The 112,967-nt window shown below is 38.4% G+C and overlaps 3 protein-coding genes and 1 pseudogene across 11 annotated transcripts; 3 read left to right on the forward strand and 1 right to left on the reverse strand.

The window, feature by feature from the left end:
• The first annotated feature begins 6,061 nt into the window (after nucleotides 1–6,061).
• On the forward strand, nucleotides 6,062–7,010 carry LOC148836303 (myosin regulatory light chain 2, smooth muscle minor isoform pseudogene; annotated as a pseudogene). The gene has a single exon (XR_016091010.1). The product of XR_016091010.1 is annotated as a myosin regulatory light chain 2, smooth muscle minor isoform pseudogene (transcript).
• Nucleotides 7,011–7,601: 591 nt separating this feature from the next.
• Nucleotides 7,602–22,047, forward strand: ndufv3 (NADH:ubiquinone oxidoreductase subunit V3). 7 transcript variants are annotated; one of them, XM_088912985.1, is made up of 6 exons: nucleotides 7,602–7,807; nucleotides 8,550–8,639; nucleotides 10,164–10,257; nucleotides 17,457–18,464; nucleotides 21,589–21,637; nucleotides 21,807–21,933. In XM_088912985.1, the coding sequence occupies exons 2-5, from the start codon at nucleotides 8,595–8,597 to the stop codon at nucleotides 21,633–21,635; spliced, it is 1,194 nt and encodes a 397-aa protein (XP_088769111.1). In that variant the 5' UTR covers nucleotides 7,602–7,807; nucleotides 8,550–8,594; the 3' UTR covers nucleotides 21,636–21,637; nucleotides 21,807–21,933. The 7 variants fall into 7 exon arrangements, with proteins under 7 accessions (XP_088769111.1, XP_088769106.1, XP_088769110.1 ...); XM_088912980.1 differs by lacking the exon at nucleotides 21,589–21,637 and having other exon boundaries at nucleotides 21,807–22,047; XM_088912984.1 differs by lacking the exon at nucleotides 21,589–21,637 and having other exon boundaries at nucleotides 7,663–7,817; nucleotides 21,807–22,047.
• A 6,298-nt stretch (nucleotides 22,048–28,345) lies between these two features.
• pknox1.1 (pbx/knotted 1 homeobox 1.1) lies at nucleotides 28,346–73,860 on the forward strand. Of its 2 annotated transcripts, none has more exons than XM_088912987.1 (11): nucleotides 28,346–28,424; nucleotides 40,968–41,073; nucleotides 49,668–49,801; nucleotides 49,976–50,147; nucleotides 53,679–53,849; nucleotides 56,293–56,407; nucleotides 57,295–57,392; nucleotides 58,789–58,917; nucleotides 68,691–68,767; nucleotides 69,495–69,667; nucleotides 72,453–73,860. In XM_088912987.1, the coding sequence occupies exons 2-11, from the start codon at nucleotides 41,023–41,025 to the stop codon at nucleotides 72,650–72,652; spliced, it is 1,320 nt and encodes a 439-aa protein (XP_088769113.1). In that variant the 5' UTR covers nucleotides 28,346–28,424; nucleotides 40,968–41,022; the 3' UTR covers nucleotides 72,653–73,860. The 2 variants fall into 2 exon arrangements, with proteins under 2 accessions (XP_088769113.1, XP_088769114.1); XM_088912988.1 differs by lacking the exon at nucleotides 28,346–28,424 and adding an exon at nucleotides 28,849–28,965.
• Nucleotides 73,861–80,025: 6,165 nt separating this feature from the next.
• tmprss3a (transmembrane serine protease 3a) lies at nucleotides 80,026–106,490 on the reverse strand. The gene is made up of 13 exons (XM_088914128.1): nucleotides 106,476–106,490; nucleotides 104,476–104,614; nucleotides 103,645–103,758; nucleotides 102,506–102,622; nucleotides 101,803–101,926; nucleotides 97,365–97,490; nucleotides 96,117–96,163; nucleotides 95,355–95,520; nucleotides 93,493–93,662; nucleotides 92,434–92,529; nucleotides 91,500–91,642; nucleotides 81,087–81,239; nucleotides 80,026–80,070 (listed from the first exon to the last, which is right to left on the reverse strand). The coding sequence occupies exons 1-13, from the start codon at nucleotides 106,488–106,490 to the stop codon at nucleotides 80,026–80,028; spliced, it is 1,455 nt and encodes a 484-aa protein (XP_088770254.1).
• Nucleotides 106,491–112,967: the final 6,477 nt, after the last annotated feature.

Consider the following 112,967-nt stretch of genomic DNA (forward strand, 5'->3'; position numbering starts at 1 on the left):
TCCGGTACCAATTGAACCTTGAATTTCCTGGCTCTTGTTTTAATTCCATCTGCGTCTCTGACCTCGTTTCCATGAAGGACAGTGCAATATTGACTAAGCCAGGTGCGAATGTCCTCAGTGTTTGCTAGTTCTGAGAACATAACAATATGCGCAGTTTTCCATTCTCTCTGTGTCAGTGACTGAATGTGAATTTTCTAAAGGTCCTGAACTTTTCGAGTAAAAAATTTCCACACACTTTTCAAAAAGAGGATAAGTAGCAAAAATGACTTTGATGGTTTTGTGACCTGGGAGATCAAATATGAAATCCAGATGCCAAGTTTCAAATCCGAGCTCTTTCTGCAGCACTTGTCTGCTGAATTGCATGCAGTCCATCTCAAGGTCATCCAGAAGCTCGAAGCACAGAGTTTTTATAAGGTTACCAACTGCAGCCATTTCCTAGAACTTAAATGAAAAAAGAGGCTTGTTGCCAAAACAAAAAAGTCACAATAAGTAATCGTACTACACCACCAACTGTGTGATCATGCTATCATCCTGCCAGGTATCCGGTTAAATAAAAACGTTGCTGCCTTGGGGCCCTGGATTAAATTCCAGACCTGGATTGTTATCTGCGTGGAGTTTGTATGTTCTCCCCATGTTTGCATGGGTTTCCTCTGGGGTCACCGGTTTCTTCCAACACTGCAACGACCTACTGGGAAGTTAAGTGGTTTCTGGGAAAATCGGTCCTGGTGTAAGTGTGTACCCTGCAATGACGTCCAGTTCTGAAGGGTGCATCCTTCCTTGCGCCCGCTGTCTGCAAGGATATACTCCCGTTCCCCAGCAACAGTGAAGTGGTTACAAAATCTAGTGTTTGATTGGTTACAAAATCGATGAATGGACAAAACATAAATTTATCTGAAAAAAGCAATACATCTGATTGTGAATAAAAGCAAAACTTTTTTATTTAATGCCATTTTTAACCAGTTCGTTGCCTAAATAACAAAATATTGTGGTGCCCTCGTCTGGCATTGCAGCCAAAGAGCACCTGATGACGACGAGTCCAATTACAGGGATTAAGTCATACAGCTGCTGAGGTGGTGTCATAGCAATAACCTGGACTTGATTGTGAGTAAAACAAAAGAACTAATAGTGGACTTTCTGAGACACAGGCCGCACACTCACAGCCCACTCGGTATTGATGGAACGAAAGTGGAAACAGTCATGTAAACGAACAATTTCTAGGACAAGTTTTAGGTTTTGGGGAATTCACATTTTTAACGACCTAACCTGGACTGTGAACATGGACATTATCTTGATGAAGGCTCAGCAGCGCCTCTATTTCCTGAGGTGCCTCAAACAATGGGGGATGGCAGTACCTGTATTGGTGAACTTCTACTGCTGCACCATTGAGAGCATTCTCACCAACAGGATCACCGTATGGTACGACAACACGTCTTCTTGAGAGAGAAAGGCACTACAGAGAATGGTAAATGTGGCCCAGAAGATCATCATCTATGGTCTCATAGAGATTAAACAGGTCTATGAGGACCTCTCCCATGGTAGAATTCTGGCCATCACAGAGTACAGTCACAGGCTCTTCACCCCACTGTGCTCAGGCAAGAGATACAAAAGCACTTACCACCAGAACCCTCAACAGCTTCTACCCACAAGCAGTGTGATTGGAAAACACATATGGCCATGCCCCTCAGACCACACCTACACCATTTACCACTTTATCATTTTATTTATTGCACATCTGCAGTCATTGTTTACATGTCTGCATTGTATACATTCAAACTGTTTGCTTGTATATTGTCATGATGCTGTCAGGGAACTTATTGGTAGAATAGGAGGATCCTTGTGCGTAACTGTGAATCCCACAGAACACAGAGTAGCAAAGGGACAATCCAAAAGACGAGATCCAGAGGCTTGGTCGAAAAGGGAGGTAAAGGGTCTGGTAACGAGAGATATCCAAAAGACAAAATCCAAAAGGCGGGAGCGAAGAGTTAGTAATGGGACATCAGTCAAAAGGCTTGGAAACACACACAGGAGAATACTACAAGAGGCTTCTCAATAGTGAGCATGGGTTGGACTGAGAGGGAACCTTAAATACTGAAAGGAAAGGGATGTGGCTGGATAATTGATTTGGGAGTGAGAATGTGTGGAATCTGGTGCATGTGGGAATGTGATGGGTTCAATTAGGAATGAGATTGTGAAACAGTGGGTTTGGGAATGCGACGGCGTTTGCGAGGAAGAGTTTGAGGTGTGACAGGAATGGAACAGCGTTTGTGAGGGAGAGTGTGGGGCGTGACAGATGCACTGTCTGCACTTTGTGTTTTACACTTTTTTAACAATTAAGAGACTTTCTGTAAGTAAGAATTCCATTGTACCGGTACATGTACCGGTTACATATGGCAATAAAGTTTAAGTTCAAGCTAATGTATGTGGCGAAGGGCAGGATGAGAGTAGTAGCCAGGACGAGGATTAAGGGTCACTGGCTAGTTCAGCTGGCCATCTGGTGCGATGTACATAGTAAGTACTGTCAATCAGTGTGTAAATAGTTACAGTATTCCCGGTATGTACCCCTTTATTCCTGTACCCATATTCCACCCTATATTCATGTACCTGTACCCTGAATAACCCTCGTGTGCTATAGCCAGCGTTAGGCCCTGTTCTTGCTGCTGCTATTGTGCTGGGTGCACATCTGACAATAAAGCGGTTGTGCCTATGATGGTGAGCCGTTAGCAGAGGCGGTGAGACAGGACCCTGTTATTGATGGCCTGGCAATACCAGGAGGACCAGGGGAAACCCTGAAGATCTCCCAGTATGTAGATGACACAAAGCCGTTCCTGAGTTTGGACAAGGAACTGAAGAGAGCCCTGCAGGTCATGGAGCAATAATCCAGGGCCTCGGGGTTGAAGCTCAACCACCGGAAGAGCAAACTGAAGATCTTTGGATCCTGGAAGGACAGGATGATGGTGCCAGAAGGTCTTGAACTCTGCATGGAGCCCCTCAAGATATTGCCCCTCCAGAGCCAGGAAAATAAGACCATCCACAGGACCGAGAGAATCGCCAAGGTGAACACGAAGCTGGGTCTGTGGAAAATGCGGTCGTTGTCCCTCACAGGCAAAGTGATGGTGTTGAAAGCAGACATCCTTCTGGCTTTGGTTTACCTGGCTGTGGAGTACCTGCTGCTGGCCAGACTCAGACAAGGGATGGTCTTCAAATTTGTCTGGAGTGGCAGGCACGGGTACATCATGAGGAACCAGATGTGCCAGCCAGTCGAGGAAGGGGGGAGAGACGTGTCGCATTTCTCCCTGAAACTCAACTGCATCTTCTTCTGTCGTGCACTGCGGAAGCCTATCAGCAACAAGTACCAGTACTTTGTCAGGCTGTGGTTCTCAGTCCTGATGAGGCACCCGGTCCAGTGGACAAACACTGGGCCCAAAGCAAAGAGGCAACCAGAGTTCTAAGCCCACGCTGGTCCTTGCAGAAGGAGGATGAAGCGCAACGTCCCCAAATGGCTTCTCCACGGCAAGGGAGCGCAGTGGAGATTTGATGATAGTGTAACGATTTCGGGTTCGGTGAGGATGAACAGAGAGACTCAGACTTGTGGAGTTTGAAAACTGCGCTTTATTTCTTCTCCGTCAGCCAGCTCTCCCGCGCCCAGATAACCAGAGAGACACACCACCAGCCCGCCAAGAGTGCCGGCCAGCCCGCGCGCGAGCCCCAGAGAGAGAGAGAGAGAGAGAGCGAACGAGCGCGAGAGAGAGCGAGAGTGAGAGAGAGCGAGAGAGAGTGAGAGTGTAACACCCAGGGGTGAGGAACCAGGGAACTATTTACATGGAAAACAGGCTATCTCTCCAGACTGTACGCCCGTTTTACTGTGGGACAGCTGCAGTGGTCAGCAGCCTTCCTAAACCGCGCCCTGACCACTTCCACCCCTGTCCTGCCCCTCACCACATACCCTAGCCGGGTGCTCTTCGGCCGCTGCCCGGGGCAAATTCGCTACACTGCCCCCACCTGAGATATCTGGCATCCTGCTGACTTTGAATAGCCTGCTTACATCCAGCACACAATCCTGCAGCCTCTGCGGCACCCGGCAAGTGTGCCTGCTGCATCGAGGTGGAGTCTAGCGGTCCGCCACCTCAGCTTCTCCTGGCCCGGTGAAATCTGGACCTGGCCTTCTCCTCTGCGCCCTCACATTCAAGCGCCCCCTCGTGAGCCCTGAAGGGGGCCAGGTGGTCTCAGTGCAGGACCACCATCCTCCCTCGCTTCCCGAACCGGACATGGTAGCAGACCTCCCCCACGACCTCCAGGACCTCCCTGGGTCCCTCCCATGTTGGCGCCAGCTTCGGGCTGAGCCCCTTGCGGCGACGCGGGTTGTAGACCCAGATGAGATCCCCCGGTCTAGAGTCAGGCGGCTTCAGGAAAAGTTGTGCACTCGCAGCATCCGCTACTGCAGGTCCCACTCGTAATCTGGCCCGGCTGGCTGTGCCAGCACTCCTCCTGGCGGTGAACAGAATGCCAAATCCACAGGGGTGCGCAGCTCCTGGCCCAGCATGAGAGAGGCTGGGGTGCACCGGCCGGTGGACTCCTGGACAGCGGTCCAGTATGCCCAGAGGGTGAGGGGTAAGTGGCGGTCCCAGTAACGCTGGTGCCGCGAAACCAGGGTGGCCAGTTGAGTGGAGAGCGTCTAGTTAAAATGCTCCAACAACCCGTCATTTTGGGGATGCAGCGGGGTGGTCCGCGTTTTCTTAATCTCCAGGCGCTGGCACACCCCCGCGAACACCTGGGACTCGAAATTCCGCCCCTGGTCGCTGTGGAGCTCTTCCGGCACCCCCAGCCTGACAAACATCCCCTCCAGCAGGGCGTCGGCTACAGTGGACGTGCTCTTATCCGGGAGGGCATATGCTTTGGGCCACTTTGTAAAGTAGTCAACTGCCACCAGGACGTAGCGGCTGCCCGCCTCGGTGCGCGGAAACGGCCCCACCACGTCCACCCCCACCCGCTCCATGGGCGCCCCCACCTGATGTTGCTGGAGGGGCGCCCTTGAGCGCCCGGGCGGACCCTTCTGGGCCACACAAACCGCACACGTCCGGCAGAACCGCTCCACGTCCCAGTGACAGAGACCCCAATAGAAGAGGCCCTGGAGTCGCTGCAGGGTTTTCGCGGAGCCGAAGTGCCCCACGCCCGGCTGGCCGTGCACTGCTTGGAGAACCATCCCACGGAGCAACTGTGGCACCGCAAACTGCCACCTTACCTTGCCGCTGGAAGGTACCCACCACCCCCGGCACAGCACCCCGTCCCTCACCTCCAAGGCCTACCACAGTGCGCAAAGCGCCTTCACGGACTTGGGGTGAGGGGCGAGCTCAGGGTCTGCCTCCTGCTGCTGCACCAGGTCTGCCAGGCCCACACCAAACGGCCCGCTCAGGGACGTGGCAGCGGCGCTCGCTTCCCTCTCGCCATGGGCGGCCTCCTCGCGCTGCTCCCTCCGGATGCAATAGCAGCAGTCCACTGCCTCGCAGGGCCTCCGCGAGAGAGCGTCTGCATTATGGTGGCGAGACCCCGCATGGTGCATGACCGTGAAGTCGCACTCCTGCAGGACCTCAATCCACCTCACCATTTGACCCTCTGGCTCTTTGAAATTGAGCAGCCAGGTGATGGACGCATGGTCTGTCCGCAGTTTGAACCGGGTCCCGAACAGATAGGGCTTGAAGTGGCGGACCGCTGCGACTACAGCCAGCAACTCCCTCTGGGTGATGCAATAATTTCTCTCGCCCTTATTGAGCGCCTGGCTAAAGTACGCCACAACCCTCTCTCTGTCTGGCCCCTCCTGTGCTAGCACGGCGCCCAACCCCGTAGCACTGGCGTCCGTATCAAGCACATAGGACAGCGTCGGATCCGGGAAGGCCAGGACAGGGGCCCCCACCAGTGCCTCCCGCAGCCCCCTCACAGTTCGCGTCCCACACAAAACGCCACCCCTTCTCCGTGAGGCAGTGCAGCTGGGCAGCGAGGCTAGCGAAGTCCCGGAAAAACCTCCGGTAATAAGACGCCAAGAGAGAGCGAGAGAGAGAGAAGTTAAGGGCAGTGGCGAAGCAGCAAGGCAGCAGATTGCCTGTCTTTATCATCTCATAGGTTTCAGGTTTTTGAAGAAAAAACAGCCAAAATGTCGAACAAAAGGGCTAAGGGAAAGACCACCAAGAAGCGCCCCCAGCGCCCAACTTCCAATGTCTTCGCCATGTTTGATCAGTCACAGATTCAGGAGTTCAAGGAGGCTTTTAACATGATTGACCAGAACAGGGATAGCTTCATTGACAAAGAGGACTTGCATGACATGCTGGCATCACTTGGAAAGAACCCAACAGATGAATACCTGGAAGCTATGATGAATGAGGCCCCTGGACCAATAAACTTCACGATGTTTCTCACCATGTTTGGGGAGAAACTCAATGGCACAGACCCTGAAGATGTCATTAGGAATGCGTTTGCTTGCTTAGATGAAGAAGGGACAGGTTTTATCCAAGAAGACTACTTGAGAGAGCTTTTAACCACGATGGGCGACAGATTCACAGATGAGGAAGTTGACGAACTCTTCAGAGAGGCACCAATTGACAAAAAAAGCAACTTCAACTATGTGGAGTTTACACGCATCTTAAAGCATGGGGCGAAGGACAAAGATGATTTCAAAGATGAAAATATGCAAATGTTCATATTCTATTTCATGTTTGTCTCCAATTTGTACCCAATAGAACACCATTGCATGCCTTAGCTTTAAAACAAGACTACAAAAAAGCAAAATGATGCTATTTACCATATTTATAAACCTCTTTCAGTTCATTCTGGCAAATTTGCACATCTGTAATAAATTTGAAGGTAGACCATTAGTTTGCAATAATGATTGGGGTGGCTATGGAAAATACAACATACAAAATGTGAAAACGGGATACATGCTCTGGAAAAAAAAAGCCTTTGTCAAACCTAGAACCTGGGTAGCTGGATTTTTACATTTTGTAATAAATTGAGACTTTTGAGAGAGAGCGAGGGCGAGGGCGAGAGCGAGAGTGAGAGTGTAACACCCAGGGGTGCGCAACCAGGGAACTATTTACATGGAAAACGGGCGATTTCCCCAGACTGTACGATCGTTTCACCGTGGGACAGCTGCACTGGTCAGCGGCCTTCCTAAACCCCGCCCTGACCACTTCCACCCCTGTCCTGCCCCTCACCGCGTACCCCAGCCGGGCGCTCTTCGGCCGCTTCCCGGGGCAAATGTGCTACAATAGTTTTTATTTGATGATAGTTTTATATTTTTTAGAGTGTGTACTGTTTGAGGGAATGTGAACTATTTTTTAGAAATAAAGTTTCTTTATAGGAAAAAAAATAAAGCGCTTGTGCGTTTAGACAAATTACCAGAACTCCCGTTTATTCATCCTCGCCGAACCCGCCGCGCTACAATATTAAAAGTTAATATAACGCCGTCCGTTAACATTTCACATTCTTGCATAACTTTCGAAACATCTTTAAATATCTGAATAATACATAATGGTATAAACTATTCGTGATAGATTAATTCACTAACAACGCACTTCCTTAATAGGTGAACTTGTGGCAGGAAAATGTTCCGCACAACAAACATTTGTGCCAGAGAGAGGGGTGTGACTGCTCGGGGCAGTCAGCTCCCTCAAAACAAGACCTACAGGTCGACGTTCACTTCGTACGATTTCAGGTTTTACTGGAACTCTCTGTTTTGTCATTTACACTTCTGACATACAATTAAAAAACGAGAATTCCGTCTACAACACTTTCACCATCGGATCTTTCTCCCGAAGGGGTAATTTAGTGTGAGCCTTTGACAGTTGTTATTTTTAATATTCGCTGAATTGTATTTTTGTAAATCGGTTCCGTACCAAAAGTTATTTTTTAAAAGGCTGCGTGATTTATGTGTCTGAACTGTGAAATACCCAGAGTAGGATTAGTAGTTGGTTGGGACAAGATATTTTTGAAAGGAGTGTAATCAGTAAACATTTGTAAGTATAAAGATCTACAATGACGGTTGTCCTTAAATATCACTGCGTGAAACCCTTTACATTCTCAAAATAAGACGAAACGTTTTAAAGAAGACTGTATGCTTCAATACTGCAAAACGATAACATTTATTAAACATTAATGGGTCACAATTGCAACGAACTGAAAGTAGCCTTCTAACTGGGTTTGATGCTGTGGGTTAGTTTGCAGTTCCATTAAGCCGCAAGTTCGTTGTAATTGTGACGAATAGGACTGTAGCCTTCAGTGCTTCATCTACTAATCTTTCATTATGCATTTGTCCTGTGTTGATTATGTAACGATCTGATATTGTATGCTTCCTCTTCGCGTACTTTAATACATTATAAGTAAACTTGAGGACTGTATGTGTAATACAGTAGTTAATAAATAGTAAATTAATAAAAAATAAATAATTCATTATCCCGTATTACCCTTTGATATTGGCATACAGTTGATAAACGTGTTTGGTTCAGTCTTGATTTGCAATCACAGGACAACACATGACGAACTTACCGGTACCCTTATTGTAGTTGCAGTAGTTTCTTGCGGACAGTAATAATCGTAACATCGTAAAGATGGCGGCCTCCATTCTTCGGTTAGGACAAGCTAGGACTGTCAAGGTAATGTATTTATACTTTTAATGTTCTCCATTCCAACTATTGTAAAATTTTGTTATTGTTTCTTAATTACAAAGTGTGTTTTACCTTGTCAGTGGAATAAAATCACTGTTAATAAATACTGCAATAAGCCTATTCCTTTTTATTTTTATTATAAAATTTTAAATATTTTCTGTAAGATTTTAGCTTAATATGGATGGCTGCATTTCAGTGTATATGTTTGGAAAACTAAGTTTTAGCATGACCCTATAATTGTTTATGGAACCTGTAAGTATGGAAGTCGTATGCTAACGTTTTCTTTGTCAATAAAATTCTTCGTATTTTATTCTATATGGAAAACGGATCAATATTTGTACATAAGAGGAGGCCGTCTAAATGTAATTTTCACTACCCTTTTAATGGAATAATAAATAATAGTTTGCGTATTAGACGTATATACTGCATGATCAAAACAGATGACTGAGGCTTCAGTATTCAGCGTATCTTTATGTAAACGACGTCATTTTAAAATCATAGATGGGGCATAGTTGCTGTATCCCTGAGCATGGTAATTCACTTAACTTTCTCCAGTAAAATGGTCAGCAGTATAAAAGTGTACAAACGGTAACCAATAGTTTTATTAAAAGCATTACCTAAATACTGGAAAAATAACCAGATTTAAGATTGTTATCCTGGCCTCTTCAGTAATTTGCCCTTATTCTCAGTAAAAAGTCATAAAACATGTACAACTGAAGAATGAAAAAGAGTATAAGGAGCATAACTATTCTGGGAGGACTGAATGCATAAACAGGCAAAACACTGCTGATGTGATTCTCTGTTAACATTTGTGTTTGGTTGATGAAAGTGTATCTTGATGAGAATAGTTTGAAGCAAAATTACAGTAAAAAATGTTCTTTTGATGCATTTTCATTTGAGTAAATTACTAATTCCTGAATTAGATTAGGGGTTGCAAACCATTCATGGGGTCTCTGTAACCTGTAACAGGTTATCACAAAATTAGTAGAGTGTTAATAACCTGATGGGAAAGTATTACAAATTGGTTCTTATAAAATCTAATTGTTCTCATATAAATGTTTGCTAATATACAGTTCAGTCTCAAGTACTTTGCATTTATAAAATTTCTTTTGCAGTCCCTAGTTAAAATGTTACCATGTTATATATAATTCACCAGCTTATGATGATTCTTGTTCTTTTCTAAACATTTTAAGAACGTTTTGAGATGCCTTAAATAATGATTTGTCTAGGCTTTTCAGTGGCTAGTATAATCATATATAATCATTTTTAGACATCAGGTCAACAGGTAATTTGTCCAGGCCAGAACAGGTTATGACTGCAAATCCTCAGGTCCAACTGGTGCACAAAGTCAATGGGCAGATCAGTTCAATAATACTGGTCATATCTCTTCACATTACTGAGAGAAGGTGAATGAGAGGCCTCCAAGACCTGAAACTGAGTTTGTACAGAACAGTATGGTCTCGTGTCAGGGCATAAAAACATGATCCTTATTGTTCTGTTATCTTCCTGCAGTGTCTTCATCTGGAGACTTGGGCCTTCAGAAGGACAGCTCCATCTGCAGCTTTTTGCACAAAACCAGAAGTGCCCAAGAAAGGTGGAAAAAAGAGTAAGATCGCTTATATTAATAACTTTTTTTTAGCAATACCAAATTAAAATAATATATTTTGCTTGTTATTTGTGTGTCTTTTTCTTAAAACATATGATTTCATCTTGTGTCAACTAAGAAGGCAAAGTAAAAGTAACTTGAAAATGTGTGCTGTAGAAAATTAACAGGTACATTTAGTGGTTTCGCTCATCTTATTTGAGTAATTTTTATGATTACTCCATTAAGAACAAAATAACATAAAAGTATTTAATATGAGCAGATTACCTGGATTTAATTTATGGGGGATTCTGATTTGGAGGTGTTCAAACATAATTCCACAGATGGTAGCTTCACACCACTGGTTCCTCAGCAAAGCATATAAACCATGTCAAAATCTGTGGTTCTGTGGTTCACCACATCTAGCTGATTGCTGAAGTAACTCTACCTTTCCATGCACACACGCCACTTCTTACCTTCCATTTTGATTAGCTAGGTTTTCTCTGAGCTTTAAGTTTTTCTGTGGATTAACTTTCACTGGTTCTCTTGAGAACTCCCGAGTAACTCCTGTTAAAACCTTTGAATGTGAGCAGCAGTATTGTGGATTTTATTCTAAAATCAACAGGGAGGCAGTGCAAGGAGGTGAAAACAAGTGATAAAGTATATGTTCATGCATTTTAGGTAAAGGTTTGGTAAAGTTTGGTTAAAGCAGTGGAGGCCTCTAGTGGTGGAAAAGAGAGACACTGAGTCTAAAAACGTTTGCAGTACTGTGTGAGCCAGTCCAACCAAAGGACTTACTGTTTTCATTTAGAATTCTTAATTATTCTTTTAATTAGTCTTCAGTTTAGAACAGTACTGTTTCTGCAACAAAGACAATATGAGTCACCTATTTTAAGGGGAACTCAGTTCAGCTAATTTCCTGTTGGCCCTGCAGTGGCTGGACTATAGAGCTTAAAATTCACATCAAATAAGTACTTTTGCCAGGTGAAAGGTCTCAATTCTTACAGTAAGCACAAAGTTTCTCACCTGAAGTGTTACTCTGTGAGAACAGACTAAAACAGTGACATTAGTAATTAATTACTTCTAGAGCACAGCAAAAAAAACTGGCTTTATGAAATGATAAGCATCTGTCATCTGCCACACACCTGAAGAAGGCTCCACGGCCGAAACGTTGTGTTCTCTTTCTTCTTTTTTTCAGCATGGAATAAACCTATTACTTGTTCCTTTGCAGCCTACGCATGCTGACGCAGCTACCCACCTGAACTATCTGTCAGTACATATCATACATGGCCTTCCTTTAATGCTATCCTGTTGTTTACTGTTGTTTTCAGCAATGAAGACATAAACTCTGTAATTCATTTGTTCATTTTGTAATCAAAGCTGTTTTTGCCATTACTTGGGACAAACATTAACTTGACATAGTTATCTAAAAATTTATTTACTACAGAACCTTATTATTTCAACAGGAATACAACTTAAAGCAAACAATTCAATATTATTTCAGTCTCTAGCTCTGTTAGATGTCTTGCTTATTACCAGAGTTCTGTCACGCTTGCATTTCTAGTTCTATACCCTGGGTATTTGAATGAAATATGAAAGGCTGCTGCCTAAAAGCTCTTGGATCTTGTGTTCAGTTCCAGACTGGAGTATGATCTGTGTGGAGTTTGTATGGTCTGTCAGTGTTTTTGTGTGTAGTCATCAGGTGATTTAGCTACCTCCCACCCAGATATACCAGTTAACTAGGTTAATAACTGTTTTTAATTTGTTACTCTGGGTGCCTGTCCCTTTTTTGTCCCTCTGTGTGTTTTTAGAGGATAGGTTAGTATTCCAGTTTTACTTATGAGGAGTATGTAATTTCTTCTTGATTATGAAATCAGGATTATGCCAAATAGGAGTTGAAAAGGAGATTTTCCATCTGTAGATTTGATGAAGCTTGGATCTTTAAAACAAAACAATTTTTAGCTGAATTGCTAGCAAAGGGAGATGTTGTAACAGCACTGGGCTACTAGACTCCTGAACTAATTCCAACCAATTCATATCTAATTGACTCTGGTTAAACCATTTCAGTAAAAACTGAAGGTTAAAGGAGACTGCATAAAGAAAAAAGTTAGGAGTTGATAAGCCACCCTGTTTTTCATTCTTTTAAATAGTTATAAGTTTAAAATGGAGTGTTTTGCTTTTCAATTAAATTTGTTTAGTACACTGTCCAGTTGAGGAAACAATTTTTCAACCAACACCATTGGGCATGTGCGGTGGCACTGTGGCTAAGGATCTGCCCGGTTGCTGGTTCGTATGCTGCGGCCAGTGAAGGAATCCTACTCTGTTACCCGAGCAAGGCCCTTAACCCCAGCTGCTTCAGGGGTGCCATATAAATGACTGACCCTGTGCTCTGACCCCGAGCTTCTCTCCCTGTCTGTGTCTCTTATGGAGAGCAAGTTGGGGTATGCGAAAAGACAAATTCCTAATATAGTAAATTGTATATGGCCAATGAAGTGATCTGATCTTATTTTTGACTCACAAAGATGGAAAGCATAGAAATTACATCATTAATTTGAGGAAGTGTAGTCGTTTTGACTGCCACAATACGCCTCATTACAGAGACTGGCAATCCATTCCATCTAAGTACATTCATACCTCAGTATCTTTAACCTAATTCGTTCCTGAAAATCCGTTCGGAAGGCGGGAGATCGTAAATAAAAATTCCATTATTATTCCACCCCGTTCCGATACTAAGACAAGTTCACTCAAAAACCACTCTAAACATATAATACCATACAGACCGTTATAGCAAGCTTAGTGAACCACTCAATTCTACTCAAATAAGCCAACTATAGCTGTAAAATAATGATATCATATTTACATTTTTCATTCTTTCATAATAAATCGCTATCCTAGCGATCAGCTAGAACGATGTGCATATTGTTACTATACTATTACTAATACTATTACACTAAGCATTCTTTTTCTCTTCCCTAAGACCCCATAATGCACAGCAACTACAAAAACAAACACAAAAAAACACTTTGAAAATGAGGGCACAAGTATTCGCTGTGATCACAGACAAAGGACTGATGCCTCACTGCGTCCTTAACCATAGTGCCTGTCGCCCGCACAGAAACAAACAGCTGTTCGGTGGCGCTGAATTCAGTTTTTCGTAGAAATTTCTCGGCCAAAGTCGCTCAGTTTCAAGTTTCAAAATTCGGATTACCGAAATTTCGTTTTTATAACGAATTACAAGGTACAAATTGCTCATGTTCGGATTAGCGGAAATTCGTAAACAGAACGTTCTTACACCGGGGTGTGACTGTAATTGCAATGTAACAGAGTGAAGTAGCGGGTCCAAGTTAAGATGGGCCATTTTAAACAGATTTAAGGGTTTTGCAAGAAGTGCATCTTCCACATATATACTAATTTTCTGTTTAGTAGATCCAACAGTGATACCATCTAAAGCTAAAATTTCAATAAAGATATTAAATATAATAGAGGGGAAAGAGACTTGTCTAGTTCCACAACAGAGTATAAAAGGACTACATATCTTTTAATATCTTGTCATAAGTAATAATAAGATAAGATTTTTATTGTCCCCTGAGGGAATTTTTTTATGGACACACAGCACTCCTGTACATTTAAATAGAATGCAAAAAAAAAAGAAAAACATTGCACATTATTCTATTACAAAAAATAAGAAAAAGATTGCACATGTATAACACATAACAACATGTAACATTTATAACACCTCACAAAACATATTGCACTCAAGTGGGTTGTAAGAGTCAAAATTGTGTTTATCCTTGCCATTTGCATTGACAGCTTTAATGGATAGTGGAACAAAGGAATGTTTGTATCTGTTTGACTTACATTTGAGAACCCTAAAACGTTTGCCAGAAGGAAGAATTTGGTATTCAGAATTGAGGATGTGGGAAGGATCTGATATAATTTTTCCTGCCTGTTTGATTATGGATTTTTCAAAGATTGTCTGCAGGGAGGGATGCTGTTTTATTCCCATGACCTTCAAAGCTGTCTGGATGAGTCGGGTAATTTCTGATTTTAAATTAACCAAACCACACTGTAATACCATATCTGATACTGCTCTCAATCACAGCATGGTAAAAGAGTAGCATTACTTCCTGTCGAACCCCAAACATTCTTAGTCTTCACAGGAAATATAAGCGCTGCTGAACTTTGGAGCAAACACTCTCAACATGAGTAGTCCAGCACAGGTTACTGTCTATGTGTACGCCTAAGTACTTATATGAATCAAGCTGAGTGATAAGTTCGTTGTGGATTACTGCCTGTAAGTGATCACCAACTGCTCTGGGTTCAAAAACTATTTCTTTTGTTTTTTTAACATTCAGAATTAGGTTATTGTTGTCACACCATTGCACAAACCTTTGGATTTCTGGCAAGTATACAGATGAGCTGCTACCTCTATGCATTAAGCCAAGCACAGCTGTATCAGCTGAGAATTTGAAAATGAAGTTGCTTTGACTACTGCTTGTACAATCATTTGTATAAAGTGTGAACAGAACTGGAGAGCTCACACAACTCTTGAGGGGCACTGGTGCTAATAGATCATGACTCGGAAAGAGTTTTGTTGACCCTGACATACTGTGTACGATTTGTTAAAAATAACTGAGGCTTTAGGAGAATTATATAGGGTCTGAATCCAGCAGATGAAGCCATGGTCATAATCCCTTTGCTCCAGGTGTCTAAAAAAGAAAGGCCAATAGACTGTCGAAGGCCTTCTCCACATCCAATGTGACCACCACAGTAGGGGAGGACAATTGTTTGGCATGATGGATCAGATTAATTAGACGCCTAGTATTATCTAATGCTTGTCTCCTTTTAAGGAAGCCAGTTTGATCAGAGTTAATCTGGGTCTCAGTGGTCAATCTATTAGCCAGAACTTTACGAACTCTACAAAAAATAAGGTCCATGTTCAATAAGCTTAGTGGACGGTAGTTTGAACCAAAGGATGGGTTTTTATCTTAATTTTAAGTGTTAGAGAACTCAGAGCTATTCATGTCTTCAGGCAACTTATTTGTAGAAGTGACATCAACCTATTAAATAGAGTAGGTGAGAGAAGATGCCAGAAAACTTTGTAGAATCCAGCTGGAAAACCATCCAAACTTTATGTTTATGCATTTCATCCAGTGAAAGAGGAGAATCTAGTTTCTTTGACTCTTCAGCTGTACGAGTTGGGAGTTTAATAGTTTTAATTAGATTTTTGTCTACATCATTAAGCACAAGATCAGTACTGTAAAGATTAGAGTAAAAAAAGTTGAATTAATCTTATCTTGATTAGTAATAGAGATGCCATCATCATTAGTTATGGAGGAAATAAAATTTCTTTCCATTTTCCTCTTCAATAATTGGGCCAAAATTTGGCCTGATTTTTCACCCCCTTCAAACTGCATAAAGCAAGTTCTTTGATGTAAAAAAATAATTTCTTCAGTTAATTTAGAATTAATTTTTGGTCTAGTTCTCAAAACATAGTTGTTCTTTGAGGGAGAGTTTACAGGTATATTTTCCATATCTAGAAGTTTCTGTTCTAGATTAAACAAATCTAGAAGCATGTCTTCTTTATTGAAAGAAGCATATGAGTTCATTTTATTGCATAACACTGTGTTGCCGGTTTCCCAAAGTAGAAAAAAAAAGTGGTAAAAACTTTTGCCACTCTCTCTGGATAAAGGAACAAAAAACATTATTTTTAAGTAATGAAATGTTTAAACTCCAACTTTGTGATTTATAACTGGAAGACCTGATATAAAAAATTAAGCTTATTGGAGCATGATCTGAAATGGTTAATTGGATGGATCGTACAGCCAGAAATGAATTACCTTAACTAAAAAATAATCAGTTCAGGAATATATGTTGTGGATGGCTAAAAAAAGGTATATACTCAACCTAGAGGGTTGTTAAGTCGCCATACATCACATTACCCAAGCTCTTCCATATATTTAAGTGTGGAACCAGAAGAAGTTTTAAAATTAAGAGGAACTAAGGATTTATCTATTAAATGGTTAATGACAGGTTGAAGTCACCACCCATTATAAGAGTGACATTTGAATAAGAATCCCTTTAAGTAAAAATATAATAAAAAAATAAATCAATAAAATCAGCTGCTGAAAGCAGAATATAGATAGCCCATCTTGAACTTGAGCCCATCTTAAACACCCATGGCATTTTCAGTATAGCTGTGGTGTTATACTGAACATACAAATCCCTAAATGACAAGTCATCTACACAGTAGTTTATTTTCAAATTAGCACACTTATTTTTCTTCCTTTATTGCTTAAGAAGAGGTAATAGAACTTTTCTATGTTCGTTGATGTCTCGAGGGGATTGTTCATTCATACCATATCTGGGGATCACTTTCTAATGACTAAGAAATAATTAAATGTCCTACCATATCACATTCAGGTGATATGGTAACATGCATAGCATTTTAATTTCACTTGTCTCCAAAGGCAATTCATTTCTGGCCCATTGATATTAGTAAAGAGTATGTTATCATAAAATACCACCACCTCTTCAGCAACTAAAGACACCCTTGGAAGGCTGGTTAGATGTCTGAGGTACCACAACCAATAGGGGTATCAGTTCCTAATTGAATTTTCAGCTTCTGTTTTGAGAAAGCTCTGCAAATGTAACAATACTTACTGTGTCATAAATGTCATTGTATTTATTCATTTTGGTGAACAACCACATTACATCACAATTGCAAAAACACACCTCTAACAAAACTTTCAGAAGTGACAAAAGGAGCTTTTTTTTGCAGTGCAGTTTGCTCCTTATTTGGTCAGGATAGACATTGCTCCTCTTTATGACAAGAAATATTACACCTCTTGTGGTTAAAGTTTGAGGGCAATCAAAATGAAAATGACATAAAATAATGTATTTGAGATTTGCATTCATAAAGTACAACATCTGGCAAAAATGTGTGATAAATACGCACCAATGTCTATGTAATGTAAGGTGTCATGAAATTTCTGTTTATGTTTGAATTAACTAATTTCTCCACAGCGCTGCTTGTCTCCTTATGCTTTTTTCGTAAATGCCACAGTTGCAAATTAAGGGAATCCACTGGGTTTTGCTTAGATGTGCAAGTCTCTATCTATTGCTGATCACACCCAGTTCTGTAAAGTATATGAGCTGGTGGTGAGTGCTTCATCTATGCCTTGTGTGAGAGTCTGATGCTGTTCCTATTTGCCATTTCCCAGATGTAGTTTCACCAGAGGAGAGGGCAGCACTGCTTTCCAGCAGGACCACTGTGGGCTTTCCTGCAAAGGTCTTCCCTCCCATCTTTATCTCACCGGAGGCAGTAGGAAAACATTATATGGTAGCAGTTTCCTCTGAGGCTGTTAATACTGAGCTAACACACAAGGCCACTGTGGAGCTTGCAGGTGCTCCCTCTGCCTCAGTGGATGCAGACTTCTCCTCAGAAAGAGCACGGCTTTTGCAGCACAGGACATGTATCAAGTTCCCAAAGAGGGGCCCCTGGCCAGTCCTTGATGGCATTCAGACTGTGTCTCCTGATCCTGCTGTATCTGCTGTGTGGTCCAAGACTGCTAGTTGTGAAGCAGAGATCGAGGAGACTTCCTCCTCATCCACCTCAGACTCAGATTCCGACTCAGATTCTGATGGTGAGGAAGACAGAATTGAAGTTCATGCTGGTGGAAAAGGAAAGGAAACCTCAACTACATGGCTGGCTGGAGGTGCTGTAAAGGGGAGCTCCACACCTCATCCAACTTTAGATGAACCCCTGGCTGAGGAGAAGAAAACTCTGGCAGACACAGATATTGCACAGACTGCTGGTGACTTCTCCATCCTCTCCCATAGAGAAAGTCACCAGGGACAGACTGAAGACGCAGGCAGTTCCTTGGTGGCGGAAAGCGCTGATGAACCAGACAAGATAATTGTTGTGGGAAGATGTGGTCCCAGATTTCCAGAGCCGCCTGGCCCCAAAGATATGAAACAGGGGTTAGTGCCCACAATTCCACAGTTTTCCACAACTACTGAACAAGGATTGAAGAAACTGTCACAGAGTGAGATCGTTTTTGACATCCCTGTGGCTCCCCATGATTCTGGGACAGAAGCCAGTCCTGAAGCTAAGCCTGCAGATACGATTGAAGTCCTTGCAGATCTGGCCCCAGTCACTGAGAGCACTGCTGTAGAAGGATCATTAGCAGAAACAGTGACTTTAGCAGGAGCTGAGGATGCGCAACAGGGTACTCAAACAGAACTGTTTAATTCTTTTCTTTTGTTGAATTCTGCTGCCTCTGATAGAAATTAATATGTGCAACCTCAAGAAGCATGTAGTAATAACTACAAATATAGGTTGTGAAAGAATATTATATATTGAATGATCTTTAGCAACTTCACATTAAACCTGTGAAGCCTACAGTCCATGTGGGATTGCAAATGCAGTTACCAGATGATTCAATTCCGAGTACAGTCTTTTGTTTACAGAATATGGAAAGTTATTTTCTGTTTTGGCTTTATTTTTTAAATATTTACTTACTATTATTTTACAATATTCCAAAGCACTGGACAGTATCTATTAGCATTACATTTAAAAAATAAAAATGCAGGTTACTAGGCTATTCTAAAAACTGTGACATTTAAAATGTTTCCTGTGGAACTGAGAAACTGGTGAGTATTTTGCCCAAATCAAGAACATGATTGAAAATATTAGGTCTTCTAATCAAAACCCACAGTTAAACTGTTTAATGCCTGCTGGTAAAAAGCAAATGAGCTATAAAGGGATAATCTGATTATTGTCCCCAGAATAAAGTGCTAGATTTTTACAGTAAGTGCAATAGATCTTCCACATATTTATCATGGATTTAACCCATATACAGTGGATATAGAGTATATTTATATAGAGATATCCCAGTCCTTGCAAACATGTTGCATTAAAATTTGCTTCACACATTTCATCAATAAATAAGTCCTTTAGGCCTATATGGCAATATGATTGCCTGTTAGTACATTTTATTAGTTTTGAATTATTTAACAAATAACTTAATTGCCTTAATCACTTCTAATTTCTGTCTGCTTGAATGCTTGTAATTAAATTGTATTGGCTTTAGTAGTAGATCCTTATTCTGAAGAATGTGCAGTGGATTTAAGAAGTCTACACACCCTTAATAAAATTGCATTGTTTTGTGATGTAAAGCCAGAAATCAAGATAACTCATGTCAGATATTTTTCCATCTTTAATGTGACCTTGCATCCAACAAAATTAAAAAGAAAAAAACAAATAGATAATTATGAGGAAAAATAATTTAAATTAAAAAACCTACAACACCCTGGTTGCATAAGTGCACACCCCCCCCCAACTAATACTTTGTGATAGCACCTTTTGCATTTATTACATCTTTAGGTCATTCCACAGGTTTTCTATGGGACTGAGGTCTGGGCTCTGAATGGGCCATTCCAAGACTTTGATCTTCCTTTTCTAAACCCATTTCTTGGTTGACCTAGATGTGTGCTTTGGGTCGTTATGTTGGAAAGTGAAATTCCTCTTCATCTTCAGCTTTCTGACAGAGGCCAGCAGGTTTTGTGCCAAAATATCTTGATATTTGGAGCTAGTCATTATCCCATCTATCTTGACTAGATCCCCTGTCCCAGCTGAAGAGAAGCAGCCCCAAAGCATGATCCTGCCACCACCATGCTTTACAGTAGGTATGGTGTTTTTTGGATGGTGAGCTGTGTTGTCTTTATACCAAACATATCTTTTAGAATTAAGACCAAAAACCTTTGTCTAATCAGTCCATAAGACATTTTCCCACATGGTTTGGGGTGATTGAATGTATTTTTTTGCAAAATTTAGATGGGCTTGGATGTTCTTTTTTGTGAGAAATGTTTTCAATCTTGCCACTCTACCCCATAGCACAGACATGTGCAAAATACGGGAGATTGTTGTCACATGCAAGGAGTGACCAGTACCTGCCAGAAAATCCTGCAGCTCCTTTAATGTTGCTGTATGCCTCTTGGTAGCCTCCCTGATCTTGGCAATGTCCCCGTGGTGCCACATTTTCTCCACTTATTGATGATAGTCTTCACAGTGCTCCATGGTACATCCAATGCCTTTGATATTCTTTTATACCCCTCTCCTGATCGGTACCTTTCAACAATAAGATCCCATAGATGTTTTGTCAGCTCCTTGCGGACCATGGCTATCCCAGTAGGATGTAACCGTGAACGTTTCAAGAAAATCCTACGGGAACAGCTGATTTTTATTTGGGGTTTATCAGAATCACTTTCATTGATGGTAGGTGTATGCTACTTACTTTTGGACATGATTTTGAATGTGATTGGTTAACACAGCTAAAGCTAAAGCATTATAAAAGGGTGTGCACACTTAGGCAACCAGAGTGTTGTAGGTTTTGTAATTTCAATTATTTATCCTAATAAATATCTATTTGTTTTTCTCTTGAATTTTGTTGGTTGCAAGGTCATGTTAAAGATGGAAAATGTCTGACATGATTTATCTTGATTTCTGGCTTTACATCACAAAAACCTGCAATTTCAATAAGCAATAAGGGTGTGTAGACTTTTTAAATCAACTGTAGTTTGTTTTGCTTCATTGAGAAAAGTGTTTTAGAGCTTTCTCACTCTTTGCTGCCTTACCTCTCATCTGCGTTGACTCTCATTTGTTTTAAGAAACACAAGGCAAGTCCTCCAACTCCTAATTGCAGTCCAGGTACTGACTAACTTTGGAACCCACAGACGATCAAGCATCAGGCAATAGAACATAAGTAAAGCAAGAGTAAACGCTTGGAGCTAACTTTGATTTTACTGCACCTCAGATGGCTTTCTTTTGTTGTGCTGCTTCCAACACTTTCTATTTTGTGACTTTTTATCTGCTTAGCAGTTGGGGGCCAGAGCTGAGATGGGTTCCATTGTTTGATCAAAGCTCTTCCTTTCTTTGTGCTAAGACTTCAAAGTGTTGACTTCTGCTGGGAGGAGTATTGTGTTAAGAATCAGTACTTCATGAAGAACTCACAGGCTTTTGTGTAGGGTGTGAATCTTACCTTTTGCATGTATTACTGTTGTCTCTTTGTAGTTTCATTGGCTTAAACTGCTATCCACCTCTTCTTTTGAGTTACATCTGCTGTTGTTAGTTGAGGTATCCCATCTCAGATGTTCTCAGATGCCCCTGACTTCTAGTCGAATCAATCCTGTGTTGTGTCACTGTGTAAATCAATATTGCGGTGTGATTGACCAACTATTAGTTTTTAGCAGGGCAGTATATATTACAATGCTCTTGTCCATTGTTAGACCTTTTAACACATTACTAGTTTTGTATATTTTTAAAATATTTTTTTTTATTTCTTTAAAAATTAGCTGGTCTTATTAGAAAGTGTAACTCCTGTTACTTCCAACATAAGTGAAGGTGAGATTTAATTGACATTCCTATCTTTTTATATTTCAGGTTTTTTTTGTTTTTTCTGTAAATAGCTTGATTCTGTTTAAACTAGCACTTTGCTCAAATTGTATTTTTAACGTGCCTTTGGTGCTTGGGTATTTCTTGAATTTTAAGGTCTTTTTTTTTCTTCTTTCAGAGACTATGACTCCCCCTCCTGGAGAACCAGAGTTTGACAACACCACCTACAAGAATACACAGCACCATCAGTACACCCCCTACACCTTCACTGACTACGATATGGAGATGGCCAAGTACCGGCTGCCACAGCCTTCGAGTGGCAGGCCTTCCCCCCGCCACTGAGGAATTAATGAACTTCATATCGGCACCTTTCTGACCGTGACTATATATGTGCAAATAAAGTCTTTAGATTTACTCCAGTAGCTTTTGTTTTGCTTGTGTTGCCTCACCTGTTCAGAAAACATCATTTTTCTATTCCTATTCATATGGTGGTGAGTTCACAAACTTCTCTTTAAGACATGCATACAGTGGATTTGTGTTTTCTAGTGTTGTGTTGTCAGCTCTTAAGCAGTAAAGGGTGTGCGCTCAAGAGAGCGCTCTGTATCAGTCACAGCATCTAGAGCAAAGCTTCCATGACAACACCATCTGAATGATTTTTTCTGTGACAGAATGTGAATAATGAAAGGTTAGAGGGCACATTCAGAACATGGTCTTAGAATTTAATGAGATCACCTTTGCTGAATTAATTATAGAGACAATCTCTGACAGCACTTTGGCTAAAAGAGGAATGGAGCTTTGTTGAGCTCTCAGCACATTGCTTAAATACTTAAAAGGATCAAAATTAGTGTTTGTATGGCCAAGGCAGAAGTGTGAAGATAGCACACTGATTATTACACAACTCTCTAATTTGGTTCTTTATCTGTTATTTCTCCACTTATTTTTCTACTGGATCGGTGTCGCAAGCTAGGCTCCTATCCAGGAGAACATGGAGATTTTGCTTGCTAGTTGAGAGAGCTACATTTTTCTCGGAGCTTTAGCCGATATGGATAACAGGCTACAAGAGTGGTGACCTGACTTTCGTGCCTAGTGAACTTCCCAGAGGGTTCCCAGAGTTAAAATCAAAATGGTATGTTACATTCATAATGATCTACATTGCATTTGTAACTCAGCATTTGTAGCAAGCTTGCCCATGGTGCCTGAGGTGCTACTACTGTACATCTAAGGGGGAAGACAGGAATTCTAAATGTATTTTATTTTAGTGCTGTTAAAAGGTTTAAGTGTCTTTGGTAAATTGAAAAAGTTAAAGGACTATTTTAAAACCCTAACCTTCTGTCACATTTACCACTTGTTCAATAAGGAAAAACAATTTAAACATTGACTATTAACTAGGAATACTAAAAAGTTCAGACATTAAAGTTTCTGAATATAGCCTACAATATCTCAAAATGTAAGCTGAACAAGCAAGTGGATTGTAAACACAAATCACATTCAAAAAAGGTATTATTTTATTCAATTTCCTGGAAGTTTAAATCCAAATGCAAGGTATGTTACATTTATTGTTAATGTGGAAGACCCATTGATGATTAGTGATGACAGCCATAAGGGAACACTATCTGCATTTGTGTGCAAGTCCATATAGTGTGTAGCAGTAATCCATTGTGTTGTAATGGTAACAGATCAGCGTTCTACACTACACTACACTACCTTAATGTTCAGGTTCCTTTTTCTAAGGTAATATAAGCTGTGACAAATGTTTAAGCTGTGACAAATGTTTGTCATGCACTGTAACTGCATATAGGTCAAATGTCAACTGAGCACCCTTTTCTATATAATATTGCACATGTGTAATTCAAGTATTTTCAAGATTCAATATTTTTTATTACAACAAGTGTATTGGAATGCTTACTCGTTCAGCTGTACCCAGTAATATTAAAAAAGAAATAGGCACAAATGACAAATAGACATGGACAATTTGTCCAATCTTCAATTCAATTCAATTCAATTCAACTTTATTGTCATTAAACTTACACAGGTGCATAGTATAATGAAAAGTGTTTCTCATTAGTCACTCAGGTGCATTATATAAATAGGACAGAAGATAAGACAATAGACAGTAACACAATAGCAATAAAAGTAACATGTAATAACATAACATAAATAACATGTAATCAAGTAATCAAAACTGTGCAAAATTCTGCAAACAGAGAAAATATAACAGGACAAAAACAGTGCAAGGTAATTCTTGGAACAGTGCAAAAATAGTATGGTTAAAAATAGTATGGTTAATTAATAAATATTAAATATTATTACGACCGGTACAGTTTTACTGGGCTATCGAGGGGACAGTACAATTTTGGCTTACATGTGTGTGTAGTGGTGTAGGAGTACAGTCATTGTGGGTACAGGAAGACGTTAGGAGAGATCATAATATGGTGGGAGGGAGTGGGGGCGTCACCAACTTGACAACTCTGGGGAAGAAGCTATTTTGGAGTCTAGTTGTGTGCGACTGGAGTGACCGGAACCTTCTGCCAGATGGTAGGGGATAACAAACAAGTTATGACTGGGGTGAGTGGGGTCAGACATAATTTTGGTGGCTTTTTTCAGACTCCTGGTGTTGTATATTTCCTGGATGGATGGTAAGGCACTGCCGATGATGTGTTGGGCAGTTTTGACCACCCGCTGTAGTGCCTTACGGTCGGATGCAGTGCAGTTGCTGTACCAGACTGTGATGCAGCTGGTCAGTATGCTCTCCACCGTACATCTGTAAAAGTTGGTGAGGATCTGTGGATGTAGGTGTATTTTCTTCAGCCTTCTCAGGAAGTACAGCCGCTGTTGTGCCTTCTTCATGAGACTGGAGGTGTTCAGTGTCCATGTAAGGTCCTTAGAGATGTGAACACCTAGGAATTTGAAGTTATTCACCATCTCCACCGCAGACCCTTCTATGTAGATGGGGGAGTGAACTTTTCCTTGTCTTCTGAAGTCAACAATCAGCTCTTTGGTTTTGCTGATGTTGAGACATAGGTTGTTGGTTCGGCACCAGTCTGCAAGTTGTTTTATCTCCTCCCTGTAGGCAGTCTCATCATTGTCAGTGATCAGGCCCACGACTGTGGTATCGTCAGCATACTTGATGATGGTGTTTGTGCTGAACTTGGCAGTACAGTCGTGGGTGAACAGGGAGTAAAGCAGTGGGCTGAGCACACAGCCTTGAGGGGCACCAGTGTTAAGGGTGAGCATGTTGAAAGTGAGGTTGCCAATCCTGACAGTCTGGGGTCTGCTGGTGAGGAAGTCTAGGATCCAGCTGCAGAGGGTTGTATCTAAACCTAGAGCCCTGAGTTTGGTAGAGAGTTTTATGGGTATGATGGTGTTAAATGCTGAGCTAAAGTCAATGAACAGCATTCTTGTATAGATGTTCCTTTTATCCAGGCTATAGACAATAGATGTTATAATATAGCCAAGACAGGACATAGTGCAAACAGTGCAGTGCCTTAAAGTGCAGGTGCTAATTTGAGCTGTCTATGATTGGGTGGAATAAACTGTTGGTCAATTGGTCTGTGTTCATATACTGCAATACCTCCTTCGAGAACCCAGGGGTGAAAACAGATCATTGCCAGGGTCAACTGGGTCCCAATGTATAGCTCAAGTATAGCTATAGTTGTGGCAGCGGTCGAGATATATCCGGTTGATGGAGGGTAGCTCGGTCCCAATGATTTACTGCGCGGACCTCACAAGCCTCTGTATGGCTTTTCTGTCCTGTACTGTGGCTCCACCATACCACACCGTAAGGCCACTCTCAGTGGTATTACAGTAAAAATTGGTGAGTGTTGTCTTGCTCATCCCCCACTTCCTTAACTGTCTCAGGAAGTGAAGGCGCTGGTGGGCTTTAGTGAGGATGGCAGCAGTGTTCTCTGACCAGCTCAGCCTCCCAGTGATCTGGAGGCCAAAGAACCTGAAGGTGCTGACAGTTTCAACTGGAGCCCCGTGAATGGGTGTGTGAAGTCCTCCATACCTCCTGAAGTCCACAATAATCTCTTCTGTTTTGCCGATGATAAGTGTGGGGTTGTTGTGGCACCACTCCACCAGCTCTTCTACCTCGCTCCTGTAAGTGGTTTCATCATTGTTGCTGATAAGACCGATTACAGTGGTGTCATCAGCAAACTTTATGATGTGGCTGCTGTTAAATCTAGCCACACAGTCATGTGTTATAGAGAATACAGCCAATGGCTCAGGCAGCAGCCCTGGGGGCCCCTGTGATGAAGATCAGAGGGGATGAGGTTTTGTTTCCAATCCTCACCACTTGGGGTCTGCCTCTCAGGAAGTCCAGGACCCAGTTGCAGATGGAGTTGCTGAGGCCCATACCCCTGAGTTTGATCACCAGCCTGCCTGGCACAATTGTGTTGAAGGCTGAGCTGAAGTCAATAAGTAACATCCTGGGATAGGTTTTCCTCTAGTCCAGGTGCTCAAGAGTGGTGTGAAGGGCCAGTGAGACAGCATCGTCCACTGACCTATTATTCCTATAAGCAAACTGCAGGGGTCCAGGGAGTCTGGGATAATACTGTCGATGTGTCCCCTCACCAGTTTCTCCATGCACTTCATAACTACTGCCACCAGGCGGTAGTCATTCAGACATGACAACTTGGTTGCTTTAGGCTGTGGCACGACAGTAGTTCTTTTGAAGCACAGTGGGACAGTAGACAGGGATAGTAACGTGTTAAATATTACAGTGAAGACAGGGGCCAGCTGTGCTCTGCATGCCTTTAAAACACAGGAGGGGATGCCATCAGGGCCGGCAGCCTTGCGTGGCTTCACCTTTCCAAAAGCTTTCTGTACCTCCTGTTCAGACAGCTGCGGTACAAATTCCCCAGGCTCACTGGGCATTTTATGTGAAGCGTCAAACCTTGCATTGAAGTTGTTTAGTTGGTCAGGCAGTGAATCATCAGCTGTTGTTATAACACCCATTTGTCCTTTGTAATTAGCGATAGCCTTCAGGCCATTCCAGAGGCACACTGTGTTAATGCCCCCACATTGTGATTCAAGCCTGTCTCTGTAGTCCCCTTTCGCATGTCTGATGGCCCTCTCCAGGTCATACCTGGCTTTCCTGTACAGCCCAAGATCTCCAGAGTTGAAGACCACAAATATATGAATGTATAAAGAACCTTTTAAATGAACTGTTTCACTATCTGACTAGATCTGGTAGCTTACTGATCCCAGTAAATCTGCTTCAATAACAAAGAAGGACAGTGTTGTTCCAGGCACCCAGAACCCCTAATTTTCAATCTTAAATCTGCATTTTCTTAGTCCTTACTGCTTTCACTGTTAATTGGCTTTAGGATTCAGTTGGATACTAACAGGAGTATGAAAATAAATCACAAAAAAATAACTGAATATTAAATGTTCTAATATATAAAAATGGATTGGTTCACATCTAAACTATTTCAGTCCTGAAGCAAACCATGTGAAATATAATTCCATTTAGAAAAACTGTTCCATTTGAATTTTTATGACTATAAAAACATTTTCATACCTTAATTACAATATGGTGATTTTTAAAAACCTTTTGTCTGTAGATTTTTAAATAATTCTCATGCCTACTATAATGCGCTTGAATCATTTGGCTATGATTTCTAGCGAGTTTCACACTCTTAATTCAATAATGAAATGTTGCTCAACCTAGAGACATCTAAACAATCACATAAACATCACATTATAGTGTTAATTGTAATCCTCCAGAGCAACGGATAAGCTACTAACTACTCATGCTGTTTCTGTTGATGAACGTGAAACTGCTTGTGAGGGGAGTATATAAGCAAGGGGTCCGGTTTTTGGATCTTTGGAAGTCAGTGTAAGCATTAACATTTTGTGTTTCTACAAAACGAATCGGAGAGTTTGTTGCAGATAACAGGTAGCTGGTCCGCAGAATATATAATAACACCAATTACAGCTGCTCACAAGTTATTGTCATTGTCGTTATTTGAGCGAAGCTTTTGTCTAGGCTTAGGGTAACAATACGGTCACGTTACTTCGTGGCGTAAGTTACACATCAGTCAGAACGTCATCCAAGTACAGTAAGACTGTAGTGGAAACTGTTGGTGTCTAGTCTAGTCACAAACCTTTTTTTCCCATTTTGTTCTTATAACAGTATATACAAACAACGCACTCTACAACAGAAATACAACATAACCTGGGGTCTACGGATTAGAAAATGTGTTAATATATAATAAATTCACAGCACATAGAAGCTAGAAATCTAAATTAAAAACACGTTTCAAAGACTAAATTTTAAACTGTATATTACTGAATTGTTTGTAACATTTTCAAAGAGCTGATATACTGGGGCCAAACACTCACTGTCAGTAACTGCTTTATTTTAAGAGGGCCGCGATGAGCCAGAGCCTGACACTGTAGACATCTGGTGCGAGTCAGCTGCAGGACACATCTAAGTCTTCACTCCCGTTAACACCAACTAAAACTAGCACGTTTTGGGTTTTTGGACTATGTGAAACTAAAAAGTAAACACAGGAATGTCGTTTAAAATCTGCATACAAAATGCAGCTAGGATTATTCTCAAACTAACCAGTAAATTTCTGATCCACGTACTGCAGTGCTAGCTTGTTCCTGCAGTATAGTGAAGACTCGAGTCATCGCATCCGCTCCCGGGTCGCGCGCGTGCACGCCATACGTCATCCCTCCTCCCACCTTATCCCGCGAGCTGCGTGCCCGCGGCGCGATGACGCCACGCGGCGGCTGCGGGTCCCGATTGCTGCAGCCGCTTGTCAGTGTGACGAAGATTGGCACCCAGGTAAGCTGTCACTCAAAATCCTCTTTTTCCGCTCACTATCAATCAAATATCGCGCAGAAAAGCGCCGTCGGCCCTTTCGCAAGTACCAGGGCATAGTAGGGAGGTGGCTCGGAGTGGGTCAGCGTGAGGGTACAAAACGCCCTACGTTTTTGAACAAGGGGAGAAAAATATGTCCGGTTTGAGCGTCTTTTTCAAGGGAAATTTCTGGAAAAGCGAGGGAGCTGCTGGCAAGGCCTCGTTGCTGTTGCTCGGCGCAGCGAGGAGGGCAGGGCTAGGCAGCTGCCCGGCTTGATTGATGGAGGCGCAGGGGGCAGGTTTCTCCTCAACGTTAAAGGGACAGGGGCGAATTTTCTCCGTGTCGGTCGTGTTTATGTGCCGGATGCGGCCTGGCCGGGTTTGCCTGGGCCGAGCGGTCGAGGCCCGGGGCTGGTTGTGGCGGACGCTGCGGCGGGAAACATGGCGCTGAGAAAACCCCTCCGTAACACACCGAGACGTGAATCAACAAGACGCCCTTCCAGTGTCCAGCGTTACGACTTGCAGCGTATGAAAGGCATAAAAAATGAACCATGAACCGATAGTTCTCTGAAAAGTAAATACGCACCGGGCATCTACGAAGTTTCTTTAGAGGAGCTTATGAATTAACTTTTCACCAGAATTTAGCAGGGCGCCCCTTAAAATGGGGGCATGTTTACAGGAAGCAGCTGATGGGACATATTGGACAGTAAAAAATATACTTTCGTTTAAAAACTCTGTTAGCAGCACACAGTGAATTCGTAAATGAAAGACCTGAAAACATTTCGTTAGAGTGTACCGATAGGAATTCGCATCTGCAAAGTAGTAGAAGTTGAACATTTTGATACATGAGCCCCCTGGTTGTTAATCCATTTACCGGTTGGAGAAAGAACGCACAGCCTTACAAAATGCAGGCATAGAGATATACAATTTAGGCTAACGCAAATGCAGACTCTTAGAGGTGGGACTGAAAAAACGGAGATGGATTTGCGTGTTTTATACGTTGTTGCTTTTTTACATCCTCGTTTGTCAACACTGTTAAAAGGCACACTAATAGATTGCGTGATTGAAATCCAAATACGAGAAACAATACAAAGTTTCTTCATAATATCAAGGTGCGTTATCAGGTTTTGCTTTTTATGACGTAACTTAATGGATGTATTTTTCTATACTGCTTTGTACGCTTCGTGCTGCTGCTGAAGTATTTCCCTTTAAGGGCCAGTCTCCCGCTTTCCTCATAAGGACAGGTTTGTGATCGAGTTTCAGTCTGGCTTCGTTATCGAGGACTGACGTAGTTTAGCTGAGGCATTAAGATCTGGGATCTAGTTACACTCCGTGACCCTGATTTTGTTTTCTTTATTTTTTCAAGGAGCATACATTTTAGAAAGAAAAGCCTAATGATTATAACTGCACGTCCTGTATAAATTAAATATGCTGACTTAAGTCATTACAATTTCCCTATTTAAATTTCAAAGTAGATCGAAAAGGCACCACTCTTGTTACTCTCTCAAATGACCAACTATGGAAAATTCCAGATCTCAACATTAGAACATCTGTTGCAGTTTGCACAAGATTTATGGATGATATGTCTGCTGTACATATAGAGACAGATCACTTTATTGGCCAAGTTTTCACTTACAAGGAATTTGACTTGGTGAGTTGCTCATACACTATACACATTTCAGAAATTAAAGGAAAAATATATATTGCACCTCAAGGATGTGTCAGAACTCTACCTGTGTGTTATAACCCCATACATATGTACATATTTGTAAATTATAAATTTACTGTCCATAATACATATCCATATACAGACAATATTATTGATGCACATAATGCCGTGGTTGAAAACTAATCAGTATTCAATTTTAATAACACAATTTAAGTAACTTTCAGTGATTAATAGGGGTGATTAATAAGAGTCACTGCCTGTGGAAAAAAGCTGTTTTTGTGTCTTGTGGTCGTGGTGCTAACTGACCTAAATCTTTTCCCTGATGGGAGACATTGAAAAATATGATGGCCAAGGTGAGAGGAAGTCAGCAATGATCCTGCCAGCATGCTTCTTAGTCCTGGAGATGTAAAGGTCCTGGAGGATAGGCAGGTCACAGCCTATGATTACAGCAAAAACAAACTTTTTGGTTGAGATACATTTAATCTATTCTGTGGATGAAAATATAAATTCAGACATGGATAAAACATTGACATTTTCTGAGAAACTTTTATAGTCAAGTTTGAGGTACTAGTTGTAGTTGCAATGACACATTCTCCTCTGTTGAAAAGGAAGGTTGATGTGTGGTTATAATTGCCCTTGGTATCACTGACTGCACCAGTCTTGAAAGTGGTCACCTTTCATGCCAAGAGTTTAGATGACAGTTGTCTACTGAACAGAAAAGTATTAAAGTTATGCATTTTATGTTACCCATGTGTGGTTTTTTTTAAAGTTCTGTATGGCTGTATCAAAGTGCTTAGTGATAATGTTGGCTCCAGAACTACAATCAAATATGTTGCTTCTGAAAAGAATTGGGGATTTTTTTTCATGTTGTTCTTCTTTGCATTTTTGGCGTTTCCAAGGCCACATCTGAATTGACTCTATGTCCACTGGTGAGGTGCTTGAATTAAACGCTCAGGGCAGATGCACAAAATTGAAGTTCTTTAGAAATGGATCACAGAATACAGTATTTTACAGAAATACACAGGAAGGTATGTGGTAACTCATAACATGATCTCAACAAATTTCAGAAACACAGAACACTGTTATCCCTCCATTCATTTATTAAGTTATTGTCTGTCAAAACAGTTCTTAACTGGATGTTAAGCCACAGGTGGCAATGGTGCTATATCAATCCAACCATCTGAAAGAGCCTCTGTATGTTCTTCAGATGTCCTCTAGATAGACTTGAATTAGGACAGGTGTTGAACATAGGGTTCAGGGGTGATATTGATTAATAACCTCATACACATTCTTGTGAACCGGAAAAGGATCTTAATTGATTATATAACATGACCTATTGAAAGTTCTTTTGAAAATAAGATAAGGGTCCTCCAGGGCCAGGGTTGAGAAGCACTACTGTAGGAGGTGCTGGCCTTTGGCTAAGTTTTAAAATTGATGTCCTGGGTACTTGGTCATTAAAGATCCTGTAAGAGTAAATGTAAGTTACTCTCATTTTAATTGGAGAAGAAGTTTTTCACTTTTCCGCCTGATCTGCTGTGTAGTGGGGATGTTGGTGCAGAATGGCTGCTGTGCGTCACCTGTGTGGCTGATGCGCTCCAGAGATCGATGAACTGGATCCCTTCTAACACGTAAAGGGCTTTGCAATCCCTTAGCTTGACAAAAGCAAAATTCTGTTATTGTGTAATGCATATTTATATTGGGTATTCCTTTAATCTATAATTATACATAATAGGAATAGCTTTATGTTTATGTTTAGCAGCCATATCACCCTGCAAGTCACAACTGACAACCCACTGAAGCTAAGCAGATGTGAGCCTGGTCAGTAGCTGGATGGTAGACCTCTTGAGGAAAACTAAGTTTGCTGCTGTAAGTGGTGTTAGTGGGGCCAGTAGGGGCGCTCACCTTGAAGTCTGTGAGGGTCCTAATGCCCCAGTATAGTGATTGGAACACTAAACAGTAAAATGCCACCATTCTTCGGATGAGACGTAAAACCGTGGTCCTGACTCTCTTAGGTCATTAAAAATCCTAGGGCGCTTCTAGAAAAATTAGGGGTGTTACCCCAGCGTCCTGGCCAAATTTCCCATTGGCCTTTACCAATTATGGCCTCTCTCCATCTATGAATTAGTTTAATCACTCTGTTCTCCTCCCCACTGATAACTGATTTGTGGCTGCCATCACATCGTCCAGGTAGGTGCTGCACATTGGTGGTGGTGGAGGGGAGTCCCCATTACTAGTAAAGCACTTTGAGTGGGGTGTCCAGAAAAGCGCTATATAAGTGTAAGGAATTATGATGATGATGATGATGATGATGATGTCAGTTGACCTCATTCCAGCACATTTCACCTTTGCATCACCTGTTTACCTGACTGCTGTCTCAAGTAGTGTGTTATGAATTATGTAATCCAAAAGCCTAGCTTGTGAAAGCATTGTGGGGCAGAGTGGTCCTAGCTGCCTGTATGTCTTACCAGGTTTCGGTGGGGGGTGTGTGATTTTTCCTGACAGTTTGGGAAAGGAGTGGGTAAAAAATGGCTTAAACCTGTTACAATCAGGATAAGACATGATACCTATTCGCAGATCTCCGTAGATCCACTGGTCCTTTTTGCTCACTTACAGCGACTAGCTCCTTCAGTATTAATTGGACTGATAAGAGGGCTCCAGTAGTGTGTTATGAGAATCATGTATTTTTTTAGAAAAATTAATACAATAACAAACTTTAGATATGGTACAGTGCACACGGTAGGGTTTACTTGGCAGGGAGAGTTAGAAGCTGATAAAATTACAACCTTTGCCCAGATACTGTGTCTATCAGTTATAGTCTGAATGATTATCAATCCAGCAATTTTGTGTCAGAATCTTGGGAACATTAGCTTAGTTTCTAAACCACATCATCTTACTATCGTTGTGCTTAACTGGTGACTCAGCCTATTAAAAGCCCACATTTTTTACTGATATACCTCACTGTAGCAATGTATTATTAAACTGGAAAATTGCATCACGTTGTAATGGCTTAGCTTACTGGCAGTTCAAGCTTCACTCAAAAAGACTGTTATTTATAAATCTGTGAGGTCATCCCTTATGGGACTCCAGCCCATCTTAGAACGCAAGTTTTTGATGTTATGCAGTGCCATTTGTAATGTATTTTTTTAAAGAAATAATTGTGTAAAAAGTACATAAAGTATGAAAGCAATTTAAATAAACATCAAATGCAAAATACGTTCAGTTAAGTAGTTTGTTTTTACATCGAGCACCTTCACCCATGAAGCTTTACAGCAGTTATGGCTAATGAGTTGGGCCTGAATTCTGAATAATTTTTTTACCTTTATTTCAGTCCTCTGGCACCAAGAGGTCAGCTCACTTTTTTTTATTATACTGTGTGTATAAGCATGGAGATTAATGGCAATATACATGTCATATGATAGATACATAATCATGCATCTGGTTTATTCAATAGTATACAATGTAACAATAAAGTTTCCCTTTATTACTGAAATACTAATACTGAAATGAGTGTAGTAGTAAGTCACAGTAGATAAGAATCGAGTAAAGTGAAAAAATAAGGCATTTCACAAGAAGCACATGAATGGCACAGTTTAGTTAAAATGCACATTGAGCTATATTTTGCTGTTACATTTAATTATTGTTAGTTGGTGAAAACCAGCCCATATGTACAAAAGAACTTCTTTTGGGGTCAGTGGAAGTGGTAACTAACAAATATAATTTAGCCATTTGTGTTATGTGTTATGTTGGGAAGTAATTTTTCAGATTCATTTCAGAATTCACCAAGACACATTTCAGTGTCATTACCTGGTGTCTAGCGTTTGCATTCCTCCACCTTGGATTTGCATTCCTTCATTGTCATGAATCGAAAAATACCCTTGTTAAAGAATACCCCTGCAACTTGCTTTGAGTCAAACATCTTGACTGATTTGAGAATGATAGTTTATTGAACTATCCTGTAACTATGGATTGATCAACAAGACTCATGCCACAGTCATAGAAAGTTCACTTTCCAAACGTTATAGATCCTTGACCATTACTTTTCAGCAGCAAAAGAAATGTCAGTTTCCATTACCACAGTGCTTGGGTAAAACCTTACATATTGGAATGAAAAGTTATTGCACAATAATGAAGTACTTACAGATGCAACTACGAATGTGCATGAAAACTCACATTAGCTCTAAGAAAACTGATAGGTGGTACTTGTGGTGCATCAAATTCTGAAACTTGTTTACTTGCTTTGGTTATTTTTGGAAAGATGTAACATACTCATTTTAACTGCATTTCCCGTGAACACTTGCAAGGTTCAAATTAAAAACAATAAACAACATAAACATAACTTACAAGTAATAGGTTTATTCCATGCTGAAAAAAAGAAGAAAGAGAACACAACGTTTCGGCCGTGGAGCCTTCTTCAGGTGTGTGCTATATTAGTTATATACAGTAAGTACTTATAAACCACCAAGGCTGGATGCAGAAATTTGGAATTCTGGGAGATCTAGTTTTTGCAGACAGGTTCTGTTTTTTTTAGTGGATTCTCCCATGTTATTTATGACTTGTCTATTCCTTGTATGATTCACTAACTTCTTAATTACATATCCCCTCAAATATGAAAATTTGTTTTTCTTCAAAAAATTATGCACATTTTAAAATTCACTTATATCAATTTTAATTACTCTTGTCAACTGTTATTCTCGCGTCAATGGTGTTACCCTCATGTTAACTATGGTCCTACACGTTGTCTAAAATAAATAGTATTTTGTTTGATTTATATTACACAAAAAGGACTATAATTTGTTTAAATTTAATTTTCATTTTAAATGTGACTTTTGTGAGAAAATGGTAATACCACTGTTATTTGTTTTTGCACTTTCATGTTTAGATATACATGTTTAATGTAAGCTCCTCTTTAGATAAAAACAAACTTAAAATGGGTCACACAAATATCCATAATATTAGAGAAGATGTAAATTGAACCATTTTTGTTTTTTGTTAATTGACAGGCTACAGCTACCATATATACAAGGGGAATTAAAGGGAGTCACATTTCTGAGACCGGGTTATGAAATCTCGGTAACAAAATTAATTAATTGATGGTATTTCAACATTTTACAAATTTGGAATTTAGCACAAAATCGTGAACTTTGTGAAAGTATTAAATGGTTGCTATGTTATCCCAAACCGCTGGTCTTGCCACAGGCGAGAGTGAGAGTTCATGCAAACTGTGCCAAAAAGAAGTCCTTTCTGCTCACTACACCCTGTAAGCAAAATGGGGAACTAGGTCTCCAAACAATGTTCATTCTTTTTTTTGGTTATTCAACTCGCATATATATTTTAAACGTTGCCCTGCTGTTGAGCATTTGGCTCTACAAAACATAGTGGTCACACACAAAACAGAGTATCGGGAGAAAGTCAAACAGTTTACTTTTCTAAGGGATAATCGATTAGCCAAGAGATGGGTTATAAACATGGGCACTGATGTTGGTCCCATTGACAAGTTTCTTGATGAGATTCAGTGCAACGTACAAGAGAATAATTACAGGTTGTGCAGCAGACATTTCACTGCAGAAGTTCCAACATGATCTGCATGCAGAGTTAACAAGTGGTATTTGTCAGCAAAAGTGTCTTGGAGTTCATGTATTGAATTCAATTCAATTGCACTCAATCAAATTGACAGTCTAGATAAAGTAAAAACATGCCGTCCTGTATGTGTCAATTTCATAACATTATATATGAGTTAATACAGTAGCAAAATTTGCTTGGACTAAAGCATATACTTTATTGCAACAGAAATAGATTGGTTTAAAAATATTGTCAATTTGGGATAGGATTCTGTATTGAAATTTTCTCTGTTTTGGAATTTTTTACATGATTATGAAACCTAGCAGTTTAATTTGAAATATATTTTCATTTCAGATACTCAACCAAAACTTGTGCTCAAACCAGGAGCCATTCCTTTCATTTTTCCCCATAAAAAGCAACTGAAGTAATCCTTTTGATCAGATTTATGCTTAAGACCTAAGTAAGGTACATTAAAATTGGTATTATGATTAAAAGCAATATTTCTATCAGATTAAAAGAGATGTACTCACAGTCGTGCTTGTTTACAGTGTAATATGGCCACTTCACATCACTGGATGTTTTGTTGCCTCGTTCTGAATCGCACACAATGATGGTAATATGATGCTACACATACCTGAAAATAGTCTATTTTGTGTTGTAAATTGGAGGTTTTAAACTTTACTATGTACTTTGTTCATTTGTTATTGTTTGAAATGCACTCATCAATGCAGGTTTTTTGTAACCTCAAAATGCAAAAAAAGAGTTGCAGTACCCCTTTAAACTGCAGTCCCAAATTCTCAAACCGGTTAATAAATCTTGGTAACAAAATAAAACAATTGACGTTTATAGATAAAAATTACACATTTCTAATTGAGATCAAAATCGTGTACTTTGTGAAAGTACTGTAAATTGCCATTTTGTTGCAAACTCGCATTCGAGTTCCTGTGAGTTGCAAAATGATGCTGCCCTTCCTGCTCACCAGTCACTGTAAGGACGAATGTAATGTGAAGTACGAGTGAATAAGTACAGGTTGTGCAGCTGACATTTCACCACAGAAATGTTCCAACGTGATCTACATGCAGAGTTAACAAGTAAGTTGTATTTGTCTGCAAAACTGTTTCAAAATCCAGAGCAATATTTCTGTTGGTTTAAATGAGATGTATTCACAAGCCTGCTTGTTTATAATGTAATAAGACTGCATCACGTCACCTGACGTTTTGTTGCCTCTTTCTGAATCACAGGACATAGTGCTGCACATACCTGGAAATTTCATCTATTTTGTAAATTGGAGGTTTTACAAGTTACTGTGTTCAATTTGCTTTATTTGTTTTGAAATGTACTCATCAGTGCTGATTCTTTGTAACCCTGAAATATAAAAATAGCATTGCAGTTCCCCTTTAAGGGGGAGTCACTGCAATATAATGAATAATATGTTGATTTGTTTCTCTTAGTTTTGTTATTGTTTTAAAGTAAACAGTACAGAAATGCACAACAGAAATATAATATAAACCAATTTAAGACAATACTAAAGTCTGTTCAATTAATGTCTGTGTTCTGCCATTTTAGGTTTTGCCCGGTGTGTTTGGTTTGTTTCTCAGTAATTAAGTGTACGTTTTCATTCAGCATTTTTATTCATAGCATTTTAGTTTCAAAACACATCAGGTTTGTTTGGTTTCACTTCTTCTGCAAGCAATTATAACATCAGAAATTTGTTGTTTATAATATTGTAAAGTGGAACTTAAGATTAAATTAACCATTACTCATGGCACTGAGTACATGAAACTACATTCCCCAATATCTCACACATTCCAAACACAGTGGAACATTGGTGGTTCAGTGGTAGAAGTTTTCCTGCCACATGGGTTTGATACCCGGACAGTGCACCAGCTTTATTTAACAAATTGCACTTGGGGATAATAAAGACTAATAATGAAATAAATATAATAAATATGTACTATGTTGACTTTTGTCAATTTTATGTTATTTTATGTAAATATCACAGTATGTTAAATATTAATTATAATATTATTAATAAATGTAATAATAACCAAATTACAAATAAATAGAATCAACATTTGGATCAAAATCGCAATTGGTTTGAATCATTGAATGCAATTTGCTAGAACTTCATTTAGTTAAAAAAATGTTTAAAAAGCTCTTTATGTTCTTACAGTGAAAAGCAAGGCTCAAAAACTTTTTTGCAAGGATGAACCTCTATAGCAAATGTGGTTCTTGTGACATACAGTATCTTATTTAGAGTTGTTTGTAATTGTTGTATTTAATGAAAGTGTTGCTCGTGCAGTATAGTCCATATAGAATGATTGACACGAGAAAGTACTAATGGGTTAATAAAACTTTAATAGTATACTGATTTGTCTGAAAATTTGTGGCTATAGTACTTTAAGGACTCATTGTGCCACCAGTTTTACAGAGTAGTGCAGTCCAGCCCCAGATTATTTGAAAAACACCATGATGCCATGAGATGGCGCTGTCGGTCATACCGTGCCACCTACTGGAGTATACTGACATCTTGAGTATTCTAGATAGCTGTTACTATATGTAGTTCAGAAGCTTGTTGGGTATAGTTCTTCTTTTGATTGCATTTCTCAGGTGTTTAAACATTTATTTTTGTTTAGACAGTATTTAAATATTTTTCGTGTTGCAAGAAGCTCATCTGTTTTCAGGAAATTGTTGTCCATATATTTCCTTTGGTTTTTATCAAGTGTACCAAATTTAATAACTTAAATTGTAGAATGTCTTTTTATGCCATGATGACAATTCCAGTAGAGTTTTTCAAGTTCACTTCTAATGTGTTTAAACATTTCACATTGCTCTATATCATTGAGGAGTGATTCACATTAAACTGTATGTATTAAAATAACCTATGTCAGTTCACTGATGCTTTATTGTCCTTGTAAAAAAATGTGCAACTCATAGTGATCTTTAACATCTGTAGATTTGTCGGTAGATATAGAATCATTGTCAGATGTATGGTCCAGTTCTTTATTTTTTGTGCAAATCAGCCATCTGTGTTAAGAAATCCCTTCTTGCTTGACTGGCTGTTTATTATGTTTGTAGAGGAATGCAAGTCTTGGGATGGATGACTTTCCAGGTAAATATTAGCCCAGATCATGGGTGGACTTGGCATTCTAGCCTTTTATTTCCCTTTCTTTTTTTACGGAACACTCTCTTACCCATGTCAATCTTAGCCTTTTGTTTGGTTTTGTGATTTTAAATTTTAAATGTTGGTCTATTACTACCTTTTGAGTGTGGTCCGATAAATTGCAAAATTTGCAAAATAAGTAACATGTGTTGGTATACAGTACACCAGGTGGACTTTAATTTTCTTTATGCTTTTCTTTAGTCATTAATAAATGTCTGTATTAATATATACCATTCACCTCTTCATATTTAGTTTATAATTGTGTAATTAATCACAGCTTCTATGTTGATTACCTGATGGTTGCTGAGATTACAGTGGCGGTGGTGGTTGAGTGCCGCTGAGTCGGTATAGACTCATGGTGACCCTATGGACAGTTCCACTGTCACCATCCATAGAGTTTTCATGGCAGGATACGGAAGTAGATTGCCAAGCCTTTTCTTCTGCGTAGATAGTGCGAGTGTTGTTGACGTTATATGTGAACCTCCGCCGCCAAAACACCACCCCATACTGCTGCTGCCCAGTCTGGGTTATTGGAGAACCTTGCACCTGATGTGGGACACGAACCCACTACCCTGAGATTATGAGTCTTGTGATCTACCAACTGAGCTAGTCGGGGACTTACAGGGAAATCCTGTAGAGTACCTACAGGGAAACCCGGAGAAAAAAGAATGAACTACATTTACATCATGTGGTTAGCAAAAGCCCCAGGTCCAACCCATTGAATTCTACAGTCTGGCAGGTTTTCTGATTCTGTTTAATGCCTTAGATGCTGAAGGTTTGGGAATAAGAACCACAGTAACAATCAGTTAGGTTTTGAGATCTGGTGCTGGACATGTTGGGCATTAGTATTGGTCTGAAGCTACAGGGGTTTCTTGCCTTGAAAAGCCCATGAGAAAATGACTCAAATTATTTGTAACTGTAGGTTATTAAAATTTAGCACATAGAGTTACTAATGAGGATTCTGCTTTAAATAATTTTTTGTTATTTATTACAGTACATACTTTTCACCTATCTTATCAATCATGGGAAGCTTCGAGTCTACTTAGTTGACCTTTTATACTGCTGTATGATTGGATGCTTTTAAATGAATAATGCGTTTAGTACCTATTTCAGGTGTGTATACAATACCACAAAGTGCTGCTTATAATAATCATAATGAAGACAAATTTCCAGAGTGCTGTATGGCTTTTTAATAGACTTGTATAAAATAGAGGATTTTAATTCAAAATTAAGTAATGTAGTGCATAACAACAATAAGGGGGTATTCAACAAAAGTGAAACATTTCTTAAGCAATTTAACCACTTCAGTGGAATATAATAAAAGTTTATAAAGGTTGTGGTTCAGCTGAATAACTCACCAACAGGACTTTGAATCACAGGATTACAATAAATAAAAAAAACAAATAGGCTCTGTGGAAAATAGCTTTAGAATAAAACATCAATGAAGTCACAAAGGCAGACAAAAAAAACAAGAGAAATACGAGGACATGCTCTGATCATTGAATATCGTGGCCCAGCCTTATTTCTCTTCCTGTGCTGTGGGAATACATGTATCTGTTGTGTTCTCCATGAAGTGTCACAGAAGGAAACTCTTGACACATGATATAAATATTTGGAGCATTTTGCTCATCCCTTGTGTACTTCATTTGAGTTTAATGTTGTACATGGGGAAGTGAACTTCTATATCAGTAACAACAACTGGAGTCCAAAGTGTGCGTTGCAAAATGTTGTCTAATATGTAGTCTAAATATTTTCATGGTTTCCTGCCTCTGGCCATTGTGTTTCATATGGTTCATGTCAAACACCTAATAAGTGGGTGCTTCTCACTTTTGTGTTTATATTAGGTTACCAGATTTCCATAATGGAAAAACAGATCATTGGACTTGCTAAGGTGAATTTACTGAAAATCAGTCTTTTCACTGTGACTTTGCTGGTTGGGGAGGTTGTGTCTGGTTGTCTGTCCATCTTTGTTGATGGTACATCTTTTTAGCATACCCTGGCATCATTATATTGCTTTTTAAAATCACATGATATGACAGTAGTTTAAGTCACACAGAATTTATGACTCTTGGTGTGAACACAAAAGAACTAATCACACCCCTGTGCCAAAATAAAGGAAAAATGCTTTGTTTTTCAGAATAAGTGTGCTGCCACCCTATGATGCTTCACCGGTCATTATATCTTCAGAAACCATGATGGCAACTCATTCAGTGTCCATAGACAACTTCCAGGAGGGGCAACAGGCAAGTTATTCTATAATCTAATTGATTTTGGTCCATTTTCATTAATATAACATGTTGTGAGCAGGCCTATACTTTTTCTGTCTGTGACCTTTAATTTAAAAAGTGCCTTTAAATATAATATAATATTCTTTGACTGTAATAATTAATTTTATAGGTAAGATATAATGTGCAGCGCTGGGTTCCTGGGTTCAGTTTCAGAGCTGCTATCTACATGGAGTTTTCGGATTTTGCTTTGGCATGCTGCTGTGAAGTTAAATGTGATTGAATTATTAATACACTTTTATATGTGTGATGGGAGTCAAGTTTATACATAGATAATACACTGGTTCCTATGCCTGTATGAATGAGTGGGAAGAAACAAGGCTTTACTGAAAAAGACTTACATTTAATGTCATATGAGATATATTGCAGACATCTAGCAGTTGAGGTAAAAATCTAACCTTTTGATCTAAATGTTTTGCTTCTGCATAAGCCACAGATAGCACAACACCCAAGCAGCACCATGCCAACTGTCAAGAATAGTGGTAGTTGCATCATGGTACGGGGCTGCTTCTTGTCACCAGATCTCATCTCAAAAACCTGCTTGAATTTGTCTGTAATCTAAAATTAAGTTTCAAGGTTTCACAATAACTGAAGCACAGAAACAAAGTTATACTGCTGCACTTTGACAAGAAGAGAGCGAATGTTCTTAGGTGACCCAGTCAAAGTCCTGGCTTGGGTCCTATAGAAAATACACGGTGAGATTTTTAAGCAGTCTGTTAATCGGTAACAAACAGATCGGAATCGGAGCAATTTTGCCAAGAAGAATGGCTAGAATATTTCACTGTATTAAGCTGGTAGAGACCTATCCTGGATAATTTATAGTGGTGATTAAACTGCCAGAAGCTGTAACATAACATTGCTACTACCTATTACTGATGTAGGAAGCTGAATACATGCAGTAAGTACATTTCAATTGTAAAGTATATAATTTTATATAATTTTGCAGGTTTTGTTGACATTCAGTCTCCTTCACATATACAGTAGTTCAGTTTGACCATCACTGCTTTGAATAAGAAATGTTTGTTTGACAATGTTATGTGTATTTTAAAATATAATATTATTAGTGGAAGGTAAATACTGTGGATACGTAGGGTTGCACATGTGAAGCATTTTCAGACATGCTTAGAAATATCACGTACATGAATGATCTGAACTGACTGGCAAACAAGTCAGTTTTGCATAGGATACTAAGATAGGAGGATTAAGGGAAAATGAAATTCAATAAGATTTAGATTAAGTTAAAGATCGTATAAAAACTGATGTACATTTCCCCAGTACATCATCCCAGATTTAATGTAGGACAGATGCAGGGCATTACATGCTAGTAGAAAAAACATGAACTATCCATATAAAATTTGAGGGAATACCCAGACTTAAGTGTTTATTTTGACACATAAAGTAAAACATCTAGACAATGTCGGGTGGTAATAAGACAATGGATTTAGGAATACTGGCATATATACAGTACTTGGAAGTGTAAACTTTAAATCAAATTAAATTTAAATCAAAAGATGTTAACATTGTACAACGCAGTATTATGATTTCACTTAGAATACAGTTTACAATTTTGGTCACCATGTTACAGAAAACATTCCCAGCTATGAGCAGATCTAAGTATCTGTCCATTCATCCATCAAATCATTTTCTTCCTGGTAAGGATTATGGCAACTGGCACAAAACTCCCATAAGTATGTATACAAGAATGTGCAATTTAGGAAACACCATTAAACCTTGGCAGCACATCTTTGGATGGTGGGAAGGAACTAGAGTACAACTCTACACAGACTTCTATTCAGTCCAGAACTAAATCCTGGATCCAGTGCACATAGAGCTACGAAGCAGCAGTGGATGTAATAGTAAAATTATGTGATACTAGTAAAGATTTCTGCATTCAGAAAGGGTTTCCCAGCTCTTATATAGTCAGAAAGAAGTTTATTTCACAATCTGAGTGCTTGTCCTGTTCTTTGATACGTACTTACTTCTTGTCCTGCTCTGTCTTGCTCTAGGTTCTGTCCTTTGATAAGCAGCAGACATTTTTCCACCTGTTTGTGGGTGTTGTTCCTGTCTTTTATTTTTATGTATTCTATTATGTCTTTTTTTAAGTCACTGGGACTGCTAAAGCAAGTCAGCTTTATGGCATTTTAGCACAACCTTTGTTGAAGGCTAAATTAACAGACCCCAGCAACACCTCTCACAATGTGCTTAAGTGGTGATATTGTGATGCTGGATAAGTGAGATGTATACATGTCCCACTTCAATCTCATCTCACTTATAACATGTCTTTTTTTTTTAGAAATGTACAATATATAAAATATCTGAATATGATTATTGCACAGACACAGGTGTTAGTACTTGAAATTTATCAACTTTATGTTAATGTGTAGTGGGGAGCTGACATCCACTGTATATAAAGTCTCCCTGGTACATGCATTAAATCCCTAAAGATATCAGTGAGTCACCTTCCCCAAGCTTTCAAATCTCTGCTCGAAACCTTTGTTAGATGGGCATTTATTTAACTGGTTGTGTGTGCGAGAAACTGTATTACATGCCCTCACCTACTGTCACCTCTCTGTGTGTATTTTTTTGTTTTTTGTTCTTCTGTATAGCCACTATTTGAGAATATTAAAGGTGGTGTATTAAAATAAAGTTTATTATTATTGCTGTTGTTGTTAATAATACACTACACTATAGCAGTGTAGGAGGTTTTGGCTCATCTTACCTGCTTGGTAGTTAGAAGCTAGGGTGTTTGTTTCAACAACATGACTGAGTAGGTTGTTCCACACTCACACCTGTGCCAGATGCTTGGTTTCATCTCTCCTGTCTTATAAGTACATTTTTTCAATGACCTGGTTGATTTAAACCCGTGGTTCTCAAACTTTTTGGACCAAGTGCCACCCCTGATTAAACAAAGCATCCAAGTACCACCTACAAGTCATCTTCTCATAGGAACCACAGAAAATCTCAATGACCAACATGAGTGTGCACGCACACACACTCACACACACATATAAAAAGTATTATAATCATAAACTTTATTTTATATAGCACTTTTAAAGGTGGCTTCTCAAAGCACTTTACAGAATGACAACAGGAACAACAACAATTAAAAATAAACAATAAAAAAGCACCATTTCAGTGAGAGGGGTGAGCCTGTTTAGTCGAGCAAAGCAGACGTGAATTCATTGGTCGGGCCTTGATACAGGTCACAACAGTCTAACAGGTTTTAAATCCTCAGGCATTTTCCTGACTGCCAGGGCCTCACAGTGGATGCTGCAGTGCATCCACTTCATATCTGGAGCAGCCTCTAATTCGTGCAACTACACTGCTGCGTCAGCTTGTCATCGCTCTAGTACTGTCTGTACAAACTACAATGCATTTTATTCAGTCGATGCCATTATCTTCGATAATTTCATTCAGAGGCTGAAATATGTGCTCTCCTGTAGTTCCTGTTGATAGTGGCTTACAGAACATGAAGTCCTCATGGGACGTGTCCTCAAACTCGTAAACGAGCAAATTGGCCAAATCAAAGGCATCCACGGACTCATCTAATTGCGGTGAAAAGCGTCTGCTCATCTTAATGCGCTCTATCAGCATACTTTTGACATCATCTGACATATCAATAATTCTATGAGTGACCGTGTCTTTCGAAGGGGGCAGCAGGTCGAGCTGTTTAGCAGCTTTTTCTCCACACATAATACGTGTCAGCTCTTTTGCCAATGGTAAATAAGGTTCTTCACAAGTAGTGTGGGGCTTACCTGCTTTAGCAATCCGCAAACTTGCATTTTTCCCCGTTTGCATTTCAGGAGTCCGTCTCAGAAGTTAAAAGAAGTTTTTATTTCATGCAAATGGGAGCGAAACACAGAGACCCTCTGTGTATTTTTCTCAAATTAACCTAGAATAGTCCTTAAATATTTGTCTGCTATCAGCTGTGCTGTGCTTACAAGATTGGCATTGTTCCAAAATCACGCACATTCTCCTACCTCCCTATTTGCTGGAGATTTTTAAATACAATTTAAATACAGTTTTACAACTTTTTTTAAATACAATTGGCCGCTTACGTTTGTAGCACGTATTCATATTTATGGTTATAGAATATTTGACACATAAACTAATTTTATTAAAATAGAAAATATGAAAACCCATCCCTATTTTTCAGGGTCATCTGGCGTACCACCTAGGGGCGCTCCGCTCCGTACCATAGTTTGAGAACCACGGATTTAAACCAGTGGGCCCAAAAATGCTTATAAGAGTGTTTAACAAAGTCATTTCTGCCTGTGTCTGCACATTAATTGTTAATTAAGACCTGTTGAAAAAGCTGTAGGAGCCATTTTAAACCTAACTGAAACTTCCGTTCCTTATATTTCTTGTGAATGATGCACTTAAAAGAGATTATTTATAAGATTATGACGATCTGCGTATCGTCCTCACAACATAATTACTGGAAAATCTTTTTTTGTTTTTATTTAAATCATGCATGCGCTCGAACACAGTTTCTTGTGGGTTCACTGCTCAAACCACATCGTGAAGTATAAGTACCCGGAATATAACTTGGAGTGTGTTGTTTTTATTGTATTTTATTGAAAGTTTTTTTTTCTTATAAATCTGTGGGAAATCCATCTCTGCTGTTGACAGAAAACTGTTCACATCAGTAACTTGGTTCCAACCACATTCTCAGTTACATCATTGGACTATTTTAGTAGTGGCATAATTGTACATGTCTGAGACCCCTGTGCTAGAGGATATTCTAGGCAAAGCTCACACATTTAGTAAATAACATAGCGATATCTATTCATTTTCAGAAAGTAGTTTTTACGAGGATCATGACAACCTGGAATATATCCCACAAGCATAGGGTGCAAGGCTGGGATTACACTCTGGATAGGATGCCAGTTCATCCCAGTGCATACTCAGAAAGGAACACACAAGGAAAACATAGAAATATCAATTAATCTAGTCAACATATCCTTAGGAGGAAACTAGAGCATGCATAAAAGATCTTTGCAGACTCAGGAAGAACATATAAATTCAATACAGAGGGTGCCCAAAAGGAGTCCAGAATTCAACCCAGGACCCAAGAGCTGTGAGGCAGCAGTACAATAAGCATGCCAAAAGTTTTATTTTTAACAGTTATTACTGTAAATACAAGTATATTAATTTAAATAAAATACTATTTTTGAAATGCCACTTAATAAGTGATTGATGGGCCTTCATTTTTGGATCATTTTAATTATTCTATACCAGTGTGTTTATTAGGATTTGGACCAACTTTTCCAGTCCTTGTCCTGGAGCACCCATGTCTTTCATTCCAGCTAAAATCTTGTTTAGTCTGAGTAAACCTTTTTTTTACATAATTTTCTTGACCTGATTTTTATTTAGAAATAGCAAAAACTCTTAATTAGTAGGACAGGTATAGAAGAAGCATGAACCCTGTATCATATGCTGGGTTTCAAACCTTTTTTAGCTTTATAGTTTTTTTTACTAAGAATGTATACTTATATTTTATTGTAGTGTAAGTATCAGAAACAATCCTTTAAGATTCATATTAGCTTGTGCTTATTAAACAGATGTATTTGCATATTCATAAAAAGTCTTTGGTGTATTTAAAACATCTTTCCATAATGTTTCTTAGTCTGGAATGACAGCAAATAAATGCAGTGGCAAACCAGACAAAGTTCAATAGGGATGTAATTTGCTTGTAATAGTCTATAGGCATGCAAAACTAAAGACACTAATTATTAACCCTTAATATTGTTATAAAAGATGAAGGTCTTTTACCGTACCAAAACTGCTGTGCTTGAAGCAGACTTTTACAAACTTGTATTGGAACAGGTAGTGTGAAATGGATACATTTGAAAATTTCAAAATGGCAAAGGTAAATTTTTGTAGACAGTTGTATCAAATGTAAATGAAGACAACATATTTGTTGTGTTTGACTGGGGACTACCACAAGACCTTTAAGATATAACACAATATCAATAACTAAAAGTGATAGTCATTGTTTATTTGAAGGATAGGAAATATAAAACTTTTGACAGTAAGTTTGAAAATAATAAACATTTTACACAAGTCAATTATTTGTGGTATGGGTTAAGGGAACCAAGAACCTATCCCCCAAGCACACGGTGTACACGGTGGGATGATACTTCTGTCAGAATTCCATTTCACAGCTACTACTACATAGTACATAATATGAGGCCAGTCTAGAGACAGCAGCTAACCCAAATAGAGTAAAGCTGTTACTTTAAAGTACTTATTGTGTAGCTGCTCTGCATGCAAAACATCTGGTTACTTTAACCAACGTTATCAAGATGAGTAGACATAGTATCTATGACTGTAAGCACCAGAAAATCTCAAGCTTGCAAAGTATTTTTAACACTCTTGCCTTCAATTAAAGTCATTGTTATCAAATCACAAGTACAGGAATCACATGGAAAGCATCTCTGATCCTTCTCTTAGCAGATGATAGAGGGAGGATTTATTAGTCTTGTGATAGACATTCATAGAGTCCCAAAACTATATGAAACAGTTCTAAGATAACTTTTTTGATGGTATTTGTATAAAAATGTTAATTATAAGGATTTAATTTGCTGATGTATCCTGTGATTGATTCTTCAGTAATTAACTTCTTGTCATAAAGATATTATCTAGTAAGGAAAAACCTAGTACGGAACTTCTATACTGTATATATACCTTACATGTATAGAACCTACACCTGCTAGATAGAGGGACAAAAACTACTGTATAATTAGCATATCATTGACAAATTTGTAATTTATTTAATTCTAAATTGCAGCCTCTGTAACAAGTGTGATGATAATTAAATTGACATTTAAACTTCAATGTTTCTGTATTTTACAGATTAGCTGTAAATTCTTTTTAAGTGGTAGTTTCATGGGAAATGCAGTAAAATTTAGTGCATATACAGTCATTTTTAGTTCCAGTTTTGATGAGACAGGAATGCATTATTTTATATGTCCATTAGCATGATAACTTCTGGTTCATTACTGTTCTTTACTTTATTCCCATCTATTTAGGATCTGCCAGTAGTCAATCATCTGTGTTTATGGCTATAACCCCTGTACCAAACAGAGAGCATTAGGACATCCATCTGTTGGAGCTGTTCATTTCAAACACTGCAAATGCCGTACAGTTTATGGGTGATCATAAATGACAATGTATGCTTTAGTGTAAGAAGCTGAGCAGGTTTTTGCAATTTGGACCAGATTCAAGTGGCACTTAGTTGTGCGATTCTGCTAGGGATACTTGTCTGCTAAGGACAGGGCTCAGGCCTGAAACAGGAACATGCACTGCAGGGTTTAACCTGAGTTCAGATTGACTGGATTTACTGGTTGACAATCTGGTACACTTCCACGGGTTCTAATTTTTCAAACACATGACACAAAGTATTATTTGAAACGGTTTAGATGAGTAAAATTAGGAGTAACTTCAATAATAAACTTTATTTTATACAGTGCCATTAAAAGCAAGTGCTCAAGGTGCTTTACTAAAAAGTAATAAAAGGTTAAAATTATAAACCCGCAACAAAGATTAAAATTGGCGGAAACAAACAGAAAGGTTTATAATGTAATAGACGATGCAAAGAGGCAGACAGACATCAATTAAATAAAAGCATTTTTAAAGAAGAAAGATTTGAGTCTGTTTGAAGGTGTTGAAGGAAGCTGACTCTGTTATTTTTGGAGATAGAATTCCAGAACTGTGGGGCATAGCAGGAGAAGGCCTTGTCACCCATAGAATGTAGATGAGCTTAAAGGACAAACAGGAGACCAGAATCAGACGAACAAAGGATGTGAGGTGGGGAGTAGGGACAAAGTCAGACAGCTACTGAGGTGCCAAGCCACGTAGAGCCTTATAGTTGAGCATGAGGATTTGAAATTGAGAAATTGAGACAGAACCTGATAGGAAGCCAGTGCAAGGAGCAGGTTCAGAGTGGATTTAGAAACTCCAGCGAGTAGGGCTTTGTAGTTATCAATTTTAGAGGAGACAACACACATTTCTGAATTGGAAGAATTAGTTTTTTTTTCTAAAGTCCTCAAGAATTTCAGGGTGTTTTCTCATACCTGAACACTTTGTTCATTTTCACAGTCACACTTTTAATTATTTCAGCTCTTCCAGGGCCTGGGTGCCCTGGACTGATTTCACTGTACTAAACTTTATATGTTGTCAAAGTCATAGTTTGCTACCTTGAATTGGATGTTTTTTAACAAGAAAATTTCCAAAGAGATGAGATCAGCAGTATTGGAAATTCCTCTTTTGTGGAACTGTCATCCTAGCAAATCCCCTCCCCTTCAATATAAAGAGTACACTCTGATGGAGATTTAAACACAAAGTTAGACTATATATCATATGTACTGATTCAAAGGAGTGCTGTGTTCTTTCTGAAATCTTCTGTGCACCAGCCAAGTCACACCAACCTTCTGGCAATCTGAGTGTCATAAACATACAAACTTGGAATCAGCGGGTTGCGCAGACATTGATAAGCTTTGCTGCATGAACCACAGCATTCATTGGTTTTGTCCTTTTTTTTTACCCAGATGCAAGTAGTAGCACAGACGAACAGTGACCCAGAGCAAAGGTTTACGGAAGGAAACAGCAGTGGCGGAGGCAGTAGTCCAGCCCCTGCAGAATCACAGAAACCAATGGATGCAGATAAAGAGTCGATATACAGGTATTGTTCCTAACCCTCTGTCTAAAGGGTATGTTTCCAGCATGAAACAGTGTGAACTGGATCACTTATGTAAAATATGTTAAACACTTTTCCCTAGTGTTGGTGTTAATAGGAGGGCACAAAAAGTGCAATATATTTGTGATTTGAAGGTGCTAATGTTGTTCCTCTCTGCAGGCATCCGCTCTTCCCATTATTGGCATTGCTCTTTGAGAAATGTGAGCAGTCAACCCAGGGTTCAGAGTGCATCACCTCTGCAAGCTTTGATGTTGACATTGAGAATTTCGTAAGGAGCCAAGAAAAGGAAGGGAAAGCTTTTTTCAGTGAAGATCCAGAGCTGGATAACCTGGTTTGTTGTTTTTTTTTCTTTAATTCAGTACCCTAACATGTTAATAAAAACTAATGGAAAGTGCAAAGAAATGTCTTATCCAGGAGTCAATCTGCGTACTTTAAGTTTAAGTGCAGCCTGGATTAAGGTTTGGGCTTCTTTCTTATATACTTTATTCAAAATCATTAAAACTAAGTTGTAAAGCTAGAAACAGCCCATATTAATATGCTTGAAATTTCTGATCATAGGTATTTCTAAAAATTTTGTACTTACAACACTGAACTATTGAGGTTTGCTGAGCTGCTTACCAAGCTTACTCTTCGTAGCCTTGAAAAGTCTGTCTTTTCAGTCCTTTTTTAACCCCTTCAGTGCTAGAGTAGGCCTGTTTTTTACTTGCTTCTCCAGTTGCCAACATCTGATGGTTTGGAAGATGTATGACAGGCATAATCCACTCAAAATGTGGGACTGTTTCCTACTGAAACAATGCATAATCTAAAGACTGACATCTAAACTAACCTACAGTATTTTCTTCTGCATTAAGTTAAATTCAGGAGATTGTTAACAAAACTAATATTTATAATTTGGGATTATGTTTTAGATTCAGCACTATTCTTTACAGTGTAAAATGTAGTATTGTTTTCATAACTATGACCAATTGCTTACAAACTTGTACAGATGTAGGAGGTTTTATTTAGTAATGCCACATAAGAGATGAAAATAATCAGTTGTTGTGCTGCTACTGTGTTTTTAATTTTTTTCTTAGTGGGTATCCAGTTACCCGGCCTCATAAGTGACATATGCTCCAAACACTGAATCATTGATGCCAAAACTAACTTATTAGACTCTCTTGTTTTGTCTGTAGTTCAGTTACTGTTTTGTCTGGAACTTCTAATCTTTCATGTCTTGTGGCCATGTTGTGTGTGAGCAGGTCCAGGTTTCTGTGGATTGGAAATAAACATTTCCATAAAATATTAACGGGTTATTCAACAGTTCCTTATACAGTAAAAATAATATTTCAGAAAATTTTTTCTACACCTTTTTATGGTTCTTTTTTTTATTCTGAACCTGTGTGTGGAGTTTGTATGCTTTCCTTGTATACGGTACGTATAGGGTTTACCTGGGTGCTTCATTTCAGCCTGCCTTCCAAAGAGATGTTAGCTAAGATATTGTTGCCACTTATTGTTACAGTGTGCTTATATGCATGTCTCCCACTAAAGGCTCTGGGTCGCTGCTACTATCACCAAGAATAAGCAGCTTTCTGATAATGGATGGATGGGTAATGATGATTTGTTTCTTAATTTATTTGCAAGAGCACTTCTTTTTGAGAAAAAAAACCAATTAGTTCAGAAGTTCTTCTTAGGATAGATGTCTGTATTTTACACTTTTTTAGATTTTCCTTTGTAACTGTTATTAAAGTAATCTGAATATATTACATATAGCTGTTGGGTTTTTATACAATTATTTGCTACTCTTTTAAAAATAATTTATTGATCAAAAGCTTTTTGGAATATAAAAATTGATCTGGTTCTTTTCAAACATTAGATTTTTTTATGTTTAACACCTTTAAAGCAAAATCATTGATTATTCAAGGTTTTTAGAAATAATTTACTTTGCTGTATTTTTGTTGCTGTTATTTTTTTATTCAGTGCATAAAATCTATGATATAGGTACACTTCAGAACTTTTAAACTTCTGTGGATAATTTCTATAACATTACACTTACATTTATGTGTATATTATTTGTGAAATAATATACTTTTATTTCCCCCAAATTGTTCTTGTGAATTTCAGAATTGCTATATCAGTCGGTTGAATTTACAACTGTACATTTAATTATTTTTCCCAATTTTAATACGTTTGTCTGTTTTTTCATTGCTTCATGCGTTTCAGATAATTTTGTAACTATTAGAACATAAGGACAGTCACATATGAGTGGGAGCTATTTGACCCACGTGGCCCATTTGGTAGTTAGCAGCTAAATAATCCAAGCATCTTATTGAGGTTCTTCTTGAAAGATGCCAACATACTGACACTTACAACATTGCTTGGTAGCTTTTTACATATCTCACAACCCTGTAGAAGTAAAGACATCCTGTTGCATGTTTTAAATGTATTTGTGTCCTCTCTGGATTGTCTGTTGATTTTCAAGCTTCATAACTGATAACTAAGTGAGTTTTATTAGTGATTTTTTTTTTGTAATGGCATATTTTTACTTTCAGATCTGAATATTGATCATTGTATCTAATATATTGTTCTTGTATGTGTTAAGTTACATTTTTGCTATCTAAAACATTGCACAAAAGGGTCTGTATGAAGGAAATGGCTGTGATGATGGAAGCTGACAGTGACTGAGGGATTTTCTGAAGTGATGCAATCTCTCTGGAAGTGATACCACAACTGATGACACCAATTCTTTCAGGACATTCAATCCCAGTTTCTGCAATAGCAAAGAAAAAAAAATGGGACCAAATGCATTTGTCCACAAATGTGCAGAAACCAGTGTCTCATAATATTCTACTTAGAGATGAGAATTGTACACAATATCTTCTTTTCCTGTCATTGTGAGCGATTCTAGTTACTCCAGATGTTACTCCTTTACAATAGTAATGCAACTCCTCTCCCTCACTCATCGAAACTCAGACCAAATAGAGAGATTTTGGGAAGTTTGTCCAATTGCACTCCTTTTTTCACTTTTCATTTTTTGTTATCTGTATGATGGTTGTGGCATGGAATAACACTGTACAAATGCTGTGTGTGTCACACACACAGTGTGTACGAAGGTCACTGAGATTAACTGTGTATTCAGGTACCAACAGGACTGAAATGTGAGAAACTGCTTGAGTTGCCCTCAGAACCAGCCCTCTTCCACTATGAGTGCTATGACATCTATCACTAAAACCTTGAGTATGGGAAATAGGGAACTATAATACATAATGTACGACTGGTATTTTTATACAGACCTACTTGAAGCTAAGTATTTGAATCCTGCTAAGACAGCTTGCTATTCTGTAGCTTTTAGGGAACTTGGAGTTCCTGAGTGAAGAATCCCTTGGCTTAAAGCAACCTCTCCTGCTTAGTGGGTGTATTTTAGAATAGGGAGATAGTCTCTCATTTATTTTGTGGCTTCTGGGTTTGCAAAGAAAGAGAGATTTAATTATAGGTTGTATTCTATTTTGTTTAGAAGGCAGCTTCTTTTGGCCTCTGTAGACATTATTTAACAGTTGAATACTTAGTAGCAGTCTGGGGTTTTCTCGTGGTCTAGTCATAGGTCTCTGTAAACGCCTTGTCTGTAAACTTCTAATATACATACACATATTGAAACATGTACAAGATATGACAGTTACCAAATTCTATTTCTATTTTTCTATTTCCTGCTGTGCAGATACACAAAGGTCATTTCACACTTTTGTAACAATTGTTCTTAAGTCTTAACACACCTACCCATTTGCTGGTTAATAATTTTAATAATATTCCATGTTGGACTAATGTACTTTGGAATATTATTAACTGCTTTCAAACCCATGTCACATTCTCAATAATTCTTTCTCTTCAGATGGTGAAAGCCATTCAGGTGTTACGTATTCATCTGCTGGAACTGGAAAAAGTGAATGACCTCTGCAAGGACTTCTGTAGCCGCTACATTGCCTGCCTGAAGACCAAGATGAACAGTGAAACTTTGCTGAGTGGAGATCCAGGCAGCCCGTACTCACCTGTACAGACACAGGTATGACTGCTGAGTTCCTTTAAAGTAATTGGTTGCTGTTGATTTAAGATAAAAATAATCCTGAAGAAGAATATACAATCCATAACACTGATGTGTTAATCAAAGTAAAATCAATTGACTGATCAGCATCAGTTATTTTTTTTCCATTACTGCACATTATTCTCATAGCACACACACATTAGGTTCAGGATCTCCTGTTAGTGTAAATCCTGATAATTTGCTTTTATGTTTGTACTTTCTTTGTTTAGAGATTCATAGTTGTCTTCAGTCAATAAATAGTAGGAAAAGGGTAATGATTTTAACTGACAGGATCTGTTGAGTTTGGGTGTGCTAAATGAAAAAAAAAATCTGCAAGACAAAGCTCTATGTTCATGTCCAGTTTGTCATTCCATCAGAGCAGCCTGCAGTATTACCTCCCGGTTTATAAAATGAAAACATGTCACTCCACCATTCTGCCTTTTTTTTCATGTATTTTTCTTCTTTTTTCGTGGTGTTTTTGTTCTGGTGCTGTTCTTTTTGACTTTTTTCAGTGCTGCTAATGTTCGATGTCCCATTGTTTCCATTTGTCATTATACAGCTACTATCAGCAACCAAGTACTGTATTAAGCAATTCTGCAGTGATAAGTGCAGGTTTGGTGGTAAAATCCATCCTACCCCACCCTCCCACCTTGCTGTCTAACAGCTAGATTATTGTACTAGCTTGTGAACTAACTAGCTATTTTATTATTTTAAGTCACCAAACTTATCCTAAATAGTGATTAATTTGATTATATAGGATTCATCAACGAAGTAGGTTACCCAAAATGCAGTCCGAGGAAGTGGTTTATGCTTGTAATAATTATGCAATAGGTATTTTTTTCACTTTGAAACTTAAGTGGCTAGTAACAAAGGGACACAGTATTTATGACCCAATGATTCAGCTATGATGAAACTCTGTTTTTTTTTTTAACATATTACTAACATAGCTTTCAAGGGTCCAAAACCCTAATTCGTGAGATATTCAATCACAATTTTCAATTTAAAACAATTTGTACTATTGATTTCTTTTATTCACTTAAAAAACACATTGGTTATTAACGGAATCACAAGTCTCTGCACCAATTTAACATTACAGCCTAGACTTGATGCAAGTATGTGAGACCAAGGCTTGAGACCTTGAGATTTGGTTCCAATGTGTAAGACTTGAGAGCTATGCGATTAAGTACCATTTTGGCTGCTGGCTGGCAAATGATCTTGCAATCAAATGATCTTGCAGTGTATGATCTTCAAAACAGTATTTCAGTATGGACTCCGTGTACATTTTGTCAATGTTTTTGCATTTGTTTGCCAGGCAGCACAGAGTTTTGACCAGCCAACTCGCCTGTTCTGTATACAGCTGTGGTAAACCCTGAATAATTTTCTCAACATAAGTGAGATGGATACAGAACCTGAAGAACCTGAATTGCTGCCCCTTCTCTTCCCATTATTCTGTTTCCCCGCAGATACCATACTTACACAATCTAGTGTATGCTGGTTAAGTCATAAAGGGGGTGATATCTGTCATCATATATGGAATATTTTTAATTTTGATTAGTATATTTTTGTGATTTAAAAGGACATTTTATGCATGCTGATGTCTTATTCACACAAATGTTTATGTGACCTGCTCTCCTTAAACTAGACATCACTAGTTTAAAGATTCTATAGAATATCCAGTAAATTCTTTAGTTACAGCTTTATGTCAGTTGCAACAAAACAAATGTGAGAGTCCAAAACTTTATGAGGGTTCATGTCTGCTAGTACAGTGGTTCTAAGCCAGGGATCCAGAGTCTCAGAGCCAGGGACTCGGAGACTGCCCAGGGGGTTCCTTCAACAAAGAATACCCCTGTTGATGAGTGGTCAGGGTCTTGGCTCTCACTTGGAAGGTTGTGGGTTCAGGTCTCAGGTGGGACACTGTTGTGCTCATGAGCAAGGTGCTTTACTCAGATAGCTCCAGTAAAATGCCCAGTTACATAAATGGGTAGAAATGTAAATAGCTTTACTGTGTAAACCAGCACTCCAAAAATCTGCCTAGTCTGCACTTATAGCTACTTTGTTACATTAGCATTATGTGTACTGAAAACTTTCAGTTTGTTTTTAGGCCTAAATTAGTTAGACTAGTAGATGTGAAGGCTACCAAACCATAGCAAAGTTAAGATGTAGAGAATGACTGCAATATATAGGATGAAGTAGTTCAAGCAGGTTAGCATGTGTAGGCTCCAAAGGAACAAGTAAAGGTTTATTCCATGCCAAAAAGAGAAGAAACGTTCTTCACACAGGCTAGACCCCAGGTGAAGAAACACTACACTTAAAAAACTATTAGTGCTTGGTTTTCACTTTCTAAACACACCTATCTGAATAATACTGCTGTTTTTTGTCTCTGGCGAGATCTGTGATATTGTTTTTCTCTGTTGTGTGCTGTTAGAGCTCAGGCTCTTTCACAGGTACACTCAGCCCTCAAGGTATTGTGGTTCCTGCTTCAGCCCTACAGCAAGGAAATGTCACTGTAACTGCAGTCAATCCTACACAAGTTGTAGCAGGTATGTTTTTGTTTTCCAAAACTTTTTGCAAGTTGTGTAAAAATGATTATTAGTTCAAATTGTTTTATTTGAGCAGTCTAAACTAGACTACCCTAACCAGGGTAGGGTTAGAATTAGTTACCAAGCACTCTCTCAGCCATCCAGCAAACAGTGACCCCCATGACTTGCTGGGCTCTTGTAGACTTTGCAGTTTTGTCAGGGAGAAATGCTCAGCACTTCCAGTGCGAGCTGACTCTAGGCATGGTGGAACTTGGTGTATGTGTATTAATAGGTAGGCGAGTCAGAGGAAAATGTCCAAGTGTCTCATTCTCTCCAGAGAAAAAAAATGTGAGCAGTATTAGAAAATTGTTATAAAAGGCTCCAAATTCCAAATGATAGTCCCTTTCATTGTCATTATTTTTTTACCTTTTCTCATTTTCTTTGTATAGGTTTTTTTTTGCTTCAAGAAACACAAATTCTCTTCACTTCCATTATTTAAAAAATGAAAAAACTACTGAAGTATTGTAATAATGTCTTGTTTATCTTGGCTCATCATGTTATCTCTGGCTCCAAAACAACTTTTTGACACTCAGTAATTTGATCTGAATTTCAAACTAAATAAAAAAGCCTCTGAATCATCCTTTACATAATAATTGCGTTGATAGGATATTGATTCATTTTTAAATAATACTGAGCAAAATTGTCTTTTAAAGTCTGCTTTGGAGTGCTTTGTTTATTTAACTTGTAGACAGTAAAGTTGCATGCATTTTCCACCTGTGTTGTAGTCACTACTTAACAGTTCAGGAACAAATAATTAAATGCTTGTTTTAAGTTACACATATATTTCCACGAATATACTTGTTGTTTCAAAGTCTATGATGCCATCTTAAATTATTTGTATTGAACAGGAGGCACTGTATACCAGCCTGTCACTGTCGTCACTCCACAAGGCCAGGTGGTAACACAGGCTCTGTCACCAGGGACAATACGCATCCAGAATGCACAGGTGATTCCCTCCAGGATACTGAATGAAAATAAAATGTTTTCCTTCTTGAGCTATTAGGAAACAAAATTGAGGAGTGAATCCTAAAGATATTTGTGATGTTTTCCATTATAAAACATGTTCCACTCCCATTACTAACGCAATCTATGTGTAGACCATGGCCGACTGTACACTACAATTGAAAGTATTACTGTAAGTCATAGTTCATCTCTTTCATAATACACTTAAAGGTATTTTCATTCATCTACAGTATTTTATAACCACTTCTTCTGCTTCAGGGGAACTGGAGCCTATCCCAGCAAGCAATTGGTCACAAAGCAGGGTACACTCTGGATGGGACGCCAGTCTTTCACAGGGCACACACAGATACACACATACTCACACCTGGGACAAAATTTCCCAGAAGCCATTTAACTTGCCAGTATATTTTGGACAATAGAAGGGAACCGGAGGAAACCCACTTGGAACAATGGAGAACATACATATGCCACGCAGAAACCACCCCATTCCAGAATTGAACCCAGGGCCCTGCATTCATGTATTCTAAATTTGTTCTAGGATTTTTTTTAAATGTTACAATAATTGTCTTTTTTGCACAATATTAAGTCATTCTTATAAAAGTGAGGATAATTAAATTGTGGTTAATTTTATCTAAATCTAATCTAATGCTCGTAAGATGTAAAAGAACTAAGTGTATCTTCACTATTTGTATCTAAAATTGCCAACACCTCATCTGTTCATGAATAGTTCGTTTTATTTTTACTTTTTCATTTCGTAGAGATATTGTCCCTCTTTTATATGAGAATGATTAAGCAGGTTAAAAGAAAATTTAGAGCATAGATAACATTGATAATACAAGTCTACATAGTTACAATGTATTAAATTTATTAGTAGTATTTTTGTGAGTTTCAGTAACGGTACAGCTCTCATTTGAACTTGAATAGTGGACTGCAGTCATCCCAGTGCACCCTTTTGAGGAATGTAAGACAGGAAAAAAGAGCAGACCATGAGGCTTGTCTTGTTCATTTTTAGTTGCAAGTAGCCTATTGATACTGTAATTTCAATCTGCTCTGATGGAGGAATTAATTGCAATTTTTACTTATTTGTTCGTGTCTATATTTACTTTCTTATTACCTTTCAACCTTAAATTACCCATTTATGATGAAATGTAGAATATGTCATTCTTTTTAGTACAAAAGGTGTATCATTACATCACTGCACATGCATCATGCAGTTTAGAACCATAAAATAGTTCTTAATGCAAGATAAGCAAAACCTCCACTGTCAGTATCAATTGAATTTGAGCTAAATGATAGTTAGAGGGTAACTTATCATCTGATGTAGTGATGAGGTGGAGAAATGTGTTTTTAGCACTTAGAAGTTGCATTTTCTTATTCAGCTTCAGCTGCAGTTAAACCAGGATCTGAGTATCTTGCACCATGAAGACGGCTCTTCAAAGAACAAGCGGGGAGTTCTTCCTAAGCACGCCACAAATGTCATGAGGTCTTGGCTCTTCCAACACATTGGGGTAAGTATCACTAAGTTAACTGGCAGAGGAAGGAGTGTAAGATAAACCCTTTTATATCTACTGTGTTACATTCTGTATATCTACGAATAACACTTTGTTTGATATCTTAGAAATTCCTCTTGAATTTGTAGTAACAGACAAATAAGTTGTAGAACCCGAGATGAAGCTTGAACAACTGAGTTAATTGCACGCAAGGAACAATAAGACGAAAGTATTGTTTGAAATATAGGTACAAAACTTCCAGTTTATATAGCAAATGTCACCCGCTTCTGACACAAATTGTTACCCTAGTAATGGGAGGGCCCCCTATGTTTGGACATTCCTAAGACCTTGAACACTTTTAATGGTCGGTTTTATCTTTCCTTAGTTGGGGGGGGGGTCTTTATCTTGCACTTGGAATTTCATATCAATTAACTCCCATCCCGCCATAACTCAAAAGGTGCCTAAGCCTGGAACATCCTGTTAACTCCCATCTTTGCCATAACTCAGAGGCACCTAAACATGGAATGTCTTTGTGCAGAAAGAAATTAGTTAACCCCTTTTTCACATCTTATATCTTTCTTCATATCTAAGCAGCTGTTTTCAATGCACAGAAATTTACAAAATATGCAAACAGTAAAAGTAAACATTATAACTCATAACAGACATCTGCACATGCATATTAATTTCACGCCACTCCTACAGGAATCCACACTACATAGAACCTTATAAATAACCTCCAAGTACAACTAAGCTGCTAAAATGGTAATTTTACACATTACACCTTCAATTTTGCACATAATCCACCCAATAGCACTTGCCCATAAACCCTTACTCGTAGCCAAGTCATTTATTGACTAGTTTGTTTGGTATGGTATAAAGTAATTCAGCAACCAAATAGGCCACACTATTCTGATATAGTTTGGGGTCATCATTATCGTTAATCAGAGAAAGTATAATGGAATCATCTGAAAAGTTAATTATGAATTTGGTTTGGACCACTGGCAACACAATCATTCATATAAAGAAAGAAGAGCAGTACTGAACTCACAAATCCCTGGTGCACTCCATGGTTAGTTATAACATTAGAAGAAAGTATGTTATTTAATTTAATCTCTTGCAATCTTCTGTAGGGAATGAATTCTATCTATATATATGTATTGATCTGTAATTGGATCGTCTTTGTTAATAAAATATTTGGTCAGATTGTATTAATAACTGATGAAAAGTCAAGAAAAAGTACTATAGCATATGTTTTGCATTTGTCCAACTGATTTTAACATATGTATTGCAAGAGTTCATAACTTGATCTCTAACAGTGATAACCCTGTCTGAACTGTTAAGTGAAATAGACTTTAGTATGTCAAAATGGTTATAAAAGGTGCCTGCTTTATCATACCTGGTAAAAAACATATTCACTTAATTTGGAAAACTGAAGTTCATTATTAGTCAATTTGTTTTCTGAGCAAGGACTTTCCTGTCATTCTCTTCCTGATGTCACAGAGTCTTCTAGGGTTAGTAGCTTTAAATACATCCTTGAAATGCTAATCTGCATGTTTTGCCTCCGTTAGTTTCGGTTTCATTTTTTCAGTATGTTTCAGTTAATCAAAATCCTTATTCTTTAAAGTGATCATCCTCAGTTTCATGGTGTGTTTAATGTATTTTGTTACATATTTCTTATTATTTGAATATACTTAGTCTTCTTTGTTGAACACAAAAAGTGATGTATTCTGTAGTCACTGTTATGTCATCTAAGGTGCCTTGGTGAAACACTTCCCACTCTATATACTCAAAACATCCTTCAAGTTCTTTGTTAGTCTGTTTTGTCCTGACAGTCTTCTCGTTTGGTTTACTGCTCTTAGGTTTAGACTTGTATGTGTGAATTATACTGTAGGATTGGATTTAGAAATTGGTGATCTGGTTTTAGGCTTATATGTCCCTTCAAAATTCACAAAGCACTTGTCCAGAATGTTGTCTTTTCTGATCTGACCCTTTTTGATAGAAACCTGGCATTGATTTCTAATTTACATTGCTTAAAAATTCACGAGCGCTATATCTGGGGCTTCCAGTTATTCTTGTTGAAGTTTGTGAGCACAGTAATGGCAACCACTTGTGCTGCTTTGCTACTCAGAGAGACATATATCAGAAGTAGCAACATGCAACTAAACTCCCTGAGCAAATAAGAAAAGGTCTTAATGTTATACAAAGAATTTCAGCGTCACTGTTGGATATTCTATACTTTTTGCCCATACAGTTGTTCACACACAACTCCCTTCTCCTCAACCTTTACCAGAGTTATCATTTCTATTCGGGAATCTAAATAAGTTAACAGCTACAACCACATAAATGCTGACAAGCAAAATCAGAATTAAATGGTGAAGAATAAAAAACTCTGACTAAAAACTGAGTTACTAACACAAATGCTAAATTAAGAATAAATAATCCTTATACCTTTATATAGCGCTTTTCTGCACACTCAACTCAAAACACTTTACAAGTAATGGGAGCTCCCTTCCACCACCATCAATGTGTAGCACCATACATTTGCTGTTAGTGGGGAGGAGAACTGAGTAATGAAGCCAGTTCATAAATGGGGATTATTAGGAGGCCATGATTTATAATGGCCAGGGGGAAAGATGGCCAGGACACTGAGGTGCAGTACATTTTTAATTCACAAAATTGTACCTTTTTAACATTTGCATAAGGGAACAGAATAGTAAATTGATTCATTATTTACCTTGATATATTTGTAATGATATGAGCCCATATTCTTTGATGAAAAATAATGTTGTATAAAAGGTGAACTTTGATTGCAGGGTAATTTAAAGTAAGTAAGTTATTACAATTGTGGCTTCTTTGTTTTGTGAGCTCTCCCAAGTATGTCAGATTTCAACTGCATAGTACCCCAGCTGATGTTGTTAAATATTAACTTCAATTTGTGCTTAATACTTATTTAGCATTATGTATCAGTTTTAGGATGTACATTTATGGTTTTGGAAAATGTTGTTGAAAAGGTTGTACATCTTAATGTGGTGTACATGAGCTTATCTTGCTAATGCTGAAGGGAAACTGGAGACAGAAAAGTTGACTTTGAAGGTGTGAAGTGTCTTTTTTAGTATTTTAAATAGTTTTAAGCAGCAAAATTATACTGTAAGTAGAAAACCTCCGAAACCTAAGTATAAAAACACATATTAAATAGCCTGAATAAAAAAATATGCTAAATTGTTATTACACTGACCAGGCAAAAAATAAGCATTTGTTATTTAGGCTTTGCTACACAGGAGCAGCCATGTATAGTTGAATATTCGTTATCATCACCAAGACAGGCACTCTATATATGGTTTTCTTGTATCATACTATACTCTGTACCATATAGGAACTCGTAGTATCTGTAATAAAAACAAAAAGAAGAAAATTAAAATGGCAGTTTTTTATATCAAGTTACAATTAAACAAATTACACGTGTAGAAATGTGTTCATTATTTTTTCAATATGGTGGTTTTAAATGATCTGTCATTCAGGCTGCCTAGGTGCATACAAATGCATGTGGGTTATAATAGGGGTTCTCTGTGGGTCTCCTTGCTCCTGAAAAATGTGCCGAGTGTAAAATTGCAATGGTTCTTCAAATATTTGTTGCTGGCACCTCCAGTGTGCCCAGACACACCAGACCTTTTCCTTCTTTTTCTCATCAGGTTTTGGAATGACCAACACAAATTTGACCTCAAACAGAAGTAGCTCTTGTATGTTGATGTATGTGTTGAATGTATCAATCTACTGTGGTTATTTTATATTAGGAGTTCATTGGTTATTAAATAATTGTTTTGTTTATACAGTGCCTTGCAGAGGTATTCAGACCCTTTCATAGTTTCCATGTTTTGTTGCTTTAAAGCTTACAGTCATGGCACTTTGAAATAGCAATTAATATTTGTTATATACACATCATGTTTATACACTCAAAGCAAAATAAAACTAAATAACTTATGTGGAAGTAGAAAAGTCATGATTACAGAGGTGTTAAAACCCTTTGCTGTGGAAATCTTGAATTAGATGAGATGTACAAAAGAGTTACCTCTTGTCTGTGTGTAATAATAGTGGTTCACGTGATTTAAGAATAAATGCACTTATTTCTGTAAGATCTTTCAGTTACTGTATTTTAAGTAAAGATTCAATCATGAAAGTCAAGATTGTATGCAAATTGCATGTTCCACTGAATCTCTAAGTGAAAGAAGTTAACCTCTGCAGGGTACAAACTAAAACATTATATATTTCTGCACATTTTAATGCACCATTACTGTTTATTAGTTTGAATTAAACAGATTGCAAAAAAATTAAACAGTGAATGTGGCATGTGAAATAATTTGGGCCCCCTTCTAGTTGATTCATTAAAGTCATTAGGCCTTAAATTAAGCCAGTTGAAGACAATTCCAGAGTTGAATAAATACTCTGACCCTCCTAACCTCTCAGAAGTCATGCCTACTCCTAAAAACCATGGGCTCCTTCAAGCAGCTGATTGAGGACTTGAAAATAAAGTCCTTTGACTATTGCAAAGCAAGGAAAGGCTATAAAAATATCTCTAAATGCATCCAGTTCAGAATTTCCACTGTCAGAAACATAATTAAGAAATGGAAGTTAAGGGGAACTGTTGAAGCCAAGGCAGGATCTGGAAGACCCAAAAAACAATATGATAGAACTGCTCGTAAACAGATATGCGTTACAAAGTACTAACTGAGTGCCCAAACCTTTGCACGTGCCATATTCACTGTTTTCTTTATTTTCAATTGTTAAATTCAGCAAATAAATAGTAATTGGGCATTAAAATGTGCAGAAATATGCCATATTTAAGTTTGTACCGTGGTTAACCTTTTTACTTAGAGATTCAGTGGAAAATGGAATTTAACCAGGGGTGCCCAAACATTTGCATGCAGTTATGTATCAGGCTCCCCTCTGAGCAGCTGAGCAAGACAGAAACTGGTAAGGGTTGCAACCATGACACCAACAGCAACTTCGTCATCAAGAGTTTCAGATTTCAAGGGCTGAGCTGGGAGAAAATGTCCATGGGTCAACAATATCCCATAACTTCACTTTTTTTGGTCAGAAATACAAAATTAAAAATATGGTCTAAATGCAATGCATTACATCTGACACAAACCCAATATAGTACATAATTCGATCAACACCACCCATGAAGCATGGTGGTATCAACATTGTTATAGTTTTGCTTCTCATCAGCAGGGACTGGTAAACTTGTCAAGACTGGTGGGCACTCCACAAATGAGGCAAAGTATTGGCAAATCTTAGGGGAAACCTTGATTCAGGCCTAAACAAAGGAAATGATGATGACAGGACAATGATGCAGAGCCGAGCCTAAGGACAAACTTACATTGGATTTGATTGAGAGTAATAAAATGAATGTGCTTGAGTAGCCCAATTCTGACTTGTATCCTACTGAGAATCTGTGGAAAGACGTGAAAGGTGTTGTCCATGAGTAGTCTCAAAGCAACCTGAGAGAGAATGAGCAAGTTTGCCAACAAGAAAGCACAATGGCTTTGTTGAAATTTTTGCATAAAGTTGGTAGAGACTTTGTGGTATAAGACCCAAAAAGATTTGCAGCTATAATTGCCACTTAAAGTGCTTCCACAAAATATTGCGGTACATTTCAGTACATTATTGAATACAATTAAGTGAAATGTGGTTTCTCTGTTTAATTTTTGCTGGCCATTTTCAGTAACTTATTTTTAGTCTTCAGTTTGAGCATTCAGCACACACAAAACTGGCATTGCTTATAAACAATGCACTTTGCTACTTTTGAAAAAGCAGATATTTTCATTTCAACTTTATGCTATTGACCCACTCTTTAACAAATACAAACAGTTGAAATAAACAACATCTCAGTTGGTTTGTTGTCTCTTACTGATGGATAGGGTAAGTGCAATGTGTTTATCAGTAATAAAAAATTACAGGGTATGGTACAGTATCAAAACCTTTCTGACTGCACACTTTGACCTCCCCATTTCTCCCCATGCGCCACTTGTAGGTTCTTTATAGAGACATTATAATGTGTAGTAAAAGTTGGCTTTTTAATAATCAGCACCTCTTTTTTCTTGGATGGGTTTGTTAAGACACATTTTCTGGTTTCCTTGTCAAAGCCTCTATTCAACAAAACTTACTTTTACAACAAATCAAAAATAACTTGACCAGGGGGATTTATGGCCATAAACACAGACATATCCAGTTGAGTAATGAAATAGAATATTTCTATAGGGACAGGACACAGGTTGTTAATGCAGTGTTCTTTATAAGTTAGCCCAATTTCGTAAAAATTGTTCAGAAAGTGATGATGAATATGAAAAGTTAAGATAGTATGTTAAATTGCTCATTGTTAAAAGAAACATTGAAAGACACATCAGGTCCCTCATATGACTAGCAAATGGTATAAGTAATCAAAGGTCATCTTATGCTTGGTTTGCTAATCATCAGAATGCCTTAGAAAAACTGCCAGTTCACAGAAGCACTTTGTTTACTGTCTGACAAGGCCAATAAAGTCACATTTCAAAAGAATCAGAGGGTATATTGACTATAAAAAATGATTACCCTACAGCACTTAGAATATAACACTTTAATTGACATAACTTGCAAATAACACATTAAATGACTTCCACAAAAAGTTATAAAGCATTATAAATATAATTAACTGTTGCTTGCTTTCCGTACACAGCTGACAGTGATGGATGCTACTTTTTAAAACTAAGCTGTTTTATTGTTAACAAAATTTTAACATTGCAGTTACACAACAGTTTAGAGGTTTATATTCCATTTTAGATTTGTTTATTTTTCATCAGTTTTGTTAATCTTGAAAAGCTTTTGTGGTGGTGCTTAAATGTAAGCTTTTTAACTTTGGTAAATTTTTGACTGATATTCTGTCTGGGGTCAGAGCATCTATCTGCTTAGTCCTGCCTCTTGCCCTGGGCTAATGGGAGACTGTCACCTTCCAGGTGCTGTGACTTTCAGCTGAAAACACAACTTTCTGATAATGAAACGATGTATTTTGAACAAGGTTCGCTATTTAAATAGTAAATAGCTTTTTGTAAATTGTGCATAAAAACACAAAAATTAAAAAATAATGTGTTACTAACTTCCATAAAATTAACATTTCTTTGTTATCTTCTCTCATTAATGTACAGGAGGTTGGTAGCTTTATGAAAAGAGCATGCAATAACGTGCAACTTAATTTAGTTTTAATTTACTGTAGTTTGGTTTAATATACTTAGCTCAGAAAAACACAATAGGAAAACAATGGAGATATATTTTAAACATTTATAGGTCATGTAGGTTAATTTGGCCCTCTGCACTGCTGCTGCACAGCTTTTGGCTCTTGGGTTTAACTGTTGACTGGGAAACCTTCTCTGTGGAGTCTGCATGATCTCCCAAATTCAGAGATCTTTTGGCTTGATTGGTGTCTCCTAACTCATTGTTTTATTGCGCACATGCAGTCCATCCAGTGATGGACTTCCTCATGAGAGTGTAGTCCCTATTTGTGCCCTACGCTTCCAGGGTTGGCTCTGGGTTTCCATGCCTTTTACAGGGTGTAAAGGGATTTCTGATAAACAAGGATACTACAGGTTTCCTATTACTTCACAAATCAGCTCTTCTAGCAATATGGGCTTCTGAAAAGTCTTATTGTGATGGCTAGTATATGTGTTAGAAAAGGAGCAAAAAATAACAACAGAAGAACGTATGTTACAAAGAAGAGGAGGCCATTCAGCCTGTCTGGCATGTTTGTTATTTTGTAGATTATTATTTGGTAGAAGTCCACTGCGTTGTAATTTTCAGTGCTTTTAAGGATTTTGAATACTTGTATCTCATAGTCTTCTCTGTTCAGTACTGAAAAGGTTCAGTTCAGTCTGTCAGTCTAGGATAAGGGGAACTGCAACACTATTTTAAAATTTTCGGGATATAAGGAATTAGCATTGATGAGTGCATTTCAATTCACAATAAAAGTAAAAAGTACACAGTAATTTGTTAAACCTCCAGTTTGCATTATAAAATAGACAACATTTACACATTACACAGTTCCATATTCCCGTCTTTTTCTGTGATTCAGAATGGGGCAAAAAATGACCAGGGACGTTACGCAACCCTATTACATTGTAAACGTGCAGGCTTGTGAATACATCTCTTTAAATCCAATAGAAGTATTGCTCACGACATTGAGACGGTTATGCCGACAACTACTAATTGCTGCAGATCCTGTACTTTTACAGTACATACAGTACATTGTGTTATGTTAGTCATTACATAAACTAGTGAGCAGGAAGGGCTGCTTCACATTGTAATATGAGCAGCAGTTAGCGACAACAATGGTGACCATACAGTACTTTCACAATGTTAATGATTTTGTGCTTAATTCAAAATATATAAAGATTTTCTATGCCATGAATGAACTTATTTTGTTACCGAGATTTAATATACTGTCTGAGAATTGGGACTCCAGTTCCCCTCCCTTTAAGCCCCTGAATGTATTTGGTTGCTCTTCTCTTGACTGATTCCAGAGCAGCAATATCTTTTGTGAGTCCAAATTTTTTGATCACATAGCCTAAAAATGTCTTTGCCTTTTTTATTGCTATCCCACATTGTGTGGAAGAAGCACTGTGTCAGCATAGACACCCTGGTGTAATCACTTTAGTAATTCTTTGTTCATAAGATGCTCTAAAATGTATCTGATGTGTACCATCCTATGTTCTGATTCTGTCATATTTTTCCTAGAATGCATAGTGGCAGGAGTGACCAATCTGAGTAATACAGTGCTTGCATTTAGCTGATACTGCTCTGTACTTGTTGAATTCTGGTACTATTTAATGGTTTACAGAACTAAATAAAATCTCTAGTAACTCGGATGTGTACAATGTCATTATTTAATTATAATTGTTTTAACAGATACCCCAGAATTCAGGCTGTGATTTGTCCAAATGATATAGATATTTTTACATATTTAATTATGTATGATACAAACTACTAGTAATATTGATATACTTTTTATTATAATACTTTAACACCTTGAAGTGAGATAAAAAAATATTAGGCTTGTTTCAAGTCCAGTTAATTTGATTTTCCCCAAGATAAATGTTGAGCCCTTTTCTGAGTACAAGGATCAGTTTTTTCATAATTCATAAGGATAAGCCTATCACAAAGTTAGAAAAATGCCTAACTTTAAAACTAATAACGTTTTTGTTTCAATGATTCCATCAAATATTTGATCAAGTTGTCAATGTTGGTTTTAGATTGGGCGAAGGGGGTACTAGCCCTTTTTTTTCCTATTCAAGCATTGGGCTAATAGTAGGACTATACAAGGACACTTGGCCACTAAAGGCATTTTAGCTCAATGTAGGTAAAGCTAGTCTATCTGAAAATTGAGCTATATTATTATCAGGTTTTGTCTAGAATTCTCAGTTCAGCAGGATACAATTGGCCAGGCCCTGTCAGAGTTGGGTGGGTTTTGAGTGTGCCAGTGTATTCTTAGCTTGCCTCACAAATGTGACTGCAAGCAGCACTGTGGTGTATTGTCAACAAGAGTCCCTGTTGCTGCTAACTGTCTTGTAAGAATCTGCAGATATTGAAAGCAGCTGCGTTTGGAGCTGTGCATTCTCAGTCCTTGTTCTTGCTTGTGTTGGTCAAAGTGACGTAGCCTTGAGCCATTTGAGAGTGCAGTAATGGAAAAAGTTTGATGCCAATTTAAAATATCTAAGCAGACAGTGATATAGATGCAGTCAAAAGAAAAATGTTTTTTGGTTCCTCAGCACCCATATCCAACAGAGGATGAGAAGAAACAGATTGCCTCACAGACAAATCTAACACTTCTTCAAGTAAATAACTGGTAAGACAGAACTATTCCATGACCTGATTTAATTCGGTAAGCAGTGTGTCTGCTGGGCAACTGAAAGGAAGTTGTACTTCATTTTATGTTATTTAAAATAAAATACATATGCAGTTTTTATTATCAATGTTATGTTAGTGGGTTTCCAATGGTGTGTTTTTTCTATAAATCAACTATAAAGTAAAGAGCATTAAGTGGATGCTTCATTAATATATTTAAATTTCCAACTTTTTACTCTTTGATAAAAGTCAGTGCAAAGTTGCTTATTTTTTGTTTATGAAATAAGAAAAAGTTGGAAAAAAATCACTACAAAGAGTTTAGGGAACTCATTTTGCTAAAGTTAGCTCCTCAATTAGAAATTAAATTAATTAAAAATCAATTAAAAATCTGTATCAGGCTTATTTAAAAATGTGGTCAAAACTTTCTAGATTCCTCCATCTGTTTTCTGGCTTAATTAAGTAATGTGTTAGACCTCAGCAAAAATGCAGATGCTTCTCTATAGTGCAATTTATAGTAATTGTAAAATGTATTTTTTACAAGTGTAGTAACTGTTGTAACAATAGTAGTATAAAGTCAAGAAATACTTCTAGATAAAATGATTATATAGACATTTGTATAATCTGTATTCCACATTTGTATCTCCTGCTAATTTTGGCTTTTTATATACAAAGTATTTTCTGCAGTTGTTTATTGTTTAGATTATCTAACTAACCTGTGACTTGCTAAGGTTCATCAATGCAAGGAGACGGATTCTTCAGCCCATGCTAGATGCCAGTTGTTCTGAGACTCCAAAGGCAAAGAAGAAAACTGCACAGAATAGGCCTCTTCAGCGGTTCTGGCCTGATTCCATAGCCTCTGGAGTTAACCAGCAACAGCCTTCAGAAATGGCAATGTCTGAAGGTATGTAATGTATACATTTTTTAACAATAAGGGACAGGTGACTATTCTGTGAATACAAGAGACCTGTTACTTTCAGATATGCACTGTTGTTTTCATGCAGTCCCTTCAGTCTCATTGCAGAAACCACAAGATGTGTACAGCACATTTTGGTTAAACCTTGGTATGTGATTATGGAATTCTGTCTTTAAAATCATGCCAGAAGCGTCCTTTTCTGTTGCTAAATTTAGGTATTCTGTATGTGACCAAAATAAACCCATTTCAGGTTTGTGAATCCGTAACCAAGAATTTAAATGTGTTACATCATTTGTTGAAATAACTTCTCATCCAGCCATTTCTTCAAAGATGCTGGTGTGTCAACTTCAAGAACATGTCTAGATAGCTTGTTCAAGTCTCCCATGACCCTTTGTGTAAAAATGTGCCTTGTATTTTAAGTTTTAAGAACATTTTTTCCAAGTTTCCATTTGTGTTCTGAAGAAGAATAGACTTTAAAATCTTTGAAGAAATTTGAATTCTTGAATCCCCCTTGTTGTCTTCTCTGTTCAAGAGTAAAAAGGTCAGTGTAGGATATGCATTTACACATTTGAATGCATCTAGTTGCAAGCAATAGATTATTTGTATCTTGCAGACCAAAAGTTGTACATAGTGATCTCAATTAGATTTTGTACAATTATAATTTACTAATTCCTTACACTTATACAGTGCTTTTCAGGACACACTGCTCAAAGAGTTTTGTAGGTAATGGGGACTCCCCTCCACCACCACCAATGTGCAGCATCCACCTGGATGATGTGACAGCAGCCATAGTGCACCAGAACGCTCACCACACACCAGCTATCAGTGGGGAGGAGAACAGAGTGATGAAGCCAATTTATAGATGGAGATTATTAGGAAGCCAACTGGAAAAGGCCAATGGAAAACTTGGCCAGGATGCCGGGGTAACAGCCCTACACTTTTTTTAGAAACGCCCTGGGATTTTTAATGACCACAGAGAGTCAGGAGACCTTGGTTTTATGTCTCATCCAAAAGACGGCACTTTTTTTATGGTATGGTGTCCCTGTCACAATACTGGGGCATTAGGCCTCACACAGACCAAAGGATGAGCACCCCCTGCTGGCCCCAGTAACATCATTTCCAGCAGCTACCTTAGTTTTTACCATCCAGGTACTGACCAGGCTCACACCTGCTTAGCTTCAGTGGATTGCCAGCTGTGAGTTGCAGGGTGATATGGCTGTTAGCGTTTATACCACAAAATTCCTATTATTAAAAGTTAAAAGTAACATTTGCACAATAAAGAGATGGATCTGATTACTGTATCAGAAGGTCCAACCCATACAGGTGTGTCTTAAAGAGGAACCAGAGATGTCAGGGTCGAGAATTTGATTATTTTATAAGGTGGGTTATTATTTTAATAAATAAGGTCAGATTTTTATTAATTCGATTTTTTTCTTCAAGTTATGGAAGACGTTTAATTGTAATGTAGTTATCAGTACATAAGTATAAAAAATATTAAATACTCTATGAATATAGTGGTTCTACCTCTACTATAATTTTAAGTTAATATTTTGCAGCTTCTGAATTATTACATACTTTGTAGAATGTTACATAGTTGGCTAGTGCAGAATTTATGATAACTGTAATATATTGATTAATTAGTTAATATATAAAGTTATATTGGCCTGATGCACTGTTTATTTGCAACATCATTTCTAAAACAACTAAAGATCAAGGATTTGTCTAGACCCTCTTTCAGACTGATACACCATTGGAGTGTTACTCAGTTCAGGCTCAGAATACCAACTCCTTTAAGTCATGTGTAAAACAGCAAATTTTGTTGCTTTTAAAAAAATCAAAACATGTCAATAGCTTCCTAAACAGCAAAAAGTTTAGTTTTAGGTTAGAAAGATGCTGGATATTTTTTAAATTCCCAGGTGTGGTTCCATTTTGGAAACAGGTTTCCTATTCTTACGCCAGTCTAAACAAAGATATTTCTTCCTTTCACTTGGCATTCTTGCCAAATGGTAAGTCTGATTTTGGATTTACGTATATTTGGTTGTCGTGACTGTAAATTATTTAGATGGGTCCATAGGGCTGTGGGATGTAGTTAGTATTATTGGTGATTTGGTTGGTTCCTTATTGAACCAGACTTCTATAGTGTCTGTCTGACTTTATTTATTATTAAGGAATGTTTGATAGAAACATGGAATGCAGGTACCACAGAGAAAAGAGGGGAATTGGTGAGATTAAGGGATATGTTTTGTTCTGATTTGGATTCAGTTTTAATAAAACTTGTTTCACAAAAGAGAAGATAAGATGTTTATGTTTAGAAGAAGTTTCATTTTAAATCAGTGATTTAATTGTAGTTAATTTTAATCGGCAATCACTTCTTAATTCTTCTGTGTATCAGGTTCCCCCATAGTAATGTAAAGGAGAAGAAACATTAGTATCAATACAAGAGACAGGAAAGGTTAGAGGTTTTAACAACTAATTAACCAGAGGGTGAACAGAGATAATTATAATTAGATTTTTATAGGAAATACCTAGTAGCTGGATATTCACAAATACATTTCAGTGTTGTAAGATGGAAAATCCAGAAGACTTGAGCATCATCATATAAGTGGAAAATTGCTAATTAAGGGAAGAAATTAAAGAACCCAGAGAGAAGTTATAGAAAGAAAATCTCCTCTCTTTCTAGGTCAGCATGATAAAGTTAATGATTAGATTACGAGTAGTGGCTGTCTATGATAAGCTTTGACATCCCCTGATGTTGATGCACTTGTTTTAAAAGGCACTATGGTGACGGTGGGAGTGAACATGGACAGCTTGCAATCGCTCTCTTCAGATGGTGCCACTATTGCAGTGCAGCAGGTGATGATGGCAGGACACAGTGAGGATGAGTCTGAGGAAAGTGGGGAGGAAGACAGCGGAGACCTTTCCACTACAAACATCACCGGGCTGGGCCTGGAAACCAGCGACTCCCTGCAGTAGGACTGTTTTACAGATACACGTGCATTGAAATCAATGATACAACAGGCAGAAGGCCTCTGGTTTGCAAAGCAAACACAATGGACTGGCATTTAGCTCCAGAAATGTTTTATAAATAGCTATTAGGTGAGTGCACTTTTTTGTATTTTAAGCTATAAATCAGAGAAAAAGTGTTAAATCCTTAAGTTTTTTAAGGAAAGAATTTTAGTAGGGATGCCAACACTTAAAATTATGCTTGTAGTTACTTCTTACACTTAGCATGCCTGTATTCCTCTAATTGTGCTTAAAGCAAACAGACATCAGGACTTTTGAAAGGGTTTTTTCACCCTATGATATCCACAATATAAAAGAAAAGGCTATTTTTATATATGAATTCTGGCAAATAATTGGTGTCTCTTTTTGTTTCGTGTTTTTTAAGGAATATTTATGTACGAAGTTAAATATAAAAAGGCATCTGTTGTTTTCAGGCTCTTGTGGAGTTTTCTTATTGAAATAAACATTAATAAGTAAACAAGTTTAACAATAAAAAGCCTTACATTTTTTAAAAGAACCAATAAGCACAGAAGCCTAGCACATAGTCAAGTTTAAACAAGATTATTTCTGTTTTTTTAGAAAATGGGCAATCATGGTTCCTATATTTCATTGCCCTCATTAGATTTCAAGGTAAAGCAAATTTTCATAAATGTAAGTGGCAGTGGAATAGTGCATAATATTTCATTTTTTATGCTTAAATATGGAGTCTTAAGTTTCATGTTCTCATGTGTATCTTACACTTTTCACTGTCTTGGTACAAAATGCTGAATTAGTTTGTGTAAAAAAATTTAAAAAGATAATGATCTACTACAATCAGTAGACCTTCACCTGTTTCTTCTGATGTATCCATGGTAAAACTTTTGTAACCAAGAAATCACAATAAAATCCTCTGTGATGAATAAAATACATTTGAAAAAATATAGAAAATATGGGCATGTATTGCATGCATTCTTTATTTTCAAAAACGAGAAGAAAATAAGGACAGCAGTCCAATGCTGAATTACATCTTGCAGTTTCCACAGGAGATGCTAATGTACAGCCATTTAAATTTGTTTGAGCAGGTGTTATGTCATGGGGAATTGGTCTCAATGTTTTCTGGAGAACACATCTTCCCAGGTTGTCACTCTGTAACTCTGTTGCAGAACTTTCTATTTTGGAATAAATGATAACCAACATCAGACTAGAAGGCTTCTTTTTTCAGTATAGACTGTTTGAGCAACATTTGGATAGCAGTTGCTCATGATAACCCAACTTTTAATTTATTTTCCACACCTAGTGCTTGATATCATGCCCTCAATAATGTAAGAGATTCAGCATACATATGTTTAATTTGTACTCCATTAGAGTTTTTTTGTATATAGGTGTCTAAACAAAACACTTAAAGGTAAATTATTTACTGGTGCAGATTGCCAAACAGTATGCATGGTCACAACTGCTATTACTATACAGTATATCTATATATTATTTATATATCAGGACAACAATGCAAAGGGAAACATTTGAACGGGATCATAACTCAAATAGGATGGGGCTTGCTGATCTAGCATTCTATATCAGATCTTTAATCTGGGGTTAATACCCTTTTAAGCTTTTGCTGGTTAAATTTCGATACAGGTGTTTAACTAAAGGTCTGCCATTTTTAAGAAAATGTACTGCCCAAACACATTTAAAAGTGTGTTATTAGCAATCAAAATGGCATCTTGGTAATGATAGTTCAGTTCAACACATAGCTGAACACAGAGATGGACAGTTAATTTTAGAAATGCTGAAGAACAGTCATCCTGTTCATGATTAACACATAATTTTGTATCTCATGAATAATAATTCACAAAGTTAATGTTGAAGTGGATGGACCAGGACCATATACAGTGTCTTTCAAAAGTATTCACACCCTAGTACAGTTTCGACATTTTGTTGCTTTAAAGCTTGCAGTGATGACTCTTAGAAGTAACCATATTTATTATATACAGCACCTACTCCACATTCAAAGCAAAAAGCAAAATGAAAGTAAATAATATTAAAAATTGAAAGTCAATATTAAAAAATTGAAAATGGTTGCATAACCATTTGTACCATCAAACCTAAATTTATTTGTACAAGTGTGAGAAATTAGTTGAGTGGCTTCTGTATATAATAGTGGATTAATACTGTATATTTCTCTGTAAGTCAGCTAGTGAAAGCAAAAATTCAATCACGATTATCAAAAACCTTTAAAAATATCTCAGGGATTAAGTTGTAAAAAGGCACAGACCTAGCAAAGGGTGTGAAAACTGAATGTTCCTTTGACTATAGTGAAATTGATGATTAGAAACGGAAAGATCTGTTATACAACCCAAACACTGCCTAGATCAGTGTCCACCTAAACTGAGCAGCAGAGCAAGGAGGAAGCTCATTAGGGGCTTCAGTGCAAACTGCACATTAATGTGATGCTAACAGCAACTTTGGAAAAAAACAAGAATGGCTTAGATGGGGAAAGTGGCCATTAGTCAAAGCTAGCCTGAATGGCAAAGCTCTTTGTTTTATGGTCAGCCAGGACAAAACTGGAACATGAAAAATGTTACGTCTTGTGAAAACACACATCATCCAGTCAACTCCATGCCTACTGTCAAGCATGGCGATGGCAGCATTAAGTTTTGGAGCTTCTCATTATTAGCATGGACTGAGAAATTGAGAGAAAATTGGAGCAGAATACTGGCAAATCTAAGAACAAAATGTACCTCAGACTTAAAATTGGGATGAAAATTCACCTTTTAGCTGGATAATAATACAAAGCATAAAACCAAAACTGCAGCTGAATGGCTTCAGAATAGGAAATGAAATGTCCTTGGCCCTGCCATGAGTCTTGACTTTAACTTTATGATGAATCTGTGGAAAGACTTGAGACCTGCTGTCCATGAGCAATTTCCAAGCAACTTGATAAAGCTTACATCTGCCAAGAAGAATAGGCAAAACGGAACCTAGCCAGTGTGCAAAGCTGGTAGAGACTTAGGCTGTAAATTTGAACATTTGGGTTTTTCATGAAATGTGATGTTTAAAAATGTATATGCATTATTTTTTAATTTCCCAAAATGGGACACCATAGAAAGGATCTAAACACTTTTGTAAGGCACTGTATATGAGTACCATTTTCCACAGGAATGATCAACACAGTCCAAAGCAGTGTTAATTTCCTACCACAAGGATTGGCTCAGGACTTCCAGTATTGGTAAAGTAGTAGCAGACTACTAACTCTGTGATTAAGTATTTAAGGTAGGTGACTAGGAAGTGAATCTTGATAAAATGTATAACCCATGTTACACTAGCAGTGTAAGCATTTCCAGCTTCAAAGTAAAGGGATTGTTTGAGGGGATGTAGGTGGTCCAGATTCATTGATCAAAGCAAATGTAATGTTTACTTTCATTTACTTTAAGTTCTGAGTAAATGATTAAGTGTCAATCTGTAGTCCAGAAAGACACCACATAAGAAGATGAAGGGCAGGACAGAAGAACAGAGGGAAGACAGACACAGGGATGGAGAACAGATCAAGACAGAGAAGACAGGAGGACACAGAGGAAAATGCATGTACTGGGCAAGAGGTCCTTGTCAAGATCACCCATAAAGACCAGATCGGAGCTAAATATATGTACCTTGATAAAAGAGCTTGCTATTCTGTATTTTTTCAACGAAGTCTGATTTCCTAAGTGAAGAATCCCTCGGGGAAAAAACAGCCTCTCCTGGTGCATTTTTTAGAATAGTGACATACGGTAGGTTCCCATTCATGTGGTTGCAGGGTTTACAGGGAGATTGTAGGTTGTGTTCCATTTAGTTCAGAAGGTAGTTTGTCCTTATTCTGGCCTTTATATGTTGTGAGTTTGAATACTTGGAAATGCTGAGGTATACCTTGTCTGTAAACTTACATAGGGTAACTGGTGTGGTGCATGTTTTATGTTGTGTGTAGTGTAGAGTGTGCATTATCACTGTTAATAAATATTTGTTTAATCCAGTGTGCCTGAATTATTATTTCAACTAAGCTGTGCCAGAGAACAAAGAACTCATATGCCCCTGACTATTCCAACCACTCGTCATAGGTTGGGGGGTTGTGATAATTTAATTTACTTATTTATTAATCCACTTGGTCAATTCCTGGTTTTTCTCCACTTTCGTAACCCCACATTTGTAACAATATCAAGTATAATTTTCAGTTGAAGATTTCAATTCTTATTCTTGGCAGTTTAAAACATTCAAAACAGTTGTTCAAATTTAGGTAGGAGTCTGGAAGCCTTGTTCCGAAAATCATCAAGATGACAAATCTGAACATCATCTCCACCAGAAATCTGGATATGCTGACCCATGATTACTGCACGGTCAGATACGTTCTGGAACTAATATATTCTTGTAACCTGTACAGGGCAGCAGCCATAATTCATATTTGTAGCCTTTCTTATGTTTTATTGTTGCTACGCCACATTAATGAGACACTAGTCAGTATTTTTATGGGTTACATCGAGGAAGAAGAAGATGCTCCTGGTAATATTGTCAGAAGAACTGTAAGAAGCACTGTGCCCTGTCACACAGTATTCAGCCGGCTTCTCTGATTGTTTTATCCTCTGGTGGTGACAGTGAGCCAGAGCCTACCTTGCAGACACAGAATGCAAGGCAGGACTACGCTGTAAACGACACTACTCCGGCACACACACACATACACAGATGGACAGTATGTCTTTGGACTGTGGAAGGAAACCTGAGCACTGGGAGAAATCCATATGGACATGAAAAGAACATGCAAACTCCACAAAGGTAGCATCCCAGGGTTGGAATTCAACCCAGAAACACAAGGTTATGGGGCAGAAACACTGTCATGTCACTGTGCTAACCTTGTGATTCAATGATTCTTGGGAAATGTGCTAGTATGCTGATAAGGCAAACCTGACAGGTGCTGACTGTTGGATCTAAAGTTAAAATTTGTGCAGTTAAGGGATAAAGGAAGACTGCATGCTTCACAAAATTGAAGGCAAAAAAAAGATGCAGATTCATCTGAATTCTGACTGAACCAAAGGAGAAAGTCATATTTTAAACTTTCTCAAAGAAATATCTACATAGGTGCAAGACATTATAAGGCAGAAGTAGATATTTTACTTGGTTATTTATGAACAATTCCTCTAGGATGGAAACCATTATATACAGCAAAGACTCATTGCTTTCATTAAAACTGAAAACGAGCTCACTACATTTGTGTTATTATTTGGGTGAAATTGTTAAATTCTGTTTTGGAAAAATTTTAGATAAAAAGAAGAAATAATAATGTCTTCACACTGTTTTTATTACAGTCACATTATCATTTATAGACTTTAATATTAAATGATACATGTTCATAATATTTTATTGTATCAAAGGTTCCTCAGTGGGATGGTATCCTATCATCTATTATTGATAGCATACAATGGTAATACAGAAATTAATATTGCAGAAGACATTTACAGAGATATTTTAATGAAAATATATGGTATAACACATCCATTAAAGTTCCATTAATAACATTAATTTAATACAGAAATATGTATATAAATACTTACAGTGTTCAACTTTAACTTTAGTATATTTTATGTTATTTTATAGTAACAGTTGCCCTGAAGATTCAACTCTTAAAGTAGCTGATTTTGCCAGCAGGTAAGCAATACAGTTCATTCCAAAATAATAGTCCCACTGAAAACAGATGTAATTAGATGTTTAGGTATGCACAGAAGGTTTGCACAATGCACACAGCCCATTGAAGGTAATAAGAGAGTGTTGCTTGCCATAATATAATTACTCATAACTGTACCACATTGCAACACAATTAGTAGAATAAGGACCTACGTATGTACATGCCCAGATAACAGAATCATTCCTTATGTTACGTGCCATGTTGGAGAAGCAATGAATCTCTCCCTGGCAGAGGGGCAGTGCTGCTGTACGGCAAAGCAGGAGTTACTCTGACTGATTGAAGTGCACCCAAACTTCATGGCACTCAGGCCTCTTGTTTTCAGTAATTTAGCATTTCCTAAAGATTGCAGAGAAAAAAACTAAAAAAAGTGTCCTAAAGTAAAAAAGAGTATTCAAAAAAGTATGCAGACCCTTCCTATAGTGTCCCATTTTGGGAAATTACAAAATAATGCATTTTTTTAAACTCTATGTTTTATTTAAAAAAATCTGAAAGTTCCAAATGAGTTTACTTGTAAGACAAGTTTAGTACATGTCAGAAAAAAACTAAAGAGAAAAATGTCCAATGCATACATATGAACTCAATGTTTGGCTAAAGCACCTTTGGCAGCAATTACAGCTGCAAGTCTTTCTGGGTCTACCAAATTTACACACTTGGTGCAATTTGTGTCCATTCACCTCGGCAGTTATGGTCAAGCTGCCTTGGGATTGCTTATGGGCAGCAGTTTTTGTGTTAAGTAAATCCATAGATTCTCAATAGATCACTCAAGGACATTCTTTTTTGCATTCTTCAGTTTTGGCCTTCAGCTTTGGACCATTATCCTGCTGAAAGTTCCTAGTTTAGGACTGAAGCAGATTTTTCTCTGTCTCAGTACTTTTCTCAATTTATTTTTCCATTCATTCAAGCTTACTGGTCTAGCAGAACTAGAGCATACTTTTGCCACCCACCAAGCTTGATAGTAGGGGTTGTGTTGACTATGCACTGTTTAGTTTCCACCAGATATAATGGTTTGCATTCAGACAAAAAAAGTACTTAAATATTTGCAGTATTACTTAGGTGCTTTGCTTCAAAACATGGGATTTGAAATGGGTTTTTTTTCTGGTTCCACACAAGCTCATTTTGCGGAGTGACTGGGATATTGTGGACAAATGGACATTTTCTCCCATCCCAGCCACTGAACTCTGTAGCACTTTCAAAGTCGCCATTGGCCTCATGGCAGGCATCTCTCTTGAGTTTCTTCCTTGCTTGCTGCTCAAGTTTAGAGAGATGGTCTGATCAGGCAGTGTCTGGGTGCCTTCTACTTCTTAATAATCGGCTTCACCATGCTCACATAGATGTGAAGAGTATAATTGTTCATACCCTTTTCCTGATCTGTACCTTTATACAGCTTTATCTCTGAATCATGTGAACCACTATTATTACACACTCAAGTAATTGTATTAATAATTGTAAATTAATTTAGGTTTGCCACAGCAAATATTTATTCAGAATAAGGTGTATATAACATTAATTTCAAAGTGAAATGAATTTAAGCTTTAAAATAAAATGTAAAAACTGTGTAAGGGTGTGAATATTTTTGCAAGGCTCTGTATGTGTGTGTTCAAAAATAGTATGTGACAAAATTACAAAATCTAAAATCAGCTATTAAAAAAAGCCATTTTACTTAAGTCCTATTACTAAATGTTGTTGGATGCAGTGCCTCTTCTCTCTGAAGAACAAAAAATAAAGATAACAAGCTTTTTATGCTGCCCACAAACTTACAACCTTCATTTAATTTTCTCTATGACCAAATTCTAACTTAAACAGCAGCACTCAATATCAAAACAAGAATAAGAGGGCTACAAGTTCAGATAAAATAACGCTTAAGGATAAAAAGAAAATCTGCTGTATCCCAGATAATCAAATTTTAGACCCTAACACATGACAATAGGAACATAAAGTTCATGTCTGCTGCCTTGTGGGTATGTGCATATGAGAATCCTGTTAATAATTTATGAAATATCCATGTATGATGTTTTCAAGTTTTAGACATAGGTCTGTAAACCATTTCCAGTAACAATCATAATGTTAATATTAGATATGTACCTACTGAAATAGTTTTTTAACCTAATAAATATCTCTTAGGAAAGATAACACTGTTGTTAAATATGTTTTTGATTACTTTCATAGGATTCAAAAGCATCCTTGGGATTGCATGGTTCTTTTTGCAATAGACTAGGGTATCATTTTCCAAAAGGACAGCCAGCATGCAAATGAAATTAACATTTGTTACATTTTTTTTACATTAGGAATTTTTGGATGCTGTTGATGGTTTATGATAAAATAAACGTGTGTGACAGTTGCTCACCCATCCATCATGTTCCTCCAGCCTACTCAACAAATGTGGAATCATTTCAACATGTGGCAACCCAGGGGCACCAGCCTTCTCATTTGTTTGAGGGCATGCTGTTTCTCTTAAAGGAAGCTGTAAATAATTGTATGCCTGCTTCATCAAATGACTTTTGCCACAGAGAGGTTTGGGTGCTGGTTTATTTTAACAATCCAGTCTCTGATGAGTGTACCTACAGTACATTACTTTGCTTCCAAGTGCTGTAAGAAGTGGGAACTAATAATTTTCTGCAGTTAAAAGTAGGGTTTACTTTAAATTTGACAAATGTTGAATTAAAAACGTTATGAACTGAAATACAAATAATTATTTCAACAGACAAACCCTGTTCTGCCTACCTCCATCTGTTCATGGATCCAGTCGAGACACTGAGAGATTCGGGTGTAGACTCCTGGTTTGTTACGCTCTGCACATCCCTGACCCCAGCTTGTTGCTCCCACCAGCTTCCAAACAGAGGCATCCTCACAGGCCAGTGGGCCACCACTGTCTCCCTGTCACATTGCACACCAGTACACCATCAGATAGCATCTGCTGCAAAGCCTAACTCAAACAGCAGGAGTACCCAGGAGACATTTTTTCACATTTTTTCAAAAAGGGTAAAGATTTACCACATGTTTCAATATTTACTTTTTTACCTGTGAACAAGAACACAATGTTCAGACAGAAAAATTGGTCTAATCTTTTTAGGACATTTTTTTGGGCGACAAAAATATGTGATAAAACTATTTTCTCAAAAGCACTTAAAGCTGGGTACTTTAGTCCACCCTAACAGTAAACATACTATTTTTTAATTTTGTCTACTAAAAAGTGCACAGCATAAAAAACAACAAGATATATTTTTGCATAGCTTTATATCAAGTACTAAAAAGTAAAAAGTAGTAAGAACTTCTGTAAATAGTTCATTAAATTATATTAACTGCAAGTACAGACCCATAATAAAGCTATGAAGACAAAAGTTATTAAATTACAGGTGAGTGTTTTATGTACTTTATATTATCTACTTTGGTGTTACTTAAAGATGTTTAATTCAAGATCAAAGGTTTGAATTATACTTTCCATAATTTCGAACAGAACCATATGCTTTCTCAAAGTGGACTGTCGGGAAAAGCTTCTAGGAAACATTACTGTCTTCAGTTCTTGTACACTTTCTGTGAGCTTAATTTTGTGAGCTTCATGTAATGCCAATCAAGACCAATTACTAAATCACACTCCAGAAGCTGTGAACACAGATAGTACAGTGTGGATGTCAGAACTATAGAATAATTTGCACATTGAAGGAGACTCATAGGCATTATCACAGCAACAGCACTGTCTACTTTCCTGTTGTCAATACAGTCAAAACCCAGAGCAGCTTTATGATGGTTACAGTCTTCCTTTTATGGTTCTGTAAAGTACAGCCTAGATCAGTGGTTCTCAAACAGGGGTTCCGTGAGCTCTCACATAGAATACAAGAAAAATAAAAATTTGCTATCAATAACAAAAAGGTGAGTTACAATGGCTTTGCATGGCTCCAAGAACTCAGAAATGTCATCTTCAACGTACTTTCGCTGCTAGAGCCAGAAGGTACAGTACCTCAAGGGTGTCGGATGAAATTTCCTCTTCTATCTGCTCTTCCATCTTGTTTGGAGATGAAAATGTTTGCCATTTTGCCATTCGGCAAATCTCAAAAACTCTCACAATGAGAGAAAACAGCGTGTTACTAGGTAGAAAGATCGCTTAGAAATTACTGCAACCACGAGTGAAAAAAAAGAAAAAGAAGAAATATGAAAATCAATAAAAAACTTCACGTCAAAATAATATGAGAAATTAATTGACCTGACTTCAGACTCTTCCTTACAAACAGCTTTAACGAAGTGCAGCACCAAAAACGATTATCAGCGTAGCAGTATTATCAGAGAAAGCTCTTTCTGTTCTTCTCCCGTTTGTGACCACCTATCTGTGCGAAAGCGGATTTTCATCGTACGTGTCTACAAAAACGAAGTTTTGCAACAGATTGGATGCAGAATCAAACATGAGACTGCAACTCACATCCATAACTCCAAATATAAAAAAATATGTAGAAGAGCAAACTCACTTTAATGGGGATCTTTAATGACCACTGAGAGTCGGGACCTTGGTTAATGTCTCATCCTAACGAAATCTAAAGAATGGTATTAAACACGCAAGAAACACACTCAAACAGGAATTAGAGGAACTCTTCACCACTAAAGACCCAAGGTGCATATTTCAATGTATACAGGCCCTCACAGACTACAAAAGGAAGAACATCTGTGCACCTGCCCATGATGCCTCCCTGCCTAACGAGCTCAACACCTTCTATACTCAGTTTGAAGCCACCAACACAGAACCAGTCAACAGAGCTGCACCCTCCACAGCTGACCAGGTGCTCTCGCTGTCTGCAGATGAGGTGAGGAGATCTCGGCTAAAAGTGAACACAGGCAAGGCTGCAGGACCTGACGGCATTCCAAGTCACGTCCTCAGAGCTTCCACCAATCAACTAGCAGGTGTATTCACAGACATTTTCAACATGTCTCTGGCCCAAGCTGTAGTCCCCACCTGCTTCAAGACAAACACCATGATCTCAATACCTAAGAAAACCACAGTGACATGCCTTAATGACTAACACCTGTCATCATGAAGTGCTTCGAAAGGCTGGTCATGGGGCACTTTAAGGACACCATTCCAGACACACTGGACCTATACCAATTTGCCTACCAGCCCAACAGATCCACAGATGACACAATCTCCATTGCCATACACGCTGCCCTATCCCATCTGGATAAAAAGAACACATATGCAAGACTACTATTCATCAACTTCAGCTCAGCTTTTAACACCATCATTCCAGAGAAACTAGTCAAGAAACTCAGTGCACTGGGTCTCGACATCACCCTCTGCAACAGTTGTAGGTCTGATCACAGACAATGATGAGAGGGCCTACAGGGTGGAGGTCAATCTGCTTACAACGTGGTGTGAAGACAACAACCTCACCCTCAACATCAGCAAAACCAAGGAGCTGATCGTTGATTTCAGAAAACTGCAAAACGGCCGTGCCCCTATCCACATCAATGAGACTGGTGGAAAGGGTCAGTAACTTCAAATTCCTTAGCATCCATATCACCAAGAACCTCACATGGTCTCTCAACGCCACCTGTCTGATTAAGAAAGCACAACAGCGCCTGTACTTCCTAAGATAGTTGAAGGAGGCTAAGATATGTCCCCAGATCCTCACTAACTTTTACAGATGCACTACAGAAAACACACTGTCAGGCTGCGCCCACTACAGCATAGTGTCCCTGCCACTATACTGGGACATTAGGACCCACACAGAATGCAGGGTGGGCACCCCCCGCTGGTCCCACTAACACCAGTTCCAGCAGCAACCACAGGTTTTCCCAGGAGGTCTCCCAACCAGGTACTGACCAGGCTCAGCCTTGCTTATGAAGTAAAATACAAAATGTAAAGATGGGGGTTAAATTAAGTCCTTTCTGCTTGAAGATTAGACTTCTAAGCAACAGGAATTTATGGCAGGAAAGGGAGAACTGATAAGGATTCCAGATGCAAGCTAGGAAACTCCCTGGGGACTTAATCCCTGACCATTTGGCCAAAAAGCTGTAAACTGGCCAAACGCTTGACCTCCCCCCTTTACCATAATAACGAGTGACGTCAGAAGTGGCAAGGAAGGGCTATATAAACCTAAAGTTTGTACCGGCACTTTGAACAATACTTCGGTTTTGTTGTTTCTTGCGGGAAACAAGACTTCAGTTTTATTGTTCCTTGCATGTAATAAACTCATCTGTTTAACTTCATCTCGGGATCCAGAACCTTATTCTTTCTGTTACAACAATTTTGGCGTAGTCGGCGGATGCTTCAGGCGCAGAACTTCCCATCAGCAGGAGAGACGATCAACATGCACATTACTAAGAGGTAAGGACTCCTCTTTTTTAAAAAAAGTCCCGACTCTCTTGTCTGACCGATTGGGAAGTCTCTCCTCCCTGGGAGAATCACCCGAGATGACGGAGTAAACGTGAGTTCCTGGATACCTCTGGCCCGGGGAAGACACCGGTGTATGTAATAGGTGGTTTGCTGTAAGCCCAGAATTTGGTCTGGCAGGCGGTGATCCGTGGTATTGTGCACAGGCGTTTGAAACTGGTGTATGCCTTAATTGCACGTGGAGTTTTTGAATGGGTTTGGACCTTTACCGCTGAGCTCAGGACTGGGTTGGGCCTTAAATGTGGACAGGAGTTCTGAAGCTGAGTTGTGCCTTAAGGTAGGCACGTAATCCAGAACTGGTTTGGCCTAAATTGCGCGCAGGGGTCCTGAGATGAGCTATGCCTTGATCATGCACGGATTGGCATAGAGTGTTTTTTGTTGTTTTAAAGGGAAAAGGAGAGAAGTAGAAGATATATATGTATGTTTTTGGTGTTTTCCTTGTTTGTAAACATATACACACGCACGACACTAACATAAACACACCTCATAATAAAAGAGCAAAGCACTAAGTAGCAGGATTTAAAGGACGTTGAGATCCGAGAATAGCCCTGATTGAGCTCAGTGTGTATGTCCACCCAGGGACAAAAGCAGGTCTCGTTTCTTGCCTGTGAACAGTGCTGTGTAAGTTCTCTCTAAAGACTCTGAGAGGCATTTAGATCTGAAGGTAACAGACGCCCTTAGTTGAATAAGTGCAGGAATGCCCAGGATTTCCAAGTGAAAGCATCCCCCTACTCTATGAGCTGTTACCACAGGACAAAGTATCTCTGAAAGAAATCGAACATGTGTGCTAACTGGTGGTTTGAGAAAGTAGTGTAAGGGTCCGTTTATATACTGTATTGGAAAAGTGTAAAGGAGGAAAAATATAAGAAGAAGCTGAGTTTGTTAGAAGGAGTTTGGGGCAAAGATGCCTGTAAAGAAATCAGGCATCTACATATGAGTATTGGCAAAAGCACAAGGATGTAGCTGCCACCCTGGTGCGCGGCTGGCACCAGTGGTGGCAGATACACGAGAGAAAAAAGAAAGAGAAATTGGAATGTGATTACTAAGAAGCATGTTTACGGGAGAAAAAAAACAGAAAGAAAAGATACTTTACTCGCTACAAAGAGTATGAACAAAAGAGGCTGTGCAGGAGGATCAAAAAGGGGTACAGACTGTCAGACAGTGTTTGGTCAGAGCAGTGGTGAAGAAAAAAAATAAACAGACAGATAATAAGCGATGTCAAGTTTTATGAGAAGTAACGCTGTTAAAAGGAAAAAGGATTCATGTAGAAGTGAAACAAAATACAGCGCATTGTAGTATGAAGAGAAAAATATATTCTTGATTTGTACGTGTGTTTTATGAATTTGTGTGCCGGCATGTACGTATGTGTGTGTGTGTAAAAGACCGCAGTGCATAACTGTGAGTTTTGGTATACTAAATGACAGTGCGAGTGTGTTTAGCCAGCCGGACTGGCTAGAGACAGAACTAAAGGGACTTGACGAAAATCAACTTAAAGAGATTGGAAAATATAAGAGCGTAGAAGTACAGTACAGGTGGATAAACAGTTTTTGTATTTACATACATTTAGTTGTAATAGTTGAAACAAAAGTTGAATTTATTTGAATGGCTTGAAACCAGATACTGCAGAAGGTGCATGCAGGATGAAGGAAGCCGGGATCTGCCCTGTGGTTCAACTGACAGGAAAGAACAGTGAAAAATGTATCACCCAGCTAAGAGCTCTGTCTGGGGAGAATAAAGAGTCTTGTGAGAGATCTGTTTACCTAAAGATTAGATCCTGTAAATCCCTTGTAGCCTCCCCAAGTCTGTCCCAGTCCAGTGCATAAAAGGAGTTAAACCTAAAATGTACTGTAAATGGTGTGTCGGTTTCTCTGTTATGGGATACTGGAGCACTACTGTCATGCTTGTCTCACTTCACAGTGTGCTATAGAGTAATGTATATGGGGAGATGGCAGGAGACCACAGGAGTATTGAGGCAGCGAGTTTTACTTGCTGAGTACCAGATTTTAACATTGATTTTAACATTCACATGCACTTATCACGCAAATGTGGGTGGTTTTATCCCAGATCTATTGGGTTGGGATGTTATGCAGCATTACAAGGAATGACTATCCAGAACAGGGTATCATGTGGCTTCAACTGGCCATGATCACTCAGTATGTTGATGGTATTCTGAGTGCTTCCCCTGACGAGGAAACCCACAAGTCTGAGTTGCTTCAGGGTTTAGAGGGTCTAATATTAAGTAGTTATGATAAGGCCCTTTTGTGTTTAGCATTGTGTAATTTTAACAGGGCCTGGGTGCAATGTTTTTACGGGGTGAGCACAACTCTTAACAGATCTGCTTAAGGGGGGAGAGCAGTCCAAGGACAAGATTGCCTTGGTTCCAGCAGCAAAGCCTCCTATAATAATTTGAAAAAGTTCTCTTACAGGTGCTGAGACTGGGGTTTCCTCAGCTGGATCAACCATTCCTTTGTATGTAAGTGTGGAAAATGGGTTCTGGGCAGCTGTGCTGACCCAGGAGCATGGAGGTAGGCACCATCCGGTGGGATACTATTATATCATTAGATGCTGTAGCCAAAGGGTGGGGGACCGTGAAAATTTAAGAAAATGTAATACTGTTTACTGATGGGTCCTCTCTGGTGCATGAGAGAAAACAAAGAACAGGCTGAGCTGTTACAACAGAATTTGAGGTGCTAACGACCGGAAAATGCCCCTCCACTGCCTCAGCGCAGCAAGCCAATTTATAGCCCTGATGGAAGATTGTAAAAAGATGTTAAAGGGTTACTGTATATGTATATAATGTATGTATTTGTTACATGTAGGCCACAATTCTGGATGGCTATGGAGAAATAGGATTCTCTCACAATGGCAGGGACTCCAGTTAAGAATACTGGATTTGTCTCTGAACTGATTTGTAGTTTTACAGCTGTGGACTGAAGTAGCTGTAGTAAGGTGTAAATAACACAATAAATAATCCCCGTAACTCAAGGGAACAACCGTGCAGATGCCAGGCTAGCGGCACTGGGAGAGCAGGAGTCTGAGACCCCTGTGAAACCTCTACTGGGGAAAAGGGGAGAATTCAGGTTGAGGCTTCTAATAGATGTGGTTAGAAAAAATGTGAAAAGAATGTGGGGCCGTCAGCACACCAGATGCCCTGCATGCCCTCACAGCCTAATGCCATTTTGTAGCCAGAAATTCATGCTGGTGGATACCCAGGTGTATGACAAAGATGATCCCGTGGTGCGGACTGCCCTGCCCCTTGGATACTGATCTAGGGGCATACTACACTGGGAAGGTGTGCCAGATTGTAATCGCCTCACTAGGGGTGAGATGGAAGTTACATTGCCCCCATCACCAACAGTCTGAAAGACCAACTAAGGAAATATCAACCGAAGGAACACCGTGGGTAGATGCTCTACCTCCTGTCCTGTGCAGTTTGTGGGCTGGAGCAAACGGAATTGTGAGACTGAGCCCATTTGAGATCATCACGGGCAGCCAAAGAAACTCCCTGGAGGGCCAAGTTTCGCTAAACGGACTGTTGAATTTACTAACTCTTTATTACAGTATTGTAGGTTTGTTAACTGAAGCGGTGCACAGGGCTCGTGAACAGGTGCTGGACGCTTGGGGACCTCCAGTAGAGGGAAGACATGACCAGATACCTGGTGAGTGGGTGTGGGTGAAGAAGAGATACCCTGCCAGACGTTGCAACCATGCTGGGAGGGACCATATCAAGTGCCACTAACTACTGACTGTGCCATCTGAGTGACAGGATGAGATCGCTGGATCCACGCATCACACTGTCACCGAGCCACTGCATCAGAGATTGAGTGAACAGAATAATGTTGTTACCATTTCTGTGTCTGATGCTTTGTAAGGTGGACCAACAGTGTGCTTGTTAGGCCTGAGGAGCATTACTGGGGATATGGTATCAATACATTCCGGGTGTTGGCATATCTATCAGCCAAAAAATGATAATCAGAGTTGGGTCAATATTGCTATTCCAAGATCCTGACGATAGATCTCCACATGGCTGAGGTCTGCGTTTGGGTCCTGGGGTAGGACTTTATTTGTAGGATTAGGATTGTTTTATATGTATAATTGTAACTATAACTTGTACAAAAACATCAATCACATCTTTTTGTAACTGTGGAACACACAATGTCATGGTAATGCATGCCTGTACATCTAGAAAGGAAAGATCTGCCCTGACATTTTATGAAAAAAAATAGGCAGTACTGACGTATTCCATATTTTATAAGGGGGGAATGAAGTAAAATAAAAAATGTAAAGATGGGGGTTAAATTAAGTCCTTTCTGTGACGTCAGAAGTGGCAAGGAAGGGCTATATAAACCTAAAGTTTGTACCGTCACTTTGAACAATACTTCGGTTTTGTTGTTTCTTGCGGGAAACAAGACTTCGGCTTTATTGTTCCTTGCATGTAATAAACTCATCTGTTTAACTTCATCTCGGGTCCAGAACCTTATTCTTTCTGTTACAACACTTATCTTCAGTGGGTTGTCAGTTGTGAGTTGCAGGGTAATATGACTGCTAACCTCATGTGATTAATAAATGACTGAATAAGACAAATGCAATCGATAGTTTCTTCCTTAATAATTGGCTAAATTGCCTCTGAATAGCAGTCCTAGAATCGATATCTATGCTCTCGTAGTCTCATGCCTCACTGGTCATGCTCGCTTGACAATCAATCTCTATGACTGGGCTTGTTGAATCGCTGTCCCTGTCTTTTGGAACTCTATGCTTCTATGAGAATGACTATATTAACAAAAAATAACTTCAGGTTTACAATTTTACATGCACTCAGTTTAGTAAGCACAAGTTTTTGTCACTGGGGGAAAACTCTGCACAACTTGAATTTTTTGCGCACACCGGCCATTAAAAATTGGAGGGAACGTGGACAGAACCCTTTTCTGTCAAAGCTAATGTTCCCCAGCAACCTTTTTTCTTACTTTTCAGGATTAGCTATGGCAGTGTTCTGTAAAAAGCATTATCGAGTAGCAATAATAATGCACGCAGCCAAGTTAGGCCTCTCGCAGCTACTCTCATGTGGTCAATTTAGCATTTTTAAATTGACGACCGTGTTTTTTTTATTATTATCATATTTTTTCAATAATTTTTTGTGCGCAGAGAAGCATATTAATGCTGTTCCAATAAATAAAGCTTTCAAAAATTTCCACAAAGGTACAAAGGTATATAAACAATAAATAGAAAAAGTACTGGGGCTTTACAAAGCAGGTTTGACTAATTCAGGATTATCCCAAGTTATCCAGATTCATACCACACTTCAGTAAGCAGGAGGGTCGGGCAACAAATCCTTTATCTGCTCCTTCACAACAGCGAAGGAATGTGCATATTAATCCACCATGAATTACAGCTCTTTATAGAAAACTATGAGGATAAAAGTTTTTGTAATAAGGAGGAGCTATACTGTAGTCTTTGCAAAAAAATCAGTAATAAATTCATTGTCTATTTTCAGTCATTTTCCTGTTCCTGTGTGGCTAGCGTAGAAATCAGTATAGCATAAGATTTGACTAATCTCAGTTTGCCACTATGTCTTGTTTGTATGAATGTATGCCCTGGCTCTGGCATAATAAAAACTCATTCACTGTCTTTATGCCCATTCCCTTAATTAAAATCCATGCTTACATTATTATTGCATTCAATTTGAGCTTCTCTTTAAGCTATTGTGTAGTTCTACAATATGTTTTATGTCATTTATGAATTAACAGTAGCTGGACCACAATGGGAGGATCTGGCAGCAGTGAAGACAAAATACAACATTATCTTCCACAGTGGTACTGTAAAATACAGTCTAGAGCAATCAACAGATGAAAATGTTCCCTAGTTTTAACCAACAAGAAGAAGCGTGAGCAGAGCATGACTGTAGGAGAAAGAATCATCATCTACACAATTCCTTTATTATTGGGATACTAACTTTTCCCCAATATTTTTGTGGTGTGAATCAAGCAGTGTAGGTTAACCGCCCCCTCCAAGTTGCAGAAAGACCTTAACTAGGTAAAAATGCCTTTTTAACTGCACATTGATGCTGTGAATTGATTTTCAGTTAAAATCAATATTTTTTTCAGTACCTGGTTGTTTGACCCTGTGGAGTATTTAATGGGGTGGGATGGCTAGCAGTCTAGAGCATCAATGATATTAGAAACTCCTGCAAGAACTTCAATCATGGTGTATAACTACAGGAACAGAAGCTACATTTACAGTGAATACTATTTTAATCACATACACCACTATCCTCGTTGCACAGCATACTTGTCACTTTACTGAAAAACACAGTAAAAAACCACACCAGTCACAAGGAATCTCTTCCCTATGCAGAGAGGTTGAGTTTCCTTTAACACTTAACTATGACAACTGCAACCCTGAAGAAAAGTGACATTTTTTGCAGGGGATTGATTGGTCTGTGAGTGGTGCTCTTAACCTCAAATTCAGGTAAAGTTTGATTTAACCAGTTCTGGAGCAGGTTAAGAATAGAGGATATGTTGTTTTACTGTAGTTACTTAACTGGATGCAATTCAATTTTCAATTCAAATCCTGACTTTTGTTAACATGTTTTCAAAAGTTATCTGGTTTACTGAGTAATCTCACTTCGTGTGTGTTCTAAAGCATTTGGAGCAATACATGATGAAGTCTGATGTTATATTTAGAAAAACCTTACTTTTCAATACTTATTATAACATACTTTTACTTGTTTCCATATTTTTTCCAGTTTGATCAACCATTACCTGACAAGAATCGGTACCACCTTCCAAATAGCCAGCACAGATCATCCTGGGTGTGATATAGCCTTGGTATACAGTAGGCTGACTGCACACTTTGTTAGAGATGAGAGGAACTCGGGCATAGTTCATTGACATACTTGCTTCACCTGTCAAGTAAAATCAATCAGCAAAATAATAAATCATTAAAAATGTTTTTGAACAATGGATTTGTCTTTTAAAACAGGACAATATATATTATTGATATATACTGTATATAGATAACTACTAACCCAAAAAGAATAAATGAGTAGTTGCGCTTAAGATCATAACTTCATAACCAGTGCACAAAGTCACAGAACAAAAACTTTGGTGTGTTTGTATTATTTCTTAGACCTTTGCATTTAAAAGAAAAAAAATGCATTTCATCTACAGTTGATCTATCATTTATTAAGATCAGGGATCAGACTCATCTGAATATCTGTAAATATTTAAAAGCTAGACAACCAGCAAGAAATGTTTTAAGTCAGGGAAGCCTCAAGTCCAGCAGGTGTCCAGCTGGAGTGTAGCTTTGACAGCATGTTTTCAATGTTGTACAGCTCGTAACATCCCTGTTGAATTTATGATTGGCTTAACTTAAGCTGGTTAACAGTGTTTTCCATCACTTTGGGGCAACAAAGGACTGGTTTGGGACCCCTGGTACTAAAACACCTGCTAGAAGAAGGTATGCAGGACAGAACTGGAGCTCCCCTGACCTGAATCACTTGCTGGACTGATCTCCTCCAGCACTTGCTGGGACTCCCTGACCCCTAACATGTGCTGAACCAAAGGCATTCAAGATTGGAATTGGTCACCTCTACTTTAAATGATGAAAGATATACAGCATGCTTTGGGGTTTACTTCACTTGGCCAGCTTGAATGACTTCCTATTCTGCAGTTCTTTACCATTTCTTAGTCTTACCACCATCTTCTGTTGCTCCCCAGCCTGAAATCCAGCACAGCTTCCCATCTTCAAACTCCTCCCCATAGTTTGGCAGGCAGATGGGTTCCACAAGACCTTCATATGGGACATGGAGTGAGATACATAAATAATCTAATGAAAATCTAGTGCTGCAATCTACACGACTTTCTAAAGGTATAATTAGCTGTTTTTGATCTTTGTACAGTGCCTTGCAAATGTATTCACACCCTTCCTGTGGAGTTCCATTTTAGCGAAATTACAAAATGACATCAAGTGTCATGACTAAAACAACAAAATGTGAAAACTATTATTGCAAACATGCTACCTAGAAAAATATAAAGAATAACTAAAGTCTATTCTAAGTCATCTTCAGAAGAAAGAACATCTTCTGTGTTACTGTGCCACCCTGCCACCCTTATCTCATAAAGCATGATCTAAATGGTGTCAGAAACATACTGTATCAGGAATGAAATCAAGCTAAGATTTCCAACTAGAGGAAAAAATAGTACAGTATATGCAGTGAATTTAATGGCATATGAGGTTTTGTGGCAGATTCTTGTTTTAGAATTCAAAGAATTTTGAAATAGCTACAGATGAATCAAAGAAATCTGCTTGAAACATATCCTGCCAAATATTCATTTGAAAGAATCAATATTATTTCTGTTGTGCACTTTTGCAGTGTTTTGTTGTTTCCCTAATACTTTCAAAAAAAATCTGCTTGTGCCAGTAATATCTGCATTGGGCAAAGTTATGTTTTTCATGAATAGTTCAGAGCATCTGTTTCAGACAATTCAGTAATTGAACCTTTTTTTTTCAGATGAGGGATGGATACCTGGATCCTTGACTTCTGTATTCCTTATATTAACTTAATTAAACAATTAAGATCATAAATTAAATTAAACCCCTACAAGATCATTAAGGACTAGATTTACCAATGCCTGTCATAGATCAGAAATTCAGAGTTAATAGAAACACCAAACTTCTGCACTGCATTAAAATACACTTTGTTGTAATAAGATACTGTATAACAAAGATTATAAAAATACATGGGAACATTACCATTGAAGTTCAGTGGGGTTTTAAGTTTCATTAGAGCAATGTCATAGTCCAGGGCTTTGGGTTTGTACTTCCAGTGGTAAAAGATCTTCAACACAGCATGAGATGACACACCTGGAACTGGTTGGTCAGTGATGCCCACATATACCGCCCAAAAAGAAGGAGATGCAAACCTGAGAAATCCAGAAAATTGCTATTTATTCATTGTCCTACAGGACATTGACAGCAATAACTGATTGAGAAATATTTCAAGGTACACTAATAGCTTTTAGGGAAAGTATTTTTTTCAATCCAGCAGGTCCTTTTAGAGATAACACACTTTGTAGCATTGCAGACAACAAAACGGGGAAAACGGAAAAACTCATAGTATGCAGGTTCTGAACTAAGACATGTGTTTAGGGTTTTGGCCATTTCTTATTTGTAGCTTTTATACAAAAAAATAGTTCAAGTAGGTAGCTGCGTCAGCATGCGTAGTCTGCAAAGGAACAAGTTAAAGGTTTATTCCATGCTGAAGGCTCCACAGCTGAGACGTGTTTCCTTTCTTCTCTTTTCAGCATGGAATAAACCTTTACTTGATCCTTCACAATAAAAATATATGGTTTAATATCACATCCTTAATGGAAACTGTGAATTGATTTCTGATTATTTGTTGAGCAGATTAAAACATAAAAAATGAGATGACGAATAACTTTCATTTATCTGTGTAACCAGCTTAACAATTACTATATTTCAAACAGTTAATTATTACATTTGTGCTTGGCTTTTGACTGTTCAGCTAAATTGGTTGTGACAGCCTAAGAAAATGTTAAATACTTAATTTATTCTTCTCCTACATAAATGCTTTTTTTTTAACAGCTAAAAAACATGTGAAAACCTAGACATTGCAAACAATCAGTCATCCAGTTAATGAGCACAGGTGAACATAAAAGTTAAAAGCATTAATAAAAAAACAGTTGGCAGTAAAGCCTTTAATTAAAGGGCCCCTAGCTTATGGAACAGTCTCCCACCCCATATTCGGGATGCCAAGTCAATCTCAGTATTCAAATCCAGACTGAAGACCTATTACTTCAGCCTAGCCTACTCACACCTTACATTATAGCCTGCTGCAACCATGGCTGCTGGTGCTGCTGTACATGCCATTGTGTGACTCTATGTTGGCCCACCAGGTAGATACATCTGTTCTGACCAAACTATCCTATTCTTCTCCCCACATGTCCAGATGGCACCCGGGCTGGGCACCATCTGAGTTGGATGCTGCATCACTGCCATGGATCCAAGAGGGACATTGTGGACATAACTATTGTTCAGGAGGAATTTACTGGTCTACAGAGATCTGCACACAGACGACATGATGGCTGGATGTATTAATACCCTCATTCATTTATTTCCTTTTTTAAATTATATAATATAATTTATATAATTATATAAATTATATATAACGTTAGCATGCCCAAAGGGGTTGGGCAACCAGTTGACCTTGGACCCCTAGAGGTTTTTTTTCTCCTTAATAAGGAGTTTTTGGTTCCTCTCCCCCGTTGTCTTCTGGTCTTTTCTGTTCTATATTCACAACATGTATGGTCACTTGCTTTGTTAAGTGCCTTGGGGCAACCTTGTTGTGAAAGGCACTTTATAAAAATGAATTGAATTGAATTGAATTAAACCAAATAATCAAGTTTTTCCAGTTAACTACCAGGCACCCTCTAATGGTTATCTCTCTGTGTACATGCAGGCTTCTCAATGATACCTTTCCTTTATGAAAAACAGAATAATCTGGTACAATAACACTCTTGGCTCCCAGAGATTTTTAGGGAGGTGAAAGAAGGAGGGTTTTTACTCTCTAAGTTATCAGCCAGAGAGAATCGTACCCGTAAACACAGTGGGCAGCCGTGAGTATCCATTGGGTTGTTATGATGGATCCCCCACAGAGATGCTCTCTCTGAAAATGCAGGCTGACCTGCCAGGGAAACTGCCCCTCCGATGACTCATTGCCCCCCACTATGCGGGTGCTAAACTGTTGGCGGGAGCCACACTCTGCAAGAAAAAACAGTGCTCAGAAGGCGCCATGTCAGTTATAGCTAAATCACAATGCACTATTGGGTGGGTGTTTGTTTGAGATATTTTCACAATTACACCAAGAAAGTAGACACTTATATCACAGAAGCAGTGATAACAGACAAACACAACATTCAGGGTATTTATGAAGTTGGACAATTAAAAATGGAAGAGACTGACTGGTCTCTGATTACCTAGTTAGAGGTTTGATCCTTTTTTATGGATGAGTATTCCAATTGCAGGTTCTCATCCCTGAGCTCCTATTCCATGTAACATTTTATTATTTTTAATTGAGAATGCTCAATATCAAGTGTGGTCCTTGAACCAAAACCATCTTTTATATTGAGAATTTCCATATTGAGAATTTTTATTTACAATATTCCTAAGTAAATCTGCAGTTTTCTTTTCATCCTATACAAGCACATCAGTGTCACCTGTCAGACATTTCTGCCTAGACATTTCTGACTTTACTATTTTTTTGCTGTTACCATTTTGTGATAGCCTGTAAATACTTGTGTTAGACTGAAAGGTAGTTTCATTTCATACATGAATTTGTCTCTGAGAAAAATACTCACCCAAGCATTTCAGGGAGGTCACTTTGCCTGATATGCATTGAGTCCTGCTAAAGTATACAGAAATCATAGTGAGTGTCTAGGAGGCAATGAAGTACTAATTAAGATGGGAACAAGACAACAGTAAAAATATGACACAGTGCAAAATGAATCCCTGGATTTTAACCTCCTGTGGCCAGTAGTATTAGCACCTTAAATTACATTTCTCTGTAGTTTTCCATTTTAAGTCAGGTACCCTGGTCCTGCAGATTTTATAGTCTGCCTTAAACAGACAGTGAGCAGAGATTTAGAAGAAACTGATTGAAGCAATTGAGTCATTCAGACTTTAATTGGAATGAAAGCCAGACACTATGACTCTCCTGGAACAGAGCTGCATACCCGAGTTAAATTCTATGCATAGAGCAGCTGATCATATGGAGGTCAGCAATCAAGAGAAAAGAGAAAATAATTGGAGCATAAAAAGAACCTCTTATAGTAGAATTGCCCAATACTATTAGAACATACTGTAAAGACTGCATAACAATTATCCAATTTTTTATCTTTCCAGTTTGGTAATTTAATGACTAAGTTAATTTTATAATTTAGTGACTTTGTGTATTTGGATCAAATCTGCTCTCAACCTCCTTTGTTCTAGACTGAATATTTTTAGCGTTCTTAAACTGAGAATATTCTCTATAATACCCTTTCCTTGTTATGGTAATTAAAACCATTGTAAAGCTTGAGCATAATTTCCCTAAATTAAATTCCACACTTTTTGCTACATTCCAAAACATTCTGTTGTCACTTTTAATTATTTTAATAATTTAATATTTTTTGTTTTGTACTGTATGTTATTTACCTGTTTTTTCAGCCCAACATCAATCTGCTGGCACTGAATTAAGACAACATGCACATTCTACATGGAATTGGTGTACTGTGGGCCTCAAACAAAGCACTGGACTTACAACCCAGTACCAAAACAGTGATCTTTTGGTTACTAGTGTCTTTTTAATTTAAGGATCACATGCAGTAGATTTTTGCATGCTACTGGGGAATTTGCTTCATCAACATAGTACAACAGTTTTTTTCCAGAGATCCACAGAAGTTTATGAAAATAAATGTTTCCTATTTTGTTCCCAATTGTTTTGTAATTTTGTGAAATCTGAAAACTAAGACGGACTGTATGAGAACTGAAAACAGAAAACACTTCTTTTCACAAAAGTAAAAGGCTAGTCCCTACATTTTATATCATATTTCTTTTACCATGTTTACCTCACATGGGTTGCATTGTGAATCTTAAAAGTGTGTCCCACAGGAAGATTTAAGTTAATGGAGACTAGGTCCTTCTGGAAATCCTGTTCAATGGATGATAAAGGGAGAGAACTGGAATTTACATATCTGTGGAATAAAAAAAACATTTTTAATGTACATGGCATATCTGAGGTAATCTGACCATCTGCCATGTATTTTCATCACAATCATGCATTGTATTCTGGACGTGAACTTCAACTGCAACCATGCATTAGGCTACATTCTAAGGAATCCAAATGCACAACTTCTGTAGAGTTGCAATATGAATGTATTTGCAACAAAAATACACATATGAATGGAATCCTGCAAACCTGTATGACCCTGGTTGGTTATTACTAATGTCATTCAGCAAAATCACTTTATAAATTGCTCAATAACTTACATCACCTCCATGTTTTCAAAAAAGATATTATTCCTACCATAAAAGCTGCAAGATACAGTATATTACACTAGTCAAAGTATGCTTGTGACAATATCTCAAGCACTCCACAAATGTGGCCTACATGGCAGAATGGCAGGAAGGAAGCCATTACTGAAAAATAGCAACAAAATCTTTAAGTTTTAGTGGCAAGGTTTCACTGAGAATTAAGTATTATTAAAAACTCTTAATAATCTTTGTGTTGCCTTTACAAAGAGGCTTTGTGCCTCTCTGTAAATGCAGAAGGACAAGGTAAGAGGCCCCTCTGATAAGGGGCCATTGATATATTCAATGCTGAACAATCTAATAATATATAGAACAGATTAGCTCCATTAACCACAGGTCAAAGTGGACTGTTCATCATCCAAAGGTAGATCCACCAATGAGGGATCTGCAGGGTGGGTACCAGAACTATATATGATAGCTTCTTAGCCAATCACCAACTCTGATGTTGCACCATAAATGCTAGAACCTAACTCATTTTCATTGGTTAACTCACTGGCTCCTTCTCTCTCTCCAACTTGCGGGTAACTGCAAGCAGTCTCAGTCTTTTCAGTCTGGACTTAAACTTTTCTCTAAGATGCCAGACTAAGAGTCAGTAAAGTACAGAGTTTTGCCCAAGATATTCTTTTTGCAACAGCAGAAATCTTGTGTTCACAAACCCACTGTTATTGTTGCCTGATCAGTGAAATAAGACAGTTGGACTCTTTTTGTAGACATTTTAAATATACAAACATTTTCAGAACCAAGCTAAAGCCAGGATGAACCGCGTTCTTCTACCTGTCTACCTTGTGCCCTTACCCAAGAAGACATCTGGGCACAGGATTGCTTTAAAGCAGTTACTTATAAAGACAGAAGTCTGTTGAAATAGGACCTATATCTGTACTGCACATATCCAGCACTAAAATATTACTACTGAACCATATTGTAGACATCATTAGAGTGATTGTTGAGCTTGTTTACTTACGCTGTCTCAAAATATTTTTTAGAGCTAACAAAGGTGACTTATACTAACAGCCGCAACAGCATGCCCTGCTACAAGTGTTAAATAGGGGAAACAATGACACACCATAAACAATTAAAACACTAAAAGTGTCAAACAAACTTCTTTTACATTTAAAAGAGTGTTTCTCAGTCTGTACTGTATATAAGAGCTGGGAAATCCTTGCAGTTTGTCTGTTCTGTGGAGCAGGCCCAGCATGCGTTGCTACAGTATACTTATTGAAGCTCAATAAAACTGATCTGCACAAGACTGTATCCTGCTCCTCTGATGAGTATAAAACGTCTCTATTCACATTATAATTGTGACGAGTTAAAGTATTTTTCCAAACAGTTTGATGTTTAGTTAACAAGAGTTAAAGAATATTTACTTTTATCTCAGTATATGAATATGAAGTAATTATATGAAACAGATAAAACATAAGAGCTAGCAGAACTTTACAGGGCTCAAACTGTTTGGACCACTCATCTTGTAAATAAAAATGGTTGTGTACAGTATTGCCAAACCTGTGTTCACAGTGCAGATGTGCAAGTTGGTTAGAAACCTACCCCAATAGACTCACAACTCTAATTTCTACCAAAGGTGTTTCCACTAAGTGGAGCTACAGCACCTCACACTACCAGCCAACAGCAGTGACCTAAAGCACAGGACATTGTCAGCCACAGTGAGCTAGAAAACAGCAAACTACCACGCACAGAGAGCAAAAGTATAACAAACTGCCAGCTGCAGTGAGCTAAAGCACAGCACATTGTCAGCCACAGTGAGCTACAGCACAGCACACTACCAGCCAATGTGAGCTACAGCAGAGCACATTGCCAGACACAGTGAGCTACGACACAGCACATTGCCAGCCACAGTGAGCTACAGCACAGCAAACTAACAGCCACAGTGAATTACAGCATAGCACACTTCCAGTTACATTGAACTACAACAAAGCACACTACACAGTGAATGAAAGCACAGCACAGCACAATGCCAACCACAGGGAGCTGAGGCCCTCCTATTGCACAGAACACTGCCTGGCACAGTGAGCTACAGCACAACACACTGCTTGCCACAGTGAGCGAGAGCACAGCACACATACAGACACAGTGAATTATAGCACAGCACATTGCCAGACACAGTGAGCTACAACAAAGCACACTGCCAGCAGTAGTGAGCTACAGCACAGCACACTACCCATTGCAGTGAGCAACAGCACAGCACACTGCCAGAGACAAGGAGCTACAGCTCAGAAAACTGTCAGACACTGCACTAACTATAGCACAGCACTCTGTCAGACAGTGTGAGCTAAAACACAGCACACTACCCACTGCAGTGAGCTACAGCACACTGCCAGCCACAAGGAGCTACAGCACAGCACACAGCCAGACAAAGTGAGATATAGCAAAGCACACTGCCAGCCACAGGGAGCTACAGCACAGCACACTGCCAGAAACAATGAGTTACAGCAAAGCACACTGCCAGCCACAGGGAGCTACAGCACAGCACACTGCCAGCCACAGGGAGCTACAGCACAGCACACTGCCAGCCACAGTGAGCTACAACACAGCACACTGCCAGCCACAGTGAGCTACAGCACAGCACACTGCCAGCCACAGGGAGCTACAACACAGCACACTGCCAGCCACAGGGAGCTACAGCACAGCACACTGCCAGCCACAGGGAGCTACAACACAGCACACTGCCAGCCACAGTGAACTACAGCACAGCACACTGCCAGCCACAGGGAGCTACAGCACAGCACACTGCCAGCCACAGTGAGCTACAGCACAGCACACTGCCAGCCACAGGGAGCTACAGCACAGCACACTGCCAGCCACAGGGAGCTACAGCACAGCACACTGCCAGCCACAGTGAGCTACTGTACAGCATACTGCAAGACACATTAACTACAGCACAGCACACTGACAGACACATTGAGTTGTAGCACAGCACACTGCCAACCACAGGGAGCTACAGCACAGCACACTGCCAGCCACAGTGAGCTACAGCTCAGCAATCTGCCAGCTGCAGTGAGCTACAACACAGCACACTGCCATGACACAGCACACTATTAGATACAGTGAGTTACCTCACAGCACACTACCCGCTGCAGTGAGCTACAGCACAGCACAGTTTCAGACACAGTGAGCTACAGCACAGCACACTGCCAACCACAGGGAAATACCTCACAGCACACTTCCGGCTGCAGTGAGCTGCAACACAGCACACTGCCAGAGACAGTGAGTTACAACACAGCACACTACCAGACACATTGAATTACAGAACAGCACGCTGCCATCCACAGGGAGCTATAGCACAGCACACAGCCAGACACAGTGTCCTACAGCACAGCACACTGCCAGACTCAGTGATCTACAACACAGCACACTGTCAGATACATTAAGTTGCAGCACAGCACACTGCTAACCACATGGAGCTACAGCACAGCACATTGCCATCCACAGTGAGCCACAGCACAGCGCACTACCAGCCACAGTGAGCTACTGCACAGCACACTGCCAGGCACTGTGAGCTACAGCACAGCACACTGCCAGACTCAGTGTGCTACAGCAGAGCACACTGCGAGACACAGTGAGCTACAGCACAGCACTCTGCCAGGCACAGTGAGAACTTGTTCTGAGTATATTGAGGGTATTTGTAACAGCTTTTTATTATACTTGTCTTAATGTTCAGTAGCACTCCCTGGGACTTGCCAGGCATATGTAAGTTTGCAGTGAGTTTGCACTTCCTAAAGTCAATGCTACTTCTACTGTTTGGTGCTCTGTACCTTACAGGATTTAGAAAATGAGTTACACAGTTGCTTTTTGTCTTGAGCGGTGATATTGTTAGGACAAAGTAGAAGCATTTAAACAAATTCCTCAGTAATTGATGATTCTAAACTGGTAGAGCAATGAAAAACAAACAACTTGGCACACCAATTTTTCTTAATCTCCCATGGAAGGTAAGACAAACCCTGACCACCACAAATAACTTACTTAGTGTAGCCCAGCTGTCTGCAGGCTGTGCTCCCAAAGGCATCTCTCCAGTCTTCAGAACAAACTGTTCTCCAGGAGCCCCCAGAGTAGATCTGGAGCACAGAGTTCTTTCCACTGAGCCTGACTGTGGAGGTGACACATTCACATACAGTAAGTGACACCAGAGACATTTCCCTTTTAAACAAGAGACAGGAGAGCTGGGACTAGGAAGAATGCAACTACTTTTAAAAGATACACCCCCTCCCCAGCTCAACATTAGATGGATGTATAGAAGAGAAGTCCAATTTCTGGTCCTCAGTCTGCCCAGGACTCTGAACAGTTGCAAGCTTCTACAGGCTACATTACTATAAAAAGTTTTTCATATACATTTTGCTAAAAACTCATGATAACAGGCTAGTGCAGTTTACAGGACATATAGTATTACATTTCTTAAAGTAGTTATGATCTAGGGGGTGTGTCATTTGCAGTTAACATTCTGATTGCACTACTCAAGGTTTTATTCAGAAATATAGTAAAACAACAGAATGAAAACCAGAGAACATTCTGTCAGACAAAAAGGAGAATTTTGAATCCAAAAGAAAAAATCAAACCATTGCACAGAAAAATGGCATATCAAAAAATATATATACAGAAACATTCGAACATAGCACTCATTCCTCCAGATCCAGCTCTAGAGACTGGTTATAACATGTGAGCTTCTCACCACATTTGAATTCGTCCTCTCCATGGTCACAGTCTGTCACCCCATCACACTGGGCTGAATTCCTGATGCACTTGGATGAGATGCCACAGCGAAACTTTCCCACACAACTGTAAGTCACTGTACAGTGAGAGCAAATGGTTCATTTGGGCTAATGTTGAAAAGGCGTTTAATAATGATGAAAGGCGTGTATCACATTAAAGAGCAGTAAGGATCTGAAAAATAATCGTCAATGAATTTCACTATATTCCTGGCTGAAAGCCTGAGATTTGAGATGGAATCAGTAGAACTGAAACATATGACATAGGACCTGATCGTGATGCTTGAGAAACCAGTATTCTCTACAATCCCATACAAAATGGTGGAAAATTGAAAAAGTAAAAAATAGTCTGCCTTCAGTAGTGCTTCCCTAGAAGAAGTGTGAGAATGACAGGAGCAAATGAACTAAAATAGGCTGCTATTCCCACAACTGGTTATGAGAGAGAGGAAGTAACAGATATGCCCTGAGTTACCAATGCCATTATGAATGGTGGTCATCACTGCTGCTTTGAGGTCTAGGGCCCTGGATTTAATTCTGGGCTAGGGTACCTTCTATGCAGAATTTGCATGTTCTCCCTGTGTTTTCATGAGAGATTGACTGTGAGCTTGCTAGAGCTGGCATGTCCCAGCCATGGTTATACATCAAGTGGTGGTGAAACATGGCTGATCTATCCTCTTGATAGGATATATCAAAGCAGACAACATTGTGTACTGCTTGGGGAATTTTGATTACAAGCAGATAATAATGTGGCCAGGCTTGAATCAGTTACACCTGGGCAATAGCGCTCAGCATACTTTTTTAATTGGAGCATGCATTGTTATAGATTGACCCTCAGGCCAATGCACTGTTGATTGCACATGTACTGTCCTTAGACTTGAACAACAGTCATATTTCAGAAATCCAGCTCATTCTGGGCCGCAGACAAGAGTCTCATGAACTGAATAAGTCCACTGTGAGACATTGTGTTTTTAGTCTCTGTGTAATGTGAAATTTAAGCGAACTACATGCATCTCAGTCCCATAACTGGATATGGCTCATTAAATAGTAATAGAAGAAAACAATTCTTGCCACAGTTAACTATTTAAAAATTAATTGCACCCACCTCCCACTCCAATTGCTATGGCCAGGATCAAAGCAAAAAGCAGGCAACCAGCAACAAGAAGCTCTTTCTTGTATGTAAGGAAGTAGTCCTTTAATGGTTTCTCTTTGATATATCCTAATTGAATTAGAAATGGCAGATGAAGAATGATAAATGTCTTTTGTTACTTCTTACTAGCTTTTCACAAAAAATCATCTGTAGCAATATTAAATTCTACAACAGGAGTTAAAAAACAAATAATTTTTTCATTATTTAAAAAAAACAAGAATGCATTTGTATCTAAGGCCTAGAAGTCCCTGAGTGTTTTTTCCACTGAATGACATGGCTGCAATTTGTTCTCCCATTATTTTAATATGTTTTTATACCAGAGCAACCAGACTAAGTCCTGGTGTGAAGAATTAAACAGACTGTCGGAAAAGAACCTTGAACTCAGAAGATGGCTGTGTGTGTCGGGTATTGGCTACTGAAAATCCCGAAATAAATTCAGATGTGAGGACTTCGTCAAGACCAGCAAAAATAGTGGAGATTTAAGAAACATAAGTGGAAGTTAACTTGGTTAAACTTGGTTAGAGAAACCAGGAGACTGTACAGAGGTAATATGCAGGGTCTGGAATCAGCTTCACCAGCTACGTTGTTGAAGCCAACTCTATGGGATTTTTTTAAAAGAAACTTAATAAAACTGATAGAACTCTTGAGCAACAATACACAACAATATGGACTGAATGGCTTCATCTTATTTGTAACCTTGAGTATGTTATAATGGATGTGATCAACAAAAATAATCCTATCCATAACATACAAAAAAAATGCCTTACTGTTTGTCTTTAGTCATACCATTTTCGGTGGGCTGGATTTTTATAGTTGGTACCCCAAGGCACCCAGCAAGTGTGGGGGGGTTTTCGATGGCAGGTAAATCTTCCTCTGTGACAGACACAATCTCAATTTTTGTTGTATCTAACTTCACATGTGAGTCCTGTTAAAGGAAATCAGTGATAGTACCCTTTATTTTTACACTTAAAAAATATTTCTTTCCATTCAGTCAGCAGCATCTAAAAAGCACACATAAACATGTTACAGTGCTAGATTAAACACATTTCCCCTCAAAGTTACTGTCCTTTTGCAGTCCATAACTAAAATAATATATAAATCTGGACAATGAAAATTAATTTCAAATAGGTGAAAACAAACTTACATTTGAAATTTAAGGCTTTACATAAATGTCAGATTTGTTATGTAATTGTATATTTATGTAATTAAATGTCAGATGTATTATTCCCTTGATGCCTACTGATTATGCAGCAATATGAAATGAGAAAATATTTAATGTGTTTGTTTGCAGTCTAGTTAAGCTGGAATGTAATAGGCATATAATGAAAAGTATTGTATTCAAATCAAGGGAAGTAATGCTAACACTAAAGAAATCCACAGGTAATATCTCATTGCAAACTCTTTGATTTTGATCACCCATTTACAAACAAGACAACCCTCGAAAGAACACAATAAAGAGTAGGTTATCCTGGTCTCAATGGAATTTCATACACAATGTAAAGGATCGAACTTTATTACTCTTGAATACAGGAGATTGTGTTAGAATTTTATACAGGTATTGAAACTTGTCACATGAACTGTCAACTAAATGCAAATTACTTCAATCACAATAGTGGAATGAATGTCCCAAACATTTTCATCAGCATTTAAACTAATACAAGCTTACAGTGAGCTGGAGTCCAAAAGAAACTAGGAAGCACTCATTTAAGAAAAGCAGTGTGGAAAATAGCTATGTTGTTGATGGTTGAAGGGGTTTCTACAGTATATTCAATAGGTTACTAGAAATCAAAGAAATAGAGATGGACCTCCTCAATTTTACCTTAGAGATTAATCTATGGAAAAAAACTACGCATTTGAAAGAATATAAATATGAAAAGAGGTTTATCAATTACAGCAGTCTAAATTATTACAAGTAGGAAAATAATTTAAATTGCAATAAGAATAGTCAGAGACTGTATTTTAACACAAGCCAAACAATTTAACATATTTAATATAGCAGGTTTAACACTAAGCAATAGTCAACAAAAATGTACAATGTACAGGAGGATCAGCAGGAAAGATCTGATGTTGAACAGAGAAATGAAGAAAAATTAAATCCTATTATATTTACTTATATCTAGTAAATTATATCTAATAAATTTGCAGTAAAAGTTACTGAGTGACAGTTAAAGATAAAAATCCTTCTTTATCTAAGCACTTACAGGACGTTCACAGTGCATACTACAATCACAAACTACAGACATAAATTATTAGTGCTCTGTATTATGGAAAGCAGAACATGACAGCAGACTCAAGGAATTGAGAGTATACTTCCAGGATATCTATTATCTGCAGGTAATTGGCAGCAGGTTAGTTTATCATTATTAGGTGTTTCCTTAAGTGTGTATTACTAAAACACAGCACACATTTTAAACACCAGATGTACCTTCTTTGTGGGCTTTATTTGACAGTATCCTGCCTGTAAAATCTTTTTATGCTCTCTATAAATTATAAACTCTATAAACTTGTTAAAGAGTATGAAAACACCCAATCAGACAATATATTATCTTGCTGTTTACTCCAGGTAATTTTCAGCTTTTTAAGGTGAGTTTTTCCATGACTAGAAAAGTTTGATTCAATAAAACTTATAATGTCCCATAATCACTTTTTCTAAAATTAACCTTTTACCTGGCTGCTCTTTGTTTTATCACATTTTAGCTAATGGAAGCTTTTTCCAGTTTAGTCCTCTCAACTCAGTTTCTCCAAGTGAAGCCAAAAGGTTAATGTCTGACCTACAGGAGACTTACCTCTTGTGAAGCCATATTTCAGAGAAACGACAGTCATTTCAGTTTCATTGTAGTGGGAAAGCAGTGCAGAATGAGAAGCAGTGTGGGAGCTCATCAATTTTCTCTTGGACTGACGTCTTGCCTGAATAACAGGAGTGTGCGCAATAATGAAATGCCTGGAAGCAGCCGAGAACCTGATCAAGGGTATTGAATAGCTAGCATCTGGCAAGATTGGATGACCAAGCACCTACTGCAGCATTGCTTAGGATTATGGGGTAATACAGAATTAAGGTGCAGGCCAACTAGTTACTGAACATTGAAGCACAGAGCATGGCTACTGATTCATGAGATCTGAAAATACCGTTCTCCATATTAAACTTATATTAATGAATTATATTATAAAGATAAAACACATTGCTATGTCTGCCACTTCAAATGAATATAAATAAACACATCCTAGAAGTTATATTTCATATTGCATAGATATATTTAATATATTAAGTAAATCAGCCATAATCAATCCTATTAAGATATGAAAATCTTCATCAAAGAATGTACTAGCCATGATACTAGATAATTTGGAACAAGCCATTCAATTCTGGTACATTTACATGTATCAGGTCTACCATATATGTATATATCCATTACCTATAGCCACTTCATCTAAGAGAAGGGCACAGCAAGCCACCCAGACACAGAGCACAAGGGACTAAACCCTGGACAGGATGACAGTCTGTCAAAGGAAACATTCAGGTGCAAAGGGACAATTTAGAGACACCAGTTAACCCAGAAATCATGTTTTTGGAAGGTGGGTGGAAACTGTGGCCCTCTTAGAAGACCCACATGAACACATGGAACTCCATACAAAAGGCACCACATCCCAGAATCAAAACCAGGACCCAAGAGCTGTGAGACAGTAGCCCTAAAGTGCTGTCTATTTTAGAAACATTTCGATGGAAATGTTTTGCGCTGTATTTGAAAACAACGAATAACAGGAAATATTGGGTCTTTAGCTACTGTATAGTACTACAGCAAATTAACAGTTCACTAGAAATAACAATATCCTAATATTTTAAATATTTAAGTATATTGAGTTTTTTAGTAACAATACAATTTGGCATAACCCACTTGGCTGAAAGCTAATCTCTTGGCCCATAGGAGGTAGGGCTAGAACCCCTTTGCACATAGAAGAGTGACCAAAGAGCAGCTGGAAAAGTGGAGATGGGGTGGAGGTGGTATACAAAAAGACATATGTGAGGGAAAGAAGGGGATATTGTGCAGTATTTATAATGTTTTTAGTGACGTAATAGCATCAGTAATGATTACGAATTACTGACAGCTGAGTCTGATTGAACTTGGTGTTGCCAACCCTCCCAAATATTAACAGTTCAATATTATATTGCTAATTATGCATGATATTATAATAGTAATAGATTAGAAATGAGATATTATTGTAATTACATATGCATATGCATTCTACATATTTAAAACATGAGTTTCCCACAGCCCTTTTATCCATCCTTGAATTCTGACAGTTTTTCCACCCTAATCTGTCAGGGATCTTCCCTTTCCTGTATCCTGAACAGTTATCCTGACATGATAGCAATTAGGCTGAAGTGGGCCACATGGTTCTGTGTTTCATTGTTACTGAAGAAACTGAGGTTCCCCTGTGTTTAATCCTCTGATGAGAGAATGTCAAGACATCACCAAAGCTTTCATTAAAAATAGTGAGTGTTCCAATACTGCTTGTTGCAACTAGATGGCAGTAATGGTTTGGGTACACATGCTACAGACTTTTAAATTTACTTAACTGGTCCCATGTGGGACTGAAAATGCCTATATTGTGAGTAACTGTTTAAGCATATCGTTGCATCCTTTAACTATCCTTTTATGGGTTATCTACTTATTCATTAGATTCCATTCCTACTGCTTTATTTCAGTACTTTTTTCTGCCCTCTTAGCTGTTGTCCTCAGCATAATAAACAAGTCCTTGAGCACTAGAGTGGTATTAACGGCCTGTAAAACACTGTGCCAAAATAACCAAATATGACTCTGGTGGACCTAAACAATATTTGCCTTATATCCAACCTACATTATAACCATCTCATTGTAAACTAACCTCTTGAACCTAATTCAAGAAACTTCCCACAAAAGTCACTAACGATCTTCTTTTGACTTCCGATTCAGGTTCTCTGATTTCTATCCTTATTCTCCTTGACCTCAGTGCTATTTTTGACAGTTAACCAACATATCTTACTTTCTCATTCTGAGACTGTGTTTTGAATTTATGACATTGGTCTTTAATGGTTCAACTTTAACCTTACTGTTCATTGACACTTTATCTCTTTTGGGGGTTTCAGTTCTTAAGTTGTGTTGTTAAGTCTGGTGTTCCTCAGGGCTTGATACTGGGCACCCTATTATTCAGGATTTACATGTTCCCACTTTGTTAGCTATTAAGATCAAAATCAAATCAAATTAAATCAAAGTTTATTTATCAAATGCACAACAATACAGAGTGTAGCAGTAGTTCCTGGCAACGAAATGTCTTTTCTGTGAGCTCACAAAAATCACAAGAATCACAAAAATCACAAAATTAAGGTTACAAAAATAAGGTTACATAATAATAGATGTAATAGAAATTGAATAAAACTCAATATGAATAGAGCTGCTATGTGTCCATGGTGTATGCAATAGTATACAAGTAGTGCAGTATGCTGAATACAATGAAAACTGTATGTCCATGTAGCCATTACAGGTGATTTGCTAAAGGAGCTGCAGGTTGGCTATTTAGCAGTCTTATTGTCTGGAGGTAGAAGCTGTTCCGTAATCTGCTGGACTTGGACCGAATGCTTCGGTATCGTTTACCAGATGGTAGGAGGGAAAACAGTTTGTGACTGGGATGACTGGGGTCCTTGAGAATGGACCTGGCCTTCTTAAGACATCTAGCTGAGTAGATATCCTGGATGTTTGGTAGCTCACAGCCGGTAATGAGCGGCGCTGACTTCAACACCCTCTGCAGTACTTTGCGATCCCAGGCGGAGCAGTTCCCATACCAGGCAGTGATGCAACCAGTCGGGATGCTCTCAATAGTGCACCCGTAGAAAATGGCCTGGATATGTGATGGCATGCTAAACGTCTTTAGCCTACGGAGAAAGAATAGGTGCTGCCGTGCTGTTTTAACCATGGTGTTGGTGTGGTGGGCCCAGATTATGTCCTCTGAGATGTTAACTCCCAGGAACTTAAAACTGCTGACCCTCTCCACTGCAGTCCCATTGATGTAGATAGGTGTGTGATCTCCTCCCTGGTGTTTCCTATAGTCCACAATCATCTCCTTAGTACATCAGCAAGATCTGCTCTGAATAATCATTTCTAAACTGATGATACTCAGCTACATCTACATCCATACTGATCCTGACATGACAGTTAATGCACTCTCTAATTGCATTTCTGACTGTAAAAACTTGGATGACTGAAAATTTCTTTCACTTAAACTGCAACAAGACTGGAGTCATGCTTTTTGGCACCTCCCAGCAATTATGTAAAGCCAATGCAGTAACCCTATCCATGGATGACACTGTACTTGAACTTCAATTTAAATCGAAGAACGTGGAGGTGGTATTTGATCCAGGCTTGATGTTTGACTAATGTGCAAAACATGATTCTCCATCTAAGATATATTGCAAGACTATGTCTTACGTTGTCTCTGTAGCTGAAAAGCTGGTTAACATATTCATTTTTTTCAGAATAGATTACTGCAACACAATACTCACTGAGGTATCTAAATCCAGACTGAACAAACTTTAGTATGTCCAGAATTCAGCAGCCAGAATCCTGACCAGCTCACATTACTCCTGTCCTGAGGCCTTGCACTCATTTCCTATCAGGTTTCATGTTGACTTGACATGGCTTGGAACTTCTGTACCTATGTGACTTACTATCTACCTAATCCCCACCTCGCAACCTTAATTCATCTGACGCTGGTCTCCTGTTCATCCCTCAAGCTTGTCTTCAAACTATGGTTGACTTGGCCTTCTCCTGTTATGCCCCAGAGCTCTGAAATTCTGTGCCTGCCCCTTTCAACTTCTTCTGCACTCTAATCCTTGTTTTTAATTGCACTATTTTTTAAACTTTTCGCCTTGTTAACTTTTTTCTCTTACTGAAAGGCACTTTAAGAAGTTAAATTTAAAGGTGCTATATAAACTAATGATTATTATTTGTCTAATATTATATTATGTCTAATCAACCTAGAATATCTGCACATTATTAAGTAGTATTTTGTTATGTGACAGTACAAAACTGCTAAAAACTGCTAAAAAGATATTAAGAACATTAGAAAGGTAACAAACATGCATATAATATGGAGTTTAATATTTACCCTTTGGGTAAAGAAGTGCCTCCTGTTCTCCATTTTAAATGCATTTCCATGTCATTTCAGTTTGTGCCTTCTGATTTGTGTTTCTGGTTCATTCTGAAGATCTCCACAGATTTGATTTTCAATTCTTGTTCAAGACTGAAAAGTCCAGTTTCTTCAGTCTGTAAGTGTAGAGAATTACCATACGCCCTGGTATGCACAGTATCTGTTTGTTCTTCTCTTTTCTATATAGAATTACTAGTGTGTTATTCAATGTTAACACAACATCCCTTGCTTTAAGTTCTGCACTTTTAACTATATTTCCTAGCAGTTTGTCTTTCTAATTGTTTCTCCAGATTGTCTTTTGAAAGACTTTCCTTTTCAACACAAACACCTCAAGCTTCAATAAATTCTTGATTTTGTTAGTTTGAGTTTCAGAATATTCTTTTAGAATTTGTTTTTTAGAAAACTTCTGGTTTTTAACAATATTTTTCACTCTAGGGATGCTATAGTTAACTACTAAAAAAGAACAGATGTCTCTAAAGAGTCTCTCGATCTCTAAAACTTAAACAGTTCTGCTTCTGATATGCCAAATATCACATAGCAGTGAGATGTTAGGCTTGGCTGATCACAATCTGTTTCTGCCAGGTGTCTGTTCATAGACAGAGTCAGTGAAACACTGAAACGAGTTAGTTTTTCTCTCCCTGACCTGTAGATTCTGTTATTGAAATGTGCTACTTATTACATATGAGGCTTATTCAAGGGATGAGTTTATATTTTTAAGTACAATTATTGTAAAAGTACAATTTCTCATAATAAAACACAAAACATTTTTGATTTAATAATTTTGTTTATGATGACGGACAATTAATTGTGTTCTCTGTGTGACTAGAGGGTTGGAAGTTTATCCATTAAAAGTATAACTATATTTACATAAAATAGCATCTGTATTCTTCTAGATTAAATGGTATTTTTTGTGGAAAATGTTTAATCAGAGGAGCAGGACACAGTCTTGTGCAGATTCAGTTTTATTGAGCTCAATAAGTACAGCAACGTGCCCTGGGTCTGCCCCACAGAACAGACAAACTGCAAGGGTTTCCCAGCTATTATATACAGTCAGAAGAAAGTTTGTTTCACAATCTAAGAGCTTGTCCTGTTCTTTGATATGTACTTACTTCTTGTCCTGCTCTGTCTTGCTCTAGGTTCTGTCCTTTGATATGCAGCAGACATTGATCTGCTTTATCCTGTTTGTGGGTTGTTGTTGAACATTTGTTGTTCCTGTCTTTTATTATGTAGAGTTATGTCACTGGGGCTGCTAAAGAAAGTCAGCTTTATGGCATCTTAGCGTAACTTTTATTGAAGGCTAAATTTACAGACCCCAGCAACACCTCTCACAATGTGCTTAAGTGGTGATATTGTGATGCTGAATAAGTGAGATGTATACATGTCCCACTTCAGTATTAATTTTAAATCATTTATTGTATTCCGAGAATATATCAAATAAGTGATAATGTTAATACATTAATGGCTTTACTATGGGGCTTAAGAAAAACTACTCAGTTGACAAAAATATTATGGGGAATTCCCCATAATGACAGCCTTACAGCCCTCAAGCACATGCTGGACAAACGCACAGTGCTTGATCCACCCACCCACACCCTGGTACGCCTTGCAGAATTGATTCTCACACTGAATGCATTCTCATTCAATAACCTTTTTTACTAACAGGTTAACGGAGTTGCCATGGGCACCAGAATGGAACCCAGCTATGCCAATATTTATGTCGACTGGGTAGAAAAACACCTCTTTGCTTCCAACACTGGCTATGTCCCTGACTTCTACAAGCGATACATTGATGACAGTGTCGGTGCCGCCACATGCTCTAAAGACCAGCTTGATTACTTTCTGCATCATTTCACCAACTTCCGCCCATCCCTCAAATATACAGTTAACATATCCTCCACTACTCTTCCATTTCTAGACAACTTCTCCATTAACTACCCCCGACTCTCTACTTCGGTCTATTACAAACCCACGGATTTACACAGCCATCTCCTGTATAGGAACAAGTAATAAGTTGACACCTGAAGAAGGCTCCACGGCCCAAATGTTGTGCTTTCTTTCTTCTTTTTTTCAGCATGGAATAAACCTATTAAATGTTA

The sequence above is a fragment of the Atractosteus spatula genome, chromosome 4 (genome assembly GCF_055471065.1).
Source record: "Atractosteus spatula isolate fAtrSpa1 chromosome 4, fAtrSpa1.hap1, whole genome shotgun sequence".
In the NCBI taxonomy this organism is placed as follows: domain Eukaryota; kingdom Metazoa; phylum Chordata; class Actinopteri; order Semionotiformes; family Lepisosteidae; genus Atractosteus; species Atractosteus spatula.

Coding starts and splice junctions, on each gene's coding strand:
- pknox1.1 (XM_088912987.1), top strand. CDS start 41,023: ATGATGGCAACTCATTCAGTGTCCATAGACAACTTCCAGGAGGGGCAA. Junction 50,148..53,678: donor ATCCAGAGCTGGATAACCTG/GTTTGTTGTTTT, acceptor CTTTCTCTTCAG/ATGGTGAAAGCCATTCAGGT. Junction 69,668..72,452: donor AGAAATGGCAATGTCTGAAG/GTATGTAATGTA, acceptor TTGTTTTAAAAG/GCACTATGGTGACGGTGGGA.
- tmprss3a (XM_088914128.1), bottom strand. Junction 93,663..95,354: donor GCTGCCCACTGTGTTTACGG/GTACGATTCTCT, acceptor TGGATTTCTCAG/GTTTGCATCTCCTTCTTTTT. Junction 91,643..92,433: donor GGGAGCAACAGAAGATGGTG/GTAAGACTAAGA, acceptor TTTACTTGACAG/GTGAAGCAAGTATGTCAATG.
- ndufv3 (XM_088912980.1), top strand. CDS start 8,595: ATGGCGGCCTCCATTCTTCGGTTAGGACAAGCTAGGACTGTCAAG. Junction 8,640..10,163: donor GACAAGCTAGGACTGTCAAG/GTAATGTATTTA, acceptor ATCTTCCTGCAG/TGTCTTCATCTGGAGACTTG. Junction 18,465..21,806: donor AGCTGAGGATGCGCAACAGG/GTACTCAAACAG, acceptor TTCTTCTTTCAG/AGACTATGACTCCCCCTCCT.